Source organism: Harmonia axyridis, chromosome 4 (genome assembly GCF_914767665.1).
Source record: "Harmonia axyridis chromosome 4, icHarAxyr1.1, whole genome shotgun sequence".
NCBI classification, from domain to species: Eukaryota; Metazoa; Arthropoda; class Insecta; order Coleoptera; family Coccinellidae; genus Harmonia; species Harmonia axyridis.
The window spans coordinates 26,097,936-26,218,445 of NC_059504.1; the positions used below are offsets into that span (position 1 = coordinate 26,097,936).

The window sequence follows — 120,510 nt, forward strand, 5'->3', positions numbered from 1 at the left end:
GATACCTCTTTGAAATCACTTTAAAATAGACAATTTTTTTGGTATATTGTGCAGCAGTAGCTTGGTAAATTTTTTTTCCACTACGATGGGCTAAACTTCATGAACAAAATAATCCACTACCAAAATTTCCAATAAAAATATTTTTCATAGTCCCCCTTCAAAATTTTCTGAGGATGTTTTTAATGTAAACGTTAAAATCATTCTTCAGCAATATTTTACTGAAAAAATTAACCAGAAAGATGTAAAATTGTACCAACCGTAAGGGCAAAACTATTGAAAGGGGCAAAAATTCATTATTTAAAAAAAAAAATCTCGAAAACGGTAAGACTTTTATAATGGGAATTTTGTCATAGCAGGTGGGTTATCCTTTGATCTACATTCTCTCTCATTTGGACGTGGTCTTTACGGGACACCATGTATATCTATGAAAAAAAATATAAAAATGAGCATAAATAATTTTTTCTGTGATAGGAACATTGTGTGAAACAAGACCGAAGACAGTGTGAATATTTGGGGCAATTAATTGGAATTTCGTATTCGATTTCTTTGAATCCTGGAATGTGTGGCAATAGAACCTAGAGACATAATTTGGTTTTTCAGTGCATTAGTTGAAGAATATCCTCTTTCGGCCATAACTCCAGGACGCCTGTATCTATCGCTTTGCGAACTTCTGGTTTCTTCATGCAAATTCAATGAAATTTATGTTTCTCCTAAGAAAATTCTATCATTACATTTGAAAGTTCGGAGAAAAATGAACAAAACCACGAACTTTTGACTTAGAGACCCCCACCGGAAGCAGCAAAAACAAATTCATCATGAGTATATTTTTTCCTTGATCAACAAGATTGTATCTCACAAACGAGATCTAATTCGCTTAAAATTGTTAAGCCAAACTGAAGTTACAGTCATTTCAATCGGTCAGATTTCTACCTTTCCCCTATCCTTATTTGGTGTCGTAAAATCAAAAGTGACCATTCAAGATACAGAATTTTTCAAGGATCATAGTGATGATATTTTTCCATCAACTTGATATTAAACATTTCACAGTCAAATTCATTTTTCTACTCGACGATAGCTATTACGCCTCCTAGCGGTTGATGTTCAAACTGTTTTCTGTAACGTTCAGTTGTTTAGAGGAGGGGATAATATAAGCAAAACTATAAAGTGCTTAGGAAATCTCTTTGTGAAATTCCTTTTTTTAATTGGGATCAGGTTTGTAGCTATGTCTGCCGCCGAATAGAATTATTCTCAAGGTGAAATTCAGAATGTTTATCATGAAGATTAGATCGATCTTGTATCGAAAATTTTCGATTCAGTCATGTGGAAGTTAATCAAAGGCCTACTTATAATCACAATCTGTCATAAGATGTCTGTGTTTCTTGGAGATTTGGTTGCTTATGTTTGAATATATAACTAGTGTTTCCCTTAAGGATCGATGATCTAAGCCACACTTCGACAGGTTACAGCTTTCTGGGTAAAAAATTACCTGGAATCTGCAGTGGGTAGAAGAAGTCGATTCAGGTTTCCTGATGGATGAATCTGTGAAAATTTCCTAGCGCTATCAATATTTAATTATGTGCACACTATTTCTGTATTTATTCTTATTATTTGTTGTAGGGGGTTTTAGTTGTAAACGCTTCAAATGAGGATCGGAGAAGGTTTATGAACCGGACTAATTTCTGTTCGGAGAGGAGTGAGACAGGGTAACACTATTTCTCCGAAGCTTTTGACACTGGCACTGGAAGATGTTTTTTAAAACCTCCTTTGGGAACACAGGGGCCTTAAGATCGATGGCCGATATTTAAATCACCTGCGTTTCGCGGATGATATTGTGCTTATCAGCAGCGACTTGGTCGAGTTGCAGGAAATGCTTTTGGAGCTGAAGACAGCTTCGGAGTGGGTGGGCCTAACAATGAACCTAGCGAAGACTAAAATCCTGACAACAGAAGACAGGAACATTCAGATAGGTATGCAAGCGATCGAAAGGGTTCAGGATTATATCTACCTGAGTGATCAAATAAAACTGGGAATAGAAAACCAGCAAGCCGAAATTCAAAGAAGAGTTCGTATGACTTGGGCCGCTGGTGGAAAACTCAGCCACACCCTCAGAAATCCTGATGTACCTGTCAACCACAAATCGAAAGTTTTCAACACCTGTATCCTTATGACCCTCACATATGGGCTAGAGACGACTACTCTGACTTGCAGAAGGGCTAACAAGCTCAGAACAACACAAGGGGCCATTGAAAGACTAATGCTGGGCGTCAACCTCCAAGATCGCATAAGGAACGAAGAGATCAGACGGCGAACACGGGTGGAGGATGTGATAAAATGAAATGCTACCAAGTGGGCTTGGGCAGGACACGTTGCTCGGCAGGACGACACCCGTTGGGCAAGACATATCATGCAGTGGAGGCCGAGACTGCATAAAAGAAGCGTCGGGCGAACCTCCAGAAGATGGATGGACGACACTATGTCTGTTCTATACCAGTTACGACCCGCAGTCTCTCTATAGAGACTGCGGGTCGTAACTGGTATAGAACAGCTAGAGATAGAGAAGAGTGGAAGAAAAGAGGGGAGGCCTATGTCCAGGAGTGGATTCTGAAAGGGTGCTAAAAAGGAGAAGATTAGTTGCAGTGATAAATAATCGAAATTTTTTGAAATTTGTATGGGCCGCCTCCAAAATAATGTTCATCCTATACTGAACAATAATTTATATGCTTAACCACAAAAATAAGATCCATCCTCAACATAAAATTTTGGAGTACAATTAATGGGACGTATTTATCGTCGAAATAACATACCATCAAATCGAACTGCTAGCAGTCTGCTACTAACATCACCGATCTAGCAACATGCAGAAATTGTCACCCGAACCGATAAATTCAAGAATTGATTGCTTCTGAAAGTTGAATCCAACAATCCATATCGAAGTGATTTCTCCTGAATGATCGTTAAGGTAGTAAAAACTTCCTTAATAAGGGCATATTAAGCCTAATACACTTCCCATTTTATAACGATGAGGTCTCAACGAAATGTTTTTTCACAATTTCCATTTAAATACGAATCGAATGCAAATCGTATCTATATTCTTACTGCAGGGAGTAATTTCAATCAGGCAAATTTAGCTTCGATATCGGTATTAATTCCCGGTGAATTGGACCTCAAGATAGATAAAGGATAGAGAGAACCTGCATCATGCATACCTTCGGAGTATATTATGATGTTATCCAGTAGGTAACAGTGCATTTTGTATGATTATAATTGAGTACCGATTCGCCTTTCAGATATGCATAAATTATCGCAATCACCATGTTGGTAGAGTTTAGTCATCGTTATTATTGCATCGATTCATTATTTATTCACCATGACAAATAAACTACCTACATTTTGAAATGGCAGGTAATTTTCAACATTAAGATTTTATGCTTTTTGGAGAACCTAGATTTGAATTAGCAATTTTCAGAATAATATTTTCATTTGATTATTTAGTGGTAGAAAAGTATGGAAAATGGCGCATTTGCTATTGTTTGCTTTGATAGAAAAAATATAATTTTAAATAGCACTGCATCGAAGAAAATTGATTCGGCATTTGTCTGAATTTACGCAAGATGGCGTCAATTGAGGGTGAAGAGAGCGATAGCTTAGCGAAAAAATTGAATATTAGTGAAATTAATTCGAATTTATGCAGTCACTGTAATAGAAAAGTGATTGGTGCTATGAAGTGTACCAAATGCAGCGCAGTTTTATATCCTTCCTGCTGAAACACTTCAAACTCTAAGAGAACTTCTTCATGTTACCATTGTAAGTGTTCAAATTCCCGAAGAAATAGCAAGTGGATCAATACAACTGAATAAACTCGAGGACGACCCAGCCCAGTGAACTAATATCTTAGTGTGCAGGTGAAATTACTGAGTGAGTTGCTCGATGAAGTACGAAGCAAAAATTTGGTTCTATTGGAAAATAGCGAAATGCTTTCTGATAAGATGAAGAATCTTGGGAGTGAAATTACTAGGTTAAAAAAAGGTAAACAAGGTTCTTCTTGTCACTCTTGTCATCCAAATCTATCGGTCAAGGTAACTGAAAACAAATCTACTTCGAGTGATGATGAAGTACTGTCGGGGAAATGTGAAATTTCTCGACAGACGTCGACATCAAGTAGTTCTGAAAACGCGAACATGCGTCGTTAACAAATGCTAAATGTTCCGACTCCGGAGCAAGCTAATGTAGACAACGATAATGGTACTAAGGACAATAATACACCAGAAAAGAATGGCAGTGCAAATGATAATTCATAGACCACTGTAGTAAAGAAAAGATACAATGATAAATCTAATTTTGTAAAGACTACTAATAGACCACAATCAATCTCGAAAAATATTTCTGAGAAAAAGTCTAGAACAACCTTTTGTACGAGGGATGTTGATCCATCTTCCGAAATTAAAGGAGCAGTAAGAAATAAGGGGATATACGTAGGCAGGATAAAAGGAGATGACGTACATGATGAAGACATAAAACAGTATATATCAACGTAACCAAATCATGATACGATAGAAGTGAAAAAACTTCCAACAAGGGGAACAAATTCCGCTTTCAGTAACGGGATTCCAAACGATGTGCTTCTCGAAAAATTACAGAACCCAACTTTCTGGCCGGCAGGTGTTACGTTGAGGGAATTCAACTTCTCAAAATTTTTTCGTGAACAACGAATTCAACAATGAAAATTTCTACAAGGAATGCAAGCATATATCGTCGTTGCCGTAAAAAATACTACTATGTGCATTCATGCTCATTTTACAGGAGAGGCCAAAAACCTTTAGAAACTATTTCGTCTTATGTATAACTGAGAAGTTCATATATGAAATTGATTAATCCTTTTTTGTGATTATGATGAGACTTTTGAACGTCCAAAATATCAAATTTTCTTTATTTGGATGAATTGTGCACATAGGAGAAATGTGCTGCCGCGAATCTCCCACTTAGGAGTTCTTTCACAGGAAATAATATCAGAATAGATAGAATAAATCATTTTATTTTACTATTATTACAATTGTGACCTAATGAATAAAAAATAAGGATGAATTCTTCAAAAAAATAACAAAGAAGATCAAAATTATTTGCTGACGCGTTTTTTGTTCGGTATTCGGTCCAGATTGTTCACAGATAAGAGACTTATTTTTTCAGGTTTATCTTTTTTGTAAGGCAGCTTATCATAAAAATCGTGATATTGTTGGTCCATAATTGACTTGAGGGATTGTAAATCTTTATATTTTGACTCACTGATAGGGATGGGGCTATTATATAATGATTTGAGACCTTTGAAGCATTCCACAAGGGGTCTTCTTTGAGGCAGCAATTTATATTCCTCACTAAATTCTGTTTTCGTGTACACTTTACCATCTGGCGTAAACTTTATCTTACAGATATCATTTACACATTTTTCGCCAACACCTATCCCTGGACGAATTGAAGCAAAAACGCTTTCCATTTTGAAATAGTCTTGGAAAAAATTGTGATGCACAATTTTTATATGGCCGTGCTAATCGCATTCTGCAAACATAATCTATTGGAGTGAAAATTGGAGGTTTGAAGTAATGTTCCAGTGTAGAATGGACATTATCTGCTTCCATCATAGTATGACCTCTTTGAGGATAAAGCTGTTCAATGGTTATGCTTTTTTTACGGGCTACATCTGACAAAGCGGTAGACAAAATTTTGTTACGATTCTGGCTGGCACATTCATCGGAAATCAAAACCACATTCTGAGTTGTATCTGGTAACCCATCAATATAATCCACCAGACAGCTTGCGAATTCATTCGCGGTAATTCCTCCACCCACTTCATGCCAAACATACAGGCGTACATTACCATCATTTAGTTCATATAAAGTGAAGTTATGCAGAGTTAGTTTTTGCTTATAGTACATGGATGAGTCTAAACTGATTGGACACAAAAGTTTACTTTGTAAATCTACAGTTATTATTACTATTTTCGTGTTAGATGCACTTTCTTTTTCTTTGTTTTTCTCAATTCTTGCTTGGTCCTTCCTAAGAATGTGTTTCTCATATTCTTCCTTGGTGAGTTGACCTTCCTTGAAGCTTAAATATATCGCATTGATCTTTTCTTGGTTTGTGAATTGCGATGTTTTTTCTTTCAAAACAGAATCGAATGTGGTCTTTTTGGCATATTGTAGGGATTGATCGTTGCACCATTCTTGATATACAGTCCTCATATGTTTTTTGATCTAAAAACAGGTTCAACATAGAGCTTTTTCGAAGATTGTCTACAGTAGTGACTTGGTACTTTCGGTAATGTATCCAGCCAAGTACTAACTGAATATTTGTCATTTTATACTTTTGTTTTACGTGAAGTATGAGGTCTCTGAGTTACTTCAGGTTCATCAACTCCTTTTTGACTATTTTCAGTAGATGTTTCTTCACGCAGTTTAGCCCACCTTTTGAAGGTATCTTCTCCTATACCTAAGGTATTTGTGAAAAATTTTCGGCATACCCTCTCTCTTCTATTTCCACAATCTAAGAAAATATCATGTCCAATATTTTTCTTATGGTGACGTATATTTCCTCCTTGTTTCCGACGGCGATTTACTTTTCGAGTGATGATTAATCCTTGAACGAATCCCCTTTTCTCAGACCATGTTGTCATGCTCCAAAATCTATTGAAGGCAGCTTGACGATCTGCATCGCTGAATAAAGCACAGCAGAAACTTCTAGGCGTTTTTTTGGAGGGGACAAGGTGTTCACAGCGATTTTTCATGGTTCTATCTCCTCTCGGTACATTGTGACACACTTTTTCATTAACCACCTTATGGCCCATGTAAGATTTGCCGGCAGTCCGTTTTCTGGCTGATCGAGCGATATTTCGAAAACAACAATAGCTATGGGCTTCCCGTTTTTTCAGTTTAATCTGTGCTGAAAGGTTTTTGCTTATAACGTATTTAGGAAGTTGTCATTGATTGTAATATTTGGGAAATTAGTAATTTGAAATTATTGCATGATATATATTTTATGTGCACCAAGTTCCGTAATTTTTTTTCAGGGTTTCGATATTCATGGGGGGTAATTACCCCCATTACCCCCCCGTAAATCCGCCCTTGGTTATGAAAAATGCTCAATCAGCTGTCGAAAATATCACCTATGTCTTAGTGTTCACGGATGATGCTTGAAACATGCAGCGGAAAAAATCGCCTATGTGAATTTAAATGCACATAGTAGAATTTTCACAAGATGTTTCAAAGAGCGCTCACATAGGAGTTTTTATATCTGATAATTTGGAGATTGTAAGAAATATTTAAACACATAGAAGGTTTTCAGATCGATGCTCATGACCAGTGATAATCCATTTGTCCAAGAATCTGAAAATTCACTATTGTTGCACATAGGAGCATTTTTCCCGGCAACGACGATATGTCTGTTAAATCAAAATATACAATCAATTTGTAATTCTTTTATTCGATTACAACAAGCCCTCCTGGATCATGAAGTAGATATATTGTACCTGACTGAACACTGGAGGTCAGAAGAAGAGATAGGAATCTATACTCCAGAAGATTATTTCCTTGCTTCTTCCTACTGCAGAGATAAGGGACATCATGGTGTATTATCAAACAAGGGATTGAGTGCCTTTAAAGACCAGATATGAAGTCACTTAGTGTACCAGGTGTAATAGAGTGTTGTGCCTGCCAAATTGAAATACAGTATAAGAAGTATTTGATATTGTGTGTTTACCGCCCTTACTCGCAGCCTTTGGCTGATCAATGTTTTTTAAAGGGTGTAGATTTGGTAATTTCAGGTGATTTTAATATTATTATTGAAACTTATAACCTGGAATTGAAAACCAAGGAACCCACTAGAATAACCTCAAACTCAGCCACTTGTTTGGACAATATTATTTCAAGTATAGAAGGTAAGGTAATCATAGTTGAAGAACACCTATCTGATCATTCAGGACAAAAATTTGTCTTTCAAGCTGATGTGAATCGTAATGAATCTAGATTAATTAGAAATGTTAGAATATATAACGAGAATATAATCATCAACTATTCAAAAATTTGCTCGATAATGTTGATTGGTTTGTTATCTTTGATATTCCTGAGAAAAGGGTTAATGATATGTGAGCGTTTTTTACTAAGAATATTGACTTATGGTTCAATTCTGCTTTTCCAATTCAAAATTTCAATGTAGCTAAAAAACATAAAGTTAATTCATCGCCTGAAGTCGAAATAAAAAAAAAAATTGGATTCATTGTTGAATTCGTTGTCTCTAGATGTACACCTGAATTTTCTAAGATTTATAATGATGTTGAACGACGTTGTGATTCTGTTCCAATTTCGGGTAAACAAGCTTTTTATAGGACGATAATAGATAAGGCGGAAAATAAATTGGCAATAACTTGGAGAATAATTGGTCAATTATCAGGAAATAAGATGAACCCCAGAAAAAAATTGCCTACAAAATTTAGGGATGACTCTGATCAATATGAAATGTGCAAATTGGCAGATGATTTCAATTGTTTTTTCGCAAATATTGGAACAGGAAACTTTTCAAAACCTAGTAATAAAAGGCAGGAAAACTTGAAAATTTCCACTAAATCTTTCTGCTTGTTTGAGATTTCGGAAACGGAGATTGTCTCGGTTGTTGGCAGATTGAAAAATAAGAATTCATGCGGGCACAACGATATTCCCATCAAAGTAATTAAAAAGCATATAACAAAAATAGTCCATCAAATCTGTTATATTATTAATAGTGCTTTGAGAACTGGAATTTTTTCGGACATGTTAAAACTTGCCATAGTAAAGCCATTTTTTTTAAAGGGAGATATTGACGATTTCTCAAGCTTTAGACCAATTAGTTTAATAACAGCTTTCGCTAGGATATTATTATTGAAATTGAATAAATGTGGAATTAGGGGAACAACACTCGATTTATTGAAAAACTATCTGTCTAATAGAAAGCAAAGAGTTATGTTGGATGGGGTAAATTCGAAGTTTCTGTCCTCAGAATGCGAAATCCCTTCAGGAGTACCACAATAAACTATACTAGGGCCAATGTTGTTTCTAGTTTATATTATGACTTTCCGGATATTTTTCAGGAATTGAGGGAACATGTCGAGAATGACGGAGTAGCTGGGGGTGTAATAGAATCCTACATATACGCAGATGATACTAACGTCTTAGTGTGTGGAAAGGACGTAGTGAGTGTATATTACAAAATCACGAAGACCATGAGTGGGATAGAGAACTGGTGCTCTGACAATAATCTTGTGCTCAATACATCGAAAACCAATATCGTATTTTTCAACAACATACGATCGAACATAGTTTGTCCGAATAATATATTTCACCACGATCAGACTATACAGGTAAGCCCACAAACAAGAGTACTGGGCATTATGATTGATTAAAACCTCAATTGGGGTGCACACTGTGCTGCCCTTATAAAAAGACTAAATATCGCGATTTACTCTCTTAAAGTCCTGAAATATCAAATTGACCCTACGACTTTAAAAATCATATATTTTTCCAATTTCCAATCACTGATGTCCTACGAAATCATATTCTGGGGTGGTAGCTCACAAGCAGAAGGTGTATTTATTGTTCAGAAGCTAGCATTTTTTTGTTTATTTTCGCTGAATCATTTTTTCCCTTTTTAAAGAAAGATCACAAGTATTATGAAGGATGAAAATTGTTTAATTGAATATCAAAATTTTGTTCTCTTTTTCTTTTTTGTTTCTATGTAGGTATTTGCACTTTCCCTTTTTTAAAGAAAGATCACAAGTAGTTATTAAGGATAAAAATTGTTCAATTGAATATCAAAATTTTGTTCTTTTTTTTTGTTTCTATGTAAGTATTTGCACTTCTGTAAATCAATGTTAATTAGTGGACATTGTTTTGGGTATTAATTACCTGTATATGTTCTTGTTATGAATAAATAAATAAATAAATAAATAAATAAATGAATAAATCAATAAATTAAGAACTATGTTTGGAATGAAATTCGGGTCTACATGCAGGGGCATATTTAGGAGCAATAATATAATGACACTACCAGGCCTTTATATATTCAGAATTTTGTTTTTCTTCATCAAAAACAATAATTACTGGGATGATTACAGAAATTGTAATAATACAAGAAGAATGTTTTCATATTTTTTTCCTGCGCATAAATACTCGCTCACTGTACGCAGTGCACTGTATATGGGAATTAAATTATTTAGTTATCTTCCTAGTGCAATTGAGATTATTAAAGATATCAAAGCCTTTCGAAAAGCCCTATCTCAAATTATAAGGTGTGTGAATAAGTCTTTCCCGTTTTTTTTCAAATTTTGAGCCTTTCTTGTGAAACAATGGTTACAAATGAATTATTGAAAGTATTGGCCATCGCTAGCTACAACTTTTCCCCATCTTTCTGGCAACATACGAATCCCGTTGCGAAAAAATTCGACCGGTTTGGCCTCTATCCAGTCATCCACCCATTTTTTGGCTTCCTCGTAGGAATGGAAGTGCTGGTCAGCCAGGCCATGCGTCATCGATCTGAAGAGATGGTAATCAGACGGAGCAATGTCTGGACTATACGGCGGGTGGGGTAGGACTTCCCATTTGAGCGTTTCTAAGTATGTTTTCACCGGCTGTGCAACATGTGGGCGAGCATTGTCATGTTGCAAAATAACTTTGTCGTGCCTGTCGGAGTATTGTGGCCGTTTTTCTCGCAGTGCGCGGCTCAAACGCATCAATTGTCGTCGATAGATCTCGCCTGTGATCCTTTCATTCGGTTTCAGAAGCTCATAGTAAACCACACCTAGCTGGTCCCACCATATACAGAGCATGAGCTTGGCGCCATGAATATTTGGCTTGGCCGTCGATGATGATGCATGGCCGGGTAGTCCCCATGATTTTCTTCGCTTCGGATTATCGTAACGGATCCACTTTTCATCGCCAGTCACGATACGATGCAGAAAACCCTTTCTTTTATGTCGCTGAAGCAGCTGTTCGCAAGTGAAAAAACGCCGTTCGACGTCTCTCAGCTTCAGTTCGTACGGCACCCAATTTCCTTGCTTTTGGATCATTCCCATGGCTTTCAAACGCTTGGAAATGGTTGTTCAGTCAACTCCCAATGCTTCAGCAAGTTCTTCTTGCGTTTGACACGAATCTTCATCAAGCAAATTCGCCAATTCTTGATCTTCAAAGATTTGCGGCCGCCCGGAACGCTCCTTGTCTTCCACGTCGAAATCGCCACTTTTGAAGCGTCGAAACCATCCGCGAACACAACCTTCTCCATAAGCTTCCTGAAGCAACCGATGCGCCTCGGCAGCAGATTTCTTCAAATTGAACCAATAAAGTGAAACTTCCCGCAAATGACGTCGACTCGGCTCAAATTTCGACATTTTCACGATTTCAAAAATTTATGATGCGAAAAAATTTCAACTAATGTGTTAGTGTGGAATTGTTGACAGATTCTTCAAGGTATTCTTATCATAATGATTTTAGGCGATAATGTGTCAATGTGACTTGTTTCCATTCTATTATCTGTATGCTAATAACTATGGAAATAAACAAATTATTATTATACTGTGTCCGTGAAGTTTGCACCAATTTTTTCGAAAATCAAGAATTTTTTTGCATTCGTTAGTAACTCGTTAATAACTACTTGTAACCCAAAAATTTTCGTTTGTACCTCGAGGATACTGGTAGAAAAGTACTTCATACCGTTGGGGTCTGAACTTCACGCTTTTCTTTATATTTCCGATTGTTCTCGAAAAAAAAATTATTTTGAAAGAACATCGTTAGTAACTGCTTGCAACACAAAAAATTCTGTTTGTAACCTAATCTATAATGAAAAAATATCACTCCTAAAATGCGAAGTTATCACCCACTTTATCGAAAATTAGGATTTTTTTTGCATTCGTTAGTAACTCGTTAGTAACTATTTGTAACATTGAAATTTTCGTTTGTACCTCAAGGATACTGGTAGATAAGTACCGCATTTCGTGCTTCACGTTTTTTTCGATTCATCCGATTTTCTCGAAAAAAAAATAGTTTGAAAGAACTTCGTTAGTAACTGTTTGGAACACAAAAAATTCTGTTTGAAACCTATTCTATAATGAAAAAATATCATTTCTAAAATCCGTAGTTATCACCCACTTTTTCAAAAATCAGTATTTTTTTTGCATTCGTTAGTAACTAGTTAGTAACTATTTGTAATTTGAAAATTTTCGTTTTTACCTCAAGGATACTGGTAGAAAAATACCGCATTCCGCTGGGGTGCCCGTTTCACTTCTTTTTGATTTATTCAATTTTTCTCGAAAAAAAATTTAGATTGAAACAACATCATTAGTAACTGTTTGTAACATAGAAATTTCTGTTTTTAACCTAATCTATAATGAAAAAATATCACTCCTAAAATGCGAAGTTATCACCCACTTTTTCGAAAATTAAGATTTTTTTTGTAACTATTTGTAACATAAAAATTTTCGTTTGTACCTCAAGTATACTGGTAGATAAATACCGCATTCCGCTGGGGTGGCTGCTTCACGCTTTTTTTCGATTTATTGAATTTTTCTCGAAAAAAAGAATTAGTTTGAAAGAACATCGTTAGTAACTGTTTGTAACACAAACATTTCTGTTTGTTTTCTAATCTATAATGAAAAAATATCACACCTAAAATGCGAAGTTATAACCCACTTTTTCGAAAATTGAGAATTTTTTTTGCGTCCGTTAGTATCTCGTTAGTTACTATTTGTAAAATAAAAATTTTCGTTTGTACCTCAAGGATACTGGTGTGTAGGTAAATACCGCATTCGGCTGGGGTGACTGCTTCACGCTTTTTTTCGATTTATCCGATTTTTCTCGAAAAAAAAAAATTTAGTTTGAAAGGACATCGTTAGTAACTGTTTGTAACACAAAAATTTCTGTTTGAACCCTAATCAATATAATATGATTGAATAAATCTGTCTGATTGGAATAAAAACAGCTATTTCTCTGTAAATAACAAAGATTTCATTATTATATACACTATTTACACTCACATACATAATCTAGAATATTAATCCTATCTGTAAATAACAAAGAAACAACATTCAATGTTCTTATTCACTAGATAACTTTTACAATATTACAACTCACTGTATTCGGAATGACTTAATCGATCATACTGATGATACGTTTGCGAATTTAACAATGTTCCGTATAGATATTAAGCAATCTGATTCATTGACCTGATTACGCGCGCAATTCAATTAGATCGAGGAAATTCCTTACATCTCCCGGCCTTAAAATAAAATTTTTTTTGGTACAAGAAAATTACAATATTGCAAAAATTATATGAATTTATATTTAAGTATATGCTGTGGTTTTCATTGACAAGGAATGGGCTTCGATATGTGAAATATATTTGATTCTGATTTCTTATGTCCTATGTCAATTTCATACATTTAATTTGATATTTTCTTCAAAATTTATATGGCCCGATTCTAACTACATCTAATTTCTTCCGGTTCATTCTATTGCCATTTTCAATGTCTACTAAATCTCCCACATTAAAGTCGAACTCCTTTCTATTTTCGTCATATAATTTCTTATTATACTGATGATATTTTATAATATTTCTATATGCAGTCATTCTACCGTTTTCTAGTTTCAGTTCATTTGGTAATATTGATGTATTCGCCCTCTAATAAATATTTTGGACTAAATTTCGTCACTGTATGCTCAGTTTCATTGTATTGATCTAAGCATTTATGAGCTACAGTTGTACATGCATGCTTATTTTTTCCTTCGTTTATTGTACATCTTATCTTATTTACTAAGGTTTGGTTGAGTCTTTCATTTAAAACATTCGAAAATGTTGCATTAACTCCCGTAAAAATTATTGTAATCCCTTTTTCTACCAAAAATTTTTGAAATCTTTAATGTTTATACCTGGATATTGATCTGTCAAAAGTATTTGAATATTGTAATCTTTTATTACATTTTCTGTTAGTTTAACGAAATCATTTGCATTTTGTGTTTTCGATGTTAATATGTAAGCATACCTTGAAAAGTGATCTACTAGGAGGTGTAAATATTTTGTCGTGGATCTTGAGCTACCAAATCCATGGAGACTATTTCGAATGGTTTTTTTGCGGGCCCAAGATGTGACATTAAGCCAATTTTGTTTTGTCCTCTTGTTTTATTTTTTATGCAAACTTCACAATATCTACAGATTTTTCTTATGTTTTCTGATATATTTGCAGCTGTATAATGAGTCAGTATTTTCTTTTTCATTTGATTTACTTCAATATGACCAAATTTATTGTGTGTGTCCTTAATTACTTTTTCACTGAATTCTTCTGATAGTGAAATTTTCTTTTTATTTCTTGCTTTTTTATAACACAAATTATTTTTACTGTTCATTCTCAGTTCATTTTTATTGATTTTTATTTCTTTATTCTTCTGCTGGTCTTCCAAAATATCTTTAATTTTATAAGGTTCCTCACTTTTATCTTGTGTTCTTCTTCTTCAGCGTCTAGCACCGGGTTTCTGCTTAAGCAATCTGCTTCTAAGTTATCTTTGCCCGGGCGATAAATCATCCCAAAGTCAAATTGCGACAAGTAATAAGTGAGATCCCCTAGTTCTTCGTCAGTTCTAGCTTTTATATTAATCTTTTCTGAAGGTTTGTGATCTGAAAATACTTTGAAGTGTTTATCAATAAGCCAATTTTGCCAATACGGATTCTTTTATTGCTATACATTTCAAATAAATTGCTTTTTTCCTTTTCTGTGATTCGTTCAATTTCTTAGAAAAATATGCTAGTGGTTTTGCTGTTTTAATATTTTCGTTCAGTTGTGGTTGTTTTAAAATGGCATCTATGCCTTGCAAGCTTGCATCTGTATATATATGAATCGGTAAATCTGGATCGAAAATGGCTATAACTGGTTGGGTACAAAGAAAATGTTTCATATAATCAAATGCATTTTGACATTTTTCTGACCAAATGAATTCCTCTCCTTTTTCAGTGAATTATGTGGTGGGTCTAAAGTTACTGAATTTTTTGGTATGTATCCTTTGTAAAAATTAATTTTACCCAGAAATGATCGAACAGCTTTTCTTTTTTTTGGCACAGGAAAATTTCTTATCGATATTCAATTATCCTTCATTGGCGAGATCGTGTTATGTTTTATTATGTGGCCCAAATATTGTACTGAGTCGAGTGCGATGTTTCAAATCGAGCGTTTCAATCGAAATCCTTCTTTCATGATTGCTTCTAATAACTGTGTCAAATGTGTTCTTCAAAGGATTTTGAAAATATTAAAATGTCGTCTATATGTATAGTTAACTGTGAAATCTGATAATTTGTGTTTTCTTACAACAACAAGTACTTTATTGATAAGAAACAATAGGCCATCGACCGAGTTCCTTCAGCCATGTACAATTAAAAAGAAAATAGAAAATATATATACATAAATACTATGAGTTCTATGAATAACATTATTGTAAAAGTAAAATATGTAAAAATAGGTAGTAGGTCTTCATGTGTTGAGGCATCTTAAGCTTTCGATTATGGTTGATGATGGACATGTTCTTGTACTGTGGTGTGTTCGTTCACTTAGAAATAAGTTGTTTATTTCTTCAGTTTCAGACAGTGTTTTGGAGAACCTTTGGTTAAGCTGTATTATTCGATCCTTAATTGGTTGAATCTCGGTTTTCTGATACAGCAACTCGTTTGGCGGGTTGTGAAGCCTATTCAGTGGATGCCTCAAACGTGTTACAGTTCTAAGTGCAGATCTCTCGGCTATTTCCAAGTTTCTCAATACAGTATCTTTACAGTTGGAGTATAATGGTTGTCCGTATTCTATTATAGGTCTGCAGATAGTTTTCTATATTTTGGTAGCATTTTTCATACTTATACCCTGATCCTTGTATGTGAGGCTTCTGAAATGTTTGGCTCTAGCAATGGTCTTTTTCTTTATGATTTGGGAGTGTGCTTTAAGGTTTGCCTTATTGTCTATTAAGATGCCTAGGTACTTTATAGAAGGGGACGTGGTTATTCTTTCATTTCCCATAATTATTGTTGGTGAGCTGTCTGTTACTTTGTGGTTAAAAATCAGGAGTTTCGATTTATTGGGGTTGTTTTGATTACTAGGTTTTCTATTAATGGGAACGGTTGTGATTGAGGGACTATTTCTCTGTTTAAATCTCTAAAATCTATGCCTAATATTGATCTTCTATTTTCATCTTTTTTGGAGGCTAAAGTTACAGGGGCAGCAAAAGGGCTATATGATTCTTCTATCAAATTTTTTTCAAGTAATTGAAGTATGTTCTTCTATTTCTTTCTTATCATCATTTGTACATCTATTAGGCCTTTTACTACGATATTTATCTACTATGAGATCTATTCTTGCTTCATAGTCTTTTACGATACCTATATCGTACTTATCTTCAGCAAAAATATTTTTATATTAGTTTACTAAATCTGTTATGATTTTTTTTCACTATTACTCAAATGATTCATTGAAATATTAAAAGTTTTTATCTCTACATGTTCATTAAAATTAACCCTCGCTACACACACTGGGGTCTACTAGACCCCAGCCAATTTAGAAATGCATGCCGAACTCCACATATTTCTGACACAAGCAGGAAACATCATGTGAATTAGGCATACTTCTACCACTATAGCATCAGTATATTGTGAAGTGGTTGTGGCTTTTAGTATTTCTGTGATCAAAGAGGTTCCGGGGTCTCCTAGACCCCAGTGTGTTTTACGTTAGGTTTTTTTACCGTTAGTCTTTTTCATTTCTTGATTTTTGTGATATTCAGGTGAGTTTAAATTTGTATTTTTTTTGGTGTGATATTGCTGAAGAAAATTGTTTGTTACAGATTAGCGAGAAAAAAGTCCGATAGGGGGAGGTATCGGGCGTTGACAAATGAAGAACACATTGGCTTTTTTTTATTAGGAGATAAAATTCCGATAAGCGCCAAAGAGATATGTAATGAGAGAAGAATTGACAATTTTTTAAGCGAGGTTTACCTATTTGTTAGGGAGGGTTGGCCTGATAATACTTCGGAAGAGTTGTTACCTTATAAACGGAGAAAGTTAGAACTTGATATTGAAGGCGGAATTTTACAGTGGGGATTTAGAATGGTAATTCTAAGTAAGTTCAGACAACAAATATTGGAGGAATTACATGGAGCTCATAACTGAATTGTAAAAATGAAAGCGTTGGCTAGACAATATCTATGGTGGCCTAATTTAGATGCAGATATTGAGAAATATGTCAAAAATTGTAGTCCCTGTATGACATTGGCTAAAAATCCAAATAAAGCGGTTTTAAAGAAGTTTGCGGAAGGAAAACACGTTTTCGACAGAATCCATATAGATTTTCTAGGACCAAAACAGGGAAGATTTTTCTTGATCATTATAGACGCATATATAGACGCATAGTGGCCCGAAGTATACGAAATGGGTAAAATGGATTCACGGTCCACAATAGATATGATGAGGGACTGTTTCTCTTGATTTGGTTTACCAAATATTATCTTTTATGATAACGGGGCTCAATTGACAAGTTCAGAGTTTGAAGAGTTTTGTAGATTAAACGGTATTAAACATTCCACTTCACCACCGTACTATCCTGAAACGAATGGTGCAGCAGAGAATAGCGTGAAATCTTTAAAAAATGCAATAAAAAAATTACTCATTGACGTTAGAGAGAGGGGTGCATCTCTCAAATCTTTGATAAATAAGTATTTGTTCTCTTATCGCAATAATCCTCATTGCACAACATGGGAAACTCCATCAAAACTGATGTTCGGTAGACAGATCAAGACGAGACTTGGTTTTTTAACGAAGTCAGAAGCAAATTCGAATAGGGAGAGACAAATAAAGTTTCACCTTGGTAATAGAGAAATTGAATTTGAAGAAGGGGAAGAAATCTATACTAATGATTATAGAGATATGACTAGACCAAAATGGGTTAGGGCAATCGTTTGCAATGAATTGGGTAGAAGAATGTGTACAGTGCATCCCATTTTGGGTGAGACAGCCAGGTTATTTAAGATAGAGCCTTGCGGTTTTCACGTTCCTGTCCTACTTTTTCGTGAAACTCAAGTTGGTTTAATCAGATTTGCACAACTGTATCAAGAGATTCAGGGTGATTTTGGAAATTGATACTTTTCGGACACCTCCTTTATCTCCGAAGTTATCAGAAATAATGCTGAGCTGAAAACTACGTCTGAATCAGAATTCTGCGTAGAATCCAATGGCGTACTCAATATTTTTTCGGGGTATGGTTGTGAAATTTCAACACAAACCTATATTTTTCTCAATGGAACACCATGTATGTCATTATTTCGTTGAATTCGTTATTTTTCCCCTTCAAAATGATGTATGATACTATGTAGGTAGGATGTTCAGAAATGTTAAAAAAAACACTTAAACATCAAATAATGATGATTTTTTGTAAATGGGCCATGAATTTTCTATATTTCGATAAGAGGATTATTACTTCCGATTTTTAAAAGTAGTAGGTCATTGATGATACAAACATCCTTGTTGTTATTATGGCTACTTTGCATTTGGGAGCATTGTTTTATCAAGTAGATATTGGAGGGAAAAAAACCAATCTGATCCAACTGCAATCGCTATGAATTATTGTTATTATTATTGATTCTTCTTTTATATGGGAAATCCATTGTCCATTAATAAAGAATCATCATTATTTGATGTTTTAGTGTTTTTTTAACATTTCTGAACATCCACCTACATAGTATCATACATCATTTTGAAGGGGAAAAAATAACGAATTCAACGAAGTAATGATATACTTGGTGTTCCATTAAAAAAATATAGGTTTGTGTTGAATCTTCAAAACCATACCCCGAAAAAAAATATTGAGTACGCCACTGGATTCTACGCAGAATTCTGATTCAGACGTAGTTTTTACCTCAGCATTATTTCTAATAACTTCGGAGATAAAGGAGGTGTCCGAAAAGTATCAATTTCCAAAATCACCCTGTATCTCTTGAACGGAAACAGTTATGCAAAATCTGATTAGACCAACTTGAGTTTCACGAAAAAGTAGGACAGGAACGTGAAAACCGCAAGGCTTTACAGCTGTTTGACTATGATATAGGTTTATTAAAAGGCGCATATCTTTTTTATGATATTCTGAAATCATACAACATAGACTTTTGTCTCCTTTACAGATTTTTTCATTAAAATATTTTTTCAATATTTTTTTTTAATAAAAAGTCAAGATAACCAATGTGTACTTATTGTGAACTTATTATTTCAAGCCTTCATATTTCTCTATAATATATGAACTCGAATCCATTTTTGGCCAGTCATTCAGAAAATACAGAAAATCACAAAAATCTCATTGCCCGGCATGCAATTCTTCAATTCCATCCTGGAATTGAGCCCTAGATGTAGCCTTCATGAACGAATAAAGTGCTCTTTGATAGTTCTTTAATTTCTCTATAAGATGAACCTATCTTTATTACATTCGCTTATCTCGAAATTGAATACAGAAATCTAAAATCACGAAAGTGAGTTTGATCTTGGCGAAATGAAAAGTTTCCGTGGAGCTGGCCGACCGGGAGCTAACATTACCAGGGTTCATTTTATTCAGAATATAAGCAATTAAAAATGAATTTTGAATTCGAATTGAGAAAACTAAACTGCTCCACATGAGTTAGGGATATTGGCTTAAATTGCGAAAAAATATAGTTTAAATGAGATTTTTGTGATGAAAATTCATATTAATATGATTTCAAGTTGCAGGAGATAAAATTGATTTTGGCCTGTAGGTCTGCAGCGTATACAAGGTGGTTAAGAAAAATCGAGTAAAAAAACGAAATTTCATTCTCAGAGAATTCAAGCATTTTTAGACTATCAATACAATATGGCCTCCACGGGCATCAATAACAGCTTGACATCTTCTTTGCATACTACACGTCTACACACGAGGTTGTTGAACATTTCTGGAGGAATTTGGTTCCATAAACGGGACAGAAGCTCTCTCAGATCATTCAAGGATTCTGGGGTAGGTTGATGATTATCTAATCTTCTTTGGAGCATATCCCATGCATGTTCTATGCAATTCAAATCTGGTGAGTGCGGAGATATTGGTAAATGTGGAATACCAAGCTCCTCGCGCGCACTCTCAACTATGGCTGCACGGTGCGGTCTAGCGTTATCGTCAAGAAAAGTTTCACCAATAGCAACGTGAAAATTTGGCACATTGTCAATGACATGCTCCCTAGAGTGTAAGGCGGTCATATTCCCAGGACAAATGTTTAGATCTGTGCGCCCGTTGAAACATATCCCGGCCCATACCATAACACTACCCCCTCGGAATGGATGGACTTCCTGGACATGGAGACGATTACGGGGTATGCGTGGGATTGTCCATACCCTTATTCTTCGAGAATCTGAAAATCGTTCATATCTGAATTCATCGGTGAAAAGGACACTACGCCAATGATCGTTCCAATTGATATGTTGCTAGCCCATTCCAGTCTCTGACGCTTATGGTCACGTGTTATTGGAACTTCTCTTAATGGACGTCTAGAACCTAGATTCACCTCTCTCAAACGTCGTCTGATGGTTTCGATTGAAACTTGGACCCCATCTGAAAAGTATTCCGTAGCATTCTACACGTAGATGTTTTCTTCTCGACGGAACAGTGATGAAACGATCCTGAGCAGGTGTTGTTTTTAGTCGCCCACCAAGCCTTGGTCTTTCCAACACGGAAACACGGAACCTGTCTCCCTGAACCTATTCCAAAGTCGAGATATCAGTTTGGCAGACTTGGAGCCTTTCCGCTACAACAACCTGAGTTAGGCCACCCTGTAGCATTCCGATAGCCCTATTAGCCTCAGCGTTTGTTAATTTACGAACATTTATGAAGCATATGCAAACCAAACAGAAAAAAGAAGACCAGATTGACGAAATGTCTCATACTGATTTTTATTGGATCGATTCAAGTTGTTATTGAGTTTTAAATGATTTTACAGCGATTTTCTTGAAGATTACATACTTTTCAAAACGATTGAATACGATATCCCTAACTCTTGTGGATCAGTATATTTCCGATGTTTTATTTAGAAACAGCTTTGTTGCTCTCGCTGAAAAACAATATTTCAGAATTTTTCGAATATCTTGAACAGAAACCAAGAAATATCGAAATATTTGAAATAATCATTTTTAAGGAACTCCCTGTAAATTGAGAACGAAGTGAAGTATTCACGATCTGATTTCTTATAACCCATTATTATAGATCCTTGAAGATTTTTTCTACTGTGTTCAATCCAGCAATCAATAGAATCTAGACCCCAATGATCTCACCTCTCAACGGAGTGAATTTCCAAAGCCTTTTTCGAACCCGACGTCCGCGGATATAATCTCAGGAAATGCATTATCTTCTTGTACGACATCACCCGCACATCGTGTAATCATAGCTTCCAAATGGGGACAGTGATCTCCGATTGCCGCCCCCCTTTCATCTTGCTGAAAAAGAGGCATGTAGATTGCCTATTTTCCGCAGTACTCTTCGATCCATCGACGTCTGATTCTTGTGCCGTTAAGAACGGGCGCCTGAACGCGTATTTCAGACGCCATCGGTCACCTGAAATTGCTGAATTCGAAGCGGGAATTTTAAAAACATCCCGACTCATGTTGCGGTTAGTGCGTTTCAAGGAGTGTAGCTCGATTTGCGTTTTTCGATTGTTGAGTTGAAGTGTTTTTGAAATTTTGGCCAGTTTTTTTTTTGGAAAAAAAGTTCTCGCAACTTTTCCGACGGAATTGGAAATATCATAAATAATTCTGTAAGTGTTTGAATTTTTGTTCAGACCTCTGCGATCTATTTATTAGTGCCCAAATAGGTATACAAACCGGAAAAATTAGGGGAGCGGACAAAATATCAACGCAGTTTTGATGTTCATTTCCTCTTGAAGCCGATTTGAGCAATGATTTGTTTGGATTGTACAGAGTTATTCACTATAAATTACCCACCCCTTATCAGCGTTATTATTGCCTACAGCAAAAAAGTTGAATGTGAAAGTTGTGTGCTTGTGACTAAATTTTGATAAAATCCTATCAAAAACCCAGTGGCGTGCAGATTTCAGGGGATACAAATTTTTTTATACTTTCTTCAAATGGAACACCCTGTATATTATTGAATTTTTGAAATGGTCTTTTTTTCCTGATTTTAAAAAATGTTCCCCCTATCTTATACTGTTTTCGAGTTATTAGACGTCGATAAATGGCGAATTCACTTTATTAGTCTTAACATTACTTAATCATAAACTTAAGATGAAACTATAATTTTTATGGTAATGTTCATGCACGCGACTTAAGGACTTTAAAGTGATTCAAGAAAGTTGGCCAACTTTCAATTCTTCGTGCAAATCAGTAGGTTCTGCGCATGTTCATTAGACATCTTAACGAAGACGAAAAATAAAACGATTATTAGATAGAGGAAGATGGTAAAAAGAACCGCCTTCGTCATAAATTGTTTGCGTGCATTACCATAAAAATTATAGTCTCATCTAAAATTTATGATTAAGTTATGTTCGGACTAATAAAGTGAATTCGCCATTTATCGACGTCTAATAACTCGAAAACGATATAAGATAGGGGTAACATATGGTATATTTTTGAAATCAGGAAAAAACACATTCGAAAAATTCAATAATATACAGGGTGCTCCATTTGAAAAACATATAAAAAAAATTTTTAACCCCTGAAATCTGCACGCCACTGGGTTTTTGATAGCATTTTATCAGAATTTAGTCACAAGCCCACAACTTTCACATCCAACTTTTTTTCTGTAGGCAATAATAACGCTGAGAAGGGGTGGGTAATTTATAGTGAATAACCCTGTAACTTGACTCTTCAGGAACAAAACTGTTCAAATCACGTTCTAAGTTACTTCGTTTTTTGTTATATACAGTGGTGGACAAAAGCAGTGAAAAGTAAGCTTTATTCAGAAAATTCTGTGTAGTGAATCGATGATAGTCGATAATATTTACGAACGCTCAGAGGCTGTCTCATCTTTTTTGAACGTTTCCGCATTTTATTAATTGCAATACATTAATTTCGAGAGAAATTATAGCACTTTATCTCATATGAAACCTACCGTTGTTGAAAACTTAATGTTTCGAATCGTAAAGCTCTTAGGGTTGATTTAATTTGATACATCCAACCAAAAGTGTAAGGGAGAGTGGGGCTGGAAGTTCCCGGTTCTCGTGTTCCGATGATAATAACTTTTTTACGAAAAAAGATATAAAGACATGCAAATTATGCTTCTAAAGCACCAAGTGCAGCGCAAATTTGGCAGTTATTTTTTTTACTGTGGTGACGGTGGTTGAGTGGCTGTGTGCAAGAGATATCGAAACTTCACGTAAGTGTAAGTTTTCATGTTTGAACTATTTGGTCTATCTTTGTTAATTATGAACCTATTCATGCGTAAATTTCCCAAATTGTAGTTACATAAGTAAGGAATTTTATTGTTTTAGTATTGTTTCAATTGATTTTGTTAGTTTACCAGTATGTCAATGTTCGTATATAAAAGTCATTTGGGGTCATAAGTTCCTTTCTGGCGGGGCTGGTTGTTCCGCGGAAAAACTTACCCAATCGACATTCAATCGTATCTAAAATTCTCATGATAAATTTTTTTTTTATTCTGAGGATATGAAACTATTAGACAGAGGGAAGTAAGACCTCCTGGACAATTGTTACGTCAAGCTTTCCCTGCTATTCCAACGACGGAAAATCTGTTGAAACTCAGGCAAGTGAAATTGAATTTTCCGTATGATTTTACATCGACTTCTAGAGAACGACGTTTACGACACACGGCTATTTTAACAGACATGCCAGAAAAGATGTATTGGCTAGAGAACAGGCAGAAAAAAATACAAATAGATGAAAACATTACAAGAACTGGAACAGAAAAAACAAAGATACAAGAAAAGTAAATGGCAAAGGCAAGCAGAAAAGTAAAGAAAATATCAGGATCAGGAAAAAGCATAACTCAAGATGCCGAGAGTGACAGCGGTAATGATTTGTAATGATACCAACTGCCTAATTTGTTATGATTCATATTATAATTCTCGACCAAGAGAAGAACAATTGATTGTGGATAGAATGTACTATGTGTAAATTGGGCTCCTAAATATTTAGATGGAAATGATAAAGTCACTCTTATGTGTGAATCTTAATTATGAGTCAGATGTAGAGAAGAGTGATGAATAAAAATGGAGATAGCCAAAGTTAATTACAATTGATAAAAGAAGACTGCTGATTGATGATTACACTTAATTAACCTGAAAAAAAAGTTTATATCGAAGTTACTAGTTATGTTTTTTAGTTTGAAAGTATATTTACACAGATAGATAAGATTTATAGATTTTAAGAACTTCAATTTTATTTTAACTGAATAAAAAAATTTATATAAACCAGTAACATAATATTTTGTTGTTGTTTTTTAGTTTAGTTTTGCATTAAATAAACTTAACATATATTAATACAAAGGTTAATATAAATGATTGCTTTTTCAATACAACCTTCATTATTTTAACAAAATATTGTCAGAATCTAAGAGGAACAATTTGCCCCGAAGGTGGAACAATTCGCCCCAAAGCGGGGTTGAATGTTCCGCTCCAAAATTTTACAGATATTTGCTTCTGTAAAAAAAAAACTATTGAGATATCAGTAAAAACGACTATAAGAGTTCCAAAAAGGATAAATATCCGTTCGATATTATCTCAAGTTGAAAATGAAATCCTTCATTGTCATGATGAAAATTCGTATTATTTAAAAATCGGAACTTCCAGCCCCGCTCTCCCCTACATACATTCCATGATTAAGTTAATTGTATTGATGAATTTAGTCATCATTTTCAAATTGTTGGACATATTCATGACTTCATTCAAAAGTCATTCATCATATTGATACATAGTTTTTATAATATCAAGAAATTACTTTCATCAAACCAATGAAATGTTCATTATTTGGGTTTATCATTCGATCAGTTGTCTGAAGCAGTCAATGTACCTAAGACATCTAATGAACAAAGTTCTACGGTATATGTTAACGAATAAAATTTCATTATATTGATGGAAAAATATTTGTGTTAATGAAATCAAGTTTGTGAACACTTTTTTCAGTGTATTGAAACTAAGATTGAAACCATATTCTTTCAAAATTGAAATATTACACTGCTAAAATGATCAGAATAGATGAGGCAACATCTGAATGCTCGTAAATATTCTCGTCTTCCAATGTTTCACTCCCCAGATTGTTTTGAATATAACAGAAAACGGATTAACCTCGGGATGAGCATGGTTCGTTAACGAACCCTAGGGCACTTACAGGACTAAAAAAGTATATAATATATTTTTTATTCATATGATTTGAAGTGAATATAAGAAGGAAAAATCATTCAAATTCATGAAATTCGTCAAAACAATGATCCTGTAGAGAAATTTACGACTTCCGCATGCCTTAGTTGTTTTATTCTTACAAAGTAAGCATCTTGCTTGGTGGCAGATTATCAAGGGGTGTCCATTTTATGCTTATGATAAAAAATTTTCTCTATAAATCATGTGTTCAACTTCTGCTTTAAGCTGTCGGCAGCTCAATCTAGCAGAATATGTTTCCTCCTCGTCTCCTGAATATCACAGTCCGGAGTCTCACCATTATTTGCAGGAAAAGTTATATGTATATATTTCATCAGGAAGAATTGGTGGGTCATTGATATCCAAATTCTCCACTTCCTGTGGAAGTTCAATCACTCTTCTTGAAAAAAATCAGAAATATGAATAGTTCGATAGATGCCCGAGGGGTCGTTAACGACCCATCAGACCAAATTGGCTTGTCATTCACTTATATCGATCTCAAATTGAATCGAATAAAACATATATTTACAAGAACATCTGACAGAGCTATAAGTAAAAATGAAACATAATAATATTAACATGGAAGCTTCTTACCAATAATAATTTGTACTTGATCACTTTTCTCATCTCATCGGTGTTTACAAGCACCTAGTCCTAGAAACACGTATTTGCTTCTGTGCAAAGCTCGTAAATGGAAAAACGATGAAGGAAGTATTGTTTGTTTATATCAATGCAAAAGTCTACCACTTGCACTGCGTGATAGAATAATTCCTAATCCATGAGTCACTAACGACCCCTTGATGGGCATTAGGGTTAACTGAGGACGGCATCTGTACAAGGTGGGCAAGTAAGCGAGGTAAGAGGCTATATCTCAGGATCCACTCATCGTAGAGACTTGCGGTAAAAAATTTTACCACTAAAGTGTTCAAGAAAACACTGGAAATTGTTTTGAAGTTCATACCTCTACCGCTAGGGGGCGTAATAGCTATCGTCGAGTGGAAAAATGAATATTTCTCGACAATGTTTCATATAAAGTTGAAGAAAAAATATCATCACTGTAATCTTTGAAAAATTCTCTATCTAGTTGAATTCTCACTTTCGATTTTACGACATCAAATGAGGGTAGGGGTAAGGGAGAAATCTGACTGATTGAAATGCTTGTAACTTCAGTTTGGCTCAACATTTTTGAGCAAATTAGATCTCGTCTGAGAGATAATATCTTGTTGATTGAGGACAAAATATACTCATGATGAATTTGTTTTTGCTGCTTTCGATAGGAGGAGCTAAGTCAGAAGTTCATTGTTTTGTTCATTTACTCCGAAATTTCAAATGTAATGATAGAATTTTCTTAACAGAAACAGAAGTTCCATCGAATTTGCATGAAAAAACCTGAAGATTGCAAAGCGATAGTTTCAGGCGTTCTGGAGTTATGGCCGAAAGAAGATATTATTCAACTAATGGACTGAAAAATCAAATTGTGTCTTTAGGTTCTGACAGAAACTGTCAACTGTCATCCTTAGTTATTCCATAGCATCATAGATCACTAAACTGATAATAAAAAATTACACAAAGAGTTCCCCTTATTTTGCCGGTGTGTGTTTATAAAGAAACTACAGAATGAAATATTTGTATTAGGTAAGAACCCTGTTTTACTTTAAACTTTTCACTCGTTTTCAATTTAATTCATAATAATTATCTCTACATTTATTCAGTTCATTTATTCGAACTGAATGTACTTGTTACTTCCATAACGTCTTACATGAAATGAGAAACATTATGACAACTATTAACAAACATATATGATTAAAACTAAACACTTTATTTCCGCTTATATTTATTGATTCCACAACAATTGTTTCGTCAAATTACATTTTGACTTCTTCGGGTGAGTATAGTAGCTAACTACTCTTACAATATCGGTCTCCCTAAATACAAATTGAGCAACAATACAAAAAAGAAACGTGTTTTTCATGATTTCGCTATGAGGTACTAGTGCTTCTAGAAGGTTCAGTCTATTGCCTTTATTTTCTATATGGAGCACTTCATGCTCCCTACGTTAATCTGTTGTACATGCCCATCTGTATATACAGGATCCTGCAATAGTGTGTTAGGCTTCCATAGCTGCCAAACAAGACGTTTAGTTGAAAAGTATCCCCTTTGTACTTTCGATTCTGCATCTTTGGAAATTATTTTCTGATACAGGGTGTTCCCAAATGAAATATTTAACAAATGAGTGATTTTTTAAATGGAACACCCCTTATATTTTTGCATATTTTCAATGCTCTTCAATACCTCTATCATAATGCAAAATATTAGGGATATTTTTCCAACGGTACGGATCTTATTCAGGAAAAACTGCAAAATTTCGACGAAACAGTAGTTCGGTAAAAGCCAAAGCTGAATTCCAGAAGCGATAGAAATATGAATTTGATCAGAATTTCTTTCAACTTAAGAATTTGCCTAGTCATCGTTCGTAAATGATCAACCTCTTTTATATAGGGTGTCTGTTATCAATGTCCAAATATGAAGAATTTCAAATTGTTTTTTCTCGAGTATTTCAAATGTAACATCCTGTATTTTTTTCCATGATGATGTACACAGTTTAAAACCTTACGTTTTTTCAAAAGTAACCTTAGGATTATTTTCACTACTGTGTCCAGCAGACACGAAAAATGACATTTCAACCAAAAATTTCAGGAATAATGAACGGATATTTTGAATGAGTCACACAATGAAACCAAACTGAATGACCAATTCTTGAAAAACTTCAAAACCCTTCCAAAATCATAATCCTTGAATTTCAACATGAAAATGATAATATTTGACCCCATAAGTAACACATACATAGGTATTATTGGTGTATTCTAACGATTACACAGTTTTATCGGCACCAAAAAAAATTATTATTCATGAAATCGTTCATATGATTTTTCTACATTCATGCAAAAAGCAAAACTTCATTGAACTATATTTAGTGGAAAAAGAAGTTCTTTATTGCACTAGTGCAATAAAGTTTTTATTGCACTCATCTGTCATTCTACTTCAACGTGCTGTCATCATGACAAACATAAACGTTCAAACCCACTACATATTTATCACGTTTGCTAAAATCCCGTCTGAAATTGCAAAATTTCTGAATTTGAAGAATCCTCATCTATACACAGGGCACTGCTTCAGGAGATCCTCCGCAACACTTCTTGCCGATACTGGAGCAGATACACTAGAGCTCAAACGACACGGCGGATGGAAATCGTCGACAGTAACGGGAGATACGTATAGAGGAATCAGGCGCGGACCCAGGCCCCACTTTTGGGGGGGGAACTTTTAGATACTTAAAATACTGAAAATGTGGAACCCAGACACTTCCGCCATTTTGGGAAGTCATTTTTTGCCATTCATTAATATGGGTTTTCACAAAATGTATTGAAGGTGAAATTTTTGCTGATCTTGTAATTATTTGAGCCTTAGTATGACAAATTCTAGGAAGGGCGGCAAAATTTAAGAGGTGCCCGGGCTATTTGGGGGGGGAACGTTTCCCCAGTTCACCCCCCTTGGATCCGCGCCTGAGAGGAATCACATGCAAGCAAACTCAGTGTTGCAAAACAAATATTTCAGCCTGAAGGAAATAACGATGTACAGTTACCAATTACTAGTACGTTTACAGCAGTAACAAATCAAGAAGTGGATTTAAAAAGTACTTCACTACGAAATATTCATATTAAAAATTGCACCAATTGTTCATTCACTTTCAACATTGCTGGTAAAAATAAAGTTTGAGTTAAATTGTTCGTAACGTATTAGTTCCTGTTTCAATGCAAATCGATATTAATAATAAAGTATTCAAGTTGCGCTTTTCATTTTCCTACACCTAGTGCCGCACCTCAATAAATCATTTTTTGCTTTTTGCATGAACGTAGAAAAAATGTTGTATGCAACTCGTGCAAAAATTGTTTATTGCACTTGTTGCATAAATAACTATTTCATGTTGGAGCAGTGCCACAGAAACTGTTTTCAAGTATTGAACAAAATATTGTTATTCAGAGCTCAAAGTGATAATATAAATATAAATTGAGATGAATTTTGGTAAAGATGAAATGGTTGATATGATTTTCATGTTGGGGCAGGGCCACACACACTGTTTATTAACCAGTACATCCTATGGTGTCAAATATCCAGAAAGAAGACATCCACATGAGTCGAGTTTTCGGAGGCTCTTAAACAGATTTGTAGAGACAGGAGATGTCAAGTATAAAAAAGAAGAGAGGGTAAAATCGGCGAAGACAAGGAGCTCGAGGTTTTACTGCATGTAACTGAAAATCCACATACAAGCCAAAGGAAGCTTGGTGTAGCCTGTAGTATAAGTGAGCGTTCAGTTCAAAGAATCCTCAAAAAGAATAAGTATCATGCCTACCACATTCAGCTACACCAGGCGCTTACAGATATCTAGTGATTTTGAAAGCCGTCTGAATTTCTGTAACTGGGAAAGTTTTCAAATTGAACAGAACCCTAAATTTTTTGAATTTGTTTTATTCAGAGATGAAGCAACCTTCCACAATTCCGGAGCCGTCAATAGGCACAATTTTCACTATAACTCTGTAGAAAATCCAAGAATTATAAGGAAAATAGACAATCAACACAGGTGGTCATTGAATGTCTGGGGAGCAGTAATCGGCAATCATGTGATAGGCCCTTATTTTTTCGAAGGAAAAGATGAAGCTGCATAATTGAATTTCATTCAGAACATTCTTCCCGGAATGTTAGCAGTGTTATCTACGGAAATACGAAATGAAATATGGTTTCAGCATGATGGAGCACCCGCCCATTATTCTCGTTTTGTGAGGAATAATTTATTGGACCAACAGTTTCCAAATAGATGGATTGGTAGGGGCGGACCGAAAAGATGGCCTGCTAGATCACCGGATCTCACCAAAATAGATTATTTTTTGTGGGGACACATAAAGGGAATCGTGTATGATGAAGTGGCAACAACAGCTTCCAATATGCGAGAGAGAATTGTGACTGCTTTCCGAAGCATTACTCCAGCCATGCTGATGAGGGTTAGTGGGTCATTCAACGATCGTATCGCTTTGTGTCCCAGAGAAGGCGGACGACACTTTGAACATCTCTTAGATCATTAACACAATTTTTCTTTGTCTTTTTCAACGCCCGTTTGTTTTTATATCCAATATTTGAATAACATTTTCCGTTCTGATTTCATTTTTCGTGCCTGCTAGATGCAGGAGTGAAAATAGGCCTCTGATTACTTCTGAAAAATGTAGGGTTTTAAACTGTGTACATCATCATGAAAAAAAATAGAGGGTGTTACATTTGAGAAACTCGAGAAAAAACAATTTGAAATTCTTCATATTTGGACATTGATAAAGGACACCCTGTATAAGATAGGTTGATCATTTAGGAACGATGACTAGGCAAATTCTTGAGTTGAAAGAAATTCTGATCAAATTCATGTTTCTATCGCTTCTGGAAATCGGTAAAGGGCTTTCACCGAACTACTGTTTCGTCGAGATTTTGCAGTTTTTTCTGAATAAGATCCGTACCGTTGGAAAAATATCTATAATATTTTGAATCATGATAGAGGTATTGAAGAGCATTGAAAATATGCAAAAATATTGTTGAATAATTTTATTTGGGAACACCCTGTATATCAGAAAATAATTTCCAGAGATGCAGAATTGAATGTACAAAGGGAATGTTTTTCAACTAAATTTCTAATACGCCTGATTTGGCATCTATGGAAGCCTAACGCACTATTACAGGACCTTGCATTGGCCAACATACACTGTGGCCGAAAAGTATGGAACAAATTCATATTTAGCTAAACGAACCATTTTAAGAAATAATCCTGAAACACATTTTTTAATTTACCGTATTTTAAAATAATAATCTAATATACAGGGTGAATTACTTTCGAGTAATGACCCCACCGTCATTTTTTTTTAAATGGAACACCCCCATTTTGTCTCAATTTTCCGATTACTCTAGATGAGCTGATTCCGAAAATGTATCACATGTTGATTCCAATTGGTACAGGGTAGACAAAAATACAATATGATAATAATAATATTATTGATGGAATACATGACTTTATAAATGTTCGAACTATAGCCCTTGCTATGTTTGGCAGTAACCTAAACGGTGTACAAATTCTTGTTAAACCTTGTGTATGATTTCTTGGGTATTATTGTTTATTTCCGTTCGAATTCACTCTTTCAATTATTATATATTCGCTGGTTTCGTTTTATAAACAACATTTTTCAGATAGCTCCACATATGACCTTGCTGGCCATTCAGTAGGTCCACATCTCCAATCCACATGTTCGGAAAAATTTCATCTAGGTACCTTCTAACATCTGCAGCATAATGTGGAGGTCCACCATCCTGTTGAAACTATAAATGACATGGAGGATGGAAGAGCTCCCTGTTGCTAAAAGCTATGTAGAAGCTTCAGCACAGAAAAAACAGGATATTTCTGAAAACTTGGGTAGCTGTATTCCTACATCGAGTATTCAAAATTTGAACGTTCCCATTATAAATACAATTGGCAAAGGTACTACAAACGTATACATACCTGGAGTATCATTAAATGCAGGGATACATTCTAATGTAACAATCGAAGTTTTCAATCATTGTTATTCAGGTTAATTAAGTCTAATCATCAATCAGCAGTCTTTTTTCATCAATTGTGATTAACTTTGACAATCTCCATTTTTATTCTTTAGCAACCTTATTCATCACTCTTCGCTTCATCTGACTCACAATAATTATGATACACACATAAGAGTAACTTTATCATTTCCATCTGAATATTTGGTAGGAGCCCAATTTTTACACATAGTACATTCTATCCACTATCCATTGTTCTCTTAGTCGAGAATTTTAATTTGAATCATAATAAATTAGGCAGTAGGTACAATTCCAGATCCTTATCGCTGTCACTCTCGGTATCTTACGTTCTGCTCTTTCCCAATCCTGATATTTTTCTTCACCTTTCTCCTTGCTTTTACCATTTACTTTTCTTCTATCTTTGTCTTTTCTGTTCCAGTCCTTGTAATACCTTCATTTGTTTGTCTTTTTTTCTGCCTGTTCTTTAGCCTCTCCATTTTTTCTGGCATGTCTGTTTAAATAGTCTTCTGTAGTGAACGTCATTTTCTAGAAGTCAACGTAAGGTCATGCGGAAAATTCAATTTCTTTTGCCACAGTTTCAACACATTTTCCGTCGTTAGTAACAGCAGGGGGAGCTTGACGTAACAATTGTCTAGGAGGTCTAACCTCCCTCTGTCTTGTAGTTTCGCATTCTTAGAATGAAAAAAAAATGTGTCATGAGACATTTGATACAATTGAAAGTCCATTGAGGTAAGTTTTCCCCGGAACAACCAGCCCCGCCAGAAAGGAACTCATGACCCCAAATTACTTCAATATACGAACATCGATATTCTGGAAAACTAACAAAATCAATTGAGACAATACTAAAGCAATAAGATTCCTTACTTATGTAACTACAATTTGGGAAATTTGCGCATGAATAGGTTCATAATTAACAAAGATAGACCAAATAGTTCAAACATGAAAACTTACACCTACGTGACGTTTCGAGAGCACGTGCACACAGCCACTCAACCACCGTCACCAGAGTAATAAAAATTATTGCCAAATTGGCACTCCACTTAGTGTTTTAGAAGCATATTTTGCATGTACGCTATCTTTTTTTGTTACAAAGTAATTTCCATCGGAACCACTTACCCCGGTAACTGCCAGCCCCGCTCTCCCCTACTCAACTTTTATCTAATGATAATTTTGCTGATTTGTTGAACGGGTTAGGGAGTCAACAGGGGTGCTGGGTGGGTACGAATTTTTATTATTATATATATTTTTTTTAATTCTTCATCAAAATTTTTTTTCTTTCATTATCTCAAGTGACAGATAAATCCATGACGGGAGAGCTCGAAGTACCAACATATAATAATAAAATACAACCATGAAAGCCGAGCAAATCTGATATGTTCACGACTTGACTTCTGAGCAGAAATGAACGATGAAGTGACAGATAAATCCATGACGGGAGAGCTCGAAGTACCAACATATAATAACAAAATACAACCATGAAAGCCGAGCAAATCTGATATATTCTCGCACGATTTTGGTCTACAAGATGTAGCAGAATGAACGGATCAGCCTCAGAATTAGATTTAATTAATTTAAAGGTAATTTGAGGATCTCCAGACTTTTATGAATTTCAAAACGTTTGAAAAAAAATAGCATATTCCATTCGGAAGAGAAGTGACTTTTCATGGCTCGCTTAAACATAAGCTCGCCATGAAAAGAGTCACTTCTCCTCCTTATGAAATAATATATTATTATTTCCTCCCATTTATTTGATACAACAAAAACAGCTGAAATATACTATATTCAAAAAGATAATTATGTTGAATTCTAATAATCCGGCTGGCCATTCGTGTCACTAACATTCATGCAAAATTCTGCTAGAATAATAAAAACATTTGCATCAAAAACTTTTTGCTCTTAACAAATACTCGTAGTGTTGAAGTTTCACAATATTCGGTGAAAAGCTATTGCAATACCAATCTATAATAGTATATCCTGAAACAAGTTGCAGAATGGCTCCTATACCAACACGAATGTGGAATTCGTAACCCCGCTCGTTTTGGAAGACATCTTCTTCTTTCAGTGCATCTCCTATCGGAGGTTAGCTATCATCACAGCAATCCGGACCCTGTTGACTGCAGCCCTGAACAATTGAACACTACTACAGTTAAACCAGTCCCTCAGGTTCTTAAGCCAGGACATACGGGGTCTACCAATGTTCCTTCGTCCACTGATTTTTCCCTGGACTATCAGTTGGAGAAGTGTGTACTTTCTGCCTCTCATTATATGGCCCAAGTACAGAAGTTTTCGCTTTTTAATGGTGTTAACTATTTCGCAGTCCTTCTGCATCCGGTTTAGGACTTCGACATTTGTAACTCTATCAGTCCATGGGATACGCCACATTCTACGGTAGCACCACATTTCGAAGGCCTGTAGTTTGTCCATGTGATTTTTCTTGAGAGTCCATGCTTCAACCCCATACAGAAGCGTGGAGAAAACGTAACAACGCAGCATCCTCATCCTAAGATCCAGACCCAAATCCCGACTAGAAAACAGTTTGTTCATCATCACAAATGTCGATCTGGCCATCTCTATCCTCGTTCTTATTTCTCTCAGTTTGGTCACCCGACTGTTCCATCCAAGTTCCTAGATATTTATATGTGGCCACATTCTCTATTGTGGTGTTCGCTACCGTCAGGTTCACATGATTGAGCTTCTGCGGGCACTTTGTTACTATCATCAGCTTGGTTTTCATAAAATTGATCTTAAGACCGTATTCAATGCATCGATCTTTTAATTTTTCCAGAAGATGTTGTGTGTCTTCAAGCCTACCCGTTAACAAGACGGTGTCGTCAGCGTACCTCATATTATTTATAACTTCTCCATTTATAACTATTCCAGCCGACTCTTGTTCTAAGGTTTCCCTAAAAATAGCTTCGCTATAGAGATTAAATAGAAGCGGCGACAGAATGCATCCCTGTCTCACACCACGACGAATCTCCATTTCTTCTGTTGGTTGGTTGTCTATCAATGTATTAGCTCTCTGGCCCCAGTATAGGTTACTTATTATTCTTATGTCGCAAGAGTCAATGTTCTTGTTGAGGAGCAGCTGGTGCAACCTATCATGTTTCACCCTGTCAAAGGCCTTCTCGAAGTCGATGTAACATGCATACACATCCTGATTTATATCAAGACAGCGCTGAAAAAGAACGTTAATCCCAAATAGCGCTTCTCGTGTTTCAAGTCCTTCGCGAAATCCAAACTGTGTGTTGCTTATTTCTTCCTCGAGTCTTCTGTAAATTCTCTTGTGGATGATTTTTAAGAACAACTTCAAGGTGTGGCTCATGAGCGCGATGGTTCGATAATCTGAGCATTCTCTTGGATTTGGTTTCTTCGGTATGAGCACAAATGTGGATGACAACCATTGTTCGGGGATTTCTCCCGTATCATAGATACGATTGAAAATTGGATTGGAAGACATGAGTGGTGGAATTACCTTCTACAACGAGTATTAGACGATATTTTCCCTATTTCAGTGAAATTTTGTGAAATATTTTAGAAATTCAATCAACGTATAAAAATTATCTTCATTCTACTGTATATGACAGATATCGAAAAGTATGTCCCTAAGCCTCAATTCTGAACAGTTAATTGACTAAGTTGAATAGAAGCACTATAAGCAGCCTTTTTAATTCGAATAAAAGTGCGTAAGAATAAATGTTTTTCTTTTTGTATTGGCTTTCAGAAGTGCAAGACATATGAATGATACACATCAATATCTAACAAAAGAAAAAACCAACATTACGAAATCCACACCCGTTCTCGGTTAATAAGGACCTGAATTTATCGATGAGCGCAATCTTCGATTTTGAATAAACGTGCAGCATTCATGCCCATGTAATTATATGTTACTTCAAGTAACAATAACTCATCCAACAGATATATATTTCAAACAGAATGGCAATGAATAGCTAGCCTTTAGATGACTTGTCTAGGCATAATCTGTTCTCACATTATATGTAGATTTCCTGTTATCTGAGACGTATAATTACCAACTGGTCCATAACAGAGGTATACTTAACGTTGTTAATGTTTTTATATTCGAGAAATATCCGTGCGAGAAGTTTGAAGCATTGGCAAAAAATACAAGGTATGTATGTGGTCGCTGGTTTATTTCACTATATCGGACGCTTAGATCGAACACCGTAGCTTCTTTGAATTTGGGAGCGTTCGCTATTTACGAATTAAATAACTCAATCAGAAGCAGAGTTCTCTCCCGGCAAATTTATCGACAAATAATAAGCGGCGCTTAGAATATTCCCTTGAGATGTCAGATGGAATGAAATCTTATGTATATGAAATCCGACATATTTCTTTTATTTCAAATGAAATGAAGATTTCTTTCAATTGAACACACGAGAAAGTTTCCAGAAAAAGCATTTAGTGCCACCATTTGACTGAATATATTATTTTTCAACGCAAAGTTCCAGTGGACTTCGGACAGTAGATTTCGGAACGAAATACACCGAATTCGAAATCTTAATAATATCCGATAATGCCTTCAAGCATAATATTTTGATTTGACTTTTGGAAATTGTAGCTACTCTCGTATTTCATGTGGGATTTTTCGAAGTCGTAGAGATCTACGAATAAACAACTGATGAGTATTCGGTAAACAGTTAATATTGCATAGAACGTACCCTTATATTGATTTGAATAATAATCTTTCATTCATTAGTTTCTTTTTTTGTGGGTATGCTATTTTTATTAATTTTTTGACATTATGATTTTCGTATTGCTATATATAATATATCAAAAGATATAAAAGATGTATATTTTAATTGATGTGAATATTCATCACCTGTGATAATTTACCTTATTATAGGTACATAGTTAAAACATCCCAATCTTCCTAAAATCGCAAGGTTCATACTCGTCACTAGTCAATAAATGATGACGATCAATTAAGTAAAGAATTTCACCTAAATCTAGAGTTCAACGTGCATATGAAGCTAGGTAGGTATTTGAACTCATTTCGCTACGGAAATGAAAATGATGATTCTACAAACAAATGAAAGCATAATTCGTTGAACCTACTTTTAATTGAGGAAAGCTACAGATCTGGGGGCCCGGATAGTAGGGTGCACCAAGAATGGGGACATATACGTAGGCCTCCTTCGCATGACACATGACTAGGACTCCGCGACTACAGATCTGTGTGCTCGATAATACACCTAGAACTCCAAAATCTGGGGGTACAAGAATACCACCCACAAACATGACTAGAACTCCGCATGGGGGCCAATATGGGGGTACAGACAGGGCTCCAATATCTGGGGGTACAAGAAAGGGGGTCCAAGAATACCACCCACAAACATGAATAGGCCTCCGCGACTACAGATTTGGGGGCCCTGGGAGCACTAAAATGATGGTCAATATGGGGGTACACACACAGGGCTCCAATATCGGGGGGTACAAGCAAAGGGGCCCAAGAAATACCACCCTTAAACATGAATAGGCTTCCGCGACTACATATATGGGGGCTCTGGGAGCACCAAAATGGAGGCCTAAGATAAAATAATTGCATTGTGCTATTTACAAACAATCTGCAAGTTTGTTTACACTTGTCAAAATAATATAAATATAAAATTCATATACAAATCGTACAATGAGAAAAATAGAATTAAAAGCTCATAAAATAAACAGCACAAACATATAAATATTGTACAAAAATATATAAACATATAACATATAGCTATATATATAGGAATTCATCAAGTGAGTAAAATGCTTCATTCTCTAAATATCGCAGCATCGCTTCCTTTAACTGTTTCAAGGGCAAACATCGCAGATCCTGAGGAATTTTATTGAAACATTTACATGACAACACGATATAAATCTTCCACGACTTTTCCAGTCTTACATGTTGCGCACGCACGTCATCTTTATACCTAGTGTTATGACTATGAGTACGCCATTTTTAGTCAAGACATCATACCTCCGATAGGCATACATGACCCACTCATAAACGAAAATCGATAGAAAAGTCAATATCCTCAATCTTTTGAACTCCCTCCTACAATCATTCCTTTAACCCAGACCAGCCACAATACGTAGAGCTCTCTGCAAATGGAAGATCCTTCCACGATCCGAACAATTACCCCAGACAATGACACAATATCGCAAATGCGACTCTATCAAAGGATGATAAGTAACTTTGAGTATTCTACCTGAGACATCACCTGACAAACTTCTCAAGACAAAGATATTTCTTACAAGATTGCCTGCCACAATGTCCACATGATAATCCCAAATGAGGCGTGCATCCAGACTGATTCCCAAGAAACTTACATGGTCACCAGTATTCTTAACATTGGAACTTCTCAAACTAAACACCATCTTTTCTGTTTTTTCTTCATTGCAGGTTAAAATGTTGTCTAAGAACCAACGTTTTGCTCTCGACTCCACCGTGCGCTCCATTTCCTCTAGTCTCTCCTTACTGTCAGCAGCGACGTCAAACAGGAGTCGTCAGCCCACAAAATATGCTCGAGAGATCCCATAAAATTTGAAAAATCATTGATATGAATGAGGAAGAGCAACGGTCCAAGAATAGACCCCTGCGGCACACCAATGCCCAGGTGCACCTCCCCAGACCACCGCCCATCCAAATAAACTCTCTGTTTCCTGTCATTAAAATAAGAATCTATCAATGCCGTACTTCTATCTATAAATCCGTAAAATCTGAACTTTTGGAGAAACAGAGCAAACAACGCAGTCGAAAGCTTTACTTAAATCGAGAAATATCAATAATGAAAAATGACCCTTTTCAAAACAACCCATTATGGAACGTAAAACAGCGTCAGCTATTGTTGATTGTTTTCTCTAACCAAACTGATTATTGTAAAGAAATCCATGTGTCTCAATATAATCTATTACCTGCTTATATATATGTAGGCTTGGATAATCGATCGTCTAGAGGTATGATTCGATTACCTGGTCTTTCGTCTTTTTCTCCGTGACTTTGTTGGATTTGTAATAATTAAACTCTTTTGAATTATTTACATCTATTTACAAAGCCACAATTATACAGTACAAACTCAGTATTGAGAAGATCTTAATTACGTCTTAATTACAAGTTTCTCACTACGGTACTGAATTTCGTCCTTAACTCGTTTGTTGATTACTCGAAACGTCTTGGATTATCACGTCTTCGTCGTACTTCAAGTTTTCGGTCGTCTCGTCTTTAACTTGTTCGCGACTCGTCTTAATCTAGTCCGCGACTCGTCTTAATCTAGTCCGCGAAACGTCTTTTCGTCTTACGTCTTAAGTTGACCGCCCGAACTTGACTCGTCTTCGAATTAAGTTAAACTGTGTCTCAGTGTTGCCGAAAGTATAAACTCAAGATCGGTATAAATGACTGCGCAAAATCGGTGTATTTGGGGAGGAAATCGGTGTAAGGAAGATTTTACCAAGAATATCAATTTATTAAAATAAAATATAAACAAAACAACATTTAATCAACTGATAATACATTTTCTTGTTACCAAAAATAACATTAAGTGAAAAAATTAATAAAATACAATATTTTCATTAAAAAATAAAAACATGAATTTTCCCCACAATTGGGTATTCATGAGTTTGTCGACCCATACCAATATGATTTTGACAATATTATGGTTGTGACACTGTACCGAGAATCGATAGGTTCTATATGAAATAGTCTGATATTTCTGTTTTCTAGGTTGTATCGATTTCACCAAATCTAACGAAGAACAAATAGGATCTATTTCTCTGGTAGATCTGAGTAGACAGTTTCTTAAACTAATGATATTGTAAGAATCTTCCACTACAAAAGTACAATAAAATTTTGGTACTTACCCAAGCAAGCTGTGATGTTAACTGATTTTTCTAAACAAAATATGCACTGAATGTTGACACTTTCTCCCACCTTTGCAAAAAAGGCTCAAATGTTTAAAACCAATGAAAATAACACGAAAATCTAGACCAATCGCATAAGGACAAATTATTGGAAGAGCCAAAAAAATTTTGCGTTTCCTTTATCCTATATTCCTATCATAAACCCATTGAGTAATTGTATGCAATTACCTGCCGACAAATGTTGTCGGTACCTTCTAGTTAATCCTATAAATTAATAAAAATGTATAAGCCGGAAATCCCAAAATCCGAGCAAGATGTGCTCATCTAATCTTTTGTCTATGCATCTAATTATAAAAAATATTTAATTTTTCGGTAAAAGATTCAATTTCGACATAATATCTATGAAATTGAAAAAACGGTATACATTTATCCCCTTTCGGTACATCGGGAGATCAGTTTCCAAATCGGTATAAATCCCGATAAATAGGTGTTTTCGGCAACACTGCTGTGTCTCTCCCGATTGGAACTACCCTGTCTCGAATATCGACCTCCCTTCTTTTCGTCTTGGCCACACCCTTAGGGGAAAGTACCATCCCCTAGTCCAATAAGAGCTTTGCCGTACCGCCCACAAAGATCTTCGCGGATTCCTGGAAATCGAATATTCTAGAAGGACTAGAACCTGATGAACAGATGTAACACATCTGTTACGACCGTGTTGTCTTCGAACCTTATCAACCCCCCAATAAATCTCTTCAAGATTTACAACTCTTGATATATCTTCGACACCTCGAAGAATAACACATCCTTTTTACATTATGTACAATAACAATTCGTTCCTTGTAAATCAATTGAAACTGTCATGCCCTCGACACTAAAAGAAACTAATAGGTCTCCAAGCATCCGGTTGACCATCTCAATTCGTTACAGGGAATAATAACTGGATCCTACATATAATATTTTCAAAAACTTTCGAGAACACCGGCAACGAGATAGGTCGATAATTCGAAATCATATCTCTCTTTCCCTTTTTAAAAATTGGAACAACCTCAGAGATTTTAAGATAGTCCGGAAAAACACCTGCTTTTAGACATTTATTTAATACCTTAGTTAATGGCTCAACTATATTATTTGAATTCCCTTTGAGCAAGCATACTGATAAACTATAATAATCTTTTGATTTACTATTCTTTAACGATCGTATATTGCCTCTTACGGTGTTATAACTAACCTCCGAAAATTCAAAAATACCATTAGATGTAAAGTCATCCAAATAGACCATAGGATGCCCCCTCATATTACTCTTTCCTATCTCATCCACAAGCTCTTTAGCTACATCAAAGAAATAATTGTTAAAGTCCTCTATATCGACAATGTTCCTTTTACCGATCTTACGCTTCAGATTTATTAACTGCCACAATCTTTTCGACATATTACATGAACCGGATAAGAACTTGTCAGTCGCTTTTATTTTTGCTTTTTCAAGAGCTAAACGATACTGACCTCTCAGCTTGTTACGAATCAAGTTAATGTTATCAGTTTTGAAGCGACTATAAACATTATTTATAAATTTAACTCTATCTCTCATTTCACGAAGATCATTAGTGAACCACTTCACACCGGCATCTCCTCTCTTACTCTTAATTTCTACCTCGGAGAAAGAATCCTGAAAATGTCTAATGTATCCTGAAAACGATCAAAACAATCGTTCGCCGATAAAGCATCACATCCAACAAAAACCCCAACTCTCTCCACACAACTTACTATGCATAACGAAAAATCCGTCCTCCGTAAGAGGTGTTCATTTATTAACAACAGTTTCAAACTTGACTCATTTCAGCAAAACTTACCGATTGCGCCCTATGGTCCGAAAAACATACATCTAAAACGACCGATGATTCCTCGCTCACCAAGGAGTCAAGGAAAACATTATCTAAACAATAATTTCCTATAGTGGGCTCAAAAATATTTTGTTGTAAATCATGCGAACCCATCATATTCAGTAATGTTGTCAGATTTTCAGAGTCAGATACCCCCACACGATTTGGACACATTAAAATCACCTGGCAGAACAAAATTATCTTTGCGTAGCAAATTCAACATAATATCCATAATGTTCACAAAATTGTCCACTATTCCACATGGTGGTCAGTATACTGATAAAATAATCAATTTGCCTCTTCTTATTGCAGACACCTCACATTGCATCTCCACCGATTAGTTACATAGATCTGGCAATTCTCCATAGAAAGCGTCATTGAACCTCCTATATGGGGGTACACACACAGGGCTCCAATATCGAGGGTTACAAGCAAGGGGGCCCAAGAATACCACCCACATACATGAATAGGCCTCCGCAACTAAAGATCTGGGGGGCCTCAGAGCCCTGGAATGGGCCCCCCAGCTTACAGACCTACCGGAGCCCTAACTGTACCGCCATGCCTATTGAGATACCCTACACGTACTCGAGGATGAAAAGTGAGGTTATGATTCCAACGTTTGTACACCATGGAGACCAACGATTCAACGAGGTTAACAGAAAATCAAACTGGTCTACCAAAAATGAAGAATGCAGAAGATGAAGAAATGAATCCAGAGGAAAACCGAAGGAATGGAAATGAAGACGAAGAACAGAAAATCAAAATTACGAGAAGAGGACGTGTGGTGAAGCCTGATCGTTATGGTTTTCAATAATTTTGCGGGGGGAGAATGTTGGAAATAGATAATAATAATAATAATGTCTTTATTGAAGAGAATTAAAAAAAATATATTACAATTCGAAAAAAAAACATCAAAAAAAATCAATCACAGGGCGGAGTTCAGATGGTGATGAAACCATACACCCCTGCTTTTCCACTCAAACCGTGACTGATTTCATTGTTTTCATTATTCCCTGTATATAATTTGATTTTTCGGATATTTGTGGTACTATCGAGATGTCGCTTAGAAAGCGGTGACAAAGTATTTTCAGTCGAAGGGTTTCAAGGAAATAAGTGAAGATACAACAATATAAATCTCATAAAATAATCTCATAAACACTTTCTCATAAAATCGCATTTTGAAGTGTTGAGTATTACAACAATATTTACTGTATATACTTTATTTTATAAGATATATCTTATGTAATGATTAAAAATCCAGAATAATATTCTACTTTTCCTGAAAGAATGAACTGATTTGTTATTGAATTAAACAAATATAAATATAAGCCATTTTCAAGTTTCAAGGTACATTATAAAACTAATCTGATAACTTAATATTTGTCACTGTATTGAATTTCCATAGATGATCAAACACTAATCAGATTATGTTATACGATCATAGGTTGCGAGGGCGTCGTCGCATATTCATGTTACGTCAAAAAATCTGGAAGGGCTTAGTGCTTAGTAATCGGCAAAAGTGCTCGCGAGCACTCCAGTACTCGGATTACTAAGCACTAAGCTTTTTGACAAAGTGCTTTGATTACTAAGAACCAAGCACTGCTTTTAAAAAGTCCTCGGGCGCACAAAAAGACTTCAAGGGCTATCGAAAGCACAACATTTGTTGGCACAGCTCTGCTTTCGATATTGAAACTGGCTCGTATAAATTTTTCAAACTGTCCTCCACCTAGTGAAATTGAAAAATTTCAATGATCAGATTATATGATAACAGCAGACCTTATGAAGAATTTTAAAAAACAATTTCCTTCCGAAATTGTCGAAAGAATCGTTGATTCGGAAATTCAGCATATTTCTCATTTGTAGTTTTTTTTTATCCGAAAATAGTTGCTGTTCTCTGCAATCCTTGTTCCCGGCAAATACCTTCGATTCCTATTCAGAGTTCATTCCATTGGAAGCTTCTACAAATTATATGAACAAAGGATGTACATTAAACAGTAACCTTTGTAAACAAGAAACCCTGGCCCTACTATTATTAATCGTTGGGAGCAAGGGCTTGATTTGACGGCAGCATTGGGTAATTCGGAATTAATAATCAGGCTTGAGGAATAATAATAGGATATTGGAGTTGAGTTCGTATTAGGTACTGAGATTTAGTATAAACATGTTGAATTTTAATTAATAATTTGATATATGCAATGTATATTGCAGATCTTCACGTCGAGAGTTCGAGGTGTCTATTGCAAACTCTTGTAGTAAAGCGGATATTTGAAAATTATCGAAATTATTAGAATTATTATGCCGAGGGAATATACGTTAAATTCAAAAGAGTGATCGCGACTTATGTAAACTGATCTTATCTTAGCATAAGGATGCTTTATTTTCCAATCTATGCTTTTCTTAGTTACCGTCTCACGGCGTTGGTGAAATCGATATATTTTTTACGGATAAGAAAAATAATTTAGATATGGGGAAATCTTGACTTATCTGAGTTCGATACATGCGAAAAACCGTCTTGGTCGTTCTCAGATGACGCAGCAAAAAGGTCTTAGGCGGAGTAGAGGTAAGGACGCTTATTGAAAAAAGATGAAAAATGTTCTAACCAATGATCTAATTGACATGGTATCTTGAGGAATTGTTGGGGCGGTCTTAGATAAGTACGATGTTACGATTTTTGGAGAGGTCGAAAGAAGAGTCAGTATCGATTAGGGTCTCTTATTGAGAAAGGTTGAGAATTAGAACGTCGGTCGCGAAACCGGACTTAGAGCAAAACAATTCCTTTTCAATATCAGAGTAATTTTTTTTTAGGGTTGAATCAAAAATAAAGGAATTTTAGCAGATGATAGAGAGTTGAAGGAATTTTAAGTTTTTTTGAAGAAGGAATTGTTTTGGCTCTGAGAAAGGAAGACATAGGTCAGAAATAGAAAATTAGGGATTATTATTATTTTTTTTTTGGGACAAAGTTTAGAATTTGTTTTGGAATAAATTAGGTTAGATCGGAGTTCGCGGATCGGGACTGAAGTGTTATATGAGGAATTACACGTTTCGAGTGAACAGTTTGAAAAAATTAAAACTAGGTTTAGGCAGGGCCTAGAATACTCACCTAGCATCGTGGGATAAGGGCAAGTCTTTTGGCTAGTTACTTTTTATTTTATTTGAAAAAATTAAAACTAGGTTTAGGCAGGGCCTAGAATACTCACCTAGCATCGTGGGATAAGGGCAAGTCTTTTGGCTAGTTACTTTGAATGCTTTTTCGATGAAAATAAGTTTATTTGAGTAGTCCCGATTCTCCCAAATTCAAAGTTGGTATATTGTTTCGTTTGTTTGAATAACAGATTATTTGAGATATTTTTTTGTTTTTTTTTATAAAATTTTGGCCGTTGAGTCAACATTTCAAGGGATATTGTAACTTTGGTTATTTTTATTTTTCTTTATTATATTTAGATTTAAAATTTAAATCGATTTTCATTGACCCAGTAAACTAATCCTGTCCCTAGAGAAAGAAATTCAACTAATAAGACCTGTCCATTGAAGCGACGGGCCGGACTTACGTATAACATCTTTGGTGAATTTATATAATTATTAATTCTCCGAGACCTCTGGAAAGCCGCTCTTCCAGGAGTAAAAGAACATCTCAACCGGAGATAAGTGAACGATTGGTCAACTTTCCCTGACCAACCCGTTTATGACACTCTGGAATATATAAAGTAAGCATTCCGCTCCTACGAGAACCTGATGATTCCTTGTGCTCTAAAGATATCGAATCAGATGAAGTTTTAGCTGACTCTTTCACCAGCTCCTTCACGGTTGAGCTTCGAGATGATCAACTACCGGAAATTAAAGCAGAACGACTGCGTGATAGTCTGAACCATATGACGTTTATTTTGGAAAATATTAAAATCATTTATCCAACATTAAATTGAATTCATCTACTGGTTTGGATGGAATAGGCCCCTTCTTTCTCAAGAAATTTTCCGAAGCTCTCTGCTCTCGGTTGTCAACAATCATGTACTTTTTCGCAAAATCCCAAATCTCACGGGCCTGGAAGAGGTCATCTGTACATGCTGTTTTCAAAAAAGGCGATAAACTCAACCCAATTAACTACAGGCTCATAAGTCTCCTTTCCGTCCCTTCCAAAGTAATGGAATCAATAATTGTAGAAGATATGTCGAATTTTTTAACAAAAAACGAAATTATTCCGTCAGAGCAACATGTTTTCGTCTATCTCGACTTTACCAAGGCCTTCGACAAGGTCCCAGTGAGGAGACTAATGCACAAACTCGACACATTCAGTATTCGGGGCCAACTACTATGGATTGAAGATAACATGACAGACAGAACTTTCACGATCAATGTGGGTCACTCTTCTTCTTCGGACAGACCAGTAACAAGCAGAGTTCCTCAGGGGTCTGTTTTTGGCCCACTCCTCTTCGTTGTTTATATAAGTGATCTTGCGCTTCATATGAAGTCCCACAAGTCTTTTTATGCCAATGATACTAAGCTGTACGGAAACGCCTTAGTTGAGCACCAATTTTTTTCAAGTACACCTGAACTCGATTAGTCAGTGGTGTGGGGATTGGTTGGTACCACTTAACGTCGACAAATGCGTTGTACTTCTTCAGGAAAGGGACAATTCACTCCACACGTACACGATAAGTGGTAAACCGTTGCACGTGGTGTCCTCACAAATGGACTTGGGAGTGACACTGACCTAACTTGGTCCGAACACATTATGTCCACATGCAAGCGCACTAATCTATCTCATCCGTACCATAACCATAAGATTTTCCAAACTATTCATTGAAGTAAGTCTATATATACAATAACACAATTCACACTTCACTAGATTCACTTAACTACTCAATGAAAACTATGAATCAGTTCCACTTACTATCTAACAACAATTTACTGACTTGGGTATTTACGATGATTTTGGTGACTGAGACCATTGGCCGACTGCAGGGTCTTTACCACGTGGCGACAAGGCCAATATTTCACTTGAAATGTGCAAGGTGAATATTGTGTTTCAAGGGGCGAAGGAACTATTCTATACTGACTGTTGAATCTTTACACCCCTAGTCACCTCTCCACTTTGTGGTCGAATCATAGAAAAAAAAAAAAAAATAGCAGTGCCACAGATAGAACGAACATAGATAGAATACCATTATAGCCGTCGTTATAAGGACGACTGCGCGCAACGCTCTCATAAAGTGCATGGAATTATCTGTAACTAGCTTCAGCGGTGAATCTTTGGGCAATGGCGGCGCTCAGTTCTAAGAATCAAAACTTAACATACTCCCCGGGCTGAACCTTTCAGGTTAAGTATAAAAGTGAGAATGAATAGCAAAAAAATTTTTTAAAATAGAGAAAATAATTTGTTAGTATAAAAAAAGAATAAGTAATATTGATAATCCTACTTGATGGTCGAAATTTTTCGTGCGGAATAGAAGAGGACATATCATTTATAAGTCTGATGAGGGTTTGATTATGAGTAACCCAAGTCCAATATTACCAGAAATTTTCATGAACAATTTAGAAACCAAAATTCACTCTAACAATATGACAAAAAATTTCCTTTATTGGTATAGATATGCAGATGATATTATATGTTGCTTCAAAGGTACAAATAGAAAACTTTCTTTGTTTACAGAATTTATCAATAACATTAACCCAATTATCAAATTCACTTCTGAAATCGAACATAAAAACACACTCAATTCTGTTGATCTTACAATAACCAGAAAAAAAAACTTTCATAATTTCAGTATTTTTAAAAAACTTACACATACTGACACTAACATCCGTTCTACCTCTAACTACCCATTGAATCAAAAAATGGCAAAAAATTTGTATTGGCCGATACAATTTTAGTACCGAGGCAGTCATTTCAAATACTGAACTCAGGTACTTTCGACTGCAGTAAAAATTGAACAATGATCTTTTTTCAGATGGGCACACGAAGAAATGCTAACGAACCCTGTATATTTTGGCTACCGACTCCAAAACTTGAAGATATTCAAGTTAAGGTGACAATTGAAGAAAATTAGGGGATAATGAGTAACACGGAAGTAAAGCACGGTTCAGATGGATCGTTCATAGATTTCCTTCTGAGAGACAACGCCACCGAATCGGTTCCTACTAGGGTTCTTCCAATGATTAAATCCCCTCTTCAAAGTGTGCTGGAGGCGGAGTTGGCTAACAACGGTTCGATGACCTCCTCGACGAATTTGAGTTCTTTTTATTTCTATAAGGTAAGTTTTCTATACATTTTCAAAATTTGTATAATAATAGAATATTCACGAAATTTTTACGAAACATTCTATTTAAGTATTTCTTTCACGGGGTTTGATATGTGATTATTTTTATTGTCATAAGCTCATTTCTGCATATATTTGAATATTATATTTGCCTATATCTGTAATTTTATATAATGTTATCTGTAGATGAATAAATTATTACTATAATCCCTGCCATTCGCATATCAATCTAGGAGAGAAAACATATTGGTGTTCAGTTTATTCTCTATAATCTGCTCCAGATAAAAATATAGTCTGTGCATGGCTCTGAATCCAGATTCTCTTTTACTGCACTTTGTCACATACAGTTGTAGAGGCTTCAAGATCACCGGCTAGCAAGTTATTAAGGGTGCCACTTTCTTTCAGCAAAATGATTTTAAGGATGATACTGAACTCAGGGTGTGGGAGATTGAAAATTCAAAGAAGGAAATGTAGCCACTAAATAGTTTATTCAAATACAACTGCATGCACATCAAAAGGGGGCTAGCAAATGTTATTGTGTGCTTTATGAATAGGTTGTCTATCGCAGGCTATGCTTAATTATCTATTATGATGCTACTTTAAATATATTTCAAATTGAATTAATGTAATGAAATAATAATCAATTGATATATGAAATGATAATCAATTAATGAAAATAAAACAAATTAATAATCAAAGGGATCCCAGATATATGTGCACATGAGTTAATACATAATACATAATACATCGCCAAATCAATAAGTATTCGCGTCGGTCTGCAAAATAAAAGTCTCACCCAAGTCAATTTCCAAATGTACAAAGTCAGGACAGGACAAAATGGGGCAGTCGCTAACTTCTCTTTGAGTTGGCGAAAAGAAAATTCGCACTCCTCAGTCCAATCTCACTTAGCATTTCTCTAGGTGAGTGGTGCAGCCAAAGTGGAGAAATAAGTCACAAACCTTCTATACCATGAAGCTGTTCCTACAAAACGGCGTACTTCTGCCACTCCCTTGGGAGGAGAAATGCTAAATATGGCATCGACCTTCGATGGATCTGGTCCAAGACCGTACGAATCGACAACATAGTCGAGGCACTAAAGTTCAGATCGGCAGAACTGACTTCTCTCCTTACTAGGAGAAAAGTCAGTTCTGCCGATCTGAACTCAAACAACTAGACCACTAGACAAATAGACCAGCAGAGAGTAAACGGTCGGAAACAATTTCCAAGATTCCCAAATGTTTATCGACATCGGGGGCTATAACGATGATGTCGTCCATATACACCAAAACATATGGTTCCAGGTTAGCGCTCAAAATAGAGTTGATAACGCGTTGGAACGTCGCAGCATTGTTAGTCAGACCGAAAGGCATGCGCTTGAATTGAAACAAGCCCCTACCCGGTATTGAGAAAGCAGTAAACTCGCGGGAGTCCAGTGCTACTTCTATTTTGGAGTCAGCTTAAAACCTAATCTTAAAAGAATTCGATAACTAGGGTTATCCACTATAGTATGCAAATGACCAGTGCCTAATAAACCCTTAAACTCGAAACCCAAAATTATAACATTTGATCATTAGTAGTGTGAGCAATGATATAATCCAAAATTGCGAAGATATTATTATTTGGAACACCACTGCGGTCGACAATATCGTTCTTCGGAGCAATCTCACGACCACTCAATTCTCCCGACTCGAGTTTAACGAACACTTGGGGCAGTTTCTACTTGTAAAACCAAGCTTACCACAGCGATAGCATAGGAGTTGTCTATTCATCGTACACTCCCTAATTTTGTCCCAATTTTGGCAATTTCAACAAGTCCTAGAAGAACCCACTAGTGAAATGCTCTGAGAAGCAGCATTAACCGGAAATGACTCTGGCTGTGTCAATGACACAGGTGGTTGGTGAATCCTAGAACCTGAAAAAGAGGCACTCTCTGTACCTGAAGAATGACTAACAAATTCATAAGCATCTGGATCGACGTAAGCTTGACAATGTCTACAAGGTAGTACATACTGTTCTGCGCGGAATTTCTTCTGTTCGAACTGCAAAAAAGCATCTTCAAACTCGATCATATCATCAATAGATAGTTACCGCGTAGAAAAGAATGGAGCTAAATTACGGACAACTGTGTCAACTTCTTCATCAACTTGACCATATCGATGAAACATCGAGTTCATGCATGTTAAGTAGCTAACAATAGACTCAGAAGTACCCTGAGTCCTACTCAGAATATCTTCGCCCACGATAGTCTGGAGGTTCATAATGTTTTCTCAGAAGTTGCGATAGACTTCTCCAATTGTCAAATCTATTCCAATTGGACCTAAACCAAAGCTACCTGTAAACAAATCAACCGCACACTCGAATAAGTCAGCTTCAGTAACTTCTCCTGGCTCCACGAAATTCTTCAACACGCTCCAGGTAATTATGAACAGAAATGTCCCTAACGTCACCTGAAAATTGGATATTCCACTTTTGAAGGTTATGAGAAGCTGTGGAATTAACCAAAGACACCCCTGTACTGGTCCTAGCCAAATTTGATGATCCTACATCGTCACCAGATCCAGAATCACTGCCCGAATCATTTAACCCAAACTCACCATCATCTTCAACACCTCATCGGTAGGATATGCGGCCTAAACTTTAGCAAAAATATCTGCCATTGCAGCCCCAACCTCAACTAATATAACCTCAAGGTCATCACGAGGTCATAACGATGCCAAATTATCACACCTATTTGATAGATGTGTCAACCGAGTACACACAATGTGGACATTGCCCACCGAAGACATAAGTTTGTTCAGTTCACTCAACTTACTCGCAAGGATTCAAGTTCCCTTGATATATCACTTATCTTAAATTCAGGAAATGCAAAAGATCTATTATCTTTCCGTAATTTCAATAAATGTCTTTAAAATGCACTAGTGAGGTTGAAAATCTGCCAGATACAGCATTGATTATACTTAAAATCTGCAATATGTCCTAATGTTTAATTATAGCACTACATTTGATCTCTGTAATGCCTGTATATTTTATATGACGTGCTCTGAGAAGATTTTTCCATCTTTGATGATGATGAAAATTGGTATCAGATCAACAATGGGTCAGAAAAGATTGGCAGGTTTGGCCTTATTATACATCTATAGGGAAATTGATCGAGATATTGATCTGTGATAGGAAAGCTTGCGAATATGATGAGGATATTCTTGAAAATGGTATTAATGGTACCTATCATAGAAAACACACAGGACAAATTCAACTTTATTACGAGCAATTGATTTCATTTCCCTTTCACAACAATTGTTTTTGAGTCATTAGCTTGTAGGCATGTCATATTTATATTTTTTCTGTTCATTATGAACACAAATTCATTAAATGTTTTCTTACGGGAAAAATGTTTGTTGTTTTTAAAATATACATCTCCAATCAAGTCATTAAATTAACATAACCCAAAATAATATCAATATTTTTCATTGGTTAATTATTATTGATATATTAAATTCGATACCATTTTTTATAACGATGAACCAAGTTCACCGTATAGCTATGGCAAAAATGAAAACATATTTATGCATGTGACACAAATATTGAAGTCCAATATAAAATTATGAAGGCTTTTTGAGAAGAATATCTCAAATGGTATTTTTCTGTTGTCTGATCATAATAACCATGTCTTGTTATCTGTTTCAGGCTGAGCAATTTGCTGTTCTTTGGGTGCTTTTCACGATGATTGTTGTTGGAAACTCTGCTGTATTAGTGGCTTTACTAGTAAGCAATACTAGAAAGTCAAGAATGAATTTCTTCATCAGACAACTTGCCATAGCCGGTAAGAGAATTCATTTTCATGTGCATCGTCAATTTCAATTAATCGAAAGATGAATTTCGCCATTACTATTCGGTTACTGAAGAAACAGTGCGATATGAAACGTGCAATTCTGAACGGCACTCGGCACTGAACATGACATCATGCGGGACATTTTTGGGTGTTAGAGACATTTTTTTCGAGTTCCCTACTCGACTATAACTTCTTCAAAATCACCTCCAGACTTATTTTATCTTTAGGATCAAATTTAAAAGAAAATACTTCCTAATTAAGAAGTATCAGTCCTTTTCTACCATTATTCACAAAATGATTTGTTAATGTAAAAATCTGTTTATAAATGCCATCTATTCTCCGAATAGATGGGGTGTGTCCTCTGGAAGTTGTCGTGCTTTCATCGCCCAAAAAAAGATCATTCGCCTGATTTTCGGCTTAAAACCTCAAGAGTCCTGTAGATCAACATTCAGGAACTTTGAAATGTTGTCATTTCCTTGTATATACATATTGAACTGTCTTATGCATCTGAGACCTAAACTGTGCAAGTTGATGAAATGTTCTGACTTTCATTCCAATCGATAAGGTAACATTATTGACTTTTTTAGGAAGTTTAGCGAGAAAAAGTAGTGATGCTGGTGTGAAAAGAAGGGTACGTATAGTGCAATTGGAGGAAATTTTTTTGGATACTGTAGAGTTGTTATACCTTTATTATATGCAAAAAGTGCATCAACTACTTCCTGCAGATTTTCCCCGTAGAATCCAGTTCGCACACTGGCTGTTAAATAAGCAACGAACAAACTCAAACTTCATAAGCATCTTTTTTTTCCGATGAAGCTGGGTCTACCAAATATGGTATTGTCATAACTCGCATGTATGGGCTGATGAAAACCCTCATGCTACTGTTGTTCGTCATTTTCAGCATCAGTTCCAGTCAATTAATGTTTTGGTAGGAATAATTGGCAAATTTTTGATAGGACCATGCGTATTGCCACCACGATTGAACGGTGAACTTTTTTTACTGTTCCTTCAGAATGATTTTCTGGATTCCATAGAGCATTTGCCAATTTCAACCCGCCAAAGAATGTATTTAGGCATGATGGTGCCCCACCTCATTTTAGCGTTGCTGTACGGGACCACCTACACTTGATGAGAAACATCATGGCGTGGGAGCAATATGGGTGCGGGGAGAGATTACCCCCCCCATGAATATCGAAACCCTGAAAAAAGTTACCCAACGTGGTGCACATAACATATTTCATGCAATAAATTCAAATTGGAAATTTCCCAAATATTGCAAATTATTGGTTTTGAATCGTTACTACACCCCTCCCCATGAAAAAGACCTATATCCGCTCTTGCATAAAGGCATAAGCATTTAATTAGGATCAATCCAGAAATTGAATGGATGTTTTTCTAGATTTGGCTGTACATTGTATAATCAATCAATCAATTTTATCGAGTATATCTTGCTCTATATCTAAGATAATCCAGAAAATCTTTCTTATGACATGGTAGACTTCAAAAAGTTTTCAATTATTTTTAATTCAGTAAATGATCTCTCACCAGAAGCAACAGACACAGGTAAAGTGAGAAGGATTCTTGAGGCAATACTAAGATTCGGTAGAGAAGAAGTTGGATTATTTTCAAAAATCTATTGTAGAATTTCAAGAGGATTTTCGCCTCAGATAATGAAAACAATCTTAGGGCTTTTATTTATTTCAAAAAGAAATTTATTTTAAAAGCGAGTTTTGGATCTTGAGTTGCCTCATCCGTCTGTTCATAATCGAACAATTTTGGTTTATACTTTCGTCTTACAGTATATAATAGAGAAAAACCTTGATCTATCTCAAGAGCAGCCGCTAATTTTCCAGCTTCCGCAAGTTTTTACTCGAGAACGTTATCATCCTCATAATTTTTGAAATGATCAACTAAATTCTTCAAATAGTTTTGGCACACTTTAATGTCAATCGCTATACTTTGCATCATTTTGTTCACAATATTAATCTGGAATGAAACATCATAAGAAATTATTATACTTCAAATAAATTTAAAAGAATGAATATTTAATAAAAGAGAACTTGCTATATGCCTAGTTTCTATGTTAAAAGTATCATTTTCTGCTATTTCTAAAAGTCTATCACAGATTTGAATAAAATGAAACTTTAGCATCAATTCTACTTGACCATTTAGTATCACTTAGGGGTTTTAGATGTAACTGAGGATCATGCTTTTTATAACATTCCAATCTTTTTGTGGATGAAGAGAAATATACAGGGTGTTTCCTAAACATGCGGCAAAAATTCAGGGGGTTGTTCCTTGGACTATTTTAAGCATGTTTTGTCCTTGGATGATTTTTGAAAAACCTCTTTGTTTCGAAGATACAGGGCGAACAACATTTTTCATATTTTTAAAATTAATAATAGTTTAAATAAAAATGCGTACCGCACTGTGTTTACTCAGTAGGTACAATTTATTTTTAAATTTGTTTAACAACATTCCAATTACTAAAAACGGCCAGTTTTTTGACTAAAAATCATTAGTTTATACCACTCCAGTAGAAAATGTGGAAGACTTGCGAAATCGGATCATTGCTGGGTGTAACTTAATAAGAAATGATCCTGGTGTTTTTGAAAGGGTTCGGCAGTCAATGAGGAGAAGATTGGATGCTTGTATGCTGGCTAGAGGTGGTCATTTTCAACAGTTTTTGTAGGTTGAGTTGAATTTTCATGTAATTTTTCATAATAAAATGTTATTATCTGAAATTTTGTTTCCCCTATATCTGCGAAACAAATAGGTTTTTCAAAAATCATCAAAGGACAAAATATTCTTAGAATAGTCCAAGGAACAACCCCCTGAATTTTTGCCGCATGTTTAGGATACACCCTGTATATAAAGTTCTTGTACAATATCAAAAAAATCCACTGTTTTATTTGAAACCTTAGCAGCATCATTTTCAATTAAATTTAAGCTATGTGCAGCACATGGCGCAAAAAATGCCCTAGGATTAGCATCGAGTATGCGTTTTTGTAAACCAATATCTGGCTATTTCATACCGATTGCGACGTTCGGAAACTTGTATAAATTGCAAGAAGTTTGGAAAAAAAATATTGTTAAAAAAATTTGAATGAATCTTTTTCGAAAACCTTTAGTCCATCGGTTCTTCATGCGGTCTATAAGAGGTTTTGGCGCCCTTTAAGAGTGGCGCCCGCGTGCGGTGCACGCGTTGAACGCGCGGTTGCGGGGGCCCTGTATTGATTTTCAGATCATGAAAATATAATGATAATGTGATAATAATATAATGAAATTCCCTGAAGCATAGTGTTTATTTTTTTTTTCTTTTTTTCTTTTTTTTTTTTTTTATAATTCACACTTATTACTGGGTTTCGTAGAGTTATCCGTCCGGATAACTTGCCTTGGCGTCCGCCAAGGCATCAAGGATAACCCTCTTTTTGGTCAATGGGAGTATACGACCTTCCGTAAGATATTCATGGTTCCCAAAATCATTTTATATATATATTATATTATATTTATTATATTATATTTATTTATATTATATATATATTATATATATATATATATATTATATATATATATATATATTATATATATATATTATATATATATATATATATATATATATATATATATATATATATATATATATATATATATATATATATATATATATATATATATATATATATATATATATATATATATCTTCCCCCATTGACAACAGAAATTATTCTTGGCCTTCTGGCCCGAATAATCACAATTGAACTACCACGCTAGTGTAAAAAAAAAAATATATATATATATATAATATGTGTGGCCGACCCACATCTCGAGGGCACGAGCCGTCACTGCTTACCTCACTCAGGGTTACCTATTCCCTCAAACGGAAGGAACTTTATTCGCGATCCAAGATCAGGTTGTGTCTACATATAATTATCTCAAGCACATTATGTAATAATCAATTGAGAACACCAGATGCCGACTGTGTAACAGAGCTGAAGAGACAGTGCAGCACTTATAAGCAGGCTGCTCGACAATAGCTGGGACATGATATCTGTCTCGACATGACAGCATGGGGAAGGTTGTACACCAACTGCTTTGTATAAAACAAAATCTTCTCCAACATTTCACACCGCACCATCTGTATGTTCCGTCACCTATTGAGGAAAACGAAACCTCCAAAATCTATTGGGACTTTACCATCATTACGGACAGGGGAGTGTAACATAATACCTGATAGGGTATTCCTCTCATAGTTAGCGTCAATGTGCTGGTTCCTAAAAAAACATTTCAACATCTACAAGAACTAAAATAACCCCCCAACATCATCACCTGGATGCAAAAGGTGATGGTACTGTCATGAACGGATTGGTCAGAGAATGTTGACCAACGTTCACTTATCTCCGGTTGAGATGTTTATTTAACCCCTGGAAGAGCGGCTTTCCAGAGGTCTTGGAGAATTAATAATTATATAAATTCACAAAGATGTTATGCGTGAGTCCGGCTCGTTGCTTCAATGGACAGGTCTTTTTAGTTGACTTTCTTTCTCTAGGGACAGGATTAGTTCACTGGGTCAATAAAAGTAGATTGAAATTTTAAAACTAAATATAATGAAGAAAAAAAATAAAAATATCCAAAATTACAATATCCACGAAATTTCTATATCCACGAAATTTCTATATTTTTGACTCAACGGCCAAAACTTTATGATAAAAAAATGTCTCGAATAATCTGTTATTCAAACAAAAAAAATAAAATAACCAACTTTGAACTTGGAAGAATCGGGACTACTCAAATAAACTTATTTTCATCGAAAAAGCATTCAAAAATCAACAAATCAAAATAAAAATTAAATAGCCAAAAGACTTGCCCTTATCCCGCGATGCTAGGTGAGTATTTTAGGCCCTGCCTAAACCTAGTTTTAATTTCTTCAAACTGTTCACTCGAAACGTGTAATTCCTTTTATAATAACTTCACTCCCGATCCGCGAACTCCGAGCTAATCTAATTTATACCTAAACAAATTCCAAAACTTTATCCAAAAAAAATCCCTGTTTTACTATTTCTGACCTAATTCAACCGTTTTTAGAGTTAAAACAATTCCTTCTTCCAAAAAAACTTAAAATTCCTTCAACTCTCTATCATCTACTAAATTTCCTTTATTTTTGATTCAACCTTAAAAAAAAATTATTCTGATCTTCAAAAGAAATTGTTTTAATCTAAGTCCGGTTTCGCGACCGACGTTCTAATTCTCAACCCTTCTCAATAAGAGACCCTAAGCGATACTAACTAAAAAAACTTAAGCCTCATCATTCCTTCTTCATTTTGGTCAACAGACCCCACCAGCTCAAGCAAATTTTTCTGCTGTCTCAGCTAGAAACATACTTCGACTTTGCCTAACGAACTTTTTGCTGTATCATCTGAGAACGACCATGACGGTTTTTCGCATGTATCGAATTCAGATAAGCCAATATTTAGTTTATTCTTTCTTATCCGTGAAAAATATATTGATTTCACCAACGTGGTGTCGAGACGTCTGGAGACGGTAACTAAGAAAAGCAATAATCGATAAAAAATATATCCTGCTTTCAAGATAAGATCAGTTTACACAAGTCTCGAGCGCTCTTTTGAATTCAACGTATATTCTTTCTGAATAATGATCCCAATAATTTCAATAGTTTCAATAATTTCCAAATTTTTGCTTTACTATGATAATTTCAATAATTTCCAAACTTCCGATTTACTACAGTACTGATACTGAACACAGTGAGCATCGTCAGACAAGTTATCTTTCCTCATTAAGATATAGTTCTGCTCTTGGTGGTAAAACCCGAGCCGAGCATAACCATAACCACATGAGTGTGAAATTTAAAAAATATATATATATATATATATATATATATATATATATATATATATATATTGTTGGCAACCCCTATAACAATAAGCCTATTCATTATTACTTTCTGCTGATAGCAGCATTTATCATATCAATATAAAAGAAGCAGCACACCGCCATTAAATCAGTTCCGATCTTTCTTCCGAGTAATGTAGATAGTCTACGTCGTTCAGACTTATCAGTTTTAATAAATATCTTTCTCAATATTTCGTTATTCTTCCTTAACAAGTGCATTTCCTAAAAAACCCTAATAAGTGAAAGTTAAGTGTAACTTTAAAGTGAACTCAACCCATCATCGCATCTACCCCATCAGCAACCTCTTCTCTTCTCATCTCATCAAGTTTTACGGAGCTTTCCTTCATAAAGCTGCCCTGGTCACAGCAATCCTGCTATTCTTTCTTTTACATCGTGCATTATTCCAAAGAGGAATACAATAATATATACACAACCTGAGTTGTCCGAAGGTTCCTTACTAGCTAAGGCCTTCCTAATTGATAATGAGGGTAAAACAACTAATTTGTAGGTTGAATTTAAGTAAAACTCATTTCTCTCCGCCAAGCTTTCGAATTCATTTTAATTTTTCTTCAGGTCTTCTGGAAGTACAACATACATTTTTTTTTATTCAAGAAAGTACAGTTTATTGGATTAATTTCTCACTGAATTTTGAGGTTATTTATAGGAATTTCGAAAGGCTTTAAACATTTTTCGTTTTCAAACCAAGTGAATTCGGACATCACATGTAACTAATTACTATTTAAAATTTCATTTACAATTAACAATCAGTATTTCAAGGGACTCTTTCAGTGAAATATTGGTGAAGAGAGATAAGACGTCAAAACTGACGAGAATGTCTGACTTATGGATTTGATACGTTTTGATTACGGTTTGATTTCCACATTAAATTGAAGTCATCCCTTCCTTCTCTGGGATGCGCCGTGCTCTTATTTTCGTTATATGTTGGTTTGTCTTCGCTCTGTTCATTCAATGTTGAATTTGAATTTTTGTCTATTATTATATATAGCATATATAGATATATATATAGAGCATGTATCTTCTTATGGAATTTTCGATAATATTTTTCAATGCTGCTTTAGTGCATCTACGACAAACATAAGTTCAACTATCTTTTTTTTTCAGACCTAGCTGTTGGTCTAATAAATGTTTCAGTGGATATCGCATGGCGGATCACAATAGCATGGTATGCAGGCAACATCCTTTGTAAATTGATCCGCTTCCTTCAAGCTGTCGTTACTTACTCGTCGACCTACGTCCTAGTGGCCCTTTCTATTGATAGATACGATGCCATCACGCATCCAATGAACTTCTCCGGAAGCTGTGAGTATGTCCCTCCGTATCTCAAAGAAAAGGATCCTAGAGTTATGGTAACTGTATAACATATATGCATAATAATAGTAATAATAAAAATAATATTTATTAATCTCCAAAATTATTCACAACATCAAAATCAATGCAAGCGAATAAAATAGAGACAAGTCATAAAAGAGCTTATTTTCTACTAAATGAAATAAACTCATCAACTGAATAAGGTTCACAATCCAAAATAAAATTGTAATACGCCTTCTGAACAAGGTTATATCTTCAACAACCTGTAATTGCTTAAGAAGCAAATTAAATAAACGCATGGCCATATAAAGTGGTCCCCTTAATGGTAGTGAGGTAAAATTCGAAAAATGATCGTTGAAATTATTTACCGCAGGAATCTCAGAAATTCTCACTCCATTTTCCTCAATAATAATATTATTTCTACTGTTTCTTTTTCTTTATTCTATTAAAAAGCTGCCATGTATGATAGTTTTAGTTTTATTACTCGATTGAGCTATTTCAGCATCAAAATGCATTACCGGAATTTCAGATGGGTTTTTCATATCAAGAAATACATCATATTATAATAGGGATAATCCTCCCTGAAATGTTCACCACCAAAAAGGCTAACAAGGTTTCTGATTTCTGTCAATTCAGAATAAAAGACCTTACTCTGAGTTGAATGAGAGTTGAATTTATTGATAGGAAACGATTTCTCATAAGAATATTGAATAATTTGAGAAAAACAGTTGAATGCTATATTGGGACTTTCATATTCAAAAATTTCATCCCAACTTTCTTGATATAAAAAAGATTTAAAAGTCTCAATATAATCAGCACTATGCACTCTGGCATAAATTGAACGCTTATGTTTTTCTCTGAAATACTCAATTTCATATTTATCAAAATAGAACAGTAATCAGAAACAAAAAAAATCTTTCACACTATTACTGATACCATTGTCAAAATTTATAAGAAAATTATCTATGCATGTTCTCGATGTTGAAGTGACTCTAGTTGGCAAGGAAATAACCGACTGAAAATTAAAACACGCAATAGCATCCCCGAAAAACATTGAAGTGTCGCTATGAACCAAAAGATCTATATTAAAGTCTCCTCCAATAATTATTCAACCTGACATATTGGATAAGAAATTGAGAAATTCATCGAAAACTTGCAAGAACAAATCAAAATCTCCCGAAGGAGGTCTATAACAAACAGTAATTGTCATACCCTCAGTCGGAATCCTAATGCAACAACATTCGAAAATGCCTTCAACATTTGAACTTTCGATATTCACAACACATATGTCATGAAAGTAATTATCACTTTTATAAATGACAACACTGCCATGCTTCATAGTTACCCTACGGTAACTTGGGCATAGAGTGATTTTCTTAATTTTAATATATTAATATGGACCTTTTCTTGCCAATGTTCTTTAATTAGTAAAAAATCACAGTTAACATCAGAGAAAATATCATTCAGCATAAGTATTTCATTACTAATGCATCGCATATTTTGATGAATTATTTTGATTTGATATCATTCACTTTTTCACTTGAGTAGGTTACTCAAGATTTATACAAGGAAGTATTCAAGTCGGCTTCAGAATGAAGCATAACTTTCTGGGTATCTGGACCTAACTAATTCACACCTTATTCCTGTAAAGGTTTTACCTAAAAATGTTTGAAGTTCCTCCACTGTTGTTGATGGTTTCAGGTTGGACACATGAAATGCCTTGTATTTTTCAATACCTTCCAACGAAGATGGACCACCATAATTTCCCACCACAAGTGTCCTCTGCGATCTAGATCTCCTCCTAGACTGAATTTTCCATTCCGATTTATCTTCCTCAGATTTCTCTCGTGGAATGTCTTTCTACATCTCGATGTATTTATTCATCAATTCTATATCCTTCGCCTCTTGAATTGCTTCGTTTACATATTTCAATGTAACCTTATTCTTTTGTTGTGGTTTAGTATTACTACTTCCTACTGTAAGAGACGATTTCTTTTGCATCTGTGTATAGTTCAGTTGTTTCTTTACACTTTTTTGATAATCAGTTGACGCATTCACATCAGGAATCCTAGCAGTCGAAATCAAAACATCCTTATCGTTTATTGGCACCTGTGTATGAATTTTCAGTTTTTTGTTCAATGTGGTTATTTGAACATCTTTTTCATCTAATTTATTTTCCATATCGGAAATTTTAGTTTTCAGAAGCGAAGTATTTTTTATTAATAGAAGATTTCTCGCCTCCAATTCTTCAATAATTCTAATCATCCGATCCTTCATCGTAGAATCATTATTGATACCACTTGATTTTTCGAAATTTTTACATTCCTTTGTATCAGTGACACTCTGGAATATCATTGTTTCCCCACAGCATTAGCCAGATTTTACCCCACAGCTAGGGTGAAATGACTTGAAGCACACACCACATTTTACACAACTTTTCACAACGTCGCATTTAGAAACATCAGATATTGAGGACCAACGCTCGCATCGACCTTCTTATTAGACGATATATTGTCTACGTTTTTATCTACATTCTATAGAATTTTCTTTCTATAGCTCTCATTACATCTTCTCAGTCATCTATAGAATCATCGGATAAATTTTTGAGGAATCCCAAAATAGACTCCTCATCATCGATGTATATATATCCTGTTACTGAAACTGAGATTATGAATGTCACAAGGTCCTTGAAAGACAAAAGAAGCAGAGATGCTTATGGTTTTTCGGTGTCGTTGCTGAAAACAATTGTTCCTTTTATGATAGGTCCTCTATGCAGGATTGTTAATCATTGTTTCCAACGGGGGATATTTCCTCAGGAGCTTAAAATTGCCAGTGTAACGCCAATTTTCAAGAAGGGAAATCTCGAATGCTGTGATAACTACACACCAATATCTATCTTACTTGTTCTCTCGAAAATATTCGAGACAATCCTGAAAAACCGATTGATCAGTTTCCTTGAGCGAAATTGTTTCCTACATCACTCTCAACATGGATTCAGGAAGCAAAAGTCAACTATATCGGCAATGATTGATGTACTGGAGACCATTCTAGAGGCGTTTAATAGCGGCGAAGAAGTAGAACTGTCCTGTCTAAACCTAAGCAAAGCTTTTGATGGCGTTCCACATGACATTCTTTTAAATAAGCTCAGATTTCATGGCGTGAGAGGGAGAGCCTACGAAATTATGCATCTTACCTTTCACACAGATTTCAAAAGGTTAAATGGAATAATTACCCATCACATAAAAGAGAAATAAAAACAGGAGCGCCACAAGGCTCAATATTGGGACCCATCTTATTTATCCTATACACGAATGATTTATTTGTAAATATAGAATCTTATAAAACCTGCAGCTATGCACATGATACAGCAGTATTAAGCAAATCCAACAATATGATCGAACAAAAGTCAGAAAAATTCCTAGATGATGCCCAAAACTGGTTCGAGGCAAATCGTTTAAAGATAAATATAGATAAAACCCAAAAGCTGACTTTTAACACCAAAAATCAGACGGATGGATCATTGGTATATTTGGGAATAACTTTCCAATCTTCACTAAGCTGGAACAAATATATCGACGAATTATGTGGAAAGCTCTCTACGGAGATATTTTTGATTAGAAGAGTCAAGCATATTTCGAGCGTGGAAACTGCCAAGATGACTTATTACTCAGCCTTCAGATGATGTATGGCATCATACTTTGGTTTCTGCTATAGAGAACGTTCTTCTCAAACAAAAAGGATCTATGAGGACACTATATGGAATGAAGCAAACTGACTGCTGTCGTAGTTTTTTCAAACAGGAGAAGATACTTACCGTAACATCCTGTTTCATTCTCACTCGTGTGAAGTATGTCCATCAAAACAAAGCCAAATTTCGGAAAAATTCTTGATATCATGATTACTCCTGAAAAGCATAATTTCATACTTCCATGCGCTAGAATTTATAAGACACAACTGGTACCAATTTTTATCTGCTTGAAACTGTATAATAAACTGCAGGAAGATCTGAAGGAGTTGAAATTACAGAGCTGTACAGAAGAAGTCAAGAATCTACTATTGAAAATGACTATGTACAGACTAGATGAATTTTGATGTGTTTAAATTCTTTTCGTATTTATTAATTATGACTGGATTTTCCTTTCTCTAAGACAAGCCGTAATTTTTGACGGTATATTGTCATAGCAAAATAAAATGCTTATTTCTTATAACCACAAGACTTCCTACGTCCTCTAGCACGTTCAAACTTGGGTCCCTTTGACCTTACGAATGGCTTAGTGTGAGAGTGGGGAACACCTGGAGCTGGGCCGAAGTGTTTCACAGATTCTCTAGCGTTTCTACGCCCTTGCATCAAGACTGTCTTCTGTCCAAGTGGAGATCTCAGAGCAAGTTGATCGAAAGTAATAACTTCACCACCTGCTTTCACAATTCTGGCACGAACTTTGTCAGATACTTTCAAAGCACAAATGGTCAATTTGGGAAGTTCCCAAATGCGAGAATCATCAGTAACGTTACCAACAATTACTGCTGTAAGGTTTTCACGACCGGGTTTCTTCATGAATCTCACTATGCGAGCTATGCTTATTGGGGGACGATGAATCCTGCTCATAAAAAGCCTCTTCAATATTATTTTGTTAAATTTGGCATCTGTACGTCTAGCCAGATATCGGTAGAGTTTCACCAAAAGTCGTAAATATACATCTTGGGATCTAGGTTCGGTCCTTCGAACCTTACGATCGTATTTGTGTTCGATATCTATACCCATGATGCCCCGAAATGTTTCCAACCTTCTTGTTTCATAAAAGGAAGGTATACATGTATAAGTGGTTTTGCATGTATTGTAATTGTACATTGTGAATGAATAATAAAAATAATAAAATTATTACACTTATTAGTGTAACCTTTTACCTAACCTATGTTACATCGTACACTTTATAACTGCGGTGGTGGCCAAAGGGCTAGCGCAACTAGGTACTCTAATCCTTTAGGATAAGGACTCGATAAATATTGTGTAGTGACTAAAACACAATGAATTGTGCATCAAACCTATAATAATTTGAAGAGATCTTGTTGTGTCAATACAGCTGCAGAAATAAAACAAGAAAACGAAATAGCACGCGGGTCTGAAATTTAAAAATTGAGTGTCAAAGTGAAGAAATTAAACAAATACACCAAACCAAATAAAAACGAAATATTTGAAACAGTCGTTTTTCAGAAATGCCCTGTAACTTGAGAACAAGTCAAGATATCTGTCTATGACCTGCTTTCTGATATCTTATTATTTCGAAAAAAGAGATCAGGCGTTCTTGAAGATTTTTTCTCTGAAGGTAGGTTTTTTAATATGCGAATAAATAAATTCATTCCTTCAGCGTATTTTATCTACGTATAAAAACTGCGCAAGAGAAATAAATTTATTTATTTGCATACGAAAAAATCGACCGTCGACATTTAGCAATTTTTTGAATGTCTGAAGTTTCTCCTGAAAAAAATCACATCAAATTTTTCAATTCTCCAAATTGAGTTATTAAATCTTTGATTAGATTGGTCTTTTAAGTGGAAAAAATTTGTTTCATTCTTTAAATTGAAAATTTTATGCATTGGTTAATCTTGAGGTGTCTCACCTGTACCTCCCTTTTTCAATGTTGACTAAGTGTTTCTGAAAATACAATCAACATTATATGTAACTCCTAAACCTACTAAGAAAATGAATCATTCCATGTGCTATCAAGAATACTAATTCATAATAATAAATGCTTCTAGGGAAAAGATCAAAGATGCTCGTTCTTCTGGCATGGGTGTTGAGTATGATCTTCTCATTGCCAGCTTTATTTCTATTTGAGGAGAAGCCAATAGAAGGTGAGTAAATAAACTCCCATTTTCACTCATGAGTTCATTTTAAATATTGTACCAATTCATTATTTCATCAAATAGAATATTAATAGGATTGAGTTCAGAAAGATATCCAAATCTAAACATTAGATACATTTGTAACAATATGTACAAAATCTTGAGGTTACTAAGTTAGTTAGAGAAAACCTATAAATTAAAGAAATGAAACTCAACTGATCATTTTATTCACTCAAATTGAAAACAAATCCTAATATTTAGAGCTATTCAATTAGAATAGGTATAATATATAGATCAATTAGAATAGGTATAATATATAGATCAATTAGAAGAGATATTAGGATTTGTTTTCAATTTGTGTTATCGGTTGAGTGTTATTCACTCTTCGTTTTTTCTGAGAGTAATAAATTATAAATCTCTGATTAGAATCTTTGTTCAGAATCATTTGAATGCAGATATCGGAAGAGGTGAAACACGAGTGGAAACATGCTTCCAAATCCATCCATCTATTAAATCCAGTGGCGAATTGATTGGTACGCTATTGATAGGGTACGGTGAAAAAAAATATGTGGAGAAAACTTATGAATTATAGAAATAAAACTCAACTGGTCATTTTATCCACTCAAATTGAAAAGAAATCCTTATATTCAGTTTTATTCAATTATACTCTTCGATTTTTCTGAGAGTAATAAAATACAGTGTACCTATAGTGCATGAACACCGTTGAAATCTTGTAATATGTGTTGTGCATAATTGTTGGTGTGGTAATTAAGAGACAATTATCAACATATCTTCTGAAGAACTCTTTGTTACTGTATTTCGTCATTAGTTTTTGTTCTATCTGTTTCATTACACTTTGTGCAATCACACTTGAAATTAGAGTTCCCATAATTGGAGTTCACTCGTTTGGAAAATTCATCTCTATATTGAAAATTGCTGTTATTAATTATTAGTTGAGTCGTCTCCGTGAATTAATCTTCAAATATTTCTGTGTGTGATGCTTCTTGATGCCATTTTTCTTTTAAATTTTCCATTACTAACTCAATACGGATATTTGTGAATATTGTTTATTATTCTTGTTTATTTTTAATTTATTTAATTTTTCTTTCAGATGTATTGAATTTTTTGTGTAGTAATAATTATTTCCGGTTGTGTGTGTATTAGTATTCCTGCTAAATATTTTGAAAGATGGTATAATGGAAATTGGACACAATAAACTATTGCTCGTAAAGGATTTCCTTCTTTGTGGATATTGGGTGATTTTTGGCGTATATTTTTGGTGTTTTGCTGTTGTGTATTGTTAATGTTTCATAATCAATTTCTGATATTTCTCTTTCCATTTTTTTACTATTTTGTTGTTTTGTTTTCCAAATGTTAGCGTCATGTGTCGTTTAGTCTTAATGTATGTGGAATTATCTTTCAACAAATTGCTCGTATTCCGTGTTTGTCATGATTACCGTCTTTTTTCCTTTGTCTGCTCTTGTAATTAAGAATTCGTTATGTTCTTCGAAAAATATTTTGGTCTAGGTAAAGTTGGTCAATTGTTTGTAATGTTTTTGTCCCTTTATGTCTTCTATATGTGAACTTAGTGTCTGTGCAACCTTCATTCGTATGTCATTCTGTTCGTCTGTTGGTAACTTTGTAATTCCTTCCTCAATTTGTGCCAAAATTTGGTTTGTTGAGACTTTTCTACATTATTGTCTTCTATGGAAAATTTTGTCCCTTATTTGAAGGTATCAATTACATATGGAAGGAGTGTTGTTTGCGTGATGTTTTCTATTGTATCGTCTGTCAATTGTTTGGTCTCTTCGTATTTTTGTACTTCCAGTGAGAGTTTCTAGTTTTTATTGTGGGTTTTTGTTCATTTTATTATAATATTTGTTTATCTTCTGTGTATTTAATAATAATAATAATAATAAGGATCCCCAACCAGCACTCACCCAAGCAGGTCTACCAAGAAGACGCATGAAATGGACGAGTTCGATAAATGAAACCATCATGCGCATATACCTACTATGAAATGACTAATATGGAAGAGGATAAAATAGGCTACTGGCAAAAACTGTTTGCAGAATTCCACAGAAACTATCCCGAACTTCAAGTTTCTGAGGCTACACAATAGGAACCTCACTAACAACGAAATGACATGTGAGGAAAACTACCATCGTGCTGAAAACCAACACAGCATCAATGCACAAATGAACTCTGAGGAACAAAACAACGCAGATGTGATACCATTAAGTGATGCGCAACGACGAAATATATATTCCGTAATATAATATAATATTTATATATATATATATATATATATATATATATATATATATATATATATATATATATATACTAAACCGATATATCACATTTTGTATATATATATATATATATATATATATATATATATATATATATATATATATATATATATATATAAAATATATATATATATATATATATATATATATATATATATATATATATATATATATATATATATATATAAAATATATATATATATATATATATATATATATATATATATAAGATTGAGGACATCCAAGAAACCATCTCAGCTTTTGGTCATAACCACCAAGGGGATTATACCCAAGTATCCTCCTAACTACCATAATCTCGAATCATTACACCTCATCATATACTGTGCAGCATTTTCGATAGCAACAGTGCTAGGTGTGAAGCAAAAACCTAAAAGTCATCAACCAGCCAGAGAAAAACAACAAAATAAACCACATTGGCAAAAAAGAGTAGAAGACAAAGTTCATAGCATCCGACAAGATATTGGTAGGCTCACCCAATTTGCAAAAGGTTCTTCGTCTAGAAAACTACAAAAAATGGTGAATATAATAATGGATGGACACACTGAAACAAAAACTTAGCGTGTAGTCCGAAAGACTGAGACACAGCGGATCCATCAAAATACAGACCAATTAAATGCCTACCAACAATATATAAAATCATCACATCATGTTTAGCATCTCGTTTCTACAAACATTGCGACACAAATAATATAATAACAGCACAGCAGAAAGGATGTTCCACTAGGATCGAAGGAACTGCTGATAATAGATTCCGTCATATGCAACCATGCCTTCAAAAAACTCAGAAATCTTTTTATGACATATTTTGACTATAAGAAGGCCTTCGTATCTATTCCACATGGGTGGCTGACAAAAATTTTTGAAATATACAAGATCGATCCAATTACAATAAACTTTCTGAAGTATGCAATGAGCAACTGGAGAACGAATATCGAACTTTCTACGGCGAACATAACTACTAAACAGATATCAATAAAAAGGGGAATTTTTCAAGGAGATTCATTGAGTCCCTTATGGTTCTGCTTGGCGCTGAACCCCCTTTCTAAACAACTGGATGCTACTGAAAAAGGTTTCAATGTCAAAGGCAATAGAAATACTATTGCACTCAATCATTAGCTATACGTGGATGACCTAAAATTTATAACAGACAACAAAAACCACTTGCAAATTATAGTCAAAATGGCGGAAAATTTTTCGAAAGACGTGGGAATGAAATTCGGATTGGACAAGTGTCGTACTATTAGCGTAGTGCGAGGAAAAATCCAAGATGAACCCATCGCTTTTTCCAATGAACAGGAGATAGAAGCAATGAAATCAGAAGATCTTTATAAATACCTAGGAATGAAATGAAGGAAGACTTAACAACTGAGTTCATTAGGAGAATCAACAAAATTTTAAAAACAAACCTCAATAGCAAAAACATGACGAGAGCTATCTATACATATGCATGTTCAAATCTAACATACTCTCTCGGTTCAATACCATGGAGCAAAACAGATATAGAAAACCTGCAATGCAGAATAAGAACCTTGATGACGAAAGCACACAAGCACCATCCGAAAAGTAGCATTAAGAGGACGACACTGCCGAGGAATAAAGGAGGATTTCTCTTAATTCTGGTGGTGTTAAATCGATTTCGTCAGACATAATTCACGAATTGAATGCGTAATTGTAAATTATTTCAAAATTCGAAACGTACGATTCATATTCAAATTCCGTGATCTGTCAATTTTCGTAACAGTCACCCCAACTGCCAAGATACAATACAAAAGTCACTAGGATATATAATCAGAATTTTTCATTGAATTTCGACAATAATTCACAAAACTTGACTGAAATAGAGAAAATATCGTCTAATACTCTTTGCAGAAGGCAATTCCAACGCTCATGCATTCCAAAACTCGCTCGTTTTCGAATTTCGCATTCGTGTTGGAATAGGAGCCCATTCTGCAACTTGTTTTAGAATATACCATTTCTAACTCAACCACTTTATGGATGAAGATAACTCGTTCATTCAGCTTCACTATCCTTTCTTCAAAATTTCGATAGTAATAGTAATAGCATAGTATAAGGAAAGTATTCCATTCCTTATACTATGGTAATAGTAATAGTAAAGTTTATTAAACATCAAAATTTACATGTTACGTCAAATAATTCATATTATAATATACTCGAACTTAAATAATATTCTTCTATGCTATAAAAAGAACCGTTAATTAAAAACTCTTTGATGGTTCGATCAAATTTATTCATTGGCAGGGTTTTCATTCTTGATGGGAGCGAATTGTAGAATTTTACCCCCTTGTAGTCAAAAAATTGTTGTGTCCGAGCTAAGCGATGTAATGATGTTATCAACTGATGTTTTCTTCTCGTATCATTCTCATGCTGATCCTGATTTAAATTCATCGACTTCTTGTGTTGGTGTTGGTATTTCAAACATTCCCTGATGAATATTGAAGTAAGTATTTTTTCCTCTTTGAATTAATTTCTGCAGCTCTCTCCTACCAAGTCCCTTTAATGCTCTTATAGACTTTTTTTGTTGTTTGAAGACTTCTCTTGATGACTGACCCCACAGAAGAATTCCATATGTGAGATGACTGTGTACACAAGCATAATATGCAGTCTTAGCTGTTTGGTGCGTAGCTATTTGCTTCATCCTTCTATTAAGATTACTGATTTTGAGATTTTTTTGCAGATCTCATCTGCATGTGTTGTCCAGGATAATTTGCTATGAAGATTTATTCCCAAAAATTTTATATGCTTAAGTTCGGCATTAGAATGAAAACTTATTTCTTCTGTCTTATCCGCATTTAATTTAAGTTGATTTGTGATAAACCATTCCTCATTTTTCCCCTTGTTTTGCATATCTTTGATGTTTCTACTTTCTATTAATACTGATGATGCGGGAACTTCTCGCTGAAATATCATACTTTGAATTGAAAAGGACCTTTTTGTCTTTAACCATCAATATCTCACCAATCAATGATGGCACAGAAAATTGAAGTGATACTTTGAAATCTTGAATGAATTCTCTACAAGAAGTAGCTTTTGGATTTTCGGAAAGAATTTCTTTACGTTCTCTACTTTAATTTGAAATGTTAGCTCCTTTCAGGTTTTAAGTTGTTTGTATTGTATATCAGCATTACAACTCGCGACGAAAGAAATACTAACATTTGAAATTAACCGACAACCATTTTTCATACATTAAGGCCCTTTTTAGGAAATGTTTGAAAACCTATAATTCTATGGGTTTGAGGACAGGGCAAATCAAACTTATCCTTATGGAATCGTCGACGTTTCGATCCCAAGTTTGGTTGCAAATCAATTTGAAAATTCTTGAAAAATATAAGATCCAAACTTGGTAGGCAAACGTCGACAATTCTTCAAAGATGTGTTTGATTTACCCTGTCCTGAAGACACAAACCATTCAATAAAATCAAACTAAGAACACGTAGAAGACAATATGGTCTCGTCGCTCTCTTTTAATCATCCATATTAATTTTTTCATGGATTAATGAAATGAACAGACATTTGTACTGCTTCATTATTTGAAAAGATATTCAGTTTGATGTGAATAATTTTGTAAATAAAAAATTGATGATGCTGATAACCAATAATCGTTGGATGGAGCCAGTTGGGTGGCCGTTCTATTATACAAGTAGTTAGGGTACGGCCATGGTGAGCCGCTTCTCGCGTCTCGCTATATCGCGGCTGATTAGACTAGCGCTCGGCGACTGGTGAACCTGCTAGATTGTAGCAGGTAGTGGTCATAGTGCACCGCTCGTCAAAACGTCTCGTTGTGTTTGCCGCTGCAGCATAATTCATTTTTCATCATGAATTTATGCCGTGAGGATCTTTTGGCTATCTTAATAGCTAGTGATAATGTTTCTTTGAAACTAAAACATGGAAGGTCTACTGACGTTCATGAAATAAATAGATCACACCAAAAAGTTGGTGAATATCATACCTTGTTTTCACAGCTGACGGCCCATCCAAAAAAATTTTTCGAATATTTCCGCATGCAAGAATTGACATTTAAGTATATTTTGAATCTAATAGAAAATCGTTTAAAAAAACAGTGGTGCAACTTTCATCAACAAAGAATTCTGCCGGAAGAACGTCTTACGGTCACTCTGAGGTAAGTTAGGGTAAATGCACTGGTTCTCGACCAGTTAACAGAAACATCGATTTCGAGCACGATTTTTTCACACATAAACTTATCAAATTTTAATGGTATTGGTGTTCATCGATTCTTTGGCGAGTTTTAAATGATTTGTCATATAATTTTAAGCGTTCTTTCCGCATTTAACCTTTGAAATGTGAAAACATATAGAAAACCTCAATAACCTTCGGTTCTCGACCACGCCGCAGAGTTCTCGACCATTTTTGTGTTATTTTTCGATCACTAATAATAGTGGCCGCTCCACTTGAAAATTTTATAAAAAACCTTAGAGCGAGATGAGTGATTAGTACTTACTTTCGTACCGTACCATCGACATCACTACCTATCACTCAGATTGGTTTCAGATGATATAATCAATTAAGAAACACTCGAAACGTAAAAAAAAATTATTTTGCAAAAATTTCCACTTTCTATAAATATTTCAAAATAGCAACTCATACAACATTATTTGGTTATTTTGCTCTTAATATCTATTTAGAAACTAATGGGTAAAAAAAATATAAAACACCGACCACCAGTGGTCGAGAATTAAGTACAATCGAATTGGTTCTCGACCGCGAATAAATAAAGACGATTATAAACTAATTTTTAGCGCGAAAACTTTGACCTATACCACTACTATGCAAACTATCTTGGAAGGGTAGAATGGTCGAGAACACGTACCGCGAAAATATTTTGAATTCTCTTCATATTTTTGTTCATTGGTTCAGTACCCTGAGTAGGTATATTTGTTTATTTCATTTGCCATATATCGACTCATATAATTTCCACCGACTGAAAGATGTAGATGAATTTCTTGTAATTGAAACATCAAATTTTCTCTTAAAAAAATTATATTGAATAAGTAAAAAAAAATAATATAAAATAACAATATCTCATATCACGCTATTTAAAAACACTTTAGAAATCAAAATTTCTTTATTAATGTCCATCCTATCGATATTTATTCACTACTACGTCCAAATTCCTTTATGAAATCAATCGAGCGGGCTTACCGGCAAGCGAGAAAAGAATTAGTAATTCATTCCGGTAAAAGCGAGAAGAAGCTGGCTGAGCACTCGGAAGCGGGCGAGCAGGCGCACTATGTCCATACCAGATCATTTCTTCGTATGTTTATTACCCGCTAGCAAGACGCGATAAAGCGAGACGCGAGAAGCGGCTCACCATGGCCGTACCCTTAGGCTGGTTTTAGAGTCACGCTGAGCGTTGCGTCGGCGCTGAAGTCTACACACGTAGCTCTCAGCGCGTAGCAACGCGTTTCAGAGTCATGCTGAGGCCCGGTGCACATATCCGACTTTTGCAGTTACGACGCCGGTGCGGTGTCGTACTTGCGGGCTGTGGTACAAAGAATCAAATGGGAGCATGCACACTACCCGCCATGCCGTTGCGGCTTCGTAACTGGCATCATGCGAGCTGTGGTACAAAGAATCAAATGAGAGCATGTACACTACCGTAAGACACCGCAACGGCGTCGTAACTGCTAAAGTCGGATGCGTGCACCGGGACTGAACGTCGTGGAGTACAGTCATGCCCAACCAAATGAGTGTTCGAGTTGCTGCTGAATAGTATCAATATCGCGATTCATTGTTGCGCCTGACTGTCCCCGTCAGCGCGTGCGTTTCAAGTAACATAGTAACGATAACTGAGCTCGGTAGCGCGTCGGCGCCGACGTGTTGCGCGTACGTGCTCGATGCCTCAGCGCTGACTGTGATCAGCACTGAGCCGTCGGCGTTATTCTAAAACGCTTCATAAGTAATCATACATAATGGCCAGTCAGCGCCGACGGTCAGCGTGACTCTAAAACCAGCCTTAAGAAATAACTGATCAATTTACAGCTCTCGATTATCCTATCTAATTTCAGACTAAAAAGGGACCATTCTTATGTTATGTTTTCCAGATATTCCTCAATGTTGGATTGACCTGAACCCGACGCAATGGAAAATTTACATGACCTCCGTTGCAATTCTACTGTTTGTCTTTCCTGCCTTGATCATTAGCACTTGTTATGCTGTGATTGTTTGGACTATTTGGTCCAAAAGCAAACTCTTAATTCCTGCGGGACATTTCCCAATTAGGCGAAGTAAGTAAATAGATAAGTTTCAAACCAAATTGTGGGTATTTTTAGGGTTAGAATCGAATAATAACTTGTCCCATTTACTTTACTATACTATTTAATGAATCTTCTGAGCTTAAAGTCCCCTTAAAAGTTCACGATTTTGTTCTACAGTTTTAGCAACGTCTTCCTTTCCAATACGTATCGCAACCTCATTCCCAAGTTCATGTGCCTTCAAGAAATCTGGATTAATCATTTTATCAAACAAAATACCCTGAAGCTCTACGGTGTATCGAAGGCCATAATCAACCTACTTAAACATCTTATGGATACATGGAGAACAAGACTACATGTAAAAACCCACAGTAGCAACTATACAACAGATGAAGTCAACATTCGAAGAGGAATATTTCAAGGGGATAAATTGAGTACCCTGTGGTTTTGTCTAGCGATAAACTTCTTGAGTAAGCTCCTAAATAAATCCAGCTATGGTTATGTCATTGAGAAACGAAACAACACGAAAATAAACAATCTTCTTTACATCGACAGCTTTTTGCTGCGAATGTAGATCAGCTCCTAAGGCAACTCAAAATTGTAACATCATTCACAAAAACCATAAAAATGGAATAAGGACTAGAAAAATGTACTGCTATACATGTAAAAAGGGGAAAAATATCCGGGGGAGACATGATGAGGATACAAGATGACTTGTCCATTAAAATTCTACAACCAGAGGACACATATAAATATCTAGGTATCCAACAGGGAATGGAAACTAGAACAACTGAAGCCAGGGAAGCATTCAAACATAAATTTTTCAACAGGTTGAAAAAAGTACTACAAGCCAAATTGAATGCCAAAGCTATGAACACGGCAATAAGCACCTGGGCAATACCATCCCTGACTTATTCTTTTGGAATTGTGAAATGGACAACAACAGATCTCAAAGCACTGGACATTCAAGTGCGAGGGCTCCTCACCAGGCATGGAATGCACCATCCTCATGCCTCAGTAAATAGGCTATACTTACCGAGAAATAAAGGGGGTAGAGGTATGCAAAATATCGAAACCATACACCACAATACAGTCAAGGATATGAGAGAGTACTTTAAATCAAAACACTTACCTTTCTATAAAGCTCTCTCCAGGAAAGATCAAGGCATTACGGCGCTGAACCTGGCTTCTAAACATCATCTGGCTGAACCTCCAACCATCGAGGAACTATGCGAAGGTTGGCATGGCAGGGCACTTCACGGAATATATTCAACGGTCCTAAAAAATAGAAATATAGATGCAGAAAGATCCCTCTCATACCTCAAAGCTGGATACCTTTTTCCAGAAACGGAAGGTAGACTGGCAGCGATCCAGGATCAGGTGGTCCCTACAAGAGCGTACCAGAAAAACATAACGGGAAGAAATCTTTCTAGTGATAAATGCCGTAAATGCTCTCAGGCACCAGAAACAATTTAGCATGTCACATCATCTTGCCCCGCGCTCTCTCCCATGGAATACACTGATCGGCACAATGCCATGGCAAAAGTATTCCACCAAGCCATCGCCCTGAAATATGGATTATTAAAAACAGAAAGAAAAATACATGAATACTTACCAAAACAAGTTCAGGAGAATGATGCTGTAAAGGTGTATTGGGTCCATCCACTGATAACTGGCAGGCCAATCGCGCACAACCAGCCTGATATTGTCATCCTTGAAAAGATGGAAAACCGAGCCACTATAGTTGACATCACCGTACCGGCCGACGACAACGCTGAAAAAGCGTACACTGAAAAGATAATTAAATATCACGATCCTTCTCTAGGTACGTGCATTCGTTGGCGCTTCCTCAGCGACCAATCACCACGAAGAATCGACAAATTACCGCGTCTTTGAAAATTCCAGTAGCGTAACAAAAATCGAAATCGTTGCACAATATACAAAAAAAAAGGATGACCCAGAGATAATTGGTAACTACAAGGCCGATCAGCTTGTTGAATAGTTTCTCTGAAATATTTGAGACGGCAATGTGCCGCAGATTAACATCTTTTATGAGATCGTTAGCAGCGTTCAGCATGGCTACGTGGAGGTAGGGTCAACACAATTTGCTCAGTATATAGTTGACGCTTTTGAAAGCAAAAAAGATGCCTTTGCGCCTATTTCTCGAAAGCTTAATATGCTTAGATCATGAAATATTATATCTCAAGCTGGAGCGATATGGCGCAAGAGGATCAGCCTTTGAATCAGAAGGTGGTTATCAACAGTAATGATACACGTCATCAGTCAGGAAGGCTGAATATTGGAATGGGAGTTTCATAGGTAAGTATTGCTGGACCTTTCTGTTTTGTTGTGTATGTTAATGATCTTCTCTATATAACTTCTATAGAAAATAATTGTGAGATGAACTACGCGGATGAAACAACAGACTGTTGATTACGGCTGACACCTACCCTGAGGTCATTAGAGAGGCTAACAATTTGATTCTGAGAGCCAGTGACTGGTTTGCTGAAAATAGATTAATATTGAACGAATCTAAGACCAACATTGTACCTACTATCCTAAACGAAGCATGCTGGTTTTTTTCACGCCTGATTCGATCAAGATAAATGGTACAACATCATGGTTGATGTTGTACCATTTATTATTTAAACAAAGTTAGAAAGTTTCTTGAAAGATTTCAAGAAATTCATCAACATAGATATGTTGACGTATGTTTTAACGCCCTCATTTTGAAGAAGGTTATGGAATAAACCTTATGTTGGAACTAATGTTTAATTATTGGCAAATTCCAATTACGATCAACCCCCAATATCTCCTTTTCTTTTTATTCCGCATAATTTCAAATGAAATGCGTACATCATGAAAATATGTATATTAAAATTATTGTTCATGTTCTGCGGGGGATTAATTCAAAGACAGATTACTTGTTGTGTTCGGTGTTGGCCAGTGACTTCCAAGTGATTTGTTTGAGTGAAACGTGGTTAAAGAGTGGTGTTTTCAACTCGGAGCTTTTTCCAAGTGTATTACTCCGTCTACAGATGTGATAGGGATCTTCATTCGACGGGGTGTACTACCGGAGGTGGAGTTCTCGTCGCTGTACATGGCAGGCACTCATCGGAGTGCATTGATTTGTCTGTGCTGCGTACTTTGGTTCCATCCATAGATCTAGTTGGCTGTAAAATTAAAATTCGATCACTGACATAACTTATTATTGTAGTTTATATACACCCTCAAGTTGACATATGAGTAATTTTTAAGCTTCGTCTTTCGACGATTCAATTAATATTAGATAGTAAACTGTTAATTATTGGTGATTTCAATGCACCTCAGTTTGTAAACAACACTCCTTCAGATGGGAAGTGTGTAGCCTTAGGACTGATGGCAGAGATTCTCGATCTTGGTCAATTTAATAATTTAGTTAATAATAATGGTAGACTGCTAGATCTAGTGTTTTCAAATGTTCCATGTCACGTCTCTCTGGACGCATTTTCTTCAGTAAATGTTGATCCGCAGCACTCTCCGATTCATTTCTGCGTGTCCTGTATTTCGTCCATGGGAGTGAACTCTGTGGGTACCAGAGAGTTCAATTTTCGTAAAGCTAATTTTCCGCTTATGTACCAGATGATATTGGATACCACTTGGGATGATGTATTTGAGTCGACCCAGGATGTCGATGTGGCATGTTGTAGGTTTTATGCTATATTGAATGATATATTTTTGCAAACTGTGCCTTTTAAGATCAAAAGAAAAAGACGTTTTCCTTCCTACTTCAATTCGACTATTATTAACAACATCTTAAAGAAGGAAAAATCGCTACGTAATTTCAGAAGACATGAAGATGAGTTCTATCTAAGGAAATACAGAGAATTGAGAAAAACCATCAAACGTGACATTGACTTGGCTTATAAGAACTTCATTCAAAGCTCAGAAGATAAAATAACACAAGATCCCTCCTCATTCTGGTCTTTTATTAGTGAGAAGAAGGGTAACTCTAGAATACCTGAAGAGATGAGACAGAGCGGAGAAACTTATAGTGGATCCACGTCTATCGCTAATGCCTTTACTGAATATTTCAGTTCGGTATATGATCCTGTTGTGGACACCATGATGCATATGAAATATACGATACTGGTTGTCAGGACACGATAAGCATCAACACAAGAACAAATAATTGTCGCTGCCAAGAAACTCTCAAATAAGCTTACATCTGGTCCTGATGGGATTATCTTATCATTTCTACTAATAATAATTAATCCAACTTCTTGATACCAAGTTTTATTGTGAAGGATTATATTTATACACTGTCACATCCATTAGAACGTATATTCAATCTCATCTTGAGAGAGACCACTTTTGCTAAAACATGAAAACTGGCCAAGATCGTACCAGTCTTGAAGAAGGGGGACCCCTCCGTTGTTGGTAACTACAGACCAATTTCTATTTTGTCCAACTTCTCCAAATTATTTGAAATTATTATCTACAATAATGTTTATCCAGCCATAAGGAGTCATATTAAGATTGAGCAGCATGGGTTCATGGCAAGGAGATCTTGCGCAAGCAATTTGACGGTATTTTCCCAGCATATTTGCGAAGTGCTCGATTCCGGTGATCAAGTTGATACAATATACACAGACTTTCAGAAGGCTTTTGACAAGGTTGCACGTGATCTTCTCATATCGAAATTGCGCAACAACTTTAGCTTTTCCGAGATCCTTGTCAAACTGTTTCGTTCATACCTGGTTGATCGTCGTCAAGTCGTCCAGCTGGAGGGTGTACACAAGGAAAATAGATATGCTGAGATGTGAGTATTTCGTCGAGGATCAAGTTCTATCTCGTGTTGATGAAGTAAAAGATCTTGGTGTGGTTTTTGATCAGAAGTTCACTTTCATTCCACATATCTCCCAACTTATTTCATCTGCCTCGAGAACGTATGGATTCATTGCTCGCAATGGCAAATATTTCACTAATACTTCAACATATTTGGGTATCTTTTATTCCGTCATCCGAAGCAAGTTGGAGTATGGGACCATTTTTTGGCATCCTATTTATTTTTACCATCAATACTACCTTGAGGCCGTACAGAGAAGATTTTTGAAGTTCTTAGTTTGGAGAGAGGATGGGGTTTATCCACCAAGAGGATTCGACCATGGTGCATTGTTGAGTCGATTCAATGTGGTTTCGCTGCGGGATAGGGGAGGAATTTTGTGTCTCAAATTCCTATACAAACTACTGCACAACAGTATTGACTGCCCACCTCTTCTGGCTGCTTTGGGATTTCGAGTTCCAAGACCTGCGTCCCGTGCGGTGGAGTTATTCCACTTGGGGACACAGAGGACCAATTCTTTGATGCAGTCTCCCATTTGGTTCATGGAGTCGACTTTCAACTCAGTTGCGAGAGAGTGTGACATTCACTTTGATTCATTGGCGTATATTGACGATAAATATGTAATAGGTTTAGGTTGAATGTATGTGATTGTATTTTTTATATTTTTGGTATACGGTTATTTCCTTGCTCTTGAGGTATAATATTAATTCCCAGTATTGATTGTTACTGTGTCATGTACTGAAGCTAATTTAGATTATTGTGACTCGATATTGTCAGTTTTATTTCTGTATTCTTTTTTTTTTTTGTTTGCGCTATAGCTTGGTTTTTCTTATTGCAAGTGTAATTATTTTCTGTAATTGGGTGTTTACCTGTTGAAAATAAAGGACTTATTATTATTATTATTTCTATTCAAAAAATTATGAAAAATATATTTTTCCTACTACCTCACTAGAAAACTTTATTTTAACAAGTCTAGCCTCACAAAACATGTTGATGGTGAAAACAAATAATCAGAGATGCATAAATAAACAAGTTAAAAGTTCTCACCTGATGTTTCTTCAACCAATAACAAGAATATATAAGACGTTGCCAAGCCTTCCTTTTATCAGTTTGTCGGCTAGATATTTGGTACATATTTTATCCGGCACCCGAATGGTGAAACGGCAAAAAGTTATCCGACACCGTTATTTAGCATCCGCTGGCTACATATCCGGAATATAAATAGCAAGTGGTCAAACTGGTCCTTACTATAGTATCATCAGAAATATTTAATTCACAAGTTAAAGAAAACGGTTTCCCTTTCAAAAATTATTTCAAATTTAAAAATTTGTGAGATTCAGTCAATAAATTATAGTTATGAACAAAAGCCATGAAGAAATCACCGTAATTTCTGTCAAAAGTCGGAATATTCATTTGGGGGAGTTTTACCTTAACAGCTGGTTGAGGTGGTTGTAAATTCGTTACAAGACTAATCTTTAATTGATCAAACGTAAAACTTTCATCTATATTTCATTAACTCTGCTTGGTACATTAATACGAAGAGAAGGGCTCGCCCATAGACAAACTAATCTAATAGACCCCCAACTAGAGGCATATTATTGGTTCAGGCTATTTTAGTACCGGCGTCTTGATACTCGCTGCAGGTCGGTCGGTTTCTGGCCGTTTTTCTTTCGTTAACGTCTATTTTACGTAAAAGAAAAACAATAACAATTCGTTTGTCTAAATTTTTTCCGACATCATGGACCAACTCGTTTTCAATAATAATCCATTAAAAATTGTATCTTGCAACGTAAAGGTGAAAAATAATTTGTGTTTTTCGTTAAATATTGTAAAAATTATCAGTGTTTATCATGGGTGGTGCTCTTAAATGTTCAGTACCCGGTTGTAAAATTAATTCCCTTCGGCGGCACCGTTTGAATGTCAGGAAAGATTTCAATAATGGCTGAATATTATACAAAAAGAAGACTCAACTGATTGCTGCCAGAATCTATATACAAATATATGTCTGTCATGTTCATTCCGATAAAAAAAATATTGTTCCCCAAGAACAATACGGCTACATGTAGATGCAGTACCAACTCTTTTTCTTAAGAATGGATCAGCATCAGGTTTGTATTTCTGTTCATATTAAAGAGTCTATTCAAATATTATATTATTACTAGTGAAATTCTTCGTATATGTACTCCAGCATTATTTTTAGGTACTGAGAAGGAGCTTGTTTCATCTTAGAGTATTGACGAGAATGACGAGATGCCATAATTTAGAAGAACAGGAATATAAGCAACCAATTATGATTAAATATTATTTTTAGATAATAATAATAACTGTTCTTTATTGGCCATTGACGGAAGTCCTTCAGCCTAGTTTTTAGTAATATTCAGTCATTTTAATTTCTGTTAACATTTAATGTATTGTAGAATTAGAATAATCTTATATGAATAATTTATTTCCAGTTCTAGGAGCATCACAAGCAAAGACAGAAGAAACTAAGCTTTCTGAAACAAATAAAAGAATATTAAGTGGAAGGAACTGACGAGCATATATGGATAACCCAATCAAAATTGCAGTGATTGAAGTTTTCAATTATAGGAAAAAAAGGATCCAAAAGGGTACAAAAATACTTTGATACGCATATTATACATCAAAACTATCCCCATTTTTTTCGATCTTCACAGTCCCCCTGTCTCAAATTTCCTTCAATAATAGACTTAACTTTTTGCCATTCTAGTTTAATTTTTCCACTATTTTTATTCAACAGTTATTTCAATATTTTGAATCTCCAGATGTACGAATAGTTTTTTTCTCAAAAACTTGGTTTTTTCCATAATAAAAACAAATGAGATGTGATGACGACTGACATTCTCTTCAAACCAGAAGCCTTTACAAATTTAATTCATATAAATGTGATACACTCCCGAAACCTATTCCTTATAGTATTTGTTTTTGCAATCTTGTTTCGGGCATACATTGTATACCATACCTGCCCTATAAGTTGTTTTGACTCTATTTCATTTGTAATGTTGCTTTCATGTCCTATTCTTTGTTCATTTATAAGATTTCTTATATTCTATAATATAGAAATCAATCCAACACAATATACAGAGTTTATTTATTATAGTATTGTTATGAATTGATATTTTTGTATTTTTTACATGGTAGTAATTCCATCTTTTGTATTTGAATAACTTGACAGCATACAAGCTTGCCTGAGCTGAATATTGTGCATTTTATTTTGTTATTTCTCACAATACATGTAACTTTTAAACATTATAAATTAATCGAAATATCATAATACTTTGTATTGTTCATATTATTATAAACTATTATTTAATATATATTATTGAATATATTTTTATTTCTCTGACTCAAATTACCCTTCACACATAGTTTGAGTCAGAGTCAGTTTGAAAATTGAGTGTCTAACTCTCATTTACAAAAGCAAGCATTCTGAATGGAATCCCATTTGAAATTCCCGCGAAACCTTTTAGTACCAGCGTTAAGACGCATGAGACCGCTGATGTTTGTTGAACCAGACCTTATAGCAGGCGCGTTGGGCATCCAGAGAACTAGTTTATCTATGGGCTCGCCTTTACATCAATCTTGTTAGGTTATATTTTTTGTTGCCATAAAAAACGTTGTATAGTACATGAGACCTACCAACCATAGAATTAATTTTATTGTTTTTACAACAAGAAACTCGGTGACCTTGGTGGCCTCCAAATATTTTGATTATGTGAAGTTCACAGATTATTTTCGATAGGCACTAGGTTGATTTGCCATATTAAACAAGGGAACAATCACTCGTCGGGAAAATTTCATCAAATTCACTATATAACGAGCGTTCATTTGAATTCGTGGTCAAGAGTGCTGTGGAGAAATTCGAGTTTCTGTGACTACGAGTAGCGCTTAGCTTGTATAGTATATCCAAAGTCACTTGAACTAGTATAAAAAACGCTTGGCTGTAGATGACCCTTTGAAGTGGATACCGCGATCCGCTAAATACTGAGGTTTATTTGAAAGTATTGTTAGGCAATAAATTCACTGGCCCCAAAGGATTTTCTGGAAACTTGGCCAACCCTTGTATAATCGGAATATTCAACTTCCTCCAAGTGACTTCGGATATACTATACCATATCACTAACATAACATTGTTTACATACTTCGAATCTGGGAAGAATATGGTACAAGGTAAGCGCTCCTTGTAATCACAGAAAATCAACTCTAATTTCTCCACATCACTCTTGACCACGAATTTAAATGAACGCTCGTCATATTCAACTATAGATGTGAATGAATTAGAATCTATTCAGAAGAAAATAGAAGACTTCATTGATGAAAATGGTAATAGTCAAAATTTTATTACAGCTTGAATATAGGGAAGTGATTGGAAATCAATATATTTCTCTTCATAGTTGAATAAATACCCTTATTTGAAAAAATGCTATGGATTCTGCAAGAAGCGGAACGCAGTCTCGTCAATCAGGTAGTATTGTAACGAATTCCTTTATCGTTTTAAACTGAAACGATAGTATATATTTTCAAAAAAAAAAAAAATTAAACGATTTATCAACAAATAAAATCGTTAATGTAAACCATAACAATTTCTATAACAATAGAAATTGTTATTAATTAAGAAAAACACAAGTTTGTATTATAACTTCAAAACTAATGACAAAAAAAAATGTTTATACCAGTAGATTCTACAACAAAATGTGCTTGTAGGATGTTTTTGTTTCATGTAATAACAATAATAAAAAGTTATGAGAAATTTTAATGTCGCGTCATTGTGCCATCCATTTTTTTCTAGCTCAAAGGGATTCTGAGATTCCCCACTAGACAACGAATTTGGTGCACCCGTTACCAACAAACACATTATGTGAATCATAAAGCGAATTCAAGCGAAAAACCATTAACTACCGTGGTTATCTCTGGTCTTTCCCTTGGTTATAGCCATTTGGGTATTCCCACGAATAACCAACTTACGCTTGAATACAGTGTGGGTTTTGCAGATTCTGTAATCAAAATAAACACAACCAACTTTTATTTCAACATCATTCTTCGGTATTAATGAAACAGAGATGCCATCAACAGAGAATTGTGTAGGCATGCATATTTTTGATTTTGGAATTCATCCAGTCTTATGTCGATCAAATTTAGCTTCACTTTTATCACTATGAAAGTAAGGTTGAATTTGATCATTAATGACCGAAAGTTCAACCCAGCACTCGAGAGTCGAGGGAGTGTTTGATTAAATTTGTGACGTAGAATGCTAATTATTTACATCATGATATAACCAATAATGACCAAAAGGGCTTGAATACAGTAAGTTATTTTTGGTAATTACCAGTGATAACCAGGATATTCTCTTGAATTCGCTTATATTCCGAATGAGCTCTTATTTTTCATATGTATTTTCGCCGTAGATGATCATAGGGATAGACATCTACGTCTATATAGAGATGAACAGGAATCGAGAAGAGCAAGCTCAAGAGGACTCATACCGAGAGCAAAAATAAAAACCGTAAAAATGACTTTTGTGATTGTTTTCGGTAAGTAATTTGAATAATTAAGTATATAATTTTTGTGTAAAATAATTTTTTTCACAGTGTTCATTTTATGTTGGAGTCCGTACATTGTTTTTGACCTCCTTCAAGTTTATGGTTTCATTCCAAAGACGCAACATAATATTGCCATCGCGACATTTATACAAAGTCTTGCACCACTAAATTCGGCAGCAAATCCTGTAATATATTGTCTTTTTTCTACACATCTATGTAAAAATCTTAGGTGAGTTGATAGAAGAAATTTTACGACTTCTTTAATATTTGATATATCTAATACCATAGTATACTATGGTACTATGCTAATACATCGATGTAAGGGCTAAGGGTAGGTCATTAACTTTAAGAGCAATTCTGAAGGTTAAAATCTAGCAGTTTCAATTGGGGATGTTAACCAATCCGTACATTAAGGGTGTTCAATACCTTGTTAATACCACTGCTATTTCAGTGCTAATCAACTGCATTTCCAATTCCAAAATACAGGTCGGATTCATTTCATTTTTTGAGTGAACAATGACGTGATAGTGAACTTGAAGGTCTCGTCTCGATTTTCAAAAAAAAATCGATAGTATTCCGAAAATTGAACTTTGAAATTAAACACATTCTTTAAATGACTATTCAGCTTTAGGCCGCACCTACATTGGGTCCGCATTTCTCCCGATCCGATCCGATCCGACGTTGTCCGATGGTCGGACGACGTCGGAAGAAAACCAAACACCTTTATCTTAATGTTAGTGCCTACAATTGAAATCGGATAGTGTCGTGAGTCGTCGGGAATCGAGAATTCGGAAGATTCGTTTCAATTGTAGGCACTAACATTAAGATAAAGGTGTTTGTTTTTCTTCCGACGTCGTCCGACCATCGGACAACGTCGGATCGGATCGGATCGGGAGAAATGCGGACCTAATGTAGGTGCGGCCTTAGAGAGACTTCTCATTTCAAGTAACTCATCCACAAATGTTCAGTGATATTATGTGTTTTGAATTGGTGCAAACATTTTTTTTAAATTGCTTGATTTGCTCTAATTATAGATGTTTTTCAAATAAAATTATGCTTTTTGGAACGCCTCCCAAAGGTTTACGCCTTTTTGCAACATGAACGCCAATAGAATCTTTGACTGTATTTTATTGCTCGAGATGAATGACACTCTTATGATTTACGAGGGTAGGGTTTCTCTGATTGGCTAAAATTGTGTACATTACTAGTTTATGACAATATTGCACTGAAGAATAGGGATAGGTAGAAAACTTGTTATGAAATCATTGTTAGAATTACAAACGATACTGTTCCTAAAATATATATGCTAGCTGATTTTATTCGTATTGATGTCTGGAGAAGTACATTTTGAGCGCTTAGTATCATAAAGAAAATTTCAAAAGTCATAAAGAAATTGAGATGAAAAAAAGGTATCTGGATTTTTGCCGAAATATGGAAAATTATTAATATTTGAGAAATCTGAAAAAAAATTCTCAAAAAAAAATTTCTTTTGAAAAACTCCCTATTCCCGAAACTCTATCTACAATATTTATCATTTCAATTTAACCCTAAAAATAGGCAATTCTTGATTAAGAAAATTTTCTCGTACTTCCTTCATTAATATTAACTTGAAATTCCCAAGATAAGGAGTTTTGCCTGGTGGTTCCAAATAAGAGTTGCTCGCAATAAGGAACCTGACAGACAAACTCCACTTGAGAAAGAAAGATAAAAAAATAAATCACACTCGGAACGAAGCGATGGAACACAGGAAAGTTACCGGTAATACAGACAGGAATAAAACGGGTCTTACCAATTCTAGGAACTTCTCACTTCACTTCACTACACGAACTCAAATTCTTTTCGTGCACGAGCTAAGTGTCAAATTCACAACTATAAATTACTACACTAAAAACGTGCGACGTTCTAAAGGAAAATTGTTGACTAAAAATTCAACTCTAAATACTTCAGGAAAACCACAAAACAATCTTAGTCCGCTCAATAATTATTAGAAAATATCTAGCTCGAAGACACCGGCATGAATCATCCTTCTTTTCCAAAATACCTCACTTGTAATGTCGGTTGGAAGGGGAAAATTTCGAGTCTCGAAATCGGCTGTGTGCATATGAAAAACAAACGACAACATGTAAAAAAGAATATATTAAAGAGTCTATCGCTGTGTCGCACGGAAGTTTTTATACATAGGCTGAGATTTTAAATTGCATCGTTATATTTTCATGAAATAAATAAATCAGAAATTATTCGAAATGAATTTTCCTGAACTGAACGAAAAATCCTTTCACTGATTTCGATTGAAATTTTATTATCACCTTCTCATATGACTAATAGAATGATTAGGGAATTCTAAATCTGGGGAAAATTATACCTATGATTCTAGTAACGAATTTCAATTCGTATCCTTTTTCCTAAGAAAACTGGTCTACAAGAGGATCTTGGAGATACGTAGAATATCATACGCAAAATTCTTTTTTGAATAATAAAGACTACCAGTTTCTGTCGAATTACCCCATACCATGATATTATATGATAGGTGGCTAAATACTGAACTATAGTATACATTCATAAGTGAACACAAGGGAAGCCGATACCTAACTCAACTTGAAGCATAATAAGAACTGTTGAGCTTTTTACATACTTCATCAACGTGTGAATCCCACTTGCCAAGTGCCTATCGATATAGATACCTACCTAGGAACTTCGTGCACTTCTTTGATATAATGATAGAATCTGAATGTCGAATTACAAGGGTGCTATCATCATTCGAAATCGAGAAGTAAACGCATTCGGTCTCGTTCACATTTATCGTGATAGCACTAACATTGCACCATTCAACGAAGCAATGAACCAATAAATCGCACAGCACCTGTAGCTCCTCCAAAGTATCCGCTAATGAAAAATCATCAGCAAATAAGATTGCTCTTAGTATTTTCAACAGATCTCGACAAGTTTTAGACTTATTAATAAACAGCTTCACCAAATTCTCAGGCAGATCGTTGATAAATATCAGAAACAAGAGCGGTCCCAAGACAGAGCCCTGACGCACACCCAACTTCAAATTATGTTTACTGGATGAAGAATTCTGAACTCTGATGGCTTATATCAAAGCTGCTTTCCAGTCAGGTGCGTGTCACCCCGGGGCTCGGCGCACTAGAGCTTCGAGCCCTTGCTATGAGTGGAACGCGCCAAAACGAAACTGTCAAATTCAACGTAAACAAACCAGCGTTCTACAGCTGTCTCGTACTTTATGCGAAGTAACGGTCTTCTTTATCTCTCACACCTGTCAGGGCTCGAAGCTCCGCAAATGCGGGGAGTGCTTCAGAGGAAAGGGGAAGGTAACGCGAGGGCTCGACGCTCTGTTTACTGGAACACTACAAGTGCGCTTCGGTACGCTTCGGAGCTGTACCGAGTAGCTCTTGACGTTGGCTGGAAAGCACCTCATATAAATTGAAATGAGACAGTTCTTTCATACAGGCTTATCCACCATTAGCTGCTTTCCAATCAGGTGCGTGTCACCCCGGGGCTCGGCGCACTAGAGCTTTGAGCCCTTGCTATGAGTGGATCGCGCCAAAACGAAACTGTCAAATTCAACGTAAACAAACCAGCGTTCTAGAGCTGTCTCGTACTTTATGCGAAGTAACGGTCTTCTTTCTCTCTCACACCTGTCAGGGCTCGAAGCCCCGCAAATGCGGGGGATGCTTCAGGGGAAAGGGGAAGGTAACGCGAGGGCTCGACGCCCTGTTTGGAACACAACAAGTGCGCTTCGGTACGCTTCAGAGCTGTACCGAGGAGCTCCTGACGTTGGTTGGAAAGCACATATTGGGCGCTTTCAGCAGAAAGATCGGTAGCGTAAGTAGCTCCGCTACTGATAGGTATCAGTTTGGTAACGTTGATTTTCTCTGCTGGACGGGTTGCTCCTTTTTTTGACTGTCAGTTCTGTGGTTCCTTCTTGAAGGTTATGTTATGATTAAAAATAACTTTCTGTTATATTATAGATTTTAATTTCTAAGTTTGCTTTCGCCCTTCGATACTATTACTCTTTTATTGCAACACCCATAGATAAGGCAACACCTTCCAAACCTTGATCATGGATTTGAGAGTTATTCCATTCATTTTTGATGACGACGAAGAAATAAATATAATCAATACAATAATTGGACCTGTTCTAAAGTTGGCTGAGCCTTTGCCTAATTTGGAAAGTTAAAATAGAGCATTTATTCCAAAAAATGAAAATTTTTATGAAAATACAATTCCTCTTTACATGGGAGATCTATTCAAAGAACATTTCAGAATATCCCGAACAGCTTTTGATGTATGTACTTTATATGTATATATATATATATATATATATATATATATATATATATATATATATATATTTATTTATTCATTCATTCCTCTCTCCCAAACAGCAAAATCTGCTGGTATCAGAGACTGAGTTTACACAAAATTTTTTAAACAACAATAATTCAGTTTCAAGAAAAAATAAAGCAACAATTCTATATATAAATGAAATCTTCTAATTTTTGCTATTTTAGGATCTTTCCCATATTATCGCTGCAAATTCGAGCGGTCCACATAAAATTCCTTTGGAAAAAAAAATGTTATTCACACTTTAGATGATCGCAAAGCAGGAATGCTATTTAGCAAGTGGTGACCGCTTTGGGCTTTCTCATGAGTAGAATCCCTGTTCTAAGTTTTTAGGTACAAATATACTTATTGTATTGAACCAAAAGTAATCAAGGAAAAATATATTTTTTTTTTCAAATCATTTATTTCATACTACAAAACTGGCACAGAGGCTTTTAGCTAATACACCCATAACTAGTGTAAAACAAACAATATTTATTTATTCATTTAAATTCAACAATAAATGAAATCTTATTTATGCAATTGTAGGATCTTTCCCGTATTATCACAGCAAATTCAAGTGGTCCATATAAAATTAATTTGCGAGTTGATTTTTATATTAGTTCTTTTCTTTTGAGTTGTTAGGTAACAATTTCCTTAATATATCATTCCTTTCTGCCGTCAACCTATTCTTTTCAGCCATCAACCTAGTCTGTTCCTTCGAATCCTTTGATATTTGGGAAAGGAGGTCCAATCGCCTCTCTTCAATTTCAACCATTTTTTTTCTATGATCATATAATGATTTATTTCGCGTATTTTTTTTCTCTTTCTCTTCTGACGTATCATTACTTTCAGATCGAGGTCTTTTTCTAGAATTTGATTCTTTTGAAATGCAGGGTGAATCAGGACACTCTGAGGATTATAATGAATGGTCCGATTTTGAAGCGTTCCCCACAAAGTATTTCTGGCAGAAAACAATATCTGGAAAAAGTAATTTCTTTCTTAGTACGAAAATAAAAAAAAATGCGTTCCGATTAGGATATCATTACGAACAGAAAATTTTTATTTCAATCAACAGAAACATTAACCTATAACATTTCACGCATTTACTTACCATTTTGTAGTCTCTGATGAATTTGTGGAGTTTCTGTCACACCATAAGTAATATTATTAAAAGAATATCTAAAAGTTTCCATCTTTGCTATGTTTGAAATTCAAATTTCGTCCCAAAACAAATGTCACTTGTCACTAACTCAACACGTTACCAAAAAGGAGCTTAAAATAAATTCGCTACCGAAAATGGCGACCGCTCCGTAGCATACGCTCCCTAGCGGAAACTGATCGAACGCGTTCAGCAGAAACTTTATAGAATATTGACAACTGTTCCACAACTGTTGTGTCTGCTGAACGCGCCCATTATTGGCGCGATGGCGATGCTCTTTACGGTGAAGGGCTGAAATTTTCATAGTCATTAGGCTCCATTAGAGCTACATTATCTAATTGTTTCGAAATACATAGGTTGTACAAAAAATGTGTAAATGAATGAACAAAATGTTTTTTTCTTTAATCAGGCATGTTTCTAATGCCGATAAGGCACGTCTGCAAAATATATCCTAGTTTATTTCGATAACAACAAAATTATCAAGCTTTGTTGGAAAATCATAGGAATGAAACGATGGCTAATATTTTTATATTGAAATGGGACAGTTTTTTCATACAGCCTGGTGGAACATCATGTTCCACCATTAGCGTGATTGCGATGCTCTATAACGGTTGGTTATTCAATCTAAAAAATAAAAAACTTCAGAAAAATATTCAAGATGATTTATAAATATCTAGGTACCGTTTTTTCAAAAGTTCTACGCTCTTCATATCTCGGAAAGGAAGCAACTCCGTACTGTTCGTACTCACTATGCAGTTGGAAAGTGTATTTGGCAGGGAACACTGGGTGCCAATACTGACAATTCCACCATTGCGCACCTTCGAAATGGGTTTAGAACGCCTCGCTAAATATTACATGTATCATGTATCGTTGGTAGATTGTAATCTGAAAAGTCCAAATTAATTTTGAATGATTGTTTTTTAATTTGCATGTGAGTTATTGGGTATTCGACAGGTTCTTTTAGGAGTTGTAAATTCCAATTCTTCCATTATAACGTTTTCATTCCAATTTTTTGTTGAGGCCAATATTAGACGTTTATAGAAAACTAATCATAATTTTGATCTCAAAATTTCCATGCTGGGGTTTGAGACAATGATCTTTATCCCTAAAATAGTTTCAGATCTCTACAACTTCCCGTTATATCGGAAGCAGACTACTAATTCCTTGTTTCAAAGGTCACACCCTGTATATAAGCATCATTAGATAGCTTATTTGATGACAATTTCAGCAGTATGTCAAAATAGGTAAAAGCTCAACGATTCATGAGTTGAGGAAATTTTTATGAAAAAAATGGTGCCGACGAGCGCTCAATTTTTTTTTATATTTTTGCAGAAAACGAACATAGCAGTGTAGAAAAAATATGCCGAGAATTATCTTTGAATATTACCGAAATGGAAATGAAATATTATAAACAGAAATTATAATCTTTTAATATAGCCATAGTTAATTTTTGTCGGTAGATCCAAAACTATATGGGTACGAAAAAACATCGTCGAGAAAAAATTTCGGGAATTGTGTTGAAATATTCATAAAATATGAATGAAAAATTATGGACAGAAACTGAAGCATACAAGAAATGGGTAATGCTTAAGAGTCCGTTCACGCGGCGCAAATTCAGGCGTTTTCTTAACTAATTCGGTCTTGATTTTCTCAGAAACGGTAAACGCTATCGAGATGATTCAAAACAATATTGGACGGTCTTTATCCCTTGTATGATCGTTAGGTAATAATTTCACTTAAAGTTGCAAATTAATTGTATTATTGACGTAGAAAGAACGATTTTCAATACCAATTTGAATTAATTTATTGTCGCTTCAGTTGACCTAAATTCGAAAATCTAATACAACATGGTCATAGCCTATTTTTTCTTCTTTCCAATGATACCAAGAAGAAATATATTACATCATAGTTACTCAAAAATCTATGTGACGTTGTAAATCTGTTTCAAGTGCCAGAATTGTGAACTAATTGCTCCTCCCTGAGGGGCGTGGCTTGTAGCTATCAGGACCGTCTTTTAGGAAATATATTCTTGAAAACCTGAATTATTTGTTACGAACAAAAAAAAAAAATTTGTCGCTTAAACCTGCAAGTTCCTATTCCAGCATTGATTATTATCTTTAAAGCCATATGTCTGATTTTCATGTTACTTTCTCGAATGAAAAAATGTATTCCTCATGGAAGGTTTCGGATTGGATGCAATAGTCAATTAATTACTTCGGACCGAAGGTTCGTAAGTTTGAGAAAAAGTAGATATCTGTTATTGAAAAAATCGATTCGGATGTAATGATGGCTGGCAAATTACCTTGTTTTTAACATATTCAGAACCTATCTAAGATTCGGTATTGTGCTACTGCTTGAGAATAATACTTTAAAAGTTAACAAGAAGTGATTTCGTGTAAATTTATCAGAGTTATTTCAAGATTTCATTGTCACATCAGATAAACATCAGTTGTAAATAAAGGTTATTCGGTACTCTTTTGTGTACCGTATTATTTCATTGCTGGACAATTTGACAGTTTCTAGGTAGGTTCAGCATTGCATAGGTACCTGAAAGAAGGCATTTAGGAGTAAAAATTTAAAATGGTCTATTTTTGTACCTATACGTATATTTCTACTTACTCATTGATTTTATGTAGAAATGAAGAATATACCCGACATTGAAATAACCATTTTCAAACTGAAATTCCTAGAATGGTATTCTCAATTTCGGGTTGAGGTATTACTAGAAGTTTTCATATCTATTTGTTCTGTGCAGTTATAATTTTGTTTATTTGTATTGAAGGGAACCTTTTATGCAGGGAAATATCTTTGGATACATTCCGAATTGTTTTTATTCAGCAATTTCTCTAAAAGAACATTCCAGTCACTCCGTTATTTTTGAATAAAATTTATCTAATATCCGTTTGGTGAAGGAAATAAAAATAGGGTTTCAGTCGAAATTAGTTTTCGTACGCATTATGTGTAGAATTTCGAAATGGTATGAATGTCCCTTGTTTTTCATTTTCACTGTATAAAGAAAGAAAGACAATTTTTTACAATGATTTCAAAATAAAAGAGTACACAATGAAGTATGTAACACCAACGCTATGTGTAATACACGCTATGAAAATTGAAATTCATCTTCGACAGCCAAAGAAGCTGAAGGATTTTGTTCCAGTTTACCTATGTACAAATTGATACAGCAAAATGATTGCCGATGGGGACAGTAGTTGTAACAAAAAAAAAAATTCTTGATACTACTCTTGTTATAAGAAGCTCAATTTTTCTGTGTTCATCAACAGTTGAAACCATAGAAATATTGAGACTCTTAGATGGTACAAAACCTTATTATTTTATGGAAAAAGGTATTTGACCATTTTCCATTATTTATATTGATACGATACCATACGATGTTATATATTTTTGAAATCAGGAAAGATTGAGCTTTCAAAAAATAGCATAGAAATCTAGTGTTCCCATTTGAAAAAACATAACTTTGGGTCATAGCTTCATAATTAAAAACCCTTTTGAAAAGACGAGCAGGCCACTGGATTTCACGTAAAGAAGTGCCTCTATGTTGTTTTTATTTCAGAGCTCTATCATCAGTTTTCGCGGAGATATCAATGTTTTCCGATATCGCCATTTTTCAAATTTTCGCCTATAACTCGAAAACAAAAGAAGTTAGCCAAAAATTAATACCTACTACTCTTGTTAGTTTCCCAGAAAAAGAGAACTAGAATGGGGTATCAGATTTTGTCTTTATCCTCTGGTTCAAAAGTTGAAGTGCTAAAACATCGAAATTTGCCCACCTTGTATAGTTCAGAAAATAGAATGTACCAATCATTTACTGAGGTACTACTGTAACGAATTACGAGAACTCTCGAAAGCACGTAGTGTTCTAGGGCCGGTGAAGAATGTGATAAACTACAGTTCTCTGCAGGGTCAGATAATTATTGACAAAATTGTGAAAAACCATACATATATGAGGGAACATTCCAATAATATAGGGCTGAATTCTTGAGGGGTTTAATCAAAGCAGAAGAAGCTTATAATGAAATTGAGCTGAAAACACAGCTTCAAACTGATTCTGCTGATTGGCATCAGTAGAGGAGGAAATTGTTGACGGCTTCAATATTTGGGAAAATACGTAAAATGCCTCCTATGACAAGTTGTTGCTCAACAGTTGAAAGCATTTTATAAAAACATTTTTCTGCAAAAGCTATAGATTCGGGAAAAATAATGAAGATCGTGCGAAGCGTCTATTAGAGAACGAATTGTGCTCGAAGATCATAAACAGTGGAATTTTTATTTATAAAAAATGGCCTTTTCTAGGTGCCTCTTCAGATGGCGTTGTTGAAAAAAATAATCATTCAATTGAAATCAAATGCCTGTTTTCAGCAAGAAATAATATGATGAAGGACGCTATTGAAAGGAAACAAATCACATATTTGGAAAAAATGATGATTAGAAATATCGATTAAAACAAAGTCATAATTATTATTTTCAAGTTCAGGGACAATTAAATATAGCTGAAAGAGAAAAATGCCTTTGTCGTATGGACTTTGAAGGACTTTTTATTTATCGAAGTCAACATCGATGAAGAGTTTTTCGAAGAAAAATTTTATTAGGAATCCCCAATACAAACTAGATCTTCAGGATAAGCAAAATTGAAGAAAAAAAAAGGCAATTTGAAATATATCATTATGAACCAAGCTGATTTTTTTTTATTATTATAACAAAGTACTATTCCTCAAAACTGTAGATATTTATGAAATGAGTTCATCAACATTCTCAATGAAATTTTGGATTAGATATTTCAAAATTCACGCCATTTAATTCATAAGGATTTTTACAATTCAAGAAATGAGGATAATGGTATATCAAAGCGTATTTGGATTCTCAATTCGATATCAAGTAATTATGGAAAGAAGAGAGTCTTTTTGGAAACCTAAAAAAGAGTTTGTATTTCTCAACTCTTAGCTCTTATTATAAAGAAACCGTCTTTACAACCATAATCATAGGTGACCATTTGACAATCATTTCATTTCATCAAAATGTCAAAAATGCGGCCGCAAATTCCGACACGCACTAGTAGAACACGAGAAAGAAACGAGATCATCCCAATGCGTTACAAATTCATTCAATCTGGGCTGAGGGCCTAATACGTTCACGATATTTTCAACACGATTGTCGACGCCCACCCGCTCTTGCCCCTTTACGTTGCGACCCCTCTGCTTCCCAAGCAGTGTGGTGTAAACAGACTCTTAAAGTACTAAACTTAGTGTAGCTTAAGAAAAGTTTCCACTTACTTTGAACAATGAACCTTGAAAACTGTCATTCCATTTTTTCTCAATAGATGCTGTTCATTATTAAAACATTTAAAATTGAATCCATGTAGAAAGTATCCACCGATGAACTGGATTATGGACTGCATCTCCATGTGTTTCCCTGGCGCTCGACAAGGGCACTGCCTCGGCTACAGGAATGGGGTTTCCAGTGGCACTGTTACAACCACTATCTCACACTCCAGTAGAAGATCTGGTTCTGCAACATCTCTCAGGCACACCCTAAGATTGCAGCCAACGCTCAATGAACACAAAGTAACCATGTCTGTTGTCTAATCCAAATGTTTCTTATGATTCAATCACTCAATAGAGTGATACAACCATATTTTTTTCATTGGAAAATTGCAGAAAAATTCAAAACTTCTTTCAGCAAATTTTCAATGAATCTCTTGTTTGAAAGCATATATTTAATAACATTTATTATACCTTCCCTTATTCAATTCAACAACCTTATCTGAAGTTCAAACCAGAGTTCCGGTTTCTATAATTTGCGTCAATCATTACATGTTTCGGTTTCTATATAAACAATGCAGCGAATGGCACATATGGCGTACCGAAGGGGGGAAAAGGGGGATATATCACCCCTAGGAGTAATATCCATTATATGTAACAACCTTATATATCACAATCTTATTATGAGTAAGCAAACTTCTTCAAAAGAAGGAAAATTTGATTTTTTTTTCTTTATTCCCCCCCCCCCAAAGCTCATGTCTGGGTACGCCACTGATATGGCGACTAGTTAAACTGCAAATCATGGATAGATGGGTTATAGCAACTGCCACTTTTACAATGAAAATATCATAACATGTCTATGATATGATACTCGTTTGATTTCCTTTACCAAACATAAGCAGCATTCATCAAGTCTGTTGATATAACAAGAATTAATAGTTGTATTTTTGGAATTCCGTCGAAAATCAAATAAAATATATATGGATTGATGTTCATTATCCAGAATAGACTTTTCAATTAAAAGTTGTTTTTCATTCCATAGAAAGACATATTCCTCAGTCCTCAACAGAAAAATCATAAGTCATAAAACTGTACAGTTTAAATGTTGTAATTTACTGTTTTCTATATAGATATATGTGAAAGCCAAACTAAATTACAGTTACAATCTTATTGTCCCAATTTCCCATGAATTTTGTTTACATAATAATGAATTTTAATGTCCATATTAGTACAGGGTATTGAGATATTGATAGACAGCAAATCATCATTTTGCTAACATAATTTGTGATAATTAAATTATTCATGTGAACAAATAATTTTAATAACCATTTATAGAAATGTATTCATCAAAGTATAGAGTTCTTTCAAGAGAGGAATTTTTCAGACAAATTTATATTTCTTTTGTATACTCGAATGAGGAAAATGGTATGCAATGAAAATGTATTTAGTTGAATATATTTGTTTATTTGCATTTTAGAGTTAGTTGTTCTGAAACATTCTTGATCAAATTATTCAATTATATTGAATTTGAGAGATATTTTTGATTAACAAAAACATAATACATCTACAATATTAATCAGGGTTAAAAAAAATAAGAGGTCTAACTTTTTTTTAAATTAATGACTTTATTCAATTTGCATATGAATCCAATAATAAAATTTCATAAGTCACATTATGAAAATGTTTCATAAATGTTTCAGTTTAATAACAAACTGTGATTAGAACTTGACATAACTAGATGGAAAATTTGAATAGAAAATAATTAAAATATTGAATTTATTCACTGTCTCTATCTTCGTGCCTTCTTGACTTCTTTTTCCTATGAGATCTATGACTGGGACTTCTAGACCTGGATTTATGACGTCTAGATCTACTCCTTGACCTTTCTCTTCTATGAGACCTTTCCCTTTCTCTATCTCTTGGCTTTTCGGACCTCTCCCTGACTTTACTATCACGATCTCTATCCCTATCTCGATCATGTTCTCTTTCTCTGTCTCTTTCATCTCTATGGTGGGAGGGACTACGATCTCTATCCCTCTCCCTATCTCTAACTGATAAAGTAGGACCTGACATACCAACTGGTGGACCCATTGGCATATTATGAGGCATAGAAGCTGGACCAGGTGTGAGAGATTTGATGTCAGAAGGCGCCCATGCAGGTGTATTCACTGCACCTGAAATAGTCATCATTTTAGAAATATAGATAAAAGAATAAGTTGAGGATAACCAGGCTCAGTTAAAAGCTGTTCCTTAAGCCCTTTCCTGACTAGCGCTGCGGGATACCTCAATGCTTTCGTTGGCGGGCCTGATATTATGTTTCAGGCAAAAATTGTGCAGTAGCACTTCTCAATGAAAAGTCATCTGTGACTGTAATTATCGAACGGTTAAAGACCGAAACATACTTAGTCGACGCAGAGCAGACCGACGTTACGCACGAAAATCTGGAGCAAATTAAGAAAACTTACATATCGGCGATCTGTAAGTTTTCAGTTTCGCGTACACAGACACAGAGCAAACCGATACAGCACCAACAATTCAAGAAAGGGCCCTATAAAATATAAAACACGTGTTGATGAAATGGAATACACAGAATCATAATATTTCAAATGTACTTATTCCATGATTCTATTATATACGAATTTTTACGGCAAAGTCCTATTCTAAATAGTTTCGGTATTAAATTTTCTCTAATTCTGTGGTTACTCCGTTCATTCTTCCACATCTTGTAGAACAAAATCGTGCGAGAATATATCAGAAACGCACAGTTTTCATGGTTATATTTTATTATTATATGTTGGTACTCCGAACTTTCCGCCACGGCTTTATCTATCAATTCATCAATTTGCCTTAAAGAAATCAGTTCTGCCAACCAACATTTTTCAATGCAAAAATCACTAAATAATATTTATGGGAATATTTCATTAATTTCAATAAGAATGCAATGAATTAGAGAAAATAATGTATAATACTCGTACAGAAGGCACGTTCTACCACTCGTTCATTCAAAAACTCGCCACTTCGTGGCTCGTTTTTGAATTTTGAACTCGTGGAAGAATATCAATGCCTTCTGCACTTGTATTATAAATAACTATTCGAATATTTCCCCCATACTGGTTATTTCATGAACAAGGGCAGATTTACGGAGGAGGGGGATACTGGGGGTTATTACCACCCCCATGAGTGTAAAAAAAAAGGCCGCTCGGGTTGCTCTTCGCCTAATTAAACCAGATGTCCTTTTAAAAGGCATCCTTAGTAAAGGGCTCTAGGTTTTAATTCTTCCCATTGTTGTAGTATATCGCGTACAGGTACAGGCTCCAAAGCATCTGCGATTGGTGTTTATGCTACAATAAACTACATTATTGTTATATCTGACTGCCAATCGCTGTTTAAATCGTGAAATTCATTTCGACACGAAAATGGTTGAATGGAGGTAAGTTTTTTGAACTCTTAAAATTATTTTATTGTTATTCTCGCGACGTTTTTCTATTTTTTTTTTTACTCTGAATGAAGGCATCGACTGCTATGGTCATTAGCTTTTATATTATCTAAATAAGTAAGAAACTGTTGGCAACACCATTATTGAGGTTATAGTTTATGACTACTGAGCAGATGGTGGAAAACTTTACCGTACTTTTAAAAGAACGGTAGTGTAAAATGCACTACCAACAGGGTTACTGATAGTAATTCATTTTGGTTTTCAGAATGACCATTGAAGTTGCATGAAATATTGGATGAAATAAAAAATTTTGACCCACTAAAAGCTACTAAAAGCAGAACACGGTACTCTTTCATTAAAAATAGTTATGAAGTTTTATCTAGAAAGTACCCCCAAAATCGCAGTTTCCCCCCTCCCCGAGGCCTGACAAACTATATGAAGTATGTCATTTGATTCGGTTTTCCTCTGTTTACCACATACTTAAAGCTGAACATGGTACTCCTTCAAACAAAAAAGTTATGAATTTTTTTTAGAAAATACCCCCAAAATCGCAGATTCTCCCCTCCCTGAGGCCTGAAAAACTATATGGAGTATGTAATTTGATTCAGTTTTCCTCTGTTTACCACATACTAAAAGCAGGACACGGTACTCCCTCGTTAAAAAAAAAGTTATGGATGTTTATCTAGAAAATACCCCCAAAACCGCAGTTACCCCCTCCCCAAGGCCTGACAAACTATATGAAGTATGTTTTTTGATTCAGTTTTCTTCTGTTTACCACATACTTAAAGCAGAAAACGGTACTCTTTAATCAAAAAAAAGTTAAGGAATTTTATCTAAAAAATACCCCCAAAATCGCAGTTTCCCCCTCCCCGAGGCATGACAAACTATATGGAGTATGTCATTTGATTCAGTTTTCCTATGTTTACCACATACTTAAAGCAGAACACGGTACTCTTTCATTAAAAAAACTTATGAATTTTTATCTAGAACATACCCCCAAAACCTTGGACCCTACTTTTGTCTCAGAGTGTACTTTTGGATGTGGATAACTTCACACCGGTCTTCGACTTATAGAGGTAAAAATGGTAAAATCGAGGGTAAAATACATCCGTAAAATCGTTTCGAGTTATGCATGGAAATTTTTTCGGCTCAGACAGGTTTTTCCAAGGGGATTGAAAATAATTCGAGTTATCGGGGATTTCGAGTTAAAGAGGTTCGAGTTAACGAGAGTCCACTGTATCTTGATATTTCTCGAGATTGTCTCATTTTTCTCTTATTTTCCTATAGAACTGGCGATGGAAATTATAAAGACGGATTGGAATAAAGATAGAACCTCATACAAAAATAACACTTACCGACTTAACGCTTTTTCACCTATGTGTCGATAATAGTTATTTCAGCCATAACAACGAATTCTATTATCAGATATTTGGTCAAGGCATGGGTAATTTCCTGACACCTGTAGTTGCTGACTTTGTGGTGGCTGATTTACAAAACAAAGCTTTAAAGGATCTACAATTTGATGCGCCAGTTTATAGAAGATATGTGGTTCCTGCTGATCAGGTCAATATTGTACTCGAAACTTTCAATAAATACCACCCACGCATTCAGTTTACGTTAGAAACGGAAAAAGATAGAAAAATATCGTTTCTTGGCACACTGATAATTCGAGAATATAACAAACTGAAAGTGGACTGGTACCACAAACACAGCCGAAAATTTGATAAGATGGGCCTTACTACTATCGCACCCATCTTTTCATGAAAAAATATAGAGAAGATAAAGAACATTCTCCGGAGTAACAACTTCCCTAACATCATTATCAGGAGAATAGTCAGCAGGAATATTTCCACGGAAAATACGGGTACTGGAGAGGCATATAAATAAAATCCCATATACAGGGTGGCCACTTTTTCAATGGGATTGTATTGGTAACTTTTAACTCATAAGAGTTAGAAGGTCGGTCAAATGGAGAAAAAGTTGCATGCATAGAAGCATTATCAAGCAGTTCAAACAAATCGAGATTATCAGGGCCGGATTTCGAGATATCATAAGAAAAGTAAATTATGTCATTTTGATTTTTCTTTTTTTCCCACTTTATTTCAAATATTATCAAAAAATGTTACAGGAACTTTTTATTCGACAGTAAATTATCCTCAATTTGACGTAACCAGATTTCGTATCCAACGTTTCGTACTCTCTGGGCCATCCTCAACCTCATTTTTTTCAATACGGACCTGCATATTTTATGACATTTTTCGAAATAACTTTTAACGCTGAATTCAACGATATATCATACAATGTCATTCAAAGTTGATTTTCAGGTGATTTTGACCCTCATCCAAATTTAATGGTGTTTATGTAAGAAAAAACAATTCTATTAACGATATCAATGTTCTGACCCAAATTCAATCGAACCCAGAAAAAAAATCGAGAACTGTGGCCAGTGAATGGAATTTTTCGAAAACTGCTGGTAATAAAATAGTCAAGAGACGCGAATACAATGATTTTAAATTTTAATACCAAGCCTTGCAAAAATTATATCGTAATGATCTCAAAATAAAGTTCGAATTTGTAATTTGTTTCAACGATTCAAATGACAAATACAACAATAGTGATACCTCGCGAGAAAATTGAGAATGTTTTGGAAGGTATTCAAGGAGACCAAACAAGCAAATGTATAAGAAGTGTGGGTTCCAGAACCGTAAAGTGCATTTTACAAAATAGTGGACTTTTCGAACACTTACTTCATTAATTTTCATTTACTTTCGAATAATCATTTGATTTTTCTTTCATTAAATGACACTTTCGTTTAATTTTTATGAATTGAAATATTCAAATGATTATTATTATAAAAGAAGAACCAGGAAACCAGTATACTGGTTTCTTGCTTTGATTCTAATATGTTCCATTTAGTTCAAGATGGGTAAGTTGATTTTCTTATCGAAATTTATCGCATATTGCATATTGTTAATTAAACTAAATGAAGGTAATACAGATCCGACCCGAAGAAAATTGGATAAGGGTCAAAATCACCAGAAAATCTACTTTGAATGACATTGTATGATATATCGTTGAATTCAGCGTTAAAAGTTATTTCGAAAAATGTCATAAAATATGCAGGTACGTATTGAAGAAAATGAGGTTGAGGGTGGCCCAGAGAGTACGAAACGTTGGATACGAAATCTGATTACGTCAAATTGAGGATAATTTACTGTCGAATAAAAAGTTCCTGTAACATTTTTTGATAATATTTGAAATAAAGTGGGAAAAAAAGAAAAATCAAAATGACATAATTTACTTTTCTTATGATATCTCGAAAACCGGCCCTGATAATCTCGATTTGTTTGAACTGCTTGATAATGCTTCTATGCATGCAACTTTTTCTCCATTTGACCGACCTTCTAACTCTTATGGTTTAAAAGTTACCAATACAATCCCATTGAAAAAGTGGCCACCCTGTATAAGAGAACTCTCAAAAAAGATTGGAAATATATTAAAATCTGACAATGTGGAGATCTCACAAAATCTCAGAACACGATAAAAAAAATTAAAAGATGAAACCCCGAAAGAGCAGTTATCAGAAGTAGTTTACCGAATACCTTGCAACGAGTGCAACAAAACGTATATCGGCCAGACAAGAAGATACATGCAAACTCGCACAACAGAACATCGTAGAGACATGTTTAACTCCCTCAATCCAACAAAAAAGAAGGATAATATAACAGCCCTTGCTCAACATACTTTGGACACTTTACATCGATTTGACTTCGAAAGGGTGGAGGCAATAGGAAGGCAGAACATATTAAAAAAACGACTTTTACATGAAATGATTGCCATACGTAACGAGAAAAATGCTCTAAACAAAGAATCAGACATAGAAAACTTGAACTCAGCATATTTTAACTTATTAGATCGGATAAAAAGTATAACCTAGTATTTTATATCCATTATAACAATATAATTGAATTAAAATGAAAAATTAATAATAACTATTTTCTACCACTCTGAAAATGAAAATTCGATGTTTGTCCGTCATTGTACGTTTCTAGATTACTTTCACCGCATGTAGTCCTTCTCGCACATCAGATTGTCGTTTGTGAAAATATAAACAAAGATTCAATGTCAGATCATTACTGTTCATTTCCTAATATTTTATTAATTGAACTTGAAAAACCGAAACTTAGTTGTAAGTACCACTTATAAAAAGATGAACCCTTGAATTTCCAGATTTTTGTAAGGAATTTTTTGCTGATTGTCCTTTGCAGATATCTAGTATACTTTTATCTCATGTATTTGAATCCATGTAATTTTGTGTATTTTAGAATATTAGTGTAAGTGATACCAGGATGTAAAATAGTGTGTATCTCTCATTTTACGGCCCTGATTATGGTAATAAAAGTTATCGAAACTGTCGGCAACTAAACAATTGGTTTTTGTCATCTTCAGACCTAAAACACTAAACTTATATTGAAACAACAGGTCATCATAATCCAAAATCACGTATCAATTAAAAATATTTCCAGAATCTAATTCGTGTATTTATCAACAGCAACTGGACCAGATATCTCTTTTGCAGTCAGTTATTTGAGCCAATTTAATAACTGCTACAGTTTAGAACATAAGACTGCTGCAAAACGTGTACTGAGATATTTAAAAGGTACAAAAAAATTTTCAACTAAAATTCAAGAGTACTGGACAAGACATAACCGGATATGCTGATGCAGATTAGGCTGCATGTAAAATTGATAGAAGATCTTACACTGGTTATCGCTTCATTTTTACCAATTCCACAATCAGTTGGAAATCGAGGAAACAAAGAACCTTAGCATTATCAACAGCAGAAGTTGAGTACATGTCACTTAAGGAAGCATCAAAAGAAGCAGTACACCTCAAAAAATGGGATGCGATCATAATACTACTTTAATTTACAATGACAATCAAGCTGCACAAAAGTTTGCACATAATTCGATTTTCAGTTCAAAATCAAAACATATATCGATAAAAAAACACTTCATAAGAGATTTTGTGAAGAATGGTGACATTCAAATAGGCTACAAAAGAACCGATGAAATTTTAGCCGATATTTTAACAAAATTCTTGAATGGAAATCGTCATTTTATGTTACTAAAAGGCATTGGACTCTACTCAAGCAGCTTGTGAGGAGGAGTGTTGGAATAAATACATTATTGATATGCTCTCCTGCTATTTAGTTACCTTATACAGGGTGTTTCAAGTTCGACGGCCTATTAGACGTTTCTGGAGAACGAGGCCGATTTGAAATCTGAAAATTCGGAATATGACATCGTTCATGATGCCCTATTCAGCTAAAATATTTTCGAAGTTTCGGCACTTCCGGTTATACAAAAATTGAAAAAAATGTTTTCAAAAAAACTGTTAGAATATTACTTCATCCGAACTTGTTTCGAGAGAGACAACCAACCATACACTTGAAGTTTTACTTCAACGTCGTAGGTGGCGCTGCGAGTCTGCACGTGGCGCGGCCATCGAGGGCCATCGAGAGAGAAAACAAATATAGATCTTCGATGATCGAGAGCAAACGTCAGTGACATAACCTGTGTGTTTTAGTCCTTCTGTCACGTCTTGCGTTCAGACAGCTGAACTGGGTTGGGCCCCCTTTCTGAGTTGAACTCCCTTGCGTTCAGACAGCTGAACTGGGTTGAGCCCCATCTGGGTTGGGCTCCCTTGCGTTCAGACAGCTGAACTGGGTCGAGTTCCTTTCTGGGTTAGGGCCCCCTTTCGTTCAGCCTTCTAGAACTTGCTTAGAGAAAAAGTGAGACTTACGAGAGTGTTTTGAGAATAAACGATTAAAACCATTATCTGTGTATTAGTGAATACTCTGTATTTATGACCCAAATATCCAAAAGGTTATGGGACCAGCAAGCTTCAAACTGCGCGACGAGGTAAACAATTATTCTGAAAATCTCACACGAGAAAAATATTGAGGTAAGTTGAAATTTCAACTTAATTAACGAGGTTAGAGGAGATATTTTATTGAGTTCAGTGAATGGAAATGATTTATTTCATATTCATTGCTGAAATAGAGAATTCCTGTTATACAGTATATGTATATTGTATTTGGAAATAATGTGTTTACCTATCTATTAGAGTTAAATCATGTTCACAACCTAGGAAGTTGATTTCAAGTGTAGAGATCTTGCAAATCTGATTCTTAACGGTTATTGAACGTTGATGTTTAAAGAAATGAGATATTTTACTATACACAGGTTTTGATAGAGTTAAATCATGTTCACAACCTAGGAAGTTGATTTCAAGTGTAGAGACCTTGCAAATCTGATTCTTAACGGTTATTGAACGTTGATGTTAAGAGAAATGACATTTTACTATACACATGTCATATAGATTTTGATTATGCAGATGTAGAGATTCTGCATACTCGTTGTATCAAATTGACTTAGATGTTCATGAATTCAGAGATTTCACATTCATCATTTGAGAAAATTATATTATGTGAATTTAGAGTTTTTCAGAGTCATAATTTGAGAGATGTACATACATCATTCGAGAGGTATCGATGAGAAAATTTCAGAGACTTTGCTAACATACTTTCTGTTTTAGATTGGATAATTTTAGAGAATTTACATACCACACCTAGAGAATTGGAGCATGTAGATTTAAAGATTCTACATACATTGCTTGGAGCATGTAAAATTGGATGTTTCATATTCCATAAACATAATCCAGAGATTGAGATATTTTGAGAGTATATATATATTGATGAAAAATTTGGGGAATTATTTATTTCACTAAACTACAAAAACTGCAGTATGGTAAGATTAGTGATAATCAATATTTCAGGGCTTCTTTCGTACAATGCTTGCTGTGCTGTGTTGTTCGTTTGTAAGCTAGGGATATTATAGGATTCAAGTATTCATCCCGTATAATGTACAAATGGCCATACCTAACTCAACAGGTTTTCATTGCAGTGCGTGATACCGCTTTGTAGTAAGGTGTATATATACGTGGTGGTGATGCTCGAAAACTTTAATAGCCATGTTTCGAATTGTATCAGATTGCTGTGCATCTGAGGCAATTCAGAAGCACGAAACAAAATTTTATATCTTATACCTGGTAGTAAATGTACTAAGAGAGCATATAATGCACAAAAATCTTAAAATACATAATATAAATATTTTGTTTCATAAATCCTGAAATAGATGGCAGCCAAAGGAAATCAAGGAAAACCGTTGGTGGATTATCATAGCGATTCCACCATTTCCGTAAGTGCAGAAGATATAGGTTTCATGCATTACGAGGAAAGAGAGAATTGTCAAAACCAATGTAAGTTTTTCATGCAATTAATAATTGCCCATTTCCTTGATCTTAGCTGACTAGAAAAGTATCAACGAGTGATACGTAGATGAGAGATGCTAGAGAAATTTTAGAGTCATTACACAAAACCCCTTTTTGAGAAATTAGAGATCTGAGAGAGGAGAAATTGTCGACAATGGAGAGAGTACAATAGAGAGAGTAGAGAAGAGAATTTTAGAGTATGAGAAAACCCAGGTATATATAAATTAATCCATGTTAGGTAATTAGAGTTATGAAAATATTTTTGAGGTTGAATTTTAGAGATTTTGGGGTACGAGAAAAACCCAGCTATATTTAAAATTTATTCATGTCACAGAGGTCATTAGAGATATGAGAATATTTTTGAGGTTAAATTTTAGAATTTGAGAAAACCCAGGTATTCAAAAATTAATTCATTTTACAGAGGTGATTATAGTTAAGAGAATAATTTCTGGGGTTAAATTCTAGAGCTTAGAAAACCCAGGTATTTAAAATTAATCCATGTTACAGAACAGAATTCAAATTTAAGATCTGGATGGACAGTCTATGATCAGAGCTTTTTGACAAATGATTTGTTGGACGTCATAGAGCCAAGTACGAGTAACCAAACTTTTTCGGAGGCCAACAAATCCAAGAGAAGTAATTAAGTATGAGACATTATCATAAACAGAATTGAGAAGAACTATTGAAAGAAAAATTTTGAATATCCGAGACCCTGTTGAAGTAAGTAGAGGTTTGAGGTTCTCCAGGAAGTGCAAGTCAAATGCGACACACACTTCAGGTAAGAGCATGTGAGGTGTGATTGAGCTAACTGCTCAAAAGATAAGATCTGCACTTCATCAGGCTGTATTACCAGTCATATCCAAGTTACGAGATGCAGATCTGACCAGGAGACAGACCCCAAACCAAGAAGGTAATTTAGACGAGATCAAGACCTTCATCAGAGAGAGAGAGAGACCAGAGAGATTGGAGGTTGAGAAGAGGTCTGAAATTGAAGAGGAGATTCCAAAAGTTCAACGGGTACATAAATTAAAATGCTTCCATTGTAACAAAGAAAGACACTGGTCAACTGATTGAAATTTGAGGCAACAGAGTAAGTAAGTGATTCTGCTTCGGTTGTGGGACAATCAAGTAAGAGGATTGCATTAACAATGGTGGCACGAACGAAACGTTAAATTTAAAGGATCGAGTAGAGGTAGGTTGAACAAGCCAAGTTTCAACACTAAGAGACGAAGCCATGTAAACCAGAGGAGAATGAGAGAGAGTAAGAGATTCAAAAAAAAGAGGGTCGCTCCAAGGCAAGAAGGGTTGGAAGTATAGAGCATAGAAAAACTAAAACAGGTAAACTTGATGCAATCATTAACTTCTTTGCAGATTCTGGAGCAACAGACCATATCGTAAATGGTTGTCTGATTTTGAGAAACTTTGAGAGATGTCAAAATATGAGGATAGAGAGCGAATAAAACGAGATAGCAGTCATTGTAATCGATGAGGACAATTCCAAATCCTAAGAGTTTACAATAAGGTTAATAATGAGATTGTGTTAGAGAGTCAAGCAACGATAAGCGAAGAAGATGAGATGAGCTTGCAATCGCAGACACAGTCCAATAACGAGTTATTAGGTTCGGAGGGAGAACCGGAATCTGCGATTGGGAGGGAGAAAGAGTATGATCTCATCTTTTCACCTAAAGAGAAAGTTCACAAGTTTCAACTGACAAAACAGATGAAACACAATCTGAGCAACAAGAAAATATTGGGATTGCAGTCATATCAATAGAGAGGTAATTTAGATCGATAACTTGGAATCAATCCAAAACTTAGAACGTGAAGTATGTATCATATCGACAATGGAAAAATTACACTTTAAAGAGACAGAATGAGAGCTGAGAAACAACGAATTGACACACACTGACACGATGGGACTTATTAAACCACCATCTCATCCAGGTCAGTAAAGATTAATTAATGTCTACATAGAAGACTATTGGAGACTTGCTAAAGCATATTCATTAAAACAGAAGATGAGTTGGCTGAAGCATTAAAGAAATTCTTAATATCAACAAGAAACTTGTTGGAGAAAAATGAGAAGGTATATTATATCAGGTCAGATCAAGGTACAGATTTACCGAAAGGAAATTCCCAGAAGTACTGAGTAGAGAAAATATAGAGAACGAGAGAGCGGAGAGGATTGACTCAACGATCCAAAAGAAGGTTTGTACATACATGTTTGATTCCAGACTACCTAAGAGTATGTGGGAGATTGATGTTGATGCATTCATAGATGTGTACAACAGAACACACAAGTCTATCAGATATCAAACACCATTGACAAAGTTTGCACCAAATGCAAAATGCCACTTTGATCAAATTGAGAGATGTGGATGTATTGAATGTATTGTTGTAAGTATTATTATGTATTGTGATGTTCGCATACATTAAGATTCCAAAATCCAGCTTGTAAGTATTATTATGTATTGTGATGTTCGCATACATTAAGATTCCAAAATCCAGCTTGTAAGTATTATTATGTATTGTGATGTTCGCATACATTAAGATTCCAAAATCCAGCTTGAAATTTGGAGAATGTGCCCTGAAAGATGTCCCAGTGGGTTATACCGTGGATACTTGACGTAGCATTCAAGCTCGGAAAAGTCCCTTGAATCTCAACATGTGAGATTTAACAAGAAACTTGCCTACAAAGATGTTTATAGAAATAAACAACTTGATGACACTAGAAAAAATTAGAGACCCAGGAAAATATAATTGACTGGGATTGGATGAAAAACTCGAAAGAGCCAAAATAAGGGAACTGTCGATAAAAAGGCCAGTACCCTGCTACACTTAGAGAAAACTGTAGAGGACGTAAGCTATGCAAGGTTTTTTTATTACTCAGAGAATAGTATTTTAGAAAGTATGCTGAACGACTTCGGTCGATTGCCTTTGGATAACTAGTTATCAATAAAGATCAACTATTAATATTATTATTTTAGGTGAATATGAGAAAACCGATAAAATTCGAGGAAGCTATAAATTCTAGAGAAGGCCACTTATGGAGGAAAGCTATAAAAGAAGAAATTGATTCCATGATACAAAATAAGGTTTGGATATTGGTAGATAAAAAGTATCCTCAAATATCTGGAAAACGGGCAAATATTATAGACCCAAAATGGTATTCGAGAGAAAATTAGAGGCAAATGGTCTTATACGATACAAAGTAAGATTAGTCATACAAGGCTTTAAGGTCGAAAATATCTATGACATTGAAAGGAGACATATGTACCAGACTTCCAGTAATTAGAGCTACATTTGCAATAATCAATAAGTATGATTTACATACTTGTCAATCAGAAGTAAAAACCTGCTTTTTAAATGGCACTATAGAGGAGATCTATATGGAGATTCTTGATGGAGTAGACATTGACAATGAGATCAAACGATCTTATGTATATAAACTCCGGAAAGCCCTATATGGACTGAAGATAAGTCCAAAGAGATGTAATAAGAGATTCACTGAAGAGATCCAGAAACTTGGTTCAGAGAATGATATACATAGACCTTGTTTATATACTTGGAGGAGAAATGATATAAATATAAAGAGAAACCGAGAAGAGAGGTATATAAATCAATCAATCAAATTATACCATGAATATGTTAGATAGATTGAATATGAATGACTGCAATGCTCAAAATACTCCTATGGTAACCAGACAGGTAGAAAACAAGATTAAGAGAAATCAATCGGAGAATCTACAAGATGACTCAGATAAACTAGAGATGAAAAGAGTTCCTTATAGAGATGAGAAGAGTTCCTTATAGAGATGAGAAGAGTTCCTTAGAGAGATGAAAAGAGTTCCTTATAGAGATGAAAAGAGTTCCTTATAGAGAAGCGATTGGTAGCTTAATGTATCCATCAAATGGTAGACACTACGTTTGCTGTTAACTGTTTAACGAGAAAACAAATGAAGCTGATTGGAAAGATGTAAAGAGAATATTCAGGTATTTGAAAGGTAGTGTGAATTTAAGTCTTAAATTCACCGCTCAAACTTAATACTTAAAAGCATTTACCGATGCAACATTTAGAGACCATTCCGACTATTCATCAACTGAAAGGTATGTTATTAGATTGTTTGGAGATGTAATAGCTTGGAGAAGCCATAAACAAACATATGTCACATTGTCCACTTGTCAATCCGAATATCTAGCTATGAGTGATGCTTGTCAAGAATTAATATCTCTTGATAAGGCACTTAGATTTGTGGTAGGTAAACTGATGTTTCCTATAACAGTCTGGTGTGATAACAAATCCGCTGGAGACTGCACCAAGAAAGATGGTAGTCACAAACTAAAAGTATTTGATGATCATTTAGAGGTAATAAATGACGACCTACTACATAGAGAGAAATCTGGACTTAGAAGATAGATGGTTAAGACACATGGTGATTTCAAACAATGTGTTGAGTATAAGAGAATCACAGTGAGGTGGACTCCAACGAAAGAGAATGTGTCAGAGATACCATCAGACAGTCATAAGAGATTAACTCAAAAACTAATGATTTAATAATCTTGGAATACTAACCCATTGAATTTTTGTTTTCAGAGTATTTCTAGAGACTAGAGTATAAACTAATTGAGTTCTGTTTATAGATTAGACTTAGAGTGGAGAATGCTGCTTGTAGTTCGATGAAGGGAGGGAGTGTTAGAATATTACTTCATCCGAACTTGTTTCGAGAGAGACAACCAACCATACACTTGAAGTTTTACTTCAACGTCGTAGGTGGCGCTGCGAGTCTGCACGTGGCGCGGCCATCGAGGGCCATCGAGAGAGAAAACAAATATAGATCTTCGATGATCGAGAGCAAACGTCAGTGACATAACCTGTGTGTTTTAGTCCTTCTGTCACGTCTTGCGTTCAGACAGCTGAACTGGGTTGGGCCCCCTTTCTGAGTTGAACTCCCTTGCGTTCAGACAGCTGAACTGGGTTGAGCCCCATCTGGGTTGGGCTCCCTTGCGTTCAGACAGCTGAACTGGGTCGAGTTCCTTTCTGGGTTAGGGCCCCCTTTCGTTCAGCCTTCTAGAACTTGCTTAGAGAAAAAGTGAGACTTACGAGAGTGTTTTGAGAATAAACGATTAAAACCATTATCTGTGTATTAGTGAATACTCTGTATTTATGACCCAAATATCCAAAAAAAACCTTTTTTTTTCATTTTATATCTCAGATATTATCAAGATTTCCATTCTCAATTACTCATTGCTAAAATTATTGCGTTAGTCCTAATAGTTTTCAAAATATTGAGAAAAAACTGTAAAAAAGGGAGAATTTCCCTAGTCACAATTACATGAATTATTTTTACTTTGAATATCCTATGCGTATACTCAATTCTTTTTCTCAAACTAGAATGATGTTGAATTATCGTGCATATCTGGACTTTGAAAAATATCATCACAGGGTGTTTCAAATATTGTGCTAAAAATTGTGAACAAAATTTGATCATAACTTGTATCATTTTCAAATTAGAACCCTATTTTTTTGTGAGTTTGTTGGATTCTACGGTAAAAAGTAAGGTTAGTGTCCAAACATTATTATGCCCTCGAATTCAATAATTCAAGAGTTATTCGAGATTTTATGAATTTATGTTATACATAGGGTCAATTTCATTCAATCCGTTTCAAATCAGTATTCTATGATCATAGAAATTGAAATATGCAATTATTTCGAAGTGACAGGTGTACTCATTATTGAAGCTAGTAGATTATAATTTCACGATATAAACCCCCGGTATTCAAATAATGAAATTCTGGATCTATTCCACATCCACGATGAATGCAACAGAATTGTTTCGAGAACTTGTCTAGAATTCAATCAGAAATATCCACATTTACCACCAATTGACGAGAAGATATTTCGGAAGTATGTTTCAAACTTTCTGTTACTCCCTTTTCATCACCACTGATTTTTTCCTGAATTCATAAAATGTATTCTACCGCTTTTTTATATGAATAGAATTGGCACACAGGAGTTTGGTAGGTACAGGTTTTTTTTCTTCTAGGTAGGTACTCCAGTAAAATGGATATTCATAAAGTATGAAACATCCTTTCAAGAAGATGAGGAAATTGCTGATTTAAAATTCGATGAGTTCTACCAATAATTCTATTGCATTCATCGTGAATATGGAATTAGATATTTATAATACAAGTTCAGAAGTTATTGATATTCTTCCAAGAGTTCAAAACGAACGAGTGGTAGAATGAGCCTTCTGTACGAGTTTTAAACATTATTTTCCCGAATTCACTGCCTTTTTATTGAAATTTCCATGGATATCTATGAGTGGTTTTTGCATTGAAAAATGTTGGTTGGCAGAATAATTTTCTGTATCACAAATTTGACAGATAATAGATAAATCGGTTCCAGTCAAGATGAACCGGAATGAACTGATTTGCCACATAATTAGAGGAAAGTATATTCAGAATTTTGTTATTTGAATATCAGAAATTCAATTCGTGAAATCAAATTAGTGTAGCTTTGATAATGAAAACACCTGACACATGTAAAGTAATTAGATATTTAAATTTCTATGGTCATAGAGTATTATTGCTAGTCTGTCTGGAAACACATCGAATGAAATTGACCCTACATATAACATAAATTCATAAAATCTCGAATAACTCTTGAATTATTGAATTTGGGGGCATAATCAAGTTTGGACACTAACCTTATTTTTTACGTAGAATCCAACGAAATCACAAAAAAAATAGGGTTCTAATTTGAAAATCGAAAGTTATGATCAAATTTTGTTCACAATTTTTGGCACAATATTTGAAACACCCTGTGATGATATTTTTCAAATTCAAGATATGCACGATATTTCAACATCATTCTAGTTTGAGAAAGTGAATTGAGTATACTCACAGGATATTCACAGTAAAAATAATTCATGTAATTGTGACTAAGGAAATTCTCCCTTTTTTACAGTTTTTTCTTAATATTTTGAAAACTATGAGGTCTAACGCAACAATTTAAAAAAAGAGTAATTGAAAATGGGAATTTTGATAATATCTAAGACATAAAATGAAAAAAAAAAGTTTTTTTTGAAAAAATTTTTTAAATTCTTGTATAACCGGAAGTGGCGGAACTTCGGAAATATTTTAGCTAATCATGAACAATGTCATATTCCGAATTTTCAGATTTCAAATCGGTGCCGTTCTTCAGAAACGACTAATAGGCCGTCGAACTTGAAACACCCTGTATAAAAGAGTAGAGTAGTTGTTTTTGATGTCATTGAAGTTGTTAGAATAAAATATTGCGTTCAGTTCATCACTCTTTAAACTGTGTACCTACTAATAAAGTAACTACAAGTATCAAATAGACACTATACATATAGCAATACAAAATATTATCAACTTCAAATAATAAAGCATGTGTAGATAAAATATCAGTATTAGCAGAGGAAATGTAAACAGGGCATCATACATTTCAAAGTAGGATTCAAGAGCACAGATTAAAACCACAGCAAAAACTAAATACATAGATAATAATTTACAACGCAGAAACTGATTTTATGCCTTAATATAATAGTTACTCTTTGAAATCATACATAAATAGGAGATTCTCTAGAAATTCAACTTATGGAATGTGTTGCCAAATATTTCGTTTTGAGAGGTTTTATGATATTCAAATATTAAAAGTTCAATATCAAGTAAAAATTACGCATAATGTTGACTTTTGACTCTATTGCTAACCGATTCCAAGTTTTGCTTATCAAAGTTTGACTCTAGTACTACTATATGAAAAATTAAATTCATCAACAAAACTTACCCCATTGGCAATCTTGAGTTGGTTCATATCCACCAAAATATGGATCAGGTTCCGGATTAAAGCCATATTCTGGTTGAAATGATTCAAAAGTGGCTGCTGGTGGGGGAACAGACATATCTGGAAACCCAGGTGGTTTTCTGCTGTATTCTCTTCTATCAGCAGTCATCACCTACAAAAAAAAATGTATACAAACTTCCATTTCAAGTAAGAAAAGCAATGAATATTATAAATTCCTACCTGTATAACATTTTCCTTAGGTTGTTCACCCCCAAGAACATCTATAGAGCCAGTCATTCTTCTACCAGGAGGTGGTCCTGCTTTTCTGATACCAGCAAAGTTATTAGCATATTTACTATTATCATTGGATATAGGAACAGGTCCACGAGGTAAACCTATAGAATTTAAAGGTTGGAGTCCTATCCCTGACTCTGACACACGAATTCTGGAAACAATTTCTTTAAATGAACTTACCAATTGCATGGAGAAAATCAAAAAATATATAAAATGAATGTCAGAGCTATAAAATACAAATTACAAATACATCTAGATGCATTTTATTGCTCCGAGTATAAAATACTATATAAAGGTTTTAATTTCTTCATTATAAAATATAATACTGCTAATTAATTATTTTGATATCAAAAGAAATAGAGGTAAACATAGAAAATAGATATATTACCTTGAGACCTTAGAATGACATCCAATTTTCTATGTCAAATTGGCAGCTACATTGCCATATTAAAAAAATCAAATAAAATTTATTCTGATTCATTCATTTATTTATTGGTTATTATTAAGGCTGGCTTATTTCCAGCAGTGGACGCAGAAAGCTGGGTGATGATGAAATATTGCTACAATATTCAATTAGGAGCTGATAGTTTTCAATAAATTGAAAAAAAAAAGAGAGACAATTATGTCAAAAAATTTATTTGAATATTTTACTCTCTTAGTTTGCTTACAAAGAAAAGAACTAAGCTAAGAAAACTACACTTATGGTAATAAGCGCTCTATCTGATTTACAAAAAGATCCATAATAACATTTTAGTTTAGAAAATTATACAGGGTGTTTCATTGGTAAATGTATATATTTTGATCTGAGGTAGAGCTGCCCTAGACGAATCCAAAAAACCTGGTCTAAATAAACTGTTGATAATACAACAAAATTAATCCTAGAAGCCAAGATGTTTATGGTAATGCACTCACAGAATTCTTCAAATGGAATGGTTAAGAAAATACATTATTATATCAACATGATAATTGATTTACGTATATGTATATGTAAATCAATTATCATGTTGATATAATAATGTATTCTCTTAACCATTCCATTTGAAGAATTCTGTCAGTGCATTTCCATAAACATCTTGGCTTCTAGGATTAATTTTGTTGTATTATCAACAGTTGTATTCAGACTCTAAATAAATATTCAAAGATATAGGTAACCTATTATTATAACTGTAGTGACTAATGGCAGGAAATGGTGAAATATTTCTATTTTCTATGAAATACTCTAAATACCTGATTCATTTTTCAATTTTACAACGTAGCTGCCATTTTGATGTAGCAGATTCGAGGGTCTCAAGGTCATATTCTTTTCTACATGTTTACAGAAATAGCTCCAAATGAAATAAATTTATAATGATCTGAAAAAATCAATATTCTATTCAAATTTTGGTAAACATGTAGAATAGGTATATGATCTTGGGACCCTCGAATTTGCTACATCAAAATGGCAGCTACTTCGCCAGATTGAAAAATGAATGAGGTATTTGAAGTAAAGTAAGAAATATTTCACCACCAGTCGCGACAGTTATAACAAGAGGTAATCTATATCTTTTTCTGATTCTTTATGTGTTAATCCTACAATAAAATTCATCGTAGCAGCCAAAGTATTCATTGCAATGCAGTGATAGAACTTCAAATGGAACGGTTGAGAAAAAATATGGTTATATCAACATGATAACTGATTTACTTCTATAATTTTCTAAACTAAATGTAATTATGGATCTTTTGAAATTAGACATAGTGCTTGTTAGCAGAAATAAAGGTTTTCTTTGCTTAGTTCTTACCTTCAGAAGCTCTGGGAACTAAACGAGTAAAATAATGGAATCAAAATAATGTCATTTCTGGATTTTTGTTTCCAGACTGTGCATACAGTTCATTCTTAAACTGAGCTGCTTTTTGCACTTCTTGCAAATCCATTGATATCCGTCCAACACAAATTTCGCTACAGGTCATTGGTATATTGAAGGTTTCACAAATTTAAGTAGTTATTTTTGTTGCGCACCATTTTATGCCTTCCAAAGAAGTGGCAAAACAAAAACTATGTAGAATCACTTTCTTTCCATGAATTTCTTCATCACTGAAAATTTGCGCTGGATCCACAATTAGGGTTGAACTAAGAAGAGTTTGTCATGTATCGCCCATTTGGAAGGATAAGATGAAGCACAATTTTAGCATATAAAACAAGATACCTATCACGATAATATTCACGACACCAAAATCTATTGTAGCAGTCGTAAGCAAATGCAATATATTAACAAAAACTAGTAATAAATGGTATTGAGATAAGGTATTGATATTAGTATCATAAGGTCGACCTGTTAAATTGTATTGACTAATAACCGTTAGTCCTTGGTAGGAACTTCTTCAAACACCTGATCAATTTTCCAAACTGGCAACCTAGCTACAGATTTGATGATCTCTCAAGATCACTTGCTTGTAGATTCGGCAAGATTACCACCTCTAATAATAAAGAATAAATAAACGCTTTTTTCAATCTGGCAACTTGACAATTTGACATAGAAAATTGGACGTCTTTAGAGGGTCTCCAGGTCATACTACATGATTACCAAAATAATTCTGTTACCTTTTTTGCCTTTCGCAATAAGCTTTCCATGTATCTTCATTAAAACCATAATTGAAATAATCTGTTATATCAGCACCTGGTTTCCTCCAAGGTTTATCTTCTAAAGAATCTAAATTGTAATCAGTTGCAGGTACTCCATTTATCATACCAACTTGATCAAATTCTTCAATGGTGAATTTGCCTGCTACCTGTTTGGTCTTGTCAACAGCTGCCGAATTGATAAGTGTGCTCCTCTTAACATTTAAGGCAGTGTAAGAAGGTGTAGTTTTAATATCTCCAATTACAACATTTACATCATCATCACTATCTTCTTCTAAATCTTCTTTATCACTATCGTCGTCATTTAATTTGTTTTCTACCTCTCCTTCCTCTTTTTCATCATTTTGTGCATCATTCTCAATGTCGTTTTCGTTGTCAACTCCTGGGGGGCCATCACCAATAGGCGGCTAAAATAAAATTGTGGAATAGATAAACTAAGAAACATAATTGTACACAAAACTCTTACCAATGCTACAGGTGAAGGTGTTTCTTCAGAAGGTTTCACTCTATCAGGAATAGGCTCTTTATCAGTTTCTTTCAAAACATTATCATTGTTTTCGCCATAAAGCCAGTTATCATCATTCTCCACATCATCAGCCATTGCTAACGGGCATTGATTTTGATTCTAATATCACAGACTAACTAGTAATCTGTGCTAATATTTCGTATTTATTTAATAATAAAATCTATGAATCGAACTATAGAAAATTATATTTTCTTTTTCTATGGAAAACAACTAATTTATTTAGGGTTTTAGCAATACAATTATAGCTAGTGCAGTCAGTAGTAACCACAGAATACTAAATATATAATAATATAAATATATAATAATATGGTAGTAACTATATATTTAGTATTCTGTGGTAGTAACCTAACCAAACCTAACTATAGAGAAAGGAATTATTATTATATGTCTATGGTAGTAACACTTCCAGGATTTTTTGTCCATTTGTCGGACACGCGCATTCCTCCTAGCGCAGCTTCGAGAAATTGATGGTGGATTTATGCACCAATGCAAACTTCAACCCTAAGTATATGCATAGGTATCATTAAATAATAGGATCCTTGAATTATTTCCGAAAAACGTATTTTTCATTAGTCTTTCAGATTCAATTTCGAAACGTATCTAGTACCTCGAACACCCATATTCAAAGAATTTTGTATTTGGGTATTTTTTTATTCGGTTTCTTTTACATCTTTGTCGACGATTGCATGTTTTTTGCAATATTCTAAGTTATTTGGGAAAAGAACTTGTATGGAAATGAGTAATTTCTGAAAAAAAAAACAAAAATAACAGAAACAATTTTCACGATGTTATAAGTAAAATTCGATCCATTCTTTCACGATTTCCTTAAAAAATTTCTTGTTTTACTTTCGAATCTGTACGCATCTTTACTATCTATCCTATTCATGAAATAAAATTTAACCATAAGAGAGATTAGAATAAGGTGTATTCTGAATAAAGTGAAAATACCGACAATCTGGGAATAGGAAAATACAGGTTCTCTGATCTTGTCTGATAATTAATTAATTATTCATTAACCGTTTCGTCTAAATAAAAAATATATTACTTATTCGATACATTGCTTGTTTTTTCATCCTTTTCCTCAAATTGTCATATTCTCGCAAAAATTTCCTTTATTTCGAATGTGTACGATAAAAATCAGTGGGATACGATAATATGTACGATAAAATACGATAATTTTAGGCTTGTCGACCTGGCAACGCTGTGCACCAGTCCTAAAAGCTAAGACTAAACCCAAGGACTATAGACCAAGGTCTAAATCTATAGACCTTGGACTAAACCTAAAACCTAAGAACTAAGAATTGAATGCTAACAAATCAATGAGGGCGTTTATGCACGTTTCCTAAGAACTAAGAACTAACACTAGCACTAGCAGGGCCACAGACTAATAGACAGAGTAGTAATCTGTGGTACCAGTTAGTAGTTGTTGCCAACAACATTATCACAGATGACATTATTTTACAGAAACGATTGATTACGTTTATATTTTTATGTCCGAAGAAACTTATAAACGGTGTTCTACAATTATAATTGAATTGCGTTCAGTTCAAAATATTTATCTTGAAAGAAATATAATATCACTGCTTCCTTCTGAATGAAAACTTCAATCATAGAAAACGAAAATTTTGTGATTCTATGATTGGTAGTTCCATTTTGGACGTCAAGTGTCATCCAGCCTTTTTGTTCAAAAAGGTTAAAAATGGGTGAGTAAAGATTTTGTTTCCGACTTATAATCTGCTTAAATATCAACATTTATTTATATTTATTTGCAATCTTACTGCTATATCTATTAGTTTGATTATTAGATATCACTGTATACTAATATTTTTGAAATTTTTATCAAACTTTTTGATTAACCTCGTTTATTTAGGATTGCTCGTTTTTTTCATGATGATCCAAATAGTGTCTGATGTGGTGTTGAAGACAATTCCCACAGCGTTCTGAAGTAATTCCATTATTTCTTTCCGTAAATGATGTATTCAGAGGCTATATTACTGTAACGCTTTTTTTGTTTTTAGGTATCAGTCGAGATCATTGGCATAAGAGGAGAGCCACTGGTGGCAAAAGGAAGCCTCTCCGTAAGAAGAGGAAATTCGAATTAGGTAGGCCATCTGCTCAGACCAAGTTAGGGTCTAGAAGAATACGTTATGTACGTACTAGAGGAGGTAATTTGAAATATCGTGCTCTAAGGTTGGACACAGGAAATTTTGCATGGGGTAGTGAAGGATGTGCTCGTAAAACCAGGATCATTGATGTTGTATACAACGCCAGTAACAATGAATTGGTCCGTACCAAGACCTTAGTTAAGAATTGTATTGTTGTCATTGATGCAACTCCGTTCAGGCAATATTATGAAAGTCATTATATGCTACCTTTGGGACGCAAGAAGGGAGCTAAATTGGTAAGTAATATTACATGCTTCTGTACAAGTTATCAAATTATGATGATGCAAAAGCGTGTCAACTGATCATTCATTGATGTTTCAATCTAAATATTCTGATGAATTAAACTACATTTCTTATCATCTGATTATTCGATGGAAATAGTATTAAGGTATGTTTCTTTTAGACTCCTGAAGAAGAAGCCGTTTTCAATAAGAAGATGTCCAAAAAGATAGAGAAGAAATATGAAATAAGAAAGAAGACTGCCAAAGTAGAACCAGGCATTGAGGAACAATTCTTAACTGGTAGATTATTAGGTAAGTTCATTTTTGAGTGATAATCATTTGTTTTAATTTTTATTAATATCCTTTTAATGATGATAAGCTTTAGCGAGTTCAGCTTTTTGTAGAATTCGTTTTGAATCTACAGATTGAACAATGAATAGCTTGTCATAGTTACTCTGATCAATATAAAACATTATATTGTTTTCTCTTCTCTTTAATTTGTGTATTAATTTTGAAAAATTTTTGCAGCATGTTTAGCTTCTAGACCTGGACAATGTGGACGTGCTGATGGCTATGTTCTGGAAGGCAAAGAACTAGAGTTTTACATCAAGAAAATAAAGTCCAAAAAGTCTAAATAAAGATGAATAAAATATGATTTTTTATCATTATTATTGTTCACTTATTTATTTGCCCCTTATGTAGCATTTACTAAGTCACCTTCCAATATGATATCAAAACGGAATTGTTTACACAAACTAGTCTGATTTCTGTTTTTTTTCCCCCTTATTTAATTTTTCAAAATTGGGAAAAATGCTGTAAATATACACATCATAAATTCATAAGAAATCAATTTTTGCTTTTTATTTGTAAAATGGTTGACCAAAATGGAAATCAACATATAAACTTACATCATTGATAGATTAGTGTTGTATTGGACTCCTAACAATATTAAATTTTTTTTACAATTTGGTTTGACATTGAATTTAAGTCTACCGGAATTTTAACCATTATTTTCAGAGAATAAGAATTGATAAATAGATTTTTCTCAATTCTTACTGCCTTATTTGAGAATAAATCTGCATAAAATCTAATTTGTATCATTTTTAACTGAGCTGAGTATTGTGAGAATTGCAGAAAAATTTACAATTGTAGAACAGCAGAGTTAATTATGTGCATAATGAAAAGTTCTCTTAACTGCCTCGGTAGTGCAGTGGACAGAGATATCGACTGTGGTGCCGAAGGTACTGGGTTCGAATCCTGGCTAGGTCATGGATGTTGTACATGTCCGGTGATGGTTAGGTTAGAGGCTAATGACCGTAGCAGCCGATACCTTCAACGAAAAAAAAAGTTCTCTTATGATTCAATGGACGAATCAGACAAATTTTTATGTAAGCGGTTGTTCGAATTACTGAGCTGATGCAAATTTTACAGAAATG

The 120,510-nt window shown here is 34.8% G+C and overlaps 4 protein-coding genes and 1 long non-coding RNA gene across 7 annotated transcripts; 3 read left to right on the forward strand and 2 right to left on the reverse strand.

The window, feature by feature from the left end:
* Positions 1–21,351: 21,351 nt before the first annotated feature.
* LOC123679158 (cardioacceleratory peptide receptor-like) lies at positions 21,352–96,048 on the forward strand. 3 transcript variants are annotated; one of them, XM_045616582.1, is made up of 9 exons: positions 21,356–21,824; positions 47,722–48,024; positions 51,715–51,850; positions 58,892–59,089; positions 64,856–64,951; positions 73,359–73,541; positions 83,757–83,882; positions 83,940–84,120; positions 94,733–95,997. In XM_045616582.1, exons 2-9 carry the CDS (start codon positions 47,827–47,829, stop codon positions 94,995–94,997), a joined length of 1,383 nt encoding a protein of 460 aa, XP_045472538.1. In that variant the 5' UTR covers positions 21,356–21,824; positions 47,722–47,826; the 3' UTR covers positions 94,998–95,997. The 3 variants fall into 3 exon arrangements, with proteins under 3 accessions (XP_045472540.1, XP_045472538.1, XP_045472539.1); XM_045616583.1 differs by having other exon boundaries at positions 21,375–21,824; positions 94,775–96,048; XM_045616584.1 differs by lacking the exon at positions 83,940–84,120 and having other exon boundaries at positions 21,352–21,824; positions 94,775–94,926.
* On the reverse strand, positions 63,268–63,902 carry LOC123679160 (60S ribosomal protein L18). The gene has a single exon (XM_045616587.1). It carries the CDS (start codon positions 63,858–63,860, stop codon positions 63,294–63,296), a length of 567 nt encoding a protein of 188 aa, XP_045472543.1. The 5' UTR covers positions 63,861–63,902; the 3' UTR covers positions 63,268–63,293.
* LOC123679161 lies at positions 87,700–88,647 on the forward strand. The gene is made up of 2 exons (XR_006747360.1): positions 87,700–88,197; positions 88,424–88,647. It is a non-coding gene; the product is annotated as an uncharacterized LOC123679161 (long non-coding RNA).
* A 68-nt stretch (positions 96,049–96,116) lies between the features above and the next one.
* Positions 96,117–116,818, reverse strand: LOC123679159 (pre-mRNA 3'-end-processing factor FIP1). The gene is made up of 5 exons (XM_045616585.1): positions 116,629–116,818; positions 116,124–116,569; positions 113,492–113,696; positions 113,255–113,423; positions 96,117–96,847 (listed from the first exon to the last, which is right to left on the reverse strand). Exons 1-5 carry the CDS (start codon positions 116,761–116,763, stop codon positions 96,450–96,452), a joined length of 1,353 nt encoding a protein of 450 aa, XP_045472541.1. The 5' UTR covers positions 116,764–116,818; the 3' UTR covers positions 96,117–96,449.
* A 1,428-nt stretch (positions 116,819–118,246) lies between these two features.
* On the forward strand, positions 118,247–119,742 carry LOC123677948 (40S ribosomal protein S8-like). The gene is made up of 4 exons (XM_045614689.1): positions 118,247–118,391; positions 118,707–119,089; positions 119,257–119,386; positions 119,603–119,742. Exons 1-4 carry the CDS (start codon positions 118,388–118,390, stop codon positions 119,710–119,712), a joined length of 627 nt encoding a protein of 208 aa, XP_045470645.1. The 5' UTR covers positions 118,247–118,387; the 3' UTR covers positions 119,713–119,742.
* Positions 119,743–120,510: the final 768 nt, after the last annotated feature.

What these genes read in the sequence shown, in the direction of transcription:
- LOC123679158 (XM_045616582.1), top strand. Translation starts at nt 47,827, where the DNA reads ATGAGTAACACGGAAGTAAAGCACGGTTCAGATGGATCGTTCATAGAT. An exon ending in TGAGGAGAAGCCAATAGAAG is followed by an intron (nt 64,952 to 73,358) that starts GTGAGTAAATAA and finishes TATGTTTTCCAG; the next exon opens with ATATTCCTCAATGTTGGATT. An exon ending in ACATTTCCCAATTAGGCGAA is followed by an intron (nt 73,542 to 83,756) that starts GTAAGTAAATAG and finishes TTTTCGCCGTAG; the next exon opens with ATGATCATAGGGATAGACAT.
- LOC123679160 (XM_045616587.1), bottom strand. Translation starts at nt 63,860, where the DNA reads ATGGGTATAGATATCGAACACAAATACGATCGTAAGGTTCGAAGGACC.
- LOC123679159 (XM_045616585.1), bottom strand. Translation starts at nt 116,763, where the DNA reads ATGGCTGATGATGTGGAGAATGATGATAACTGGCTTTATGGCGAAAAC. An exon ending in CACCTTCACCTGTAGCATTG is followed by an intron (nt 116,570 to 116,628) that starts GTAAGAGTTTTG and finishes ATTTTATTTTAG; the next exon opens with CCGCCTATTGGTGATGGCCC. An exon ending in TATTGCGAAAGGCAAAAAAG is followed by an intron (nt 113,697 to 116,123) that starts GTAACAGAATTA and finishes AATTGTTTCCAG; the next exon opens with AATTCGTGTGTCAGAGTCAG.
- LOC123677948 (XM_045614689.1), top strand. An exon ending in GCAAGAAGGGAGCTAAATTG is followed by an intron (nt 119,090 to 119,256) that starts GTAAGTAATATT and finishes TGTTTCTTTTAG; the next exon opens with ACTCCTGAAGAAGAAGCCGT. An exon ending in CTTAACTGGTAGATTATTAG is followed by an intron (nt 119,387 to 119,602) that starts GTAAGTTCATTT and finishes AAATTTTTGCAG; the next exon opens with CATGTTTAGCTTCTAGACCT.